This window comes from Aedes aegypti, chromosome 2 (assembly GCF_002204515.2).
Source record: "Aedes aegypti strain LVP_AGWG chromosome 2, AaegL5.0 Primary Assembly, whole genome shotgun sequence".
NCBI lineage: Eukaryota > Metazoa > Arthropoda > Insecta > Diptera > Culicidae > Aedes > Aedes aegypti.
This window is the reverse complement of record NC_035108.1, coordinates 64,931,048-65,051,517: the sequence shown is the minus strand read 5'-3', so window position 1 is coordinate 65,051,517 and position 120,470 is coordinate 64,931,048. Positions and strand designations below refer to the sequence as shown.

At 37.0% G+C, this 120,470-nt stretch overlaps 1 protein-coding gene across 1 annotated transcript; it reads right to left on the bottom strand.

The window, feature by feature from the left end:
• Window positions 1-215: 215 nt before the first annotated feature.
• On the bottom strand, window positions 216-59,966 carry LOC5566351. The gene is made up of 5 exons (XM_001650695.2): window positions 59,089-59,966; window positions 2,934-3,139; window positions 2,597-2,871; window positions 2,367-2,537; window positions 216-2,293 (listed from the first exon to the last, which is right to left on the bottom strand). The coding sequence occupies exons 2-5, from the start codon at window positions 3,100-3,102 to the stop codon at window positions 2,105-2,107; spliced, it is 804 nt and encodes a 267-aa protein (XP_001650745.2). The 5' UTR covers window positions 3,103-3,139; window positions 59,089-59,966; the 3' UTR covers window positions 216-2,104.
• Window positions 59,967-120,470: the final 60,504 nt, after the last annotated feature.

The window sequence follows — 120,470 nt, the reverse complement described above, 5'->3', positions numbered from 1 at the left end:
TGAATTAAGTGTTTGGATCAATTGCTCGATCGATATTTTGGGCTGGTCTGGCTGGTGATTGTGACGTTAGACTGGTCGATTGGATTGTTGTTAACTCATATAAGGTTAACACATAATTAGGGAACAAAAAATTAAAAAGAATTTGCGTTATCTTTCCGAAAAGAACTCTCAGAACGAAAAACATCTTGGAATAAGCAAATGTAATAACAACACGATTAAATTGTCTAATATATTCAGTTCATATTTATTCAATACCAATTCATACTTGCTTATATCTCAATTAAATAAATGTTTTACCTCTAAATCATAATCCTAAATGAGAACAATCTAATGGTGGGTATTGTTGAATGGACTTCCATTCTCTTGGCTTTATTCTTTTGTTAGCGTAGTTGTGTTTCAGCGACCACATCTCCTAATTGTGGCCCTTCGCTCATATGTAGTAGTTCTCTATACAATCTCTACCAACAATATTTTATTCAATCTTTCTCATGTGGCTTCGTTTTTCTTTAGTGTCACACTACTTATCGCTTTACTTCCTCGATTTTTTTTCCTTTCTCGCAGGACAATGTGAGGAAGGCTCAACAACTGGTCTCTCTAAAACCTATCAACATACAGTAGATATAAGTCGATTCGTTCAATGAAGCGCTGCGCTTCGAAAACAAACTCTAATTCTCTGTTTATTTTTTTAAACTGTCCACTCTTAGGGTTTAAATTTTCATATTTTTTCTATATCTGTTTATCTATACTCTCGTCAAACCAAACCGGATATTCATCTACACAATTAGCGTTTCGTTATTGTCTACTCTTCTAGATGTGTTGTGTAGATGTGTACTGAAGTCTGTTCGGTTCAGGGCTGAAAGCTACAACTGCAACGGGGGTCTAAATCTACCTTAATTTTTCCAATAGTATATTTCTGCTAGAGCAAAACGGGTTTTCTTTTGAATAAATTCTAGTTTCCAATAGATGTGTGCTTCCAATCGATTAGGTTGCTAAACTTGTACAAATGGACAAAACTTAGTCTTTTGCGGCCGCGATGATATGGGATAATTCAGGGCAAGTCTTGTTTTAAACTACTTTTATGCTGATAATTCTGTGTTCTTTTTTTTTCTCTCTCTCTTTAGTTTAAAATTGGCAAAGGAGCAAAGCTACAGTTGCTGCCAGTGTGGTTCGATGATGGTTTATTAAAAAGAGTTATTCACTGATAAGTAGAATTCAAAGATATGTGTTTGCCACTACGGATCTATTGGTTTTTGATTCATCTAAAGATTAATCCCAAGCAGCATGTCTGGTTTTCTCGTGGGCTTAAGGCTGACTTAAATTCAAAAGACTGTAATAAAGCTGTATTCCAGTAGTGAGTGTGATTTTATTGTAGCCTTGAAGAATTAATTGTTGGATTTAAGTTTATTATAAAACCACTAGAAAACCAGATTTGTTGCTTGGGGTTGTTGGAAGAAATCCACGCTAATATATGCAAGGATCGAGCTAGAAAACACTAGAATCTATTACGGCTTGGAGCAGAAACGGTAGACATGGGAGTTAGAATATAACTACATTGGTTTTGATTTCTTTGGTTTGGTTGTGTTTTGCTTTTGCTGTTTTGAGATGATCGCGTTTCAAGAACAAACAATTTATTCCTTAAAAATGTTTCGTCCATTTCAAAATGCATTCGTTGGTATCTTGAAACAAAACGGTTTTCTCATTACAAGACACCATATTTGGTTTAGTTAGGTGTTTTAAAATGTCTGTAGAGTGCAAAACCTTACTCAGAACCCTACAAAATAAAATTATATCGCCTTTATTAAGTTCTACTTAAGTTAATGAATGTATCCTTAAATTTCTTGGAACATAACCGAAAAGCATTTACTAATACAACAGTCTTGCGTTGAAGCCAATTTCGGAGCTGCCTGGTGTTTGGTGTGCCGTCGTTGTTGGTTAAAAAAACTATGTGATGATTTCTTTTGAGCAGGAAGGACCTTTTTCATACAAGCTCCACTCACATCTCGTAACTTTAACTAATTTACACAAACGTTGGAAGAATTCAGGATTAGATCACTATGTACTGGAAAAGGGTCTACGTTTCTCAAGCATCGTTCGTAGGCCGAGCTCACAGGAACGTACATATGGTGAATAATACTGCTACCACGAAGAACATGAGAACCACGTCCCTGCGTAAGTTTCGATCCCGGTAGAATGGCCTCGTGCTGAAGATTTCCTTGCGAGTTTGCCGCAGAAGCCACAGCGGAATCATCAGATGCATCACGTCCGGAATCATGAAGCCCAAATCACGAACAACCTTAAAAATTTGGAAGAAATTTATATCGACGTTTCGGCTATTTTGAAATCTTCTTCAGGGTTATTAATCTTACCTGATGGGGATATCCTTCGCCGCGGAACACATTTGATATGAATTGGTCAACTCCGCTAGCCAATATGTGCAGAATAGCGATTCCTACAATCGCGAAAGTTTTGCGTGACGTCACCACGTTTTCCACATTGGCCAAATGGAGCACAAAACTGGTTGATATGAGCTCGGTAATCTGTGAGTGTTATAAATTGTTACCTCGTATTATGTTTTGAACTATCATCCAACTCTTACCGTGAAAAACAATTGATGATTCCACTGATTGTAGTACTCGTCGTTGTAGTAGTTGAGATACGCCCACCACGCGTAGTAGTGCGAGAAGATCGATAGCATGAAAAGCACGATCATCGTGTAGCGAACTCGACTCTGGAGCAATAGCTGCGTCAGATATTTGGTGCATTCGTATAGTGAGATCACACCGACCACGATCAACAGCCACATCTTCATCGTGTTCTGCGTGGCGTTGAAGTACATGTGCTTGTAGGAGGCGATTCCGGACTCGTACGTTCCTGAAATGCGATAAAGTTCACTTATAACAGTTCATAAATCCATATTCTGGTCATTATAAAACCTTTGAACACCGTGTCCCAACAGGAACAGGAGCAAAACCGTTTGTCCACGTATCGGGAGTAGTTCTGCCAAAAGTACCACAGGACTGCGATGTGCGCTGGAGGTATCAGTGCTGGGCCCAGACTTCCACACGCTCCCGGCAACCATCGGAGGATGTCCATCATCATCATGGCGGCTGTTGAGATCAGACGATTGTCCGGTATAACTCTGAAACAAACAATGGAGAAGAGACTCATATTAAAGTAATGTATTTTTCATAACCCTGGTGGAACACGAACTGTTCTGTGGAATAGCTATGTGATGATCTCTTGAAGGAACCCACATGAACAGGCAGAAGAATTCTTGCATGATTCCTTGAAAAAAAAAAATAACTAATTTTCCAAACACTCTAGAATAAACCTTTGTGAATTTCCTCGGAAGAAATTTTGAAGAAATCCTTGGAAGATCTCCTTGACCAACCACTGGAGAGTTCGGTCGAAGTAGTGAAAAAATTTCAGGAGATTTTTTGGATAGTTTTGAAACAAAATATCAACCTGAGGAAATTACCAGAGGTAGTAGTGTTGGAGTTCTCGAGGATTTCCTGGAGCAAATTCTGGAGAAATACTTCTAGCATTCTTAAAAAATATGCTGGAAGAATTTCTGGAAGAATTGATAGAGAAATCTTTATTAGAATGTCTGGAGAGATCCCTGTAGGAGACCCTGAAAGTATTCTAAATAAAATCACTATGATAATTCCTGGAGCTTTTCCTCGGGAAATCTGAGACTTGAAATTTGTGAAGAACCTGTTGAACCCGTTATTGTCTCTGAAGGTTTCAACCTGTACAATTTTTGATCAGTATAGCTAGAAAAGTAAAAAGGAGACAATTTTGGTTAAAATAGATACCGTAAAACGTGGTGTCTTTGATAATGCGGGTAGTGCGTTACCCACCACATACTTAACGAAATATCATAATTTCTATTAATCGGTTAAGCAAAACGAATGCAAAACTAAAGAATATTAGTATGGCACCTAATGTAAGATCTGTCTTCATTTGAATCGAGAACATTTGAAGCTGCATATACTAATATTAAAAATTTATACGGTTTTAGCATTTTCGAAACGATTACAAACAATCAGTTCCACGATCACTATTTGATGTAGTTTTGAATAGTTGGTCACTTATCTTTGACAGCTTAGTTATCATAGAACTTGAATATGGTCACAAATCTCTGGGATTTTCACAAACTGGGACCATTTTTGTAATCTAAGTCACAAATATCCATATAACGTTAAATGCTTAGAGGTGTGCAATGCCGTATAAATGCGTAATTCATTGAATTTTTGTTCGATTTATACTCCATTATCTAAGTAACCCCAAAACAGAAAATCGATTGAATGAAAAATTATGTTTCCATTCAAAATAAATCTTTTGGCAATCTATCAACTGCAATCGATAGCAAGGATGTCAGTACTTGTTTTAAAAATATAAATTATAATTCTTTGAAGCAGCATGTATAAATATTCAAGTTTCCTTAAAAAAAACTATCAAAGTTATCTCGTTTTACGGCACTTTAGATACCTTCCAATAAAAATAGAGCATTCTTAGAGACTTGCTCAAAAACAGAGACCAAATCTCTAAAAAAAACTTCTACCAGTCCTGTCTTTGGGATCATTCACTGGATCAACTTTTGTTATCATTCAAATTAAAAAATATGGGCATCTATGAATATTTATATCCTTTTTAAATAAATCTTATCGTACAAATTTGACAATAATAGACCAAACTGCTTGCCTTTACAACCAGTGAGGTATTATTTACTCATATATTTCTAGATAACAAATGAACGAACAAATCTATGATTTTGTGAAGTTTTTTTTGTCCTTGCACCGAAGTGACCCGACTACTCGTAAAAATTTTCAGTAGAAACTTAAGATGCTTGAAAAATGTTTCGTGGAGCAGAAACTCCATCAAATATTTCGCTGGATTTTCTTCTCTACTGCCGTGATTCGTAAGTCAGTCCCATCTGTAGAAAGTAAGCATTGCGAAAATGGGCTGTGCTTTTCACTACGATAGCTTTCCAAGAAAAATATAAAGAATATAAATATGAAAACACGTTTCATTTTTGTGTTACACGGTGTGGAAATCTGTAGTGTTGATTTGCTGTTTTTTTTTCATATTTTTTCCGAACAAATCATACATTAGTGCAGCTGAAAGAGCATTGGAAGATATGTTGAAAACTGAACTCAACTCAATTTTGACGAAAATGCAGATAGGACTGACTTGCGATTCACGGCAGTATTATTTTGCAAAAATAAATCTTTGAAAAAATCGTCATAATCTGTAAATATGTTATGAATGATGCCACAAAATATCAGCAGAAGTTTGATCAAATCATTTTTCAGGAGTTAATTCCTACTACTTCCAGAAATTTATATGTCAGTTCTGAATCACTCAAGAACTTCTAGAGGAATAAAGGAGAATAAAGAAATACAGGAGTGATATAATAATGTGAATAATGATGTGAATAAAGGAGACAAGATGCGGGTTTGTTGGCATTTTTTCACTTCAAAACGATTGGCGGCGATGCAATCTTGCGTCCTGGGGTGAAAAAATGCTGACAAACTTGCATCGTGTCACCTTTATTCACAGAAGAGAGGATCGATGAAGAGAAATCGATCATGCGACTAACGCCCTTATTCTAGCACACGCTTGATATGTTGTCAAGTTGTTCGTGTAGTACCGTTCTGATTCAAATTCCAGACAGCTTTAAATTCCGGACACTCAACTTTGTATGGGAAAGGTTTCAAAATTTGCCGTTTGAAAATTCCCGTTTTGGAGACTCGTTTTAATATGATTTTTACATAGCAATCCATGAAAATTTACAATGCTCAACTAGTTTTGACGTTTTTCTAATGGCTGGAAGGAAGAAACCGATACAAAATTTATGGACGTCATAGTGAGCCGAGATTCTGCTGTCACGAACTGTCACTGTGAGCCCAGATCTTGAAGAATGGACAAACTTGATAAAAGCGCGTAATTGATCAAAACAAATTTTTGCATTCCAACAAAGTTGACAACAGTCGGTTGAAAATCAATTCCTGCAACACCCAAAAGCAATGCCACGATAGTACCTACCTTTTAATGTGATCGAATATAAAGTAATGAAACACGCATCTTTTTACTGTTTTCCAATCATCATTAAAATTAAATGCAAATAAAACTATGGCCCTTTTTCCAAGTTTGTCCAGAAAGATCAAGGTACACAATAATTTCTGACATTGAATTTGGCGGCTGATTGATTGGAAGTGGCTTACTTATAGTATATAATTCAAACAGTAAACTGTTATACACATATTGTTCTACAGATTCATGCCGAACTCTAGTATGGCATACCTCTCTTATCTCCTATCTTATTACTCACAAGCTCTGGATTGGGATAATAGAGTAAACGTATTAGAATGGTTACAAGATATACCATAGAGGATTGCTTAATTTGTTTCTCTAACGGTTAAAGAAGTTTCTTGTAGTAATAATTACAGTGAGTTTTCATTTTCACTTTATTATAACAATCGCTCTTTTCTCAAGCCAGATGTTTGGGGGTCATGCACAATCCATGTCACGCTTTACTAGGCATGAGAAAACCATGAATCAAATTCAAAACAAATCCAAAAACAATTCCAGAAACACAAACCAAAATATATATAAAAAACAGGCTGGGAAAGCTTATTTAAAAAAAAGTTGAAGTAAATCTAAAAACAAATCCAAAACAAATCAAGAAACAAAACTTTAAACATTTTCAGTAACACATCTAGAAAAAAACGCAAAAATATAAACGGGTAAATAAATGCAGAAACAAGAATCAAAAATAAATCAAAATACAAAGTCGGGAACACATATAAACCAGTAAATTATTTCTCAACAGTTCTAGGAAAAAAAAATCAAAAACAAATTTAGAAACATACCCATGAACAGACACAGAAAAAAAATTCTGTAGCAAATGAACAATTATACCGAGGAACAAACTAACAAATGAAATTAGTAAAAAAAACTGATGCGAATTCACTTTCAAATCTCAGAATAAACTTAAAATCAAATCCAAGAGCAAACGTTATATCTAGCTCTAGTTATTCAGGAACTAATCCGGAAATAAATGCAAAATACATTCCGTAAACCAAAAAAAAATGCTTGGTATATTGAGAAACCAAACTTGGGACAAATTCAGAAACAAATGCCAATCGAAATTCCAGTAGCAAGTAAAAAAACGGAAATAAATATGGAAACAAATTCAGAAACACACCCAAACACAAATTCAAATATAAATCAAGAAAAGCCAAAAATCCATAAATGCACAAACAAAATTAGAAAACAAATCATCAAGACAAAGATAATACAAAAAATCCAAAAGAAGCTAGGAAATAAAACTATAAACAAGGAAGATATTTTTTATTATCAGCGGACGAGAGTAACTGGCGCTGATGAAGACCACAGGTGGTAGTTGAAATACGTCAAAAGCGGTAGTTGAAATCTGTCAAAAGATTAGCAGTTAGGGTGGAATTGATAATTATAAAATTCAAATATACTTTATTAACATTCAGCTCAGAGGGTACGAATACGTAAAAGAGCCAGAACAGAACAAAATGAAGAATTTAATCAAGGAACAAAAGCAGAAAAAAGTCGAAGCATGTTGAAAATAATAAGTTCAAAAACAGATTTTAAACCAAACTCAGAAACTAGAAACAAAACAAAAACATATCCACCAAAAAAGTCCAGGAACAAACTTAGAAACAAATTTCTAAATTAATCTAGAAGCAAAAATCAGAAACTAACTTAGAAATGTATGGAAAATACATCCAGAAAAAAAACAGTGGAATTCCTATAAATATATGAAAACCCGAATGTAGTAGTATGTCATTTATTTCCACTAGAGTTTTTATCTACAAAACTATACAGTATACAGTCAACACTCCATTGCGCGATATCAAAGAGACCATCGAGCTAGAGAGGTATCGAGTAAAGTCTTCAGGAAGTCTTCCTCTAACCCTAAGTTATAATCGTGGCGGGTGCCCCGTGGTATTATACAACATTATTTTTCTCCCATACTGAGCTGGGCCATACAGAATTAAATTCGACATTACATTTTTTCTTCGCTATCACTAGACTGATTGCCGACTAAATCCCCCAGTTTGAACTTCAATCAGACGACAGATGCCAGAAAAACTCAAAAATAATATCACAAAGAATTCCAGAAATAAATCCGAATTCATATCCAACTACAATTCCAGAAATACAGAAATACACTCACAAGGGAATCTTCAAACAAACTTAAAAACAAACTAGAAGAAAATGCAAGAACAAATCCAAACACACATCTTCAAACAATAACGGAAATATATCGGATATAAATTCAGAAATAAAACAAGAAACGAAGACAGAAACAAATAAAAATAAACATCTAAAAAAATCAAAATCAGAAAGGAAAACCCGAAATTGGTCATTAAACAATATTAAAAACATATCTAGAAAGAAATCCAAAATCGAAATTAGAAATGAACCCAGGAGCTAATCCAAAAAAAAATCATAGAGAATTAAGATAAGAAACTAACCCTGAAACAAATACAGATACAATTTCAGAAAGAATCCACCGATATAATGGAACTTGGTGACTTGTGAACTTGCATGCTGAATTCTACCATTCGAAATTAACTATTCTAATAACACATATGCGAGCCGTCCTTTTACTTGTACTACTGCGTTGGCATCCTTACATACAGATTCCCCATGACATAATACGCTTATCGTTTGCAGCAAGACGATTGCAGCCGGTAGCATTGCAGGGCACGCAGAGGTGTAGCAGCTGTTTTGTCATGCTCGTCAGAAATGTTAATGATCCCTATAAGTTGTCGGTGGCTAGCCAGCAAGCCAAGCCAATGAACACTGTACTGTTGTATGTCATTATTTGCCGGCTTGTGGACCATCACTTGTAGATTTGTCAGTACAACTCTTCCACGATTTATGAAATGCACGCTCGCTTAGTGCAGTGGATCGCATGTACCGAAAGAGCGACCAAGAATAGCCTGTGCGTGTATGCCGTGTGGTTGGTCCTCGACAGACAGAGTCTAAATTTTCGACCATGAATACTAATGCAAGGAACGTGCCACGTGTTGTGGGTTTGTGGCGATTATCATCGGTGGTTGGCATGGACGTAGTCAGAGGTGGGCAGGGATAGTATTCATTTACTTGGATTTTCCCAAGTCCAAGGGATCATTTTAAGAAAGAGAACCTTATTATATATTCATCGAAAAGGGCTTTCTCAAGAATATTATTTAGTTCAATTTAACAAAAGTGCAACAAAGCAGCAAGACTTATATTATCCGTTTTACATAAAAACATTTCCAGAGATCTGGATGATATTTCCAAAACCCCACTCAGTGCCATCGGTGCCAAAATTGAGGTCATGATATCAAACATTGCTGCATGCATGCAGCTATCAAAAAGTCTGCATGCGCAAATTATGGAGACAACCATAAGTCTAACTTTTGGGATTGCCCTTCGCGCAAACGAATCGTTGAGGCTCGTACCAGGCAGATGAACGGAAATTTGCAAATTTTCTTCCTACGGGTATCCGTAGGATAGTAATTATCGAGTGGTTTCAAATTTATTTTTTCTGAACAATTGAATCAAATGATTGATGCAATGTTCAAACCCACGTCTTTGGCTGAACCAGTCCAAGTTACCAACTTTATTAATGAAATTGTGATTGAATTTCTTTTCTCTAGTGGATAAAATATTTTTTTTATTATTTTAAATTAGTATGCTCGCTTTTGAATGATTTTTTTTTTTCAAACAGCTAATAATAAACATATAGCAGTAATTACTGAAACTTGTTTAAGACCTTGATCCAAATTCAAAAGAGATCCAAACTATTTTGTCTATCGTAATGATCGACGCGATGGAACATGTGGTAAAGTTGCTATCACCATTCATAGGCGTATAAAACATCAACTTTTTTCGTCATTTGAAATCAAAGTTTTTGAAACTTTGAGTATTTCTGTTGAAACACAGCTTGGAAAATACACTTTCATAGTTCCCTAAACCTGGTTACGACCTTGCCTAGTTGATTGCTCGCAGTGCAATCAGAATCCTGAAGCGCACCTCTTACTTCTACACCCTATTTTAGTGGTTGTTTGCAGGTGGTAATGCTTGGATTCCGTGACTGACACCAATTTGGATCTACCGCGAACGGATGGCTTGGGTTTTTTCTGAAGTGCTGGAGTGTTAAGTAGATTTTTTTTATTATCGTGCAAAGCTAGCTGTAACTTTCGGTATTTACTAGCATACGATCCGAACCGCAGTAGCGATTCAAGCTGGTTCAAGATTACACTGAACAGAACTACATTTTTGGCACTCTGGGGTGTCACGAAAGCCCAATTCGAATAGGTTTGTTCTGTCCGTTTATTTGCAATCCACGTCAAGTTTGAATGCTTCCCGACACGAACTTCTTTCGCTCGTAAACTCATTCAAATCAGCTGCTTGTAATAAATTCGTTCATTTGTTAACATTAAACTAGGTATCGGTAATTTGGTAGCATTTAGCCGTGAAATTACGTCTGCCCGGTTTTCAACATCTAACTTTTCGGCTGTGAATTTTCACCCATACTGTTCCATGAATTTCAACGGGCGCCACTTGTGTTCTTTGCTTTCTATTTATAGCACCGTTCAAGCGATCGCAATAATCGTAATAACACATGCGGAAAGATTAAACAACTTTATTTTTATTTTATTACAACGCCTAACGTTACGCATAATTTGAGCGGTATGCAGAACAAAATGCCGTTCTACAGTACTGTAATTCGGGGTGTAGTCGATCTGTGGAGAGATGTTAATCATTCTTGTACTATATACTGTCAAGAGAGCTTTTATCCGATTTCAATTATCAAAATTTATGTGTTGTTGCATTATCTGATAGCTACTTTGAATTTTTCTAAATTTGGTTTGACCTTCAAAATAATTGTAGTATGAAAATACAATCAACTATTGCTAAAGCCATATGAAGAAACCATTCAAATAAACTGTTTCATACATTTCAGATTTGTTTTGTGAATCGATTTTCAGAGAAAAAATGTTCATTTTCGAACAAGTTGCCAATTCAAATTAAAATTGCCAACCTTCAGGCTTTAATGCAATTTTACTGCGTTCATTACTAAAATTGATCAATTCATCAAAAAATAATGCAATAATCCCAAATTTGGTGAGTAGAAATCTTCTTAATTTTGGAAACATATTGCTAAATTGAACAACTAGATATTATAGAACAGAATTGTCCAAAAGTGATAAACTTCACCCCATTTTACGGTACCAATTGGAAAAACGAAGTCATGCGAACGCATGTTTGGATAATCGCCTTGATCTCACCATATCTACCTACTGCGAGAAACCCCGATCTAAAACGAAAAGAAAACTTTATCTGTTCTAGAACACAGTTGACACAGACAGCTGGGTACGTCTGAACAAGATGTGGAGGAAAATTTGATTTGCTAACAATCAGACAGGAGGAAATAAGTTGCTCATTGTTTTTTCTACTCTCCACTGTTTGTCTGTGGCTGTTTCTGGAAGAACAGATAATGATACGTTTCGTCTCAAAGATGTGACTACATTTATGATAGCCTAGAAAAAATATACTTTTAATGATAGTGGATATATTTCAAAATGATTTGAATTGGATTAGGTTTCAGATTGAATTTGTATTATGTTTTCTGAATTACCTATAATTGTAGTAGTAATAAAAGTAAAACATCTCTTTGTTTATTTACATGCAAATTTACATTAATTTAACAATTCGATTGTTTCTGCCTTTATTAGGCATTTTAGCTCTGGTAAAAGTTGGTTTAGTGTTTCAACAGTAAAATAGCAATTTTAATTGTATTTAAAATTAATGCCTTTTAAGGAATTTCACCTATACATAATTGTTTCTGGGTTTGCTTTTTGATTTATTTCACGATTTGTTTATAATTTTAATTCTTAATTTGTACCTATTATTTTCTGTTTTTTTTTTTTAAATTTGTCTCTGGTTTACTTCCTGAATTTTTTTTATGATTTATTGTATTTGTTTCCGGATTTGTTCCTGGCTTTGTTTTTGGATTTTTATTTTATTTTATTTTATTTTATTACGGACTCGTTCCTGTATTCGTTTAGGAATTTGTTCCTGTTATGCTGGGTTTATTCCTTGATTGAGTTCTGGATTTGTGTTTTCATATGTTTCAGGATTTGTTTCAGGAATTGTGCCTAGATTGGTTTTGAATTGGATTTGTTTTTTTTCTGGATTTGTTTGTGATGATTTTTTCTGTTATTTTATTTGTTCCGGAGTATATTTATGGATTTGTTTTTTTTTTCAATTTTATTACGGATTGTTCCTATATTCGTTTTTGAATTTGTTTCTGTTTTTCTGAATTCATTTCTTGATTTAATTCAGGATTTGTGTGTAAATATGTTTCTGAAATTGTACTTGGATTTATTTCTATGTAATTTGTTTCGGATTAAGTTTGGATTGCATTTGTATTTGGTTGGATCTCTATTGGGTTCTCTGGATTTGTTCCTAGGTTTTATTTTTCAATATGCTTAATATTTTTTCTTGATTTGTTTTTGTTTTGTTTTTTTTTTCTCGATTTATTTTTTATTTGTTTACTAATTTGTACCAGGATTGATTTTGTATTTGTTTCTGTTTTTTCGGGTTTGTTCTTAGATTTAATTTTGATTTATTTTTAGATTTTTTTCGGTTTGCTGCTGGCTTAATTTCTTGATTGGATTATGGATTTGCTGCAGAAATAATTTGTTTTTCAGCGTGTTTTTTGCATTTGTTCGTGGGTTTGTTCCTGAGTGTTTTTTCAGATTTATTAAGAAATCGTTTTCTTGGATTTGATGGTGGATATGTTTTTGGGTTTAGATAATCGATTGTTGCAGAGCTTATTAATTTTTTTTGTTGGGTTTGTTTCTGGATTCACTTAAATTTTTTTTTACTCAATTTGTTGGTCTACTTGTTCTTAGCTTATTTCCGGATATTTTCCTGAATCTTCGTTAGGTTTGTTTATGAATTTTTCGGTATTTATTTCTGAATTTATTATTATTTCTGTATTTATTTCTGAATTTGTTTCTTGTTTATTTTTCATGGATTTTTTTCTGGATTTGTAAAATGATCTTTTTCTGGATTTTAATTGTTTTCTTATTCTGTTTTTGTTTGTACTTGTTTCTGGTGTAGTTCCTAGATCTGGATGATTTATTTATGGTACTTTATTTGTTTCCGGATTTCTTCCTGGGTTTTTCTTTGTTGTTTGTTTTTGATTGGATTTGAATTGCATTTGGTTTATTTTGGTTTTGATTGGATCTGGATTGCATTTTCTGGATTTGTTCCTGCAATTGTTGCTAGGTTTGCTTTTCGTTTTATTTTTCGATATGCTTTGTTCTTTTTTTCTTTATGTTCCATTTGTTTACTAATATGTGACAGGATTTATTCTTGAATTTATTTCCGGATTTGCTCATGGAATTATTTTTAGATTTGTTTTTGTTTGCTTTTGGTTTATTTTTTATTGGATTTTAAATTTGCTGCAGAAATGATTCTTTTTAGGTGTGTTTTTTTGCATTTGTTCGTGGATTTTTTCCTGATGGCATTTCAAATTTATTTTGAAACCGTGTTCCTGGATTCATTGATGAATTTGTTTTTGGCTTTGTATGATTAATTGTACAGAGCTTTTCAATTGATTTTTTAGCTGAGTTTATTTATGGACTTGCTTCTTATTTTTTACTGAATCTGTTGATCTACTTGGATTTTCTTATGGATGTGCATAATGATTGGTTTCTGGATTCGATATTGATTCAAGATTAATTTCTTTGTTTTTAATTTGTATGAAGGTATTATTCTGGATATAATTTTAGTTTATTTTTGGAGTTGATTTTAGATTTGTTTCTTATTTTTTTAGATTTGAGTTTATGATTTGTTTCTAGATTTGTTTTAGGGTTTAGTTCTTTGTCCTTTTTATTGATTTAATTCAGGATTACTTTTAGGATTTTAGCTATTGATTTTGTGTTTTATTTCTCTCTGGGGTTGTTCCTGCATTTATATCTGAATTTTTGAATATGTATTTGTATTTTTCAATTTGTCTTAAGGTGAGGATGAACGAAGCCAAACCTCAAATTTTCAAGAGCACGAATCTGGAGAACCGAACACCCGTTTGAGCTGAAAACTTAATCGATTGGTCACACCAGCGAGTGACCAATCGATTAAGTTTGGTTCAAATTTTATTTTTAGATTCATTATTAATATTGTTTTTGAATTATCGGCACGATAGCTCTTCTGAATTTTTGGGATATATTTTTTTCCTAGATTTCTTTCTGTTTTTAGATTTATTTCTATACTAGTGGTCCCAGCAAACTTCGTCTTGCTATCAAGTCATCAAGTAGGCTGTTGAAAAATGTCATGGTATCTCCAATACAAAATGACATATTAGTTCTCCCCCGTTTTACCAAATTTTCCGATAACTTCCCTAAACTTTTTCGTCACACGAACACGTCGGAGCCCTTCAAGAAGACAACAGTGAAAGAATTGTACAAATCGGATGTCCTGTTCTCAAGTTATTTCGTGACATACAAACACCACTCCATTTTTATTTATATAGATTTGTATCTGAGATTGATTCTGAATTTGTTTATTGTATTTTAGTGTTCACATCTTGGTTTGTTTTCGAATATTTTTTTGTTTTATCCTTAATTGTGAGTAAATTTGTTTCTGGATGATATTCTAGTTTCTACCTTGATGCTGTTTTTCTAGAATTTGGTTGTGTTATTTTTAGATTTATCTCGGGAGTTTCTTCACTTATTTCTGGATTTATATCTGGTATTGTAACAAAGTTTTATATTTTATTTCTGGGTTTTATCCGGATGTGCACAGTTTTTGTTTTCTTTTTATATATTTTCCTGCAATAATTTAATTGATTCTTTTAATTTTTGTTTCACAATTTGTATTTGGATTTATACGTAGGATTTTGTTTTTAATTTTTTTTTTCTGGATACATCTCTGATTTTTCTTAAGGATTTTCTTCTGGGAATTGTTTTAGGATAAGTTACCATTGTTATATATTTTGTATGGAGATGTATCTCTTTTATTGTTTATTTCTTGGTTCGATTCTAGATATTTGTCGTAAATGCTTTTCCTTGATTTCATGCTAAAACTATTTTTGATCTGTTTTAAAAATCGGTATTTCGGATTTAATTAACAATTTGTTAATGGGGTTTCTTTTGTATTTATATATCCGTTTGTATCTAGGTTTTGTATTCAGGATTTTTTTTTCGGATTTGTTTCTGGAGTTTTTGCCGATTTTTTTTATTGAATTTGTTTTTAGATTTCAGTCCGAGTTTGTTGATCTGTCCTTGATTATGTTCCTGATTTTCTAGGAATAATTTTTGAGTTTGTTTCTTAAATTGTTTCTATGTATGCGCCTGTTTTTGTTTGTGTTGTGTTTTTTATCGATTCGATTTATAATTTTTCTAAACTTATTGTTGAGTTTGACGCTGGATTTCTTTCATAATTTGGTGTGGTTGATAATCTCAGGATTTGCTTTTTCATTTGTTCCATGATTTGTTTATGGATTTTATATTGATATTGTTTCTGAAAAAAAATTCTTTTTGTTTTAGATGCTTTTGAGGATCTGTTTCTTTATGTGTTTTTAAGTATGGTTAATTGTCTTTTCCGGATGTTTTTTGCTCCTGAGTAAATTTATTGATATGTTCCAGATTTGTTTCTGCAATTGCTTCTAGTTTTTAAGTTTTGGGTAAATTTCTTGATTTGTTTGTTTCTTGTTTGTTTTTTGGGTAAATTTTCTTGTTCGTTTAATAACTCGTAGCAGCGGTTTTCTTTTCAATTAAACTCAATTGTCAGGATACAACTTGTTTCTTTGTTGTACAAAAAATAATGTTTGCATTGATTGCATTCGCCATATACGTCAAAAACGTAGAACATGATTTAGAAAATCGTTCATTTCATAGGGTAAATACCATTGCTCGCTTAGTTTTTGTAGCCTATCTTACGCATTTTTTTCTCAGCTTTCTGATGGTGATCTCAGAATTCAAAACGAACGGTGCGCAAATGGTGAAAAATCGATGTTTCTATCAAAATTCAAGATGGCGGCCAAATTCGAAATAGCCGCCAACATTTTTTTAACTTTAAATGAAAGCTTTATCCTTTATCTAAGAACTAAAGTTGCTATGTGTTCCAAGGGAAATATGAGACATATCACGTGAAGAAATACCCAAGATTTATCAAAAACTGGGCTTTTTCGCAAACTGTTTAGCTAGCTGGCGTACACCAATTTGAGAAAACCGAAAGGACCACCCTTAAGTTTTATCGAAATCTAGCGATCAATGACATAAAATTGTAATTCTAACGATGGGTGCTGATGGCGGCCTGGTTTCAGCGAGAATTGCTCACGACACTTTATTTTGTTCTGCACACAACATATAGTTTATTGTCTTTTTAAAACTAACAGTGATGGACGTATGAAAAGGAATTAAACAAAGATGAATTATATAGTTTGGCTTAGGAGACGTGTTGCCCCTTTTGTCGATAGATGTGCACTAGACTGGCCTTAAAACAAAAATGTTGAAAACTGAGCCTGTGCTAAGAAAAAAGCTCTCACAAAATTTCAACTCGATTGGTTGCTCCACCAGCTGGCGCATTCAATTTGAAGTTTGTATAAGATATTCTTTTCAAATATATTGAGAATTGACCCAATGTCACTGTTTCGTTCCGTATACTAGTTGATCGCGTTCAATTGAGCCCATAATGACAAATACACTAGTTGATACCCTAATGAACATAATTGCAGAGGTTGTATCTGGATTTAAGCTCGTTTTCATTAATATTTCAGTTATTGAAAGCAAGCTTGATAGAAACTCCTCTGCGATGCAAAGAGGAGAGGCGGTTTTGCCATTTTTCTGAGGAGAAAAAACTAAACTCAAAACTTTCAACACAGATCCTCAAGCCATTCAAGTGAGAGTGCAAAAAAAATGCGACACGCAAAGCCTGCTCAACGAAGCACATGTGTTAAAACTACACCAGAATGAGGCAACCAATGCAGGACTCTCTGGCTGAGTGAAAATTCTGTGTAAGTCGCACTCATGCTATGTGTAACCGATGTGTTGGCCATTGGCTATGCGCGGATCGATGGAAATGGAACTGTCAGTCATCTCCCGCGCGGCAGCAAACAGTTGGCCATTGGTAGGATGTGAAGTTTTCCGGGATTTTTTTCAGGCGAAAAGTCGGAAAATGGTCGCAAATGTTAAAGTTTTTTCCCTATTTGCTTCCGCTTCGGCTATTCGAATGAAAATATCTCTGGAAACTTGAAAATTTGAATGTTTTTTCAATGTTTTCAGAAGCAAAACAAAAATGGAAGCGAATTCCGCATTCCAAGCGATCCTCCTCTGTGCGCATTTCACTCATTCGGTTTGTTTACCACCGTTTGTACAAAACTGTGTACAGCCCCCTTTGCACAGAATGATGAAGCGGATGAAGTTTAGCGTGTGCTGCATATTCCTCGCTCATTTTCGTTGCCTCTCTGCTAAGCATTTTTTCGCTCCCTTGCAAAGAGGCAAAAGTAACACGCTGCTCTAGAGTATTTCACCGATCTCTAATGATGTTGAGGAGTATTATCAAACCTGATTGAAAGTTAGGCTTAGATCATCAGCCTCCCGTACAATCACATATATGCATGCACCTTGTGCAGCAGCTCGCCCAGCGTCATAGGTGACTATGATGCGCTTAGTGTCTATGTTGAAGAAATATAAAGCAATATAACATGATCTTAGCAAATCAACGTCAAATAGTTAAAACACCAATTTTATCAATTTTAACCATTATACAAACTTCTACAATATTGTGCGCTATGGTATCTAGTAGTGTTTTTGACATTCTGGGTGCAATTCAATGCGATCAACGATTTTCATGAACCAATCAGTAGATGATGTGCTCAATCTCATATGTTTGAGCTGAAAATCCTATAGTAACTTCAATTCAAATGCGCCAGTTCATGGAACGACCAAATGCGCTGAAACTTTCAGGAAGTCTTTTTTTAACTCTAAGGAATAATTCTGGAGGGTGCCCCGTGGAATTATACAACTTTAATATTCTCCCATACTAAGCTGGGCCAGTCTAACTTGCACTGACTTTCGACGAATATGCGTTGGACTTCCTCATCTGATGCTGAGGTGGTTTAGATGTGTCAAATAATTGATATTTTACGAATGAAAAGCAAAGCAAAATTAGTCTTTCAACACGACATGGCACAGATACTGAGAGAGTTTACTGGCTTGGTATCGAACAGTTTGATACTGCAGAAGCAAGTATAGATGAATGTCAAAATACAGAGGAAAAGATATTATTTTTTTATGTAAATAATGAATGCGTACGTATGTTTTAATACCTAAACTGCCAAATATAATATAGAAAATAATTTGAATAATATTTTAATTAAAAAGTTTGTCTTTGATAAATTTTTAAACAAGCTTTGGATTAGAAGTGAAATTTAAAATTTGTTGATGATTGTTTAACATTCCAAAGAAAAACCATGAACTATTCTCGCCCAATCATCTAGAAAACGTCCAATAATATAGAGCACACTGCTATGATGTTAAATTAAACAAATAATATCACATTTGAAAAGGTGTTTTTGAAGAAAACATTAAATGAAAACATCGCTGAATGTTTTTTTTTTGTCGAAAGCTTTTTTTCGCAGTAATCGTCACCAAAATTGAATTTACTTGATAATAAATCTTCGAGCTGTTTAGTGAAATACCTATAAGTAGATGAAAAATGGTATAGTACTAAATTCGGTTTTGAATTTACATACTTTACAGCACAATCAGAAGTTTCATTAAGGCTTAGGCCCGTCATTCGTTTTAGGATTAATTATAAACGTCCACTTTTCAGGATTAATTGCATTTTATTAAAAAAAAACATGCGTTCTCAATGTGCAACATATGTGATATATGTATTTTTAATGATTCTATTCAGCTTACTAATAGAACCCAAAAATAGAATTTCCATACATATATAACACGACCTGATGAGACCCCCTTCTCATTTGCTTTGAGTGAGAGTGACATCCTGTCGATATGGTAGCCCACCGGCATGCATAATTGACAAAGCATCGATCCAGTCCTCGCTACCAGATGAGCAACACATCGCTGCCAACTGTGCACCGGAAAATTGCTAGAAAAGATACCCACAGGAAAACTATAAGCGGACGTGAAACGTTTACTAAAACTCTCGACAGCCGACAAACAAGTTGTCCACGCTTTGGTACGTGACTACTTTATGTCTTTTCAATGTCGTTAGAATGCTTGAGGCGGCTTTTGTTTGGAAATCGAGAAAGAAGTCCAAAAAGGTAGCCAGAAATTGCCGAAGAGATCAATTGTACTGCGATAATTCAGTGGAGCGTAACGAGGCCATATTTTCAATGAGTCCGTTTCTATTTTATTGCCACCTCCAACCTAGTTATGAGGCTTATCTCTCATCTTTGGTACCCACCAAAGTGCTAATGAAGCTAACAAATCAGATGAAATAATTTGTTTTTACGGTTTTCTTTTTCGGGCGAGAATTTCCATAAAACCACCTGCTGCTCTGTCGAAGTGGCTGCCTCACGTCAGCAGAGCGGTGCTCCTTCCGATAGAGATCTTAAAACCAAATTATGGGCGGTTGCCGCCGAATGCGATACAAATAGGGATCGTTTGAATGAAAGCTGAGTTGGGTGGAGAAAATGAAACAAACGGAAACAAAAATTGTGCTATGTTGTTTTAACGAGACACAAATCTAAAATGGGGAACGATGGCTCAATACGAGAATACGAGGTAGAGGAAAGTGGTTTGAAATGCTTCATGAAGGATTCTATGTATACGCATTGAAGACATTCCCGTGCTTATGGTTTTCCAAATGAGTAATGCAATGGTGACAGAAACTCTAGCAACCACGCGCCTCCATAAAAGTTATTTCATCAAGTTTCTGTTTTGGTAACACATGTTCTAATTCATCCAACAACTTTCTGGAAAAAGTAAATACTTTCAATTCAGTTTCGTAATTATCGATCTATTGATGATTTTTTTTTTAAACTTGCGCATATCAATGACTGCACGGATAAAAAATTGAGTTGTAAATCATGTTTCTTGAGTCATAATCGTGATTCTTCATAAGGGTAGCATCCAAAGTGACAACACTATTTATTTTTTAAATCCTTTATTAGTATCATTTCAAACATTACATTAATTTCTTATGAAAAAGTGTTCTGGGTGGTAAATGCCTGGAAATTGCGTACCATTGGTACCTATTTCGCGAACCTATTTGTGGTCGTTAGCCTCTTGTCCAGGAACTCCTATCTTTACCTTCCCACTGTGCCGCCTGGGGTAGGAGTACCCATAGGAAAGATAGGGTAACCAATCCCGGTGGAACTTTGGTCGTCTACTGACAGAGAAGGAAGGCTCAGGGTGTAGCTCATCAGAGCGTCTGTTCTTCATGTTAGGAGCGGCTGATCAATGATCATCGTTCTAGTGCCAGCGTGAGACTTTAAACAGTGTTGTGCACGATGTTCCTACAGCGAGACAGGGGGTTGGTACAGGCCGTACAAGCCGTCTAAAACGGACTAACGATTGGAAAATCGGATCATGGAACTGTAAGTTCTTGGGAAGTACCCGCATTCTTTCCGACTTATTGAGGGTCCGCAAGTTCAACATCATAGCGCTGCAGGAGGTTTGCTAGCAAAAGTCGACGGTACATACATATATGGATGGTTATACCATCTACCAGAGCTGCGGCAACATACACGTGCTGGGTACAGCTTTTATCGTGATGGCCGAAATGCAGAGGCGCGTGATTAGATGGTGGCCAATTGACATCAGAATATGCAAGTTGATGACCAAAGGCTGTTTCTTCAATATCAGCATAATCAACGTGCATAGACCTCACCTAGCAAGTGACGATGACGATAAGGACGCTTGCTACGCGCAGCTGGAACGTGAATACGACAGCTGCGCAAGCCATTATTTGAAAATTGTTATTGGAGATCTCAACGCTCAGGATGTGCAGAAGGAGGAATTCAGACCGATTATAGGGAAATTCAGCGCTCACCAGCTTACAAACGAAAACGGCCTTAGACTGATCGATTTCGCCGACTCCATGAGCATGGTCATACATAGTAACTACTTCCAGCATAGTCTCCCGTATCGGTACACCTGTTGGGGTTATAAACAAACTGAATCGCAAATCGACCACGTTTTGATTGATGGAAGACACTTCTCGAACATTATCGACGTCAAAATCTACCGCGGCGCAAACATTGATTCGGACCACAACCTTGTGATGGTTAAAGTGCACCAAAGACTTTCCGTTGTGCATTCTGTACCGACGCCCGCCTCGGTACAATCTGGAATGACTCCAGCTACCCGAAGTCGCAACTGATTACGCGAGTTAGCTACGGAGCTACAGCAGGAATTCGCTGACATCTCAATTGGCGATCATGGCCTCGATCATCGACCGATGCAATTTGTAGGCAACAACACGGTACGATGACGGAGGCGATTATCAGGCGATGCGGAGTCAGCAGTCATGCACCCAGCGACGGCAACCGGACAGGTGCTTCGTTATCAATTCAATAAGGATATGAATTTTAATTTTAATTGAAATACTGCTTATGTTTAGTTGAGCGTGCATGTTTGGTTTGATATTAGCGTGCATGTTTTATCCCTTTCGGGACGAACCAGCACAATTGTGCTGTTCGGCACCCTTGACATCGAATGACTATTTCAGCCAATAAATCATTGTTTTACTAAACTTTTTCGATTTCGATTATTGAATTATCATTGATACTTGTAATCAAGCACAACAGCTTTTGTTTACATCGTGTTTAGAAAACACCAGCTCAGGGTAAACAAAAAGTAAACAAACACCGTAAGAATTGAAAAAGTTTTATCTGTCGCAACTTTTCAACTATTCGTTATTTCTAGGTATGCACAGGTGCGAATCGAGAGTGAAAGAGTCATTCTTTGAAATGGTGAAGACCAAATGAGAATTGATTCACACAGCAAATATTTCTGGAGGGACAAAGTGGGACCAGCACAATTGTGCTGGTGCCGGCACTTACCCGGTCGATGTTCGTTGTAGACTACCAATTTTCATTTTCAGTATTTTGATCGAATTAAGTGGCTGAATCTGGTTCTAATGTCCACAATAGTGCATAATATTGCATTAAAACATGAATGAGTGATTTCATACGAATCATAAGTATGATGTACCGTTCGAAAACTATGTGACAGAAACTCATAGCTTTGGTTTAAAAACTTTTATTTTTTTATACGTCCATATTTGAAATAGATTGGAAATCACATTTAATGTTTTAGATCTCCTTTAGCAAAGTTTAAGACAAAGTAAAAGTTTAGGGGAACGCTCAAAAATTACGTCATTCATTTAGGGGAGTAGAGGTGTATGAAAGTGTGACAGTGCATGTGGGCAAAAGCGTGATAGTGGACATGGGGAGGATTTAGATTGACTTAAAAACAATGGACGTAATTTTTGAATTTCCCCTTGCTTTGATAATCGATCAATACCATGTTGACGCGATAATCCATTTTGGTGTTCTCCAATGTATGCCGGTTCAATATCTGCCATAATATTTATGAAATTTGACAACTGAAGCTGAAAACCTTTACTTACTATTTGCTTTCGAACCACAGAGTCCTTTAAATGGCATACTATTGATGTATGCAGCCCATGCTAGTCTTCTTCTTCTTCTCCTTCTTGGCATTACATCCTCACTGGGATAGAGCCTGCTTCTCAGCTTAGTGTTCAATGAGCACTTCCATAGTTATTACCTGAGAGCTTCCATTGCCAAAGTTGCCATTTTCACATTCGTATATTATGTGGCAAGTACGATGAAACTCTATGCCTAGGGAAGTCAAAGTAATTTCCATTACGAAAAGATCCTGGACTGACCGGGAATCGAACCCAGACACCTTCAGCATGGCTTTGCTTTTTAGTCGTGGACTCTAACCACTCGGCTAAGGAAGGCCCCTGCTGGTATTACTCGCAAATATGTTGTTTATGATGTATGAAATGCGTTTGAAATAGTCTACTTAACTATTAAACAATGTATGAGGTTATGGAGTCTAGATTATCCGCTCATATAAAAAATATCGTTTCATTACTTTTACGTTTGAAAATATATTGTCTAAATCTGGAATTTCGAGACTTAGATAAGCTGATATATTAAAAATAAAAATCTGTACTTTATTGCCGTGCGTATAGTGTTGCAAAGTAACTAGCAAAATCAATCAAAGAAGTTTAGGTTCAATTCCCGCTTCAGTATTTTTTTCGTCAGATACGTATTACGATTGTGTCATTTGGCGTTGTATGCTAGTCTGTTGATTCGTGTGATGTTTCCTTTGAAGGCCATAATCGTACATAATGCTTTCCAGGAAACTTTCCACGGTAGTATTGACAGCTAAAAATGTACATGCAACCGAAACGAAAGGGAAAACAAAACTTACGAGTATGGTCGAGCTTTACATTTTCCTTAGTAATCTAACGGTCACACCGATTGAGAAACTTTAAAAGCTCATGGAAAATCAAAAAGTTTACTGTTTGCAGCTGTCTTCTGTATTGTCTTATTAAAATCATTGTCAGTGTCTTTATTTTCAAATCTGGAAGTTCCAAATATTTAAATACTTTAATAAAAATTGATTGTTCTATGTTATTTTTAAATTAGCTGGATATGTATGTAACAATTTCAAAAATCAAATTCATTCTTTAATATGGTTATTGACCTGATTTTGTCAATCCTTTTTAAATGGGTTTTAGAATTCCCTGTTATATGTATGTTATCCGTCATATTTCTTTCAATCCTACACACTACTAAAAACTAATACAGTACTGACCCGATTTTGTCTGCCCCCGATTTTGTCTGCCCCCGATTTTGTCAGCTTTTTGACACGATTTTGTCAGCCTATCTTGAATATATCCAAAAATTGTCTTCGTCATGTAGTACCCGTTTACATTAATACTGATGACGATGTTCGATGTCATGCACGCATGGGCGTAGCCAGAGGGGGCAATGGCAATCCTCCTTCCCTCTGTGCAAAAGAACAATTTTACTATGAGAATTAATCTTGTGTTTGAATTCTTCAAAGATTGTCTCCAGTACTCGTATTTATGCAGTAGTTACGTAGATTATAAAACTTAAAAAGTCTACCAAACATCAGACTTTTTGAAAACATCTTGCCAGACATTGTTCGAAGGTTTTATCAACAGTCCGCAATGGAGATATGCACAGCTGAGTAGTCGACAAACGAATTACATACATTCTCGAGTATCGGTAAATCGTGCTTCGTTACTTGGCAACCTGGCAATTATTTGTTAAAAATGAAAAACCGAAAAACACAGCCGAGTTCACGAAAATGAAATTTGGTATGTAGCTTCATTCATGAATTCCTCTAAAAATTTCTCTTAAGGTTAAGATGCCTCGAATTTTCAAGAGCACATATCTAGAGAACCAGGTAACCGTTTATACTGGAAATTTAACTCATTGGTCACATTTTGTTACATTCTTTCAGGGTTTTTTTTTAAAGTAATATCTCGAAGATTTCCTTTAAAATTTGCTCTTAATGTTTTATTGGTTTTCTGCCTTGAATAACTCTATAAGCTCTTGAAAGTATCCCTTCAAAACTACATTTTGATGAAATTTGCTCACAGTATTCTTAATGTAGTTTGGCCTAGGACTCATCAATAGTTTCAAAAACTCTTTTTAAAACTGTCTTAGAGATTCCTTCAGAAATTTCTCTAATTTCACTTCTTTATTTTTGAAAAATTGCTAAGATTATGAAGGATTCTTACTGGAATCATCTTACGAGATTTTTCATTAATTCGACCAGGAATTTCACGAAGATCTTTTTCAAGCATTTAATCATCCCACAGGTATGGAAATAATTTCAGATATTTATTCACAACTTTATCGAATGTCATTTATGAATACCTCTAAGAACACAAAAAAATCGCAAACTAAAGAAAGTTTCTTAAAATATTATTTTTTAATTTTCATACTGGAAACAATTTTTTTACAACAATTCCAGGTCAAATTCTTGATGAAATTTTTAAAACAATTCTATAAAAATCTTAAAAACAGTTCTGGATGAATTTAAAAATGTTTTAAAATTTACATAGAAATCTCCAGTTGAAATATTCTATGAATTATACTTGAAGGAATTGCAAGAAGAGCTTCGAGGCAATTACTGATGCCATTTTAAAAGAAATTCTGGAAAAAAAACCTAAAGAAATTTTCGATTGATTTTCCTTAGGAATTGTGGTGTCCTAAGAAAAATGCTTAGATAATTCAACGGTTAGGTAGATTCAGATTGATGCTGGTTGTCTTACAGGCCATTGCAAAATTGCCGATCAAAGGGATCCTTTGGCGTGAAATTTGAGAATGAAATTGTGAGGGCCGCTTTTCTCCCCCTGATAAACAAAAAAAAACCTGACTACGCCCATGTCCCTCGCCCCCTTTAAAAGCTATGTAGGTCGTAATTAACACGTTAAAATTTGAAAAACAGAAACAAAATATATGTCCCAATTTTGTCAGGTTCCCCATTTTGTCAGCCTAAAATTCATCTGGGGCTGACAAAATCGGGTCTCTACTGTATTACAATGACTTAAATTCCATTTTAAGCAAATAGACTCGATGTAAAAAATAAAATAAAGTAAATTTGATATTGGGAGCCAGATAGCCATAACGGTATACACGCAGATACTAAGCAAGATCATGCTGAGGGTCGTAGGTTAGAGTCCAGCCGGTCGAGCATCTTTTCGTAAAGGGAATTTTCTCGACTTCCCTGAGCGTAGAGTATGATCGTACCTGTCACACGATATACACATGCAACATTGGACAAAGAGAGCTGTTAGTTAATATCTGTGGAAGTGCTCATGAGAACTTGAGAAGCGGACTTCTTTAGCGTCAGAAAGAAGAAGAAGAAATTTTATGGTAATTATTTGCACTTAAAAACGTCCAAGCTGTCGGGCACATATGACGTAAATTTACATGAATTTTTAGGAAAGCTGCTTACTCAGACTGAATATTTTGTCGTTTCTATTTTAGCTCTAGGAATAAAATGAATGAATCCAGTTATTTAAAATAAATTAGTTCCATGTTACCAACCTTAACAAAAACATCGTTCAAGCATCATTTGAAGGAGGGCTATGTGATTTCAAAAGTGATAGTGTATATGTTAGGTAAAGTGAGTGAAAGAGGTGGGAGGGAGTCTTTAAAAAAATATATTAATTTTCGAGTCTAGTACACGACTCTGACAACGGCCTTATAGTGGAGGTCGAATTATGCGTAACTGTCAAAGGATACAAACTGTAGTGGAATAAAATGATATAGTTCTCAATTTGGTTTTCATTTATTTATAGGTATTCCACTAAACAATTCGAAGGTTTATTATTATTTTCAATTTTAATTTTTATTGCATAATTATTTTTGAGGAAAAATCCCACATAATTTAGGAGGATATAAACAAACATAGCACAACAAAGACGATTTGATTGAGCCAATTAGTTTTCAAGTTATTCACACATGTATGTTTACCCATTTTTATATGACGTAGACTAGTTCTTGAATAATCTCGATAAACGTCATCGTCACGTGATGCTTTGAATCTTAGAGAGAATATGAAGTATTTTTATCTCTCGTACATTGTTCTCGTTCCATTTATAAAAAAATCGTATTGATTAAAGTACATTATTTTTTTAAATTTCAATGTGCATTAAAAAAACATAATTATTTCTGAATTTTTGGGTCACCCTATCTCACGAAAGAGCACCCTAATGACGAAATAAAAAAATACGGGTCCAAAAATTTTTAAAAAGGCATGGCTTAAACAACTTTCTAAAATAATAAAAAAAAATATTTTTTTTTTTCGAACATCGACCGCCTTGGGGACGGACCAGCACAATTGTGCTGGTCTGAATTTGACCCTAAAAAATTCATGGAGTGATAGAATAGCCAAAATAAAGAATGTTTTGTTCTACGAGATGATGAGTTTATAAGGGAAATTTTGAAATAATCACTGAAATATGGTCCGTCCCGAAAGGGTTATATCAGCGTGCCTTTTAAATTCAGTGTAACAAAATTGACAGTTCGAATGAGCGCGCAAACAGCTTGCCGCCTTGTCTCGGAATCGACACTTCAGTTTAGTGTTGTGAACGACGGTAGTGAAAACGGCAGTGCAATTTTCTGCTGTACTGTAGAATCGGCTGATGGCTGAATCGGCCGGATATTGTCCAGATGCAAATCTCGGATACTACAGAATAATGTCTAAGCAGCCATTACTTACGCAGCGGAAAGTGCCGTTGGGTTCGTGAAAGGAATTCAGCGGAACGGTTGGTTCGACGAGGAGTGTCAGACGGTTTTGGACGAGAAGAATGCCGCGCGGGCGATGGTGCTGCAGCAAGGTACCCGTCAAAATAAAGAACGATCCAAACAGAAGCGAAGGCAGCGAACCAGCAAGGGATAAAAAAACGCCGCCTGGAAGAGTTGGAGTGTGATGAGATGGAACAGCTGTATCGTTATCAAAAAACGCGTAAGTTCTACAAGAAAGTCAATGCACCTCGCAAAGTCTTTGTGCTGCGAGACGGACGAACGTGAGGTGATTGAGCAGTGGAAGCAGCACTACAATGAACACCTGAATGGAGTAGGGGAGGAAGAATTTGGCAACAGGAGGAATGGCTTCATCGGTACGGTGGATGAGGGAGACGTGCCAACTTACAAAATAGGTGAAGTTAAGAAAGGTATCAAACAGCTCAAGATCAACAAAAGCAGCTGGGAAAGATGGTATTAGAGCGGAAATTATTGAAATGGACCCGGACAGATTGGCTACTTGTCTGTACCGGTTGATAGAATGGGAGAACTATCGAGCGATCACCATTCTTAACACAGCCCATAAAGTGCTTTCCCAGATCATCTTCCGCCGCTAGGTGGTAGATTTGTGGGAAGTTCTCAAGACGGTTTCATGGACGGGCAATCGACCAAATCTATATGTTGCGACAGATTCTCCAAAAGCGTTGCAAATATCAAGTGCCTACGCATCACCTGTTCATCGATTTCACAGCGGCCTATGATACCATCGACCGCGAAGAGCTATAGCAAATTATGGACGAGGATGGTTTTCCCGGGAAACTGACTAGACTGATCAAGAAAATGGATAGTGTACACTGCTTTGTGAAGATTTTTATTTTTTTTATTAAGGCACCCTGTGCTCGTGGCCACTACTGTGCCGGAATCAGTTGATCTGTAGCTTCTTCTTTACCGATACAGATCTATTTTCAACTTATCTATATTTACATCTTACTTTCACTCTCTCCTACTTTTTTACTCTCACACCGAGCAGGTAGGAGAGAGCTCTGCTGTTAGTAATGCTAGCTGCCTGCGAAGAAGGTAAGTTTGTCTCAGTCACCATCTGATACTGACGGAGGATGAATGTGCTCCCCAAAGCACGGTCCTCCGCGAGGCGTCTTCTGGTGGCTGGACGGGTTTTTTTGTGGAGGGGCTGGGAATCGAACCCATGACCTTCCGCTTATGAAGCGAAAGCGTAACCTCAAGGCTACAGACCCCCCTAACTTTGTGAAGATATCGGGTGCGTTATCGGACCTCTTCGAAACACGCAAAAGACTTCGAAAGGCGAAGGTCTTTCCTGTCTCCTGTTCAATATTGTGCTAGAAGGTGTTATGAAACGGGCGGGCTTCAACGATCTTCAATAAATCTTGTTTTGTTGACGACGAAGAAATTGTCGGAAGAACGTTCTAGATGGTAGGGTGCTGAAGGTAAATACATCGAAGACGAAATCTCTGCTGACTGGAGGAACCGAGCGCCATTGGCAGACATGTGATGATCGACGGAGATGAGTTCGAGGGGGTGGACGAAATTGTCTACCTCGGATCATTAGTATTGTCGGATAACAACTGCAGCAGAGAAATTTTAAGAAGTATCATTGCCAGAAATTTCTTCAAGAATTTACCCAAAAACATCTTCAAGATTTCTTTCACTTCCTGCGATGCACAGAAAATTTCACCAAAGATTCTGTCAGGTGTTTCCAAGAAGTTCATTATGGTAATGATTCAAACTCTAATGGAATTAAATGGTGTAATATTCGATTTGGCCTTAATCAACTTGTTATTTTTGATTTCTATCTGATTTTTATGAGCTTGAGCTTGAGCTTGATTGGCCGCCCGTGGTTGCTACTCCAGTAGCCTGGGATTGAACCCAACCCCGTCTATTGATTTCTATCTGATTTTTATATGAAAAGAAACTGACCTACAGTTAAATAATAAGCTAAATGCGGTAGAAAAAATAGCTAAAGTATGAACAGTAATATTGATATTTTACTGAGCAGAGATTAAAGTCAATCAAAAGAAGTACCGCCTAGCCCATGGCTAAAAATCTCATTAATAAAGATAGAAAAAAAGTACCGCCTTTCAACAATCTTTATTATATAACTGACCTTTTGTTAAAATAAAATGAAAGAACTAGAATAGCAGAAGAACCATTCTCATTCCTGAAAAATGAGCTTTACGCGATCTTCCGGGTAGGTAATGAATTGCTTACAATTGCAAATATTGAAAAAGTTGAATATGCCTGAATTTCAATTTTATTGTTTATTGTCCCCTCAGCTCGCCACATTCTGATAGAGAGTGACAATAGAAAAAATCAAAATTTGTTCCGGCCTGATTCCGTATATAGATCCTGAACGTTTCTGGACAACTATACTACAATAAAATCAAAATAACATATTGTTCTGAACATCTTTACACATGTAAAACTTTTAAAAGTTCTTAGATCACGTTCGAAAATCTGAAGGCTCTATTCCAGGCATAAGTCTTCCATGTTATAACCCTCCACGTGTACGCTTCACTTATGACAGTTCCTCTGTTCGATCTGTCCATGAAACAAGCTATTCATGGAATTCCAGAGCAACTTCGATGTACCTATAGCTATTCCTCGTATTTTCAATGCATTGTACCAGAATGTCGATTCCTACAGGAGATATTTCACTGACGAGTCCCGCATCAATGGATCCACTGTCTTCGGTGTCTTCAATGAAAACTCTTGCGCCTTTGGAAAACTTCAGGAACCTTGTACGGTTTATGTTGCTGAGCTTGCAACAATCGCCTTCGCTTTGGGATGATCTCCAACATGCCCGCAGACCACTTCTTCATCTTCTCGGATAGGCTCAGTTCTATTGAGGCACTCCGATCGATGAAACCTGTAAAGCATGCATCTTACTTTCTTACAAAAATAAGAGAGCAGATGTGGGCACTGGTCGAATATAAGATATAAGATTACCTTTGTATGGGTCCCTTCACATTGCTCAATTTATGGCAATGAGAAGGCGGACTCTCTCGCAAAGGTGAGCGGTGAGATTTATGAAAGAAGAATTTCGCACGATGATTTTTTTTTCATTTAGTACGTCAAAGTTTTATTTACGGTTGGCAAAGTGATTGGCTAAATGACCAACTAGGACGTTGATTACATTCCATAACCCTAGAGTTTCCATGCGTACGTGGTGGAAAGGTTGGGATGTAAGTCGAGATTTCATTCGCGTGATGTCAAGACTTATGTCCAACCATTACTCGCTAGACGCACATTTGCACAGGATTAACCTCGTGGTGAGCAATATATGTAATAGGTGAGGTTCCGGTTCTGATGCCATCGATCACGTAGTTTGGCAGTGCCCGGATATTAACGCCTCCAGAGCGCAATTTTTGGATACCCTTGCAGCACGAGGTAGACAACCCTATCTTTCAGTTAGAGATGTGTTGGGCTCCCGCGAACTCGTCTACATGTTGTCAATTTACGATTTTCTTCGCCGGTGTTGTATAAAAGTTTAATTCTCTTGCGTTTTCTTTCTCATTTTTTTTCTGTGTGTTTTGTCCGCTTTGTGTTGGATTTAAATTCCTGGTTGAAAATCAAAAATTTATCTGATATTGGTATATGCCATGATCAGGCATTGAAAAAGCTCAGTTCATGAGCAAAGTTCAGCCTATTTTAGGGTAACTTGATGCTCATCGAAGGGGTAGGCCGTGATTTGTCAAGCTCGTTGAGCGTTGACGATCATTGATCAACCCACTGCCTGATCAGCACAGATCAGCAATAAAAATTAACTGAGCACGGCATTGGTCAAATTGAAGTTGTTCATAAAGTTGTTGCAGTATATAAAGCATTCATAGTGCTATATAGGATTAAGGTGACAAGTTAAAAAGTCTGTTTTTTCCAATATGAGAAAACGAGTCTTTGCGATATAGATTATAGATATTTGGTGTATTGATGTAAGTAGTGGGAATGTTAACCGCCGCACGAATTTCGTTTCCAGATTTACCCAATTATAATGCATTGCAAATACGGAAGAAGGTATAAAATTATACATGCTGCCTTATAACATTTGTTTCATTATCAAACATTGCAGTTCATTATGTTGTAGGAATGTTATGACGCACGAACGTTCAAACGCATGGGGTAATAAATTGGAATCATAGTCGATTTTTTAAAAATTGAACTTCTTTGAATTCAGTCTTTTCAAAATCACTGACGTTTAGAAATCAATATAGTTTGCTTTGATTTCAACGTCCTACACATAAGTTGTGATAGCCATACACTTTGGGGTTGCCAAGTGATATTCCATGCTCATTGTTTATCCCTACGGTGAGCTTTCATGATCGCTAACTACAACCTAACTGAGCAGCGCAGTTCGTTCGCAGCATAAGGTCGCTTTGATTGTTTAATGATCATGCTCATCAAGCTCGCTCACGTCTTCAATGCCTGGCCATGATACAACAAACCAGAAATCATGAAATACATCCCGGATGAGCTGCAGAGAACCCTGTTACCCAATCCTAACCTAGCCCATCCTAAAAATATTTGTGTTCACTAACCTCGAGTTGCCACCAGTGCCCTGAAATTGCTCATTTTTCATTTTCCTGTTTTTTAAACAACCGTGATGTTAGTGCTAACAATAATCACTAAAATAAAAAATCGAGGGTTCCTATTTCGGGGTGAAATTTATTACTTGTCAATGTGACTATTGATAGCTCTGAAATCAACTCTACTGAGGTACCATTTTGGCCTCCTGAATCCGATTATGCTTGTCAAATTCTTAACAACACAATATTTATGGAAATAATCATTAATTAAATTTTAAGAACATTACTGAAAACGCCCAAATGTAGGCAACTTCCTAAGGATTCTCCTAACATGCGACAGAAATTCAATTATTTCAACAAAACGAGCAAATTGGTACGAGTTTTGATGGTAGAATCTGTTTTGAGGATATATTTGAGGTATCCTCACAAACTTTCAGGCTGATACTATGTCCAAATCCTTGTTTAGAACCAGAAGTAGGATGTCTATCAATATCACACCAAACATGATTCTGGAATTTTACATTATTTTCATAGAAATAAACATTCTTTGACAAAAAAACCTTCACTACACACAATTCGACAACATTTCAAACAAACAACAGTCATTCCTCATAGGTTCCATCGATTTTTGTGCACTATTAGTAAGATTTTAAATCGCATGACACGGTGATCAATTTCACCCGAATTTACGGTACCCTAAAACGGGGTAACTTTGATAGTTTTACCGAAGAAAACTTCAATATTTATGCAATCTGCATCAAAGGATTACAATTTATATTTTTAAAACAAGTACTGACATCCTAACATCACTAGCGCATGACGGCTCACCATAGTAGCATGTCCGAAATAACTTGAAACTATTGAGAACCAGAGCTACAGGTCCAAAGCCCTGATAAAGGTGGATGGTTGTGATGGCTATGACCGTGGTCATCATGTAAAGAACAAGCGGACAATGCTGTATCGTGTCAGCACCGAGGAGGCAGCCCCTCTAGCACGATGTAGGTAGCGCAACCCTGGTTAGGTGGCCTATCGAAGACTCTTCACCAACCAAGAAAGGCAAAAGTAGAGCAAACGGATTGATTTTACGGCAACGAATAAAAGACAACGATTGGAAAGTTGGATCTTGGAACGTGAGAACTTTGAATGAACCCGCGCGTGTTGGGCCCCTGGCTCGTGAACTGCGGAATGGTCGTGAACTGCGGCGTGAACGTGGCAGCTATTCAGGAAATACGCTGGCCGAGAACCGGAGAACGCGAATTCCGAGCGGTGGACCCCATCGCCAACACTTCATTCAAGTACCACATCAACTACAGCGGTGGCGACAGAGCAGAACGTGGAGTTGGCTTCATAGTGATTGGGAAGCAGATGAAACGAGTTATTCGGTGGAAACCGGTAAGCGACCGAATCTGTGTGTTGAGAATGAAGGACAAGCTCTTCAACTACAGCCTGATCAGCATATATGTGCCAACGAACGATAATCCCGATGACATGAAGGATGAGTTCTATGAGAGCCTGGATAAGGCCTACGGACAGTGGCCAAAACAAGACGTCAAGATAGTTATCGGCGACGCAAATGCGTAGATCGGGAAAGAAGATTTCTTCCGACCCGTCATTGGAACGGAACGCTTGTCGACTGATGGGGTAGCTGCGCAGTACCGTCAGCAACTAGACAAGCATTTGGGAAGAATCAACGTTGCTGGAGACGTCGACAGCCTGTGGGACCCTATCCACGAAGCTGTGACAACAACAGCGCGGGAAGTGATCGGCACTGGTCAACGACAAAGACGAAACGACTGGTTCGATGAGGAGTGCCAGAGGGTGAGGAACATGAAGAATGTCACCAGAAGCCGTATGCCTGTGGCCGGTACCCGACAGAACAGAGAGCGGTACAGGGCAGCGAGAGCCGAAGAAAAGCGAATTCACCGCAGAAAAAAAAGGCAGCACGATGAATGTGTGGTAGCTGACGCTCAAGAAAGCATGAACCGGAATGATATGCGGAGATTCTATGCAACGGTCAATGGTGCGCAGCACAATACCGTACCAGTGCCCGCCATGTGCAATGATCGAGAAGGGAATTTGCTGACCGATAAAACGGCGGTGGCTGGCAGGTGGAAGGAGCAATTGTTGAACGGTGAAAATGGAAATTTAGCGAGGAACAGGATGAACATAGATGATGACGATCAAGCTGTGGACCCACCGACCATAGGAGAGTTTAAAAAGGTTATCAGCGGGCTGAGGAACTATAAGGCTGCTGGGAAGGACGAGATCCCGGTCGAGCTTCTCAAGCACGGAAGCGAGCAGCTTTACCAGTCGATCCACCGAGTACTTCTGAAGGTATGGGAGGACGAAGAATTGCCCACCAGCTGGTTAAATGGCCTCATCCGCCCTATCTACAAGAAAGGGCACAGACTGAAGCGTGCCAATTACAGAGGAATTACCCTGCTGAATTCGGCGTACAAATTTCTGTCGCGCATCCTGTTCAACAGACTGAGACCGCTCGAGAAGTCCTTCGTCGGCAAATAGCAAGCTGGTTTTCGTGAGGGTCGTTCGACAACGGACCAGATGTTTAGCTTGCGAATGATCCTAGACAAATTCCGGGAGTATAACATGCAGACTCACCATCTGTTTATTGATTTCAAGGCGGCGTACGACACAGTGAATAGAAATGAGCTTTGGCAGATAATGTCTGAACATGGTTTTCCGGTGAAACTAATTAGGCTGATACGTGCTACGCTGGATGGTTCGAAATCGAGTGTTCGGATCGCAGACGAGATTTCAACCTTGTTCGTGACGATAGACGGATTGAAGCATGGAGACGCAGTTTCGAATTTACACTCGAGGGTGCTATTAGGAGATCTGGCGTGCAGAGAAATGGCACTATTATCACAAGGTCGCACATACTCGCACATACACATACTTGGCTTTGCGGACGTTATAGACTTAATTGGATACGATCGCAGGTCAGTGGAAGAGCTCTTCGTGCCTCTGAAGAGGAAGACAGCGAGGATAGGCCTGACCATTAATTCTACCAAAACGAAGTGCCGTAATCCGGGGTATCATTGATCAGCGGGGTAACATTGGTCGAAATGACTCATCTCATCAAAAGTACGTATTATCATTTATTGATGAAACATTTCCAAATTATGAATGGTGCTTCTCTTTCTTATATTCATGAGCTAATAAAAGTTAACGTTTTTGCGAAAATTGAGTTCACCTTATGCGTAAATTTGTCAACTTTTTGAAATAATGATTTTAATTGTTAAGGATGACACTACCGAAGATTCATGTCTCACACAAGTTCTGCAAATTGCAAGGAAAATGTGATTCTTACCAAAAATGGCATCGGCGAAAACGATCCCGTTGTCAAAACTTTTATAAGTATGCTCAATTAGGCAACATTACCGAATTACTGTTAAGAATGTAAAATTCCCATAGGAAATTGCCTACCTTTAGGCGTATTCCGTGGTTCGAGGTGTTTTTAATTTTAAAATAACTCAAAAAGTAAATGACTTGTAAGCGTTTGGCCTTCATATTCGGCTTCAGGGGCCATGGTTTAAGTAAGTAACGACATTTTCAGTATTACCGAACGTTGTTTACATAGGTGATTAATGTTACCCCATATCAGCTAAATCAAAAAAACGCCTAAACATTTTTTTCAACATGCTTAAATCTTTTAATAAACAAAATACAGTATAAAGTCTCGAGTAATGGGTGGCAGTACTTGTTTTAAAAATACAAAATTTGCAACATTTGCACTTTCAAATGAAATGTTAAAGAAACATTCAAAAAAATGATCATAGTACCCCGGATTACGGTACATGGTTGCAGGTAGATATAGAGTCAGGCATGGTGGTGTAGGTACTGAGGTAGTGTCTGATGGGGGTGTGTTTGAAGTTGTTGAAGAAATTTTTTACCTTGGAACACTTGTGACATGATGAATTGGCGAAATATTGTTGGCGAGGCTTTATCAAGATAATTGATGTAAAGCCAAATAATCAATCACTTGTGACATGTGACAACGACGTTTCCCGCGAAGTGAAAGGACGTGTAGCGGCTGCGAATAGGGCCTTTTACGGACTACCTAACCAGCTTAGGTCCCACAGCTTGCAAACGGAAACAAAATTCGCCCTGTATGAAACATTGATTCTTCCGGTGGCTCTCTACGGGCACGAAACGTGGACGTTGAAAGAGTCAGACCGGAAAGCTCTCGGTGTTTTCGAGCATAAAGTGCTGCGGACAATACTCGGTGGGAAACTCGAAAATGGGGTGTGGTGCAGACGCATGAATCACGAGTTGTATCAAGTATATATTTTCAATCGTGTAAAATACGGCAGACCTCAGTGGGCTGGTCACTTAGTGCGAATGTCGGAAGAAAGAATTGCGAAAATAATATTCAGCAGGGAAACAGGTAGAGGTCGGCGGCTTCGGGGAAGACTACGAATACGTTGGCTGTACGCAGTGGAAGAGGACCTGGCGACCCTAAACGTTCGGGGCAAATGGAGAAGTTTCGCCCAAGACCGACAAAGATGGAGCTCTACAATACGCCCTGAAATGGCGTGACGCTACGCTGTAGCCATCAAGGTATCAAGGTAAGTACTGACATCCTTGCTATCGATTGCACTTGATAGATTGTCAGAAGATTTATTTTGAATGGATATATTATTTTTCATATAATCAAAAGTCGGTTTCCTGTTTTGGGGTAACTTTGATAATGGAGTCACGGTGTGCCAGAAACCGTTATTAACAGAAAAAAATGTCCAAGAATTTGGCACCTACCATTCGAAAGATATAGTATTCAAGCATCTTCTCTGTGAATTTGAAAATATTCTTACGAGGGAATCGAAAGTTATAGTGATTTGAAAGTTTTAAGCTATTTTGCATGGGATATTCACATGCTTCTAAATATTCCTGAACAGCGCTTCATTGTTAATTTGTAAACAAGCCATGTAACCATCAGTTTTGCATTAAGCATTCAAAACATGTAATATTGAATTATCTCCCCTGTGAATTTGAAATCATTACGTCGAGAAAATCAGAAGTTATAGTGATTTGTAAATTTACTATTATTTCTACAGTGAAACCTCCATGAGTCGATATTGAAGGGACCATCGACTCATGGAAATATCGAGCAATGGAACAGCAATCCTTTAGAAAGCTGCTTCTAGGGACCATCATAGTAACCATGAAAATTTGTTTTTAGTATGGTTCCATGAGTCGATATCGAGTCATGGAACATCGACTCATGGAGGTATCACTGTATGAAGTTTAAATTAGAGATTTTTTATGGCTTTGTTATATTAATGCACAGAATTTACAAATAAAAATGTCCATACGACTGACACTCGACATTCAAAAGATGTATTATTCAAGCATCTTCGCAGCTAGTTTGAGAATACTTTATCAAGAAACAACATACCTAAAGTACTTTGAAGTTTTGGACCTATAATAAAGTGTATCTTGAGTATTAAATTACCACGTTCAATGTTAATGGAACTTAATGGAACAAATTCTTTTCAATATGTTTATCAATGTGATTTAATAGCGTGATTGATCGTCCACTGTTGCTTCTCCGTTATTACAAGAGCAACTATGCTTGCACAAGGCACCAACGGATGCTACTTAGGATTAGTCGCAGCACTTTCAGTGTGTAAGTAATGGAATTACCATTTCTTGTACTAAGTAATACCGGTGCGGCTGCGTCCGAATACAGGTCAAATGGGGTTATGGAATAAATATTTACGTGATACTATCATTGAGGAAGCCGTTGGAGTCCTCTGCGCTTCCACGAGAAGTCAATGGGAGTTTGGAAAATGGGAAGGGGTTATATTACAGAATCGTATTGGTAAACAAAACGCTTAATTACAAAAGTCTTAGGGATCATCACATCATTTTCACTAGTTATACCTCCCTCAAAACATAATGAAGTCAACCACATAATGGATAAAAAAATAAAAAGTTATCTTTTTATATGTACAAGACGTAACTGAATATGTATGACGATACCTTTGATGACGAACCATTCAAAGATTTTGCATGATGCAACACATGCAGCATCAATTCAAAAAGTAATCCATCAGTATCTATAGGAAAAGTCGACAATTCTAGTATCGAATAATTCGAGGAATTAAACATAATATAAGGCTTGTTGCATTTAAATATTCTGCAAAATATGAAACAAGGTTTATTTCTACAATAACTGACTATTAACTACTAAACATATATAAACGTATCTCCTTCGCTGTCATGAAAGAAATGTGAACCATCATATTTAGCATATTTAAAACACTAGCATAAAACCAGAGTTGCACAATATCGGTCATATCAGCTGATGGCTGATGGACTAAAACTATCAATATCACTTGCGAACTATCAATATCACTTGGATCTGACAACCAACAGCGGTGATGCGACATCGCACTCTAGATCACAATCACTGCAGAATGAGTGATCACGTGGTAATTACCCACGCTATTAATGTTTATCAGTGACCAACACACAGTTTAAATCCGTATGCAGCACTATTAAGAATATCGTACTGATAGGTTGCCATTTTATTTGCTTAATTTAAGGCTAAACTTGACCAATCAGTGATATCCATAGTCTATCGCCATCAATGCACTGGTGATGGAGTAGAGAGCATGATGTTGATGTGATATGGAATAATCCGAATTGTATCGCAGTCGGCCTGTACAAATCAGCAAAATTCAAGCGTTGATAGTGACAGCAAGCAACTCTGCATAAAAAGATCTCACCAGTTGATAATGCAAACCTCGACTGAGCAACAAGGAGCCACTTTCAAATTATTCAGGTTCACAAATATGCTTATTTGGGCTATAACGAAACACTGCCCAGCAAAACGCGCGAAAGTGAAACAAAATTTAAAAAAAACGAACCCATTTGCTTGTGATTTAACGAGGCACTGCTTTTCTTCAATGAAAGATATAAGTTGAATGCAAATCTGTTAAGTTAATTTGTGTCGCAATTATTAAATGCGTGTTGCGAACACTATTTTAGACGATTTAAAACAAAATCTCAATGACTCCAAAACTTCAAAGTACTGTAGCTATGTTGACTTTTGATAAAATATTGATAAAATTCTCAAACTAACTGCGAAGATAATTGATCACTATATCTTTTGAATGCTGAGGGTCAGTCTTATAGACATTTTTTTTACAAATTATTATGACTTTTATAATAAAGGCATATAAATAAGCTCTAATTTAAACTTCATAAAAATAATGGTAAATATACAAATCACTATAACTTCAGATTTCCTCGACGAAATGATTTCAAATTTACAGAGAAGGTGCTTGTATATCACATGTTTCAAATGCTTAATGCAAAGCTGGTGATAACTTGGCTGGTTTACAAGTTAATAATGATGCACCGTTGGGGAATATTTATAAGCATGTGAATTTCTCTTACAAAAAAGCTTCAAATCACTATAACTTTCGATTCCCTCGTTGGAATATTTTCAAATTCACGGAGAAGATGCTTAGGAGGTATATCTTTCGAATGGTAGGTGCCAAATTCTTGGACATTTTTTTCTGTTAATAACGGTTTCTGGCACACCGTGGGAGTATCAATCGAACACAATTGACTGAATTACGAAACATTTATAGGGCGTTGCATATCTCTAGGCGTTTAACGCTGTATGGAAATTTCTGATTTAGATTACAAAAATGGTCTCAGTTTATGAAAATACTTTTCGATAAGAGATTTGAGACCATCTTCAAGTTCTATGATAACTAGGCTCTCAAAGATAAGTGACACACTATTATTGAGGATTTTGCCCGCTGTGTGAGTCTATACCTAAATAATCTGGTCACACCAAAATATGCTCCCACCATGTTTGCCATATATTGGATTGCGTCGTAGCTAACAAAACCAACAAGTAACGCACATGTAACGCATTCTGTTGGATTACACATTGAATGCAAGGTGCGTAATTCTATTAAAGTGAGAATCTATTCGTCAACAAAACGAACAATAAAAACTTCATCAAATAGTGATCGTAGAACAGATTGTTTGTGAGCGTTGCAAAAATGCTAAAACCGTATACATTTTTAATATTTGCATATAAATCCTCCAATGCACTTGTTTCTCATGAAAATAGCTTTAACATGAAGAGTCATACTTATACTCTTTTCTTTTGAATTCGTTTTGCTTAACTGATTAACAGAAAATTCGTTATTTCGTTTAATATGTTGTGGGTCTCGCACTATCAAAGTTACCCGCATTTTAAAAGTTACCCCGATTCACGGTACTTAAGAAGCTAAACAATTGTAAACAAGTAACAACATAAACTTCGGCTCCGTAAAGATTTAAACGCGATTGAGCCTCAAATAAATGAATTAGCTTAGCTTAGCTTAGACTGACTACACATATCAATGGTTGCTATTCCGTGATTGACCGAAGTCAGTGAAAATGCACAAAGAATCAACTAGAAGTTTGGCTGGGATTGGCCATAACCTTCTTCAGTGTGCATAATTCAGTGCCTCTATTTATACAGGGTCAATAACGGCGCCGGCCACGTCCTTGCAGTCAGGTGGGATTGGGGGAAGGAATGTTAGTGTGTAACCTTTGCTATTTGGAGACCGTGTTTGCCTCTGCATCTCCACAAAGATTACTGGGAGGGATGTTTGTTAATGGGGAGGATCGTTGGGTCATAGGATTCACTTTGATAAGCGATTAGACCATGATAAACAATGATTTGTGAGATATATACATGCTTATATGTAAATATAATATTTTCATTTGATATGAACAATTTCTATGTAGAGGAAAATTATGCCGACACTTGAGGTGACGAACCATTCAAAGTTTGTTGAACAAATACCTAAATGTAACATTCCTACAGCTGTCAGGACGAAAGCATGTGTTATTATATTTTACTCATTTGAAAAGAAACAAAAAACTCGATTGGTTGGGACATCATAGAACACTCTTATTCTTATGCCGACACTTACAGTGGCGAACCATCCAAAGTTTGTTGAATAAAGTGAACCTTTCACAAGTCTACACTTGTAGTGTCGAACCATTCAAAGTTTTTTTAATTACAAAAATAAAGGTATATAAGAGGTGTTCTGAAAAAAAAAATTTAAACATAAATAAATCATGAATCAGAGTTTGTGTCGACACTCACAGTGACGAACCATCCATAGTTTGTTGAAAAATCATATTTACATCCCACCATTGTAACGATTGAATGTGCAGTCATACATATTTTATAGATTAGTAGTAGCATGAAACGAGCTCACCAATTGATCCGATATCCTTGACTGAGCAGCCACAATCCACTTTCGGCTTCACTCGTTTGCTCGGCTATAAAAAAGCACTCAGGAAAAAAAATAAGCGCGCGACCCAAAAAGAATAAAAAACACTGTTCGGGCTTTCTTGACGCACTGTCCAGGAGCAAGCGTCAAGGTCGAAGGATCAAACAGAACTAACCGATCGCGGCACTTTTTCACTTTCTTCAACCGCACTCACCGATCACGCCACTTTTTCACTTACGAGACCGACGCGCGACATGTTTGATCCTGCCCTCGTCGCTTGCCCCGGCAAAAGCAAGTGTCAAGGTCGAAAGATCAAACAGAACTAACCGATCGCGGCACTTTTTCACTTTCTTCAACCGAACTCATCGATCACGCCACTTTTTCACTTACGAGACCGACGCGCGACATGTTTGATCGTCGCTTGCCCCGGCAAAAGCAAGTGTCAAGGTCGAAAGATCAAACAGAACTCAACGATTGAGCCTCAAATAAATGAATTGTTGAAAAAATAAAGATCATATAATCTGATAACACTGCTGAACACGTTTTTGTCTCCAGCACCAAAATACCGCTATTCACTTAATTAAGGGTTTCTGAATCCATTGCCGTTTTCAGAAATATCATAGCACGTCCAGTTTTTGAGATATTGACTGTTGAAAATGCAAAAAATGACTATTTCAGCCAACTTGCATGCAAGTTTCCCAGCTTGTAAGGTAATATATTGGCTTAATTTGCCACTGAATTCAAACTTTATGTGTATAACAATACTTATCATCAAAGTTTGTATTATTTTCGATACGGAAAAGTTATTTTTTGATGGTTTAGAGAATTGTTGTATTTTGCCATATAGAAGAAACGAAGAATTTTGTATGGAGACTGCAAGCATGTTGAAAAAATCGGTTTAATCTAAATTTAATCGCGCAATTTCAATCAAATTATGTCTGAAATGAAAGTTCAAGTTCTATTTTGCATGTTTGGTGGATTAGATTACAAAAAAGTATGATAAATTGTACTTTAAATTTCATGTAAACATTAATAAAAGCAGTGTTTTGCACAACTTTGGCTACCTGTACCTAAAAATTGTGACGTGCTGGAACATTTCTGAGAACGGCATCAGATTCAGCAGCCCCAAATCTACTAGAGACACATAATTTGGTTCTTGAGACACGCAAACATGTCATTTTTGTTACGCTGTGTAACCGACCAAAGAAATATTCCTGATAATGTATCTGTATTTCGTTTCAGATTATTAGTAATCAATGAATAATATTTCTTTTCTACTACAAATCATTATACTTCTATCCTTTCTTATTTTCTATTCCTTTAGTACACTTTGAACACCTTTCTCTAGGATATGTTGATAGTTTAGGTGTCACGTTCTGGTCGTTCTAAAATGCACGTAATTATTTTTGTTTGTGTTTGCAGCTTAGGTCCCGTAGCTTGCAAACGGAAACAAAATTCGCCCTGTATAAAACATTGATTCTTCCGGTGGCTCTCTACAGGCACGAAGCGTGGACGTTGAAAGAGTCAGACCGGAAAGCTCTCGGTGTTTTTGAGCATAAGTGCTGCGGACAATACTCGGTGGGAAACTCGAAAATGGTGTGTGGTGCAGACGCATGAATCACGAGTTGTATCAAGTGTATATTATCAAGCGTATAAAATACGGCAGACTTCAGTGGGCGGGTCACTTAGTGCGAATATCGGAAGAAAGAATTGCGAAAATAATATTCAGCAGGGAACCAGGTAGAGGTCGGCGGCTTCGGGGAAGACCACGAATACGCTGGCTGTACGCAGTGGAAGAGGACCTGGCGACCCTAAACGTTCGGGGCAACTGGAGAAGTTTTGCCCAAGACCGACGAAGATGGAGCTCTACAATACGCCCGGCAATGGCGTGACGCTACGCTGTAGCGAACAATAACAACTTCATCAAATAGTGATCGTAGAACGGATTGTTTGTGAGCGTTGCAAAAATGCTAAAATCGTATACATCTATATAAATAAAAATGGAATGGTGTTTGTATGTCACGAAATGGCTTGAGAACGGGATATCGGATTCTAAAAATTCTTCCATAGTTATGTTCCTGAAGTGTTCCGACGTGTTTGTGTATATAAAAAGAACAGGATATTGAACAAGAAAGTTGAAAAAACAGGAGTGAACGGAGCTTCCGTTTTGTACACGATGTTTCATGACGTTTTTCAACAGCCTACTTGATGGCAAGACAAAGTTTGCCGGGACCACTAGTTTTTAATATTTGCTTATAAATCCTCCAATGCACTTGTTTCCCACGAAAATAGCTTTGACATGAAAAGTCATACTTTTGAATTCGTTTTGCTTAACTGATTAACAGAAAATTGGTTATTTCGTTTAATATGTTGTGGGTCTCGCATTATCAAAGTTACCCGCATTATCAAAGTTACCCCGATTTACGGTACTTAAGAAGCTAAACAATTGTAAACAAGTAACAAAATAAACTTCGGCTCCGTAAAGATTTAAACGCGATTGAGCCTCAAAAAAATGAATTGTTGAAGAAAAAAGATAATATAATCTGATAACCGACCAAAGAAATATTCCTAATAATTTATCTGTATTTCGTTTCAGATTATAAGTAATCAATGAATAATATTTCTTTTCTACTACAAATCCTTATACTCCTATCCTTTCTTATTTATTATTCCTTTAGTATACTTTGAACACCTTTCTCTAGGATATGTTGATAGTTTAGGTGTCACGTTCTGGTCGTTCTAAAATGCACGTAATTATTTTTCGTTTGTGCAAGAATTCATAATTCGTTTTGAGACGATACTTCAATCAATTTCAACTCACCGTACTGCTTGTCATCATGCTAGAACGTGATAAGCATAATCTACAATTATATCGTGGAACGTAATTTAAGAATCTAAATCACATCTTCGTGACTCTTCAAACAATTTTGCTTAACATTTTGATGATATTTCTCCTGAAAACATCTGCCACGTACTTTCTTAATTAAGAAATTCGAAGAATATAACTTGCACGTGCGTGTCAAACATTTCTTAAGAAACTTCGGTCCCGTTTGAAAGCAATAAACTGTTTAATCAATAATTCCCGATTCAATTTCACCTTACAAGCGATCGCTTGTAGTAACAAACTGCACACTTCCGCTCGAATCCCCGGTAGGTACTACGATTGCATGCCACGAAAAGAGTTCACTCAATCAAAGAGTCACCATGCTTCTCCACCACTTGATTTCACACCCTCCCTGTGTGGGGACTGCTTTTCACCTCATAGCAAGGCAGACGGCACACTATGGGCATCAAAATTTATTTCTACAAAAACAATTCAAGCGCATATAAAAAAATGCGATGGAATTTCACCTCAAAAAGTTTGCAAGAATTCTGACCAACACTATCAGCATATGTTTACTTGTTTTTAATTATGAATCGTGGTTTACGGCCAACCAGCCGAGTGGAAGTTTAACAACTACCGAAAAGCTAAACATTACATATAATTTGCAATTGGATTAGATGGACAAATTGATGTGAAGATTTGCGAAAAAGTTACACGTCTTCTCAGTGAGAATCGAACTCACGACTCCCCGATCTCTAGTTGGGGCGCGTTAACCACTACGCCATGAGAGGACTCATGAACGCAGAAGTTAACCTGAATTCGATTTCAGCTCAATAATCACGTGGTCCTCTTTCGCAAAGTGCACCTCTTTCGGAAGAATTAGATGCCCATCCAAACACAACGCTTTCTATATATATCCAATGCCTAGCCCGAGAGCGCATTGTTTTTTAGGTATAGGAATAGCACACTACACTAGCCAGCAACTGCGCTGGCTGAGGTTTCTATTGTGTGGGCTTCCAATGGGTCGCGACGTTCTCAAACGACCGGTTACGGAACATGAGTCCGTTGCTCGATAAATACTTGTTTTTAATTATGAATCGTGGTTTACGGCCAACCAGCCGAGTGGAAGTTTAACAACTACCGATGGCATTGGATATATATAGAAAGCGTTGTGTTTGGATGGGCATCTAATTCTTCCGAAAGAGGTGCACTTTGCGAAAGAGGACCACGTGATTATTGAGCTGAAATCGAATTCAGGTTAACTTCTGCGTTCATGAGTCCTCTCATGGCGTAGTGGTTAACGCGCCCCAACTAGAGATCGGGGAGTCGTGAGTTCGATTCTCACTGAGAAGACGTGTAACTTTTTCGCAAATCTTCACATCAATTTGTCCATCTAATCCAATTGCAAATTATATGTAATGTTTAGCTTTTCGGTAGCATATGTTTGTTTTCTGTTAAACTTCAAGAAAGTTTATGGAAAAATGTCGAATTTTAAAATAAGTAGCAGGAATACAATGCTCTTAATTTGTTTGGGCGTATCGAATAACGATTTGTTTACGACTTCAAAATTATCAGGACCAAGATTTTAGAGCATAAGTGTCTTCGGAACGTTTGTCAGCAACAAATTATAGAACAACTTTGCGAAAACAAGTTTTTGCTTCGACGCTTCTTTCAAAAGTTAGAACTTATCTAAATAAATTGTATATTATCTAGATCATATTCAATACCATCAAAATAACGGTCTAATTAATTGAATATAATTTGCCGAAAACATCAAAACTCCAGGAGTTATCCCCGGAGGTTTTGGCCAACCAAGGTGCCCCATAGTGCGACAGTAGCGAAAGTGAAAAACTACACCCCACACGTCAGCCAAACATAGAGCGTTTGCTACAAATGAAGCATCTGTTCGTCGTATGACCGACTCATTCAGCACAGCACCCAGCCAGCGCGGAATGGTATGTGCTGTGACGACAACGCGAAATAACAACGGCGAGAGGCCGATTAGGTCCGTCATCTATCCATGACCTATCCCATTCATGTCGTGAACCGTACGGGGCGGCGCGGCGATACTTAATGAAAAGAAGTCGACAAACGCGCACGCAAGTTTTCGTGCAGCAGGGGTTCTCAACTTGATTAGGTTGTTACGGCAGAACTACAATAAACGGAGATGTCAATGAATACTAAGATAAATCGATAGGACGGTTCAAATTAGAAAAAAAGTCGTAAAATCCCATTACTCAAACAACAACAATTCTAACAACAAAATTTGCACGAATTTCACATATTTCTTAGCCCATTAGTTGGGAACGTGTGCAGCTTGAAGAATCAACTCAAAGACAAAAAAAAAACTCGTCTGCGGCAACCTGCAGACGCGCGAAGATTTGGTATTGTTTTGCCGTGCTTGGATGCTCTTACGCGCTCGTGCGACATGACGACTTATACGTTCAACCGAAACCAAAAATAAAACCACTAAAAATAAACAACTTTCAAACTCACATCAGACAAAGCCGACCAAGATGCTACGCAGATGAGTGAAACAACACTGATTTACTCCTCCCGAGTGGTATTCGGGAGGTAAGTGCGACAGCTTGTTCTAGCCATCCGTACGCTGCCACGAGTTTTCCAACTTTTATTTTGCTCAAAGGGGTTGGCATCTGCCTCTGGTTTGAGTAGACGGCAGAAAAAAAAATACGACAAGAGCCAGTCAAAAGCGTCATTCGCTGTCGGTTAATGAGTTGGAGAAAATGTGCCAAATTGTGTGGACAGGAAGGGAAAGGAGCTGTGGGTGAAGAAGGAGGTGAAACATTTTCTACGCTACAGAGGGATTTCTTATGCAACGAGTGACCGTAGGCATGACGAAAAATTTGTCTAACAAATGCCTAAGCTCCCATCATAAATTTTAGATTAATAATTTAAGTCATGCGTTGCAATTCATTGTGCAACCAGGCGTCAAATGGTGTGATGAGAGGGAACAAGTGGATTTATTTTAAGTTGTATTTGATAAATGGGAAACTTTATATGTATTTGATATTTAATATGATTGTACGACATTTTCCAGAATGACGTTCCCCAGAATGACATTCCCCAGAACGCCATTCCCCAGAATGAGACATTTCCCAGAAATCCATTCCCCAGAATAGGACATTCCCCAGAAAAAAAAATCCAAGAGATTTTGGGCTGTGAAAATCCAGGTAAATGGTAAATAGTAAATAGTAAACACATTTAACTGAAAAATTCGAGGAAAACCAAATTCTAGTTTTCGTAGGTTTTTTTTTCTAACGGCAGCACTTCCGATTTGTTGCAGTCTTTCATTTATTAATTAGAAATCTTTGGAATTATTCATTAATTAGAAATCTTTAGAACCGCTTGGACGATTTTAATATATTTAGACGATCTTCTTCTTACAAATTTCAAGCTGATATAGCCCCTCCTTAGAGTTGATAGATTCTGTTCAATTTTTTGCAGTAGTTTATTGTTGTCTGACTAATGTGGGCCACACTAGTGCATACAGACTACGATATTTTGTAGCTATTAAGCTGTAGAAAGAAATTATCAATGACAAGAGAAATTTTCAAGTGTAATAGTGATTCATTTATCTACATAATTACGAAGACAATAAACCTAGGAAGAACAGCATATGTTCAAAAGAAGGGATAATATGCTATGAAAGCAAAAAAAAAAAACATTCCATCAATTTTTTTCGTACATATGAAGAATATTACACTAATATAAATCACCCTTTGGAAATACAATTAGAAAGAACAGCTAATTTAAAAAGAAGGAAGAATAACTATGAAAAAAAAAATATCAATTGTTTGTGTCAAGTTTGATCATAAAACATAGTATGACATATGTAAGAGCAGCTTATTTTGAACGGTTATGCTACTTTTCTCCGAATGACGGTTCCCCGAATTTCGTTTCCACGAACGCCAGTTGAACTAATTTATTGGAACACCTATCATCGTGAAAACATGTCTACCTTCTTCTTCTTCTTTCTGGCGTTACGTCCCCACTGCAACACAGTCTGCTTCTCAGCTTAGTGTTCTTATGAGCACTTCCACAGTTATTAACTGAGAGGTTACTATTCCAATGACCATTTTTGCATGTGTATAATCTCGTATGGCAGGGTACGAAGATACTCTATGCCCTGGGAAGTCGAGAAAATTTCCAACTCGAAAAGATCCTCGACCGGTGGGATTCGAACCCACGACCCTCAGCTTGGTCTAGCTGAATAGCAGCGCGTTTACCGCTATCAGGGCCCCTCATGATGTCTAATTGAAGATTTCAAATAATGAGCTTTTGATTTATGTGGGAATATTATATGCTGAGTATGCTTACAAATTGAGAGTAATCTTACATTTTGGCCAGTGTGAAGAAAATGCGTCCAAACTTTCCTACAATCTACTACTGATGACACGCAGGCTTGAGCTTGGCGGAGAGGCCTGTGTCATCCGCAAACAAAGATTTTTGACATCCCTGAGGTAACTCAGGTAAGTGAGATGTGAAAATATTGTATAATATTGGTCCCAAAATGCTGTCTTGAGGAACACCAGCGCTTAAAGGTAGTCTTTGAGAGTTGGAGTTCTCATAACTAACTTGAAGTGTACGGTTTGACCGATAGCTTTGGATTATTGTAACAATGTATTTTACAATCAAGCCTTCATGCCATAAACTGTCGACTGCTTATTATATGTCTACAAAAGCAAGATTAGTTGCCTAAATAGCTAAAATAACACGTAAAATCAACTAATATTTTCAACAATTAAGTGTGATTTTTGAAGGTGGAAAGTTCGTCTCTAGAGTATATGACGGACAAACGCTATTTCTGACTTTAGAGACTGAAATCTTCAAACTTTTTTGCTTTAGTATATTGATTAGGTTAGTGACAAAAAATATAGGAGTTAAAGCTATGTCAGAACATTCTACAGTAATCAGAAATTACATATACTCACGAAAACAATGAAAATAACACGTGCATATGCTTAATTCACGTTCAAACATTTTTCGCATTTTTTATGGCCTATACTGTATGTTAGTTATCGATTTTTTTTTAAATAAATCCATAACGGTAAGTTGTGACTGGTTAATTTGTTCGGCAAAGTTATGCACTTTCAGAAGCAACGAAAATTTGTAGAATACGCTAAACACTTACTTTTGTATTCGATAATCCCTCCGAAACTTTTTGAAAAGTTAATGCAGGGATTTGTTTCTTCAGCAACATCCTTCATTAAGGTTTGAAGAATGAGTTTTCAATATGGGATGATAAGTTTCTACTTACATTACAGTACTAGCGTGTTTGGAACATTTCACAAAATTTTTCAATAGTAATTTCCATATAAACCTAAATTGTCTTTGGGCCACCTTTAAATCACCACCTAGAAAGTTGAAAATTTCACAGAACACTATTTTTATGGTAAGGATGGTAAGAATCATATGGGAGATTTGATTTTCAAACATTTTTAAAATTTGAATCGCCCTAATCGACACGTTGATGCTTCCAATGAACGATTATGTCCTTTGAAGGAAGCACCACACTAGGGAACGGACTAGAATGCCACGGCCAATGGCACAGTTATGATGTTCTGACAGCTTTTCTGCTTGTCAAACAATGAGAGGACAAAAACCTGTAACGACAAAAAAGCGAGTTTCAAGGGTGCACAAGGTGGAGGAATGAAACGACAAGACGGAGGAATCAAACATGGATTTCGACTTGTTTCAAAAAATTGTACCCAAGCTCTATATACACTAGGTCCAGTTTACCCAACACATCGCTAATGTCTGTCTTTTCTGGTTTCCCTTGGGCTCTGAGAGATGCACAAAAAAAAAACAGATCTGGCAAAGTCGTATTCGGGGCATTCCCACACCACGTGATTAATATCTTGAGAAAGAGAAGGTTCGGAGAAGTCACCCCCGCCATCGTCATCGTCATCGCCACCGCAAATCTCATCAGGCGAGGAGCTTTTCAACCTGAGAATATCAACCTGTGTGCCGTCAAAATTCAGAGAAACATATTTGTGTCCACGTCCGGAGCTCAACCAACAAAATGTGAATCGACTGGAAATTAATTGGTGTATTATCCTGCCTGATAATCTGCAGCAAATTGTAAATTCCCATCTTGACAGCCTCAAATCTAACAGATCAATGGGCCCTTTTCAGGGCCAACAAATGTATACAACAGAGTTAATTGCGTAATATTTCCTAATAGAGCTAGAGCAGTCAACGAAGTCATCAGCATCTGGGTGGCATACCGTGGAGCGATTCGAGACGTTACTCAGTGTATGCGATGCCTGTATTTCGGTCACGGAGTAAGAAATTGCAATGTGAAACCGAGGTGTGGTATCTGCACTCAGCAACACGAGACCCGTCGACTACAAGTGTGCCAATTGTGGTGGTAACCATCGCGCGACCGATCGCACATGCAAAAAACGAGCGGATTTGAACGCAAGCAGCAAGCCTAGACGCTGGATGAAGCAGGCATCGCAATTCAACGTGGAGAATTTTCACCAAATGCCATCGCAAGCCGGGGGCCAAGCAAGTACGAATACTTCACCATGGCCCAGCAAAACACGCGAAACAAAAATCAAACTCGCGGCGTCCCGAAAACGAAGCGTCTTGCTCCTATAACTGCTGAACAAGTGGCTACGGCACTCAAAGGCTCCAAGAGTATGAAAGCCCCGGGCTTTGACTGCATATTCAACCTGGTTTTTAAAAATGCTTTAAGTCGTTGCAGGGGATTTTTTTTATTTCCGTACGGGTTTGGGCCGTAAGGTCTCAGATTTTCATTTCACTTTTTCCACAGGCAGGGCTCATCAATATATGAATAAAAAAAATTGAGAAAAATTCAGGGTCGCCTATTTTCCCGGAAAACTCAGTTGGAAATTTTTTGTTTTCCCCTGACACTACTTACTATGAAAAATCATAACTCAAGAACGAAGCATCGTAGAAACAAAGTTTTTGTTTAAATGAAAGCAAATTATCTCAGGAATAAAAAAAAATATTAACTGGAAAAAGTTTTTCACAAAATTTTCCACCGTTGAGAAAATTCCTAAAGAAAAGCCGGAAAAACTATGCACCAACTCGTGGAAAAACAAAAAAAAATATATATTTTTAAGAAGATAATTTCATAAGCTTTAATCGCTGAAATTTTTGATATGGTATTTTTTTTTCGTTTTTGAGTTATGGCCAATTTTGTAAAAAATGTGCAAATGTGCCATTTTGAGCCTTTTCTTTGAAAAATCATAACTCAAGAAAGAAGCATCGAAGAAACAAAGTTTTTTTTTTATGAAAATGAAAGCAAATTTTCTCAGGAATAAAAAAAAAATACCTGAAAATTACCACCGTTGAGAAAATTCGTAAAGAAAAGCCGGGAAAACTATGTTCCAACTCGTGTAAGATTTTCAAAGAAATATTTTTGAGAACAGAATTTTTAATACTTCAATCACTGAAATTTTTAAGATGTACTACTTTTTAATTCCTGCGTTTGGTCATAGTTCTGCGAAAAATGCCCAGATTTCTCGTACAAGTCTTTTCGTTCGAAAATCATCACTGAAGATAAAAGCGTCACAGAAACATTTTTTTTTGTCAAATCGGAATCAAATTTTCTCAAAAGTTTGAGATATTTTTGAAATGGAATAAGTTTCGCAGGACATTTTTCACCGTTAAGGAAAATAAATAATGATAACCCGATTAGCTCTTCCAGCTTACAAACAAAGTATATTTAAAAAGAGCGATCAATAAGATCCAATCCTGAACATTTTTTAAATACGCTCATTTTTCGTTCCTAAAACATGATCAAATATTGCCAAGATGAGCTGTTTACAAATTTATACATTTATAAGTTTATAAAGCTTATTTTCAAATCTATAAGTTTATAAACAAAACTACTTAAGAACGAAACAGCATAGAAACAAAGATTTCTTGAATCATAATGTAGGCATTTTTTCCAGCTACCTCTTAGGTAACTACAAAATTGACTGTTAAATCAATGGGTAGACAATATGGCAATTAGGTATTTACCAATTCTGGTTTAAAGCGTTGAAATGGCTTGAGAATCATAAGTTTACCTAAAAACTAACAAAGAGCAGTGAGAAAGTGCAATTGTTGCCAGCTGTATATTACTCGTTATTACCGAATCTGTTGAAATGGACAAAGTTCAATACTACGAATACTATTCGCTATGCTATAACCCCTTCGGACTGGACGGCCACAAATCAGTAAGGACAAATTTACGCTCGATTAGCCATGATCTCATGACCAAGTTTCATTCGAATGGAGTTCGGTGGATTAAGGAAAAGATGAAAATCTGCATGAAGTGCATGATTATGATTAACCAGAAATGTAAGTTATATACTGAATAATTGAATAAATAAAGTAAAAAAAATAATAATCTTATTTGTTCCATAGAAAAGAAAGAATCCCTTTTCAGTGTAATGAAAAATTTAGGAAGAAACAGTTTTTTTCAGTTGTTCTTAGCGGTGTAATTTTTCATGAAAAATATCATCCATTCCGACTTATAGGGGAAGGGGTGGTAAAATGAACACCTTAAGGAAATCAACTTGTTTCTGATAGAAAAACGAGGAATTTGTATAGTTCTATCTCACAACATCAAAAACAGGGATGTTATCTATAGCCTCAGCAACACGAATTCAGACTAAAATTGCTGAATTTTCACATATATTTGTCGCTAGCAAAAAACGATGGAAATGTTCATTTTACCTGCACTATGTTGGTAAAATGAACAGCTGTTGGTGGTAAAATGAACATCATTAGAAAAACGCGAGCAAAACAAATATTTCTGAAAATTTTTATTGCTTCACCGAAAATATATGCATTAATGATTGTAACCAGGCATTGCAGAATTAGCTCTCATTTGAGTATGAAGCACGATCAAAGCAAGCAAAGAAAAACATCCCATCTGTTGCGGTCCACGATCGTCATTGTATCGCAAGGTGTAACAAGTCTGATAAATGGAAGCAGCGAGCGAGAGCCCCAAAGAGAGAGCCATGATAAAATCCATTTTTCTCGCTTGTTTGCCGTTGGGGATAGGTGTTTTTCTTTACTGGCAGGATAATCAATCCACGAACTTCCAATAGCAATAGTGTCCCCCAGGCTTGGAGCATGTTTAGAGGGGTTTTATCATGCACTACTATCCCCCCAATCTGATCAAAGTTGTAGCAGTATACGATAAACAGTCTCTCATAATGTGCAGCATGTTATGATAGTTACAGAGAGCGATACGTGAGAGATTCTCTCAATTTTCTCAGGATTCAATTCCTGATTGTAACCCATTCAAAAAAATTTACAATTGCTTTGATAAAAAATCTTTGTTTTTTCCGATGCTTCGATTGAAATATTCTCAAAGAAAAGGCTTATATGGTCATTTTCCACAAAATTGGCCATAACTCAAAAACGAAAAAAAAAGTACATTTCAAAAATTTCAGTGATTAAAGCTTATGAAATTACCTTCTTAAAAATATATTTATGAAAGTTTTCCACTAGTAAAAACATAGATTTTCCGGCTTTTCTTTACGAATTTTCTCAACGGTGGAAAATTTTGTGGAAAACTGTTTCCAGTTAATATTCTATTTTATTCCTGAGAAAATTTGCTTTCATTTTCATAGAAACTTTGTTTCTACGATGCTTCTTTCTTGAGTTATGATTTTTCAAAGAAAAGGCTCAAAATGGCACATTTGCACATATTTTACAAAATTTGCCATAACTCAAAAACGAAAAAACGTGCATTTCAAAAATTTCAGCGATTAAAGCTTATGAAATTATCTTCTCAAAAATATATTTTTTTTTAATTTTCCACGAGTTGGAGCATAGTTTTTAGTTGAGTTATGATTTTTCAAAGTAAGTAGTGCCAGAGGAAAACAAAAAAAATCCAACTGAGTTTTCCGGGAAAATAAGCGACCCTGAATTTTTCTCAAAGAAGACGAAGAAGGTAAGAAAAAAGCTCTCTCAAAATTTCAACTCATTTGGTTGCTCCTCCAGCTGGCGCATTCAATTCGAAGTTTTTACGGAATATTCGTTTCAAATATATATTAAATTGACCCTATGTCACTGTTTCGTTCGGTATACTAGTTAATCGCGTTCAATTGAGCCCAGAATGACAAATACACTAGTTGATACCCCAATGAACATAGTTGCAGAAGGTTGCATCTGGATTTGAGCTCAATTTCATTAACCTTTCAGTTGTTGAAAGTTAGGCTTAGATCGGCATTCCCGTACAATCACATATACGCATGCACCTTGTGCCGCAGCTCGCCCAGCGTCATAGGTGGCTATGATGCGCTTAGTGGCTACCCCCCAGCTATGTTGAAGAAATACTAAGCTGTATTACAAATCTTTTCTCAATTTTGATCATGATACAAACTTCTACAATATTGTTCGCTATAGTATTAAGTAGTGTTTTTGACATTCTGAGTTCTATTGAACGCGCCTAACAATTTTCCTAACCCAGACAGGCGATGATGTGCTGTTTCCCCTATGTTTGAGCTTGAATTCCCATATTAACTTCAATTCAAATGCGCCAGCTCATGGAACGACCAAATGTGCTGAAATCTTCAGGAAGTCTTCCTCAAACCCAAAGGAATCATCCTGAGGGGTGCCCCATGGAATAATACAACTTTAGTTTTCTCCTATACTGAGCTGGGCCAGTCTAGTGGTGCATAGAAGGGGAACGATAGACCTTACGCCCCTTGAAAAAGGCCATAACCTATCGGCCGAAACGTCAGGAATGTAAAAACATCTTTTTTCGACTACCAGACTGAGAAAGCCATCCGAAAGTTATATTCAGGGTCCAGTCGAAATTGCCATTACCAATTCTATTCATCAACAACATTATTTCGAACCGTGTAGACTCAGCTTCACTTCTTTATCATTACTATGTCCGAAGAGTAGCTTAACACACGACTAAAGGACAGTATTGTAATTATTGTTTAAAGTTTAGGGGGAGATCCTCCAGAAGCAGAATTCTTTCAATATTTATGCTTTTATGCGAGTTTATTACCAATTTTTGGTTAAATTATCATCATTGTAACTTGCAAAATCAATTTTAAAATATAAACACGAATTTTGACTTATAATTTTGGTAATGTATTTTGACAACAAATTGAGCAATCTTAAAAGATGGCCCCCAATACCGGAAAAAAACTAGAAACATATCGAATTCTTTAAATATATCGAATGTTTTCACTCCAGGAATAGTAGTTCAATGCCAATGTTAAGCGTTTACAATATTCACTTGAGTAATATAAGTTCCATTTATCCTGCAACACATCCATCCAAAAACTACTCCATATATGACATATACTAACGCTTTTCAATACACGGTGCTCCCCTGACCGTTATTATCAGAAAAAAATCTCCATCAAAACTGTGCTCACCAGTCGATTTCTATAGCTAAGCTGCATGTCTGGGAAAAATTAAAAAAAAAATCGTAGGGCCCGTTTTGAAGTTACGCCCTTTTGAATGTGTAAGTTAGTGGACTTCAAAGGAAATCTGAGATATTTAAACGAGTTTTCATTGGCCGTGATTATCAGAAAATTGAATTAAAGTTGGTTTATATAGTTATTTGTAACTTCTAGGAGGAGTTTTGAATGAGAAGATAGGCGAAATTTGGAGTTACGTCCTTTTGGAAGCGTAACCACTGAAAACACTAGTTTTATATAGATCAATTAGGCATTCTTTTAAGCAGACATTCCGTTAAGCATGTTCAAATGTTTTCAATGACTCATTGCACTTACATGGGCTTCGTGGCCGTGCGGTTAGCGGCGTCAGTCGTTTAGGCGTATTGTGCCACGGGGTGTGGGTTCGATTCCTGCTCCAGTCGGTGGAAACTTTTCGTCAAACGAAAAATTCATCACTGGGCTACTGGGTGTTCCGTGTGTTGTCCGTTGCCTAATGTTTGTAATTGTTTAGTCTGTGCAGCTTATAGCTGAAGACGGTGTAAATTGTCTTTTCAAAGTCTTTCACAATTGATTATTTTTCAAAGGCTCAAGCGCTGTAAGGCATTACGGAGCAATTTTCGTGCCATTATTATTATTTATAAAATATTGTTATGGCCCAACTAGCTACCTTGGGCTTTCCTTAACAGAGTGGTTAGAATCCGCGGCTACAAAGCAAAGCCATGCTGGAGGTGATTGGATTCAATTCTCAATCGGTCCAGGATCTTTTGATAATGGAAATTTCCTTGTCTTCCCTGGGCATATAGTATGATCGTACCTGCCACACGATATATGAATGCGAAAATGGCAACTTTGGCAAAGAAAGCTCTCTGAACATTAAGTTGAGAAGCAGGCTCTGTCCCAGTGGGGACGTAATACCATTAATAAGAGGCAGAAGCTACCGGCTATGGGGCTCTGCACAAAAATCTGTCTCTCTTTTTCCCTCCTTCATGAAATTAGTAAACAACAAGGCCAGTAAACGTCATAATCTCACGCAAAATCAAAACAGTGCAGAGGCCTATCGCGGCTAATTTTGTACTGCCTTCAATTGCAGAGCAATGCACAATTGGCCAAACTATAGAACTCTAGACCACTGTCAATACTTTTGTGATCATTAGTAGCATACATTACTATATTTTTTTTTTCAAAAATCTACAATTTTACCTTTGGGTTTCTCTGTCTTTTCACATACACGTAAGAGTTAAATACTAAAGTGAAAGAATTGTATAAATCGATCAATCCACTATCATGTTTCAGTACTTGAAATATGCTTAAGAAAAGTAATAAACATTCGTTATTATTTGGTTTCATTGAATTTAAAATCATAACACTTTCAGAGTATTATGTTACATGTCTCTCTTGAAAATCAAACTCTTTTGAGAAGATTTTATACCTTAACTCCGAATTTCATTAACCCGAGTGTCATTACTCTGAATGCTATTGTCCCGAATATATGATTACTTTGCATGACATTGTCCCGTGATAATGGAATTCAAAGTAATGCCATTCTAGAAACTGGAACTTGTGGAGATGGTCTTCGGGTATTCGGGGTTATGGAATTCAAAGTCAATGGGTATAATTTTGAAAAGATATATAAAATATGGTTTAAACAGAGTTGTTCATGGATTTTACGTAAATTCCAGTTTTGATTACCGGAAAATCGTAAATTGTTCAGGGCCATAGTTGATAACCTTGTGAAGTAAAAACTCACCAGCTGAGGCTATGACTCATCACAAACGAAAACAAAAATCATACTTTAGGAGTTTCATAAAGTTTTCCGAATTGACAAAGACAAACATTCAAAATTAAGCTCTGTAAATGCTACAACTTTGAACTCCATTAAACAAAATAACAACGGATGTTCTGAACTTTGCATTGTTTTCTTACATTTTGTATCGCTGCTTTCTACGTTGTTAATTTTATTTTATTCTATACACTGCTACCCATAACTGAAAGCTTAACTCGTTAAGTATTCCTTGACGTATACTTCGCTTTGATATACAACAGGTAACAATCAATTGCATGTAAAATAATCTGAATCGTGCCCGACCAACCAGTTTTCCGATTTCTTTATAGATCTTTGTTCAACGATGGCGATTGCCAGCGATTCAAAACGAATCGGTATCGATCGCTATCGAAAATCACTGACTGGTTGACCGGGTGAGCACATGGGTTCAAAAAACTAGCCAGAATATTGTTCTGCAAGAACTAATTTGGTTACATTATGAAATTAGCTCCGTAATGCCTTAAAACACTTGAGCCTATGGAAAATCCGTTGATTGTGAAATACTTTGGCGGCATGTAAGTGCAATGTGCCATTGAAAACATTTGAATATGCTCAAAGGTATAATAATGCCTAATTAATCTATTGGAAATAAGTGTTTTCAATTGTTACGTTTCCAAAAGGACGTAACTCCAAATTTCATCTATCTTCTCATGCAAAACTCCTCCCAGAAGTTAAAAATAACTATATAAACCAATTTAAATTCAAATTCTAATATTATATCTATTCTGATGATCACGGCCAATGAAAACTCGTTTAAATATCTCAGATTTTCTTTGAATTAGTGGACTTACACATTCAAAAGGGCGTAACTTCAAAACGGGTTCTACGATTTTTTTAAAATTTTGCCCAGACATGCAGCATAGTTAAGAAATCGACTGGTGAGCACAGTTTTGATGGAGATTTTTTTCTGATAATAACGGTCAGCGGAGCACCGTGCAATAATGTTCTGAATATTCTGAATATTTTATTTTGCATGTCTGATCGACAAAATGCGTGAAAAATGAATATATTTTGAGTGACTGGTGCATAAATCTCTAAGATATTAGGTAAGTAATCAAACTGTTCGTAATTTAGGTACAATATATGCGAGACCAAAATCGTGAATCGATTCGTGATATATTCACATTTCGTTCAAATATGGTTCAAAATACATTCGTATCTTGAAATTATGATGGTATTCGATCAAACCTGCGTGATCCGAATTATTGTTTCATATTGAGAATCATTATTAATCAAGTTCCAATTTAAGGCGACACGTCAATGTTTTATTGTTTTTCAAACTTCTACTTTTTCAAAAAGGCATTCATTGTATAAGGATATGTTATCCAGCACAAACATTGCTCTTTATAAAAGCTTTCTCTTGTTTTGCACTATCTTGGTTGGGCCATGATTTCTCCATTTTTCGTAAATGTCCGGTGTTGGGTGCTGTGGGGGATCTCCCCCTACTTATGATGATGACGAAATAAATAAATAAGTAATAGAAAAAGAACGAATTTCGTATAATTGATATTTCAACACATGCTAATGCATCACCCTTGAACGTATTTCCATACTTGGAAGAATATTTCAAGTCAAATTACGGAAGTCCATTCTCACCCTCCCCCACGCCGGCACATTGTACAAAGTAGAGCATCACTTATGTGTCTCTATGATGTACATTGCCAATTATTTTTTTTGCTTGATTAAACTTTGTGAAACTCTGCAATACGATGTTCTTTAATAGGAATAATATTGTCCCTAAGATGAGTCTTAAACTTAAACTTTAAAAACCTTATGTCGAAGGGTTTGAAAACTGCCAGAAATAGGAAAATTCTATCTTATTAACGCTTATTCGCCCTATTAAGTTGTTCATCTCACCTGTTTCAGTTCCTGTTTTGCAAAACACGCCAACAGTTTTCCCAATTAGCGCAGCAGAAGTTGTAATCTGCTCGTCCAGTTGGGGGTGATGACGATGTTATGATGCTTCTCCTTTACTCCTTCGACCACCCTCGCCTAGACAGCGAAGTTGTTACTATAATTGTTGTAAATTTTGGTGATCTCGTTTCCATTCCATATGTTGCTTTTTATTTTGCATCATGCTTAGCGTGGATTTGGCGACGACTTTTGCTCATCCATCTTTATCTCTTATTTGATTCGTTCCGCTGAGATTTTCTTTTTTCCGACTAACACTTCAACCACCCGCGACAGAAGTTTTTCTAAATCGGATTATTCTATGCCTTTCTTTTGGAAAATACTACTTCACTTCATGCTTCGAACTGGATGATTCTTCCATTCTTATCCTCTCTTGGAAGATTTAGACTTATTTTCACACATCATAGCAAGAACGCACTCACTTACTTGCAGCCCTTATACCTGGCCTAAGCAACTATTACACAATTACTTCACCTTCATCGGTGACGACCAGAATTCCGCTGCATCGCATCGGAATCCATTTTGCAACTTGACTATCTAGCTCTAATGAAAATATGTATCACTTAATATTTGGCTCCTCTCCTGTCGGCACTAATTGGAGAACATTTTTTATCCACAGAAAATCCCTAGCAATATCACCCACATTCAGCTCAACACCCTCAAGTCTTTTCGATCCCAGTTGGAAAAATTCCTTTGAAGCACACTTTTTTTTCTCCACACACTCCACACTTCTCAACCCACGGAAGACTCACGGCGGCGTGTTCCTGTTTTCGAATAGCTGCGCCCGACTCGAACCCGTATACTGACTGACTGAATGGTCACAGCTTTTCATTCTATCACAAGCTAGTTACAGTGCCGACGATGGTAGGAATCGTCATCACTCACACTTTCACTGCCAGCGTGCGGGAGTTGAAATTGAGAGACAAACTGTGCCGAGTGCCATGCCGAGCCGGGTCACGCGTGAACGTGGAAAACCTGGGAGGGGAGATGGGGTGCGAGGGATGTTTTTCCCGAAAAGCAGTCCAAAACTACATACAGAATGGTCTATTAAAAATGCGAAAATTGTACGAACTTAAATTAAACATAAATATTGTTATTTTTAATGTTGTTAATAGATTATTGTACTATACATTGAGCAACGCTTCCTCATTACGCAACTGTTTTGAGTTGCGTAATGAATCATTACAAAACAATTTTACAGAAATTTTAAAATAATGGTGAATGCATTCCGATACAATTTCTGATACCCTCAAGTGGTTTTCTACGAAATTGCAAAAAAATGTTGTACGCAACTCGATGCAGAAATCGATTTTTACAGCACTCGTCGTTATTATCCTTATCAAATTAACGACTCGTGCTGTAAAAATCATCAATCTGCAACTTGTTCCATAAACTACTATTACAGATCTAGTATATGTATCGAGTCAAAAAAAAATCGTAGTAATTCATGAATCTTGTTTGGTTTTCACGTCGCCGGAGTGATTTTTTTTGTGGATCAATTTGGTTAGCTTGTTTCATATTTTATTTCAAATTAATGGGCTCGGCAAACTTCGTTTTGCCATCAATTAGGCTGTTAAAACACACAATGAAATCTCTCATACAAAACGACAGATTTTTATTCTAACGTTTATTATGAAGTCTTTCCTCGACTTTTTTCAAACGAAATTTTGAAGGTGAAAATGGACTTTCTAACTTTTAATACATGTTTTCAAATTTTTCAACAATAAGAACGATTTTCATGCTCAGCGAAGTGCTATAAAACGATTGTCAACAGCATTCCAAAATAGTAGTTTACGCAACAAGTTGCAGAATGATGATTTTTACATCACGAGCCGTACAATTGTCCAACGAGGCTTGTCGAGTTGAATAATTACGACGAGTGCTGTAAAAATCGATTTCTGCAATGAGTCGCGTACAACATTTTTGTTGCAATTTCGTTGAATACCACTTTGGGAGAATCAGAAATCACATCGAAATGCATTCACCATTATTTTGCAATTTCTAGAAATTAATAGGTAATGATTCATTACGCAACTCAAAACAGTTGCGTGATGAAAAAGCGTTGTGTAATAGTCATTATGCAACTGATTTTAGTTGTGTAATGACTATTACGACACTGCAAAATTCAGTGCTGGACAGTAGACCGTTTCATGACAGATTGGTGTGATGAAAAACAACCTATTACGATGAGAAATTGCATAAAATCATCTTTTTTACCATATCATCATGAGTATGGTGCACTACTTGGGCACTTCCATGTTTCACTTTGGCATTTGAGGGTTTTCTCGGCCAAATCATCCGAAACTTTACAATAAGAGTCACTTCAATACGACGCATATTGTGGCCAAATACAGTACTGGACAAAATAAAGTACGCATTGGCCGTTTTTCCATTCAAAATGGTCAAGTTTGAGATCTGAATCTCAGCTTCTAGTGGTTCGTTGATCTGAAATTTTCACCACAGCCTTGATATAACATAAATTTTACTCAATTGAAATGTCACTGTATTTGAAACATAATCTTTTGAATAATTAAAAATCTCTCAATTTGTGAAAAAATGGCGTAATTTTATTTTTAAAATATTTTGAAAACAATCAGTTTTACAGAAAAATTATGTTCTGCAAACGTGTGTGTCTTATAAAATTGCAATTTTTTGCAGAAAGACATATTGTTCTAAATAATTCCATTTAAAGATTATTTCTATTTCGAAATTTTGTCATTTTTATCAAAATTTGAGATTTGCGATAACTTAAAATTTTGTTTATGAAAAACTATGAGTTTCTAGTCTAGCAAATTTGAGATAACTGCGGTGAAAATTTCAGGTCCATCGGACATCTAGAAATCGAGATATAAGCATCCAAACTTTACCATTTTGTAGGGAAAATGGCCAATGCGTACATTATTCTGTCCAGTACTGTATGAGCTAAGTAGCTTTAAAAACACCACATTCGATGTGAATCAAAAGTGCCAAGAATAGGATCTCTATTAAACCGATTCCAGATATATTTACAAGCTTTTGAAGCTTTAGTAATTATTTTCAATCTGTGTATGCAACACTTTTAACTAAAAATGATTTTGACTTAGTTATTGAACAAAAACTATCCAAAACATGATTTTTCTTCATTGATGTTGGGGCAGTGTTTGTTGAATAATTTGGTCAAAACCATTTTTTCCATTTAATGTGTTGTATACATAGTTTAAAAACAACTTAATTAACTTCAAAAGCATGTAAAAATATTTGGAATCAGTTGAGTTTTTATGGAGTTATGGTCAAACAATTATTATTTTTGAAGAATGATGTCAAAAGTTTCAATAATGGTAAAATGGTACAAAATTATGTATACTTCACATGAAAATCCACCTTCAAGACGCTTGCACCACCTCTAAATGTTAATATTTTTTGATCAAATTTTGAGGTTTTCCTTTTTATATTATTTGAGTTCAGAATAGCACACAAATTTGTGGTTTTGAGAACTTTCGAAAAGTAAGCCGCATCCTTATATTCATCCTTTCTTCTAATGGACCTCCAAATCTGAGTAACATTTTTTTTTTGAAAATACACTCTAATTTTGTTCATTTTTCCAAATATCTTGAAATTGTTGTTTTCTTCCCTCAGCAGCTACTAAAACGAAAGAATCCGTTTTCCTAGAATTAACATGCACTGAAGATTAAATGCTGAGTCAACTGAAAGATTTTTGATTTTTCGAATGTTAATGTCTATTACCTGTTAAAAAGGATCAAATATGTCTGAATATTTAACTCTCACTAATTCTTTAATTTGTTTTTCAGAAAAGACAAGAAAATTTTGTTATTTATTACGATCAATACGTGGGTATTTTTTTATTTAATGGGTAAAGTTAATTATATTCATACAATTTCAAAACAATAACAAACGTGGTTTAGAAGAAAACAACTGTGAAAACCATTTAAACTCACACTGCAAAATAAATTATTATTGGATGTGTAGTGATGAACTTCAAAAAAAAAAAATCTTAGGAAGATTCTTTATAGTTTTATTGCTGTTTGCATTTGAGGTGCAAATCTTGACTAAATGTCCTCCAAATGCGGTAACACAAACCAATCAAAGGACTCCTAGCAACGATTATCTAAATCACCGCTGACCTAGATAGAAAAACCTATCTTTGACATCGCATTTCTTGTGGAAAATCTTACCGCGTTTGTTCCCGCATTTGATATTTGCGTTTCAAACGCACACAGCAATACTGGATTTGACCTTCAAACCTTGTCTCCACTGCAATATTTTACAGTGTCATTGTTTTGAGAGCATTTGGGTATTTATTATTCGTCAAAATTCAATAAAAAGTAAATATTGAGATCTATACCAACTTTTTGAAGAACAAATTGGTGAGAGACAACAGAGATGGACAACGGCTCTTAGTTTTCCAGCAAGTTTTTGTGCCGCGTATCACACTTTTATGAAACACGTTTATGACTCCAGTGCACCAGTTAACATTTTTTTTCTTTTGATATGGGCGAATGTTCGAAACTAGACCTATGAAGAATCTCACCCCAATTGAAGAATTGACCCCATCTTTGTGAATGTTGAGTTCAGTCATTGAGTTGATCAAATGGTCGCTGTTTAGTCAAACTAGACCAAGTGCTTTCCAATGATTTCTGTAAAACGTACTCGAAGTGTTCGGAATAATGAAATATTTGCATTGTTTGCTATTATATTAGAACTTATATATTTGATCATCGAAAAGATCAGTTGAGTACTTGACTAATCTGTACATGGCCAAAACATCATGTAGTGCGGTGTATCTGAACATCGACAAAATTATACTCAAATTACAAGGTTTGCTTCGAAATCCTCTCTTTGTCTCATTCTTTCTGCTGTTACGTGCCCTCTGGGACAGATTATGTTTGTCTGCTTAGTGTTATTATGAACAGTGCTGGAAAGTGATGAACTTGTCTGCTAAACCGGAACAGAGGCAAAACAAAATGCTCACGAGCATCAGAGTGCTGATTAACTCGCATCTGTCATGCTCGTGAGTACACAAAGCTAAAGTGATTCGTGAACGTGTGCAGAGCTATTCAGAATCAATTGCGCTTTCTGGAAAAAAAATCCTCTCCAAGATTTCTGGTTTTCAAGAAGTTTTGATTACAAACTGGTAGTTTACTTTCCATTTGATGGATATACTATTGAATTGTATGCCAAAACCCGTAATAAATCACACCTTGTTCAGTTACTCGCTACTCAATGTTTGCGAAATTTTTGCTATTCCTTTTGGTGTATTCTCCCGAGCAGGCGACTGCAAGCTTACTCACACCTGGGAGGGAGAAACCGATACGAAATTTCTGTACGTCATAGTGAGCCGAGATTCTGCTGTCACGAACTGTCACTGTGAGCCCAGATCTTAAACAACGGACAAACATGGAAAAAGCGCGTATTTGATCAAAACATATTTTTGCATTTCATCAAATGTGACAAAAAATCGATTGATAAGCTATTCATGCCTATTCAAAAGTAATGTCACGATAGCACCTTTTATTCTGATTGAATATAAAGTATTCAAATACGCATAATTTTACTTTTTCTAATAAAAACGAAAATAAAATACATAGAAAACTTTGGCCCTCTTTTCATGTTTGTCCGAAATGTTCGAAGGTACACAACAAAAGAATACTAGCGATTTTCATCAAGTCTGCCTTGATTGTCGTTGGCAAGCTGGAGTTTTCTTGCAGTTTGAAAAAAAATGTGTCATATTTCGTGTGTAGTATCGGTGCCTCCCTCCCAGACTCACACCAAGCGAGTTTATCATGTTTGTTTTGCGTTAGTTTACACTCGTGGGGTGCTTCATGATGCAATCATTTCCGCCACTACTTATGAGCACTTCTACAGTTATCAACTGAGAGCTCGTTAAGCCAATTGACCACGTTTTGCACGTGTATATTGAGTGACTTTTTACGCTACATGCCATAAGTTATGAATCAACCGTTTTTAATATTTCTTGCCTACACTATATTTTTTTATAGTTGGATCGTAATTTCTGTAGTGAAACGAATTTTTGATGTTGACAAACGTGTTTCCAGGAGACCAAAACCAAAAAAGTTTCCATGAAGTTTCATATTTTATACATTCTTGTTATAGTTTCATTCTAATTTTTATTTATTTGAGGTACATTACACAGAATTACTACTGGGTATGTTTCGAAAGTCCAAGCAAGTGAGGTCGGTTTTCGAGTCGCCGGAATTCTCGGTCTTCGTTTGCCCATCAAGCAGTGTGTATCAAAAGCCCAAGCAAGCGAGTTTCGTTTGTGCATCGCCGGAATTATTTTTTTCTCGGTTTTTGTATGTGCTGTACAGTGTTTTGCGAATGCGATCTATGTCATCAGAATCGTTTACACAAACCCGTGTGTAGACATGTTTTATTTGGACGGTCGATTGAACGGTGATATGCAGAGAGGTTACAAATCCAGAATTTACATTTCTAAGGTTCAATCACCGCATGACTTTATTATTATGAAAATTTATTGGCTAAAATCCAATAAGTAACGTCAATTTCGTATCAATCTTCGAAAGTATGCCAACGATCGATAGAACTGTTACATATATAGTTACATATATAGTTAACAGGTCGAAGCGACAAATTTTTGCCTGTCTAGTGTTAGTAGTGACCAACACTACAACATCTAGCCGTTCGAGACCAGGACGTTAGGCAACGATTTGTCGTTTCGATTGTGTTGTTCACACATATGGCCCTCTGTTAAAACAAATTTTCAACTTCTGTTCATTTCTCTTGTCGCTCGCTTGCGGTTCTATCCATCTTGTCATTTCATTACTTTCGTTACTCCCTTTCACTCTGAGTATAGGTATTGTATTCACCGAAAAAAGCCAATAAATTTTCATAATAATAAAGTCATGCGGTGATTGAACCTTATAAATGTAGAATATGATTGGCAAAGTAAATCTAACTTCAGTTCGAATGATCACTTGGGCAAATTAGGGGTATGCGATATTAGACGCGAAAAAATCCAAAAAGTAACGTCAATTTCGTATCAATCTCCGAAAATATGCCAACGATCGATAGAACTGTTACATACGCCGAACAATATAGTTAACAGGTCGAGGCGACAAATTTTTGCCTGTCTAATGTTAGTAGTGACCAACACTACAACATCTAGCCGGGTAACAGGGTCATTGTTTTGATTAATTACACTGCGGAACACGTTTTTGTCTCAAGCACCAAAAAACCGCTATTCACTCAATTAAGGGTTGTTGAATCCATTGCCGTTTCCAGAAATATCATAGCACGTCTAGTTTTTGAGATATTGGCTGTTGAAAATGCAAAAAATGACTATTATAGCCAACTTGCATGCAAGTTTGCCAGCTTGTATGGCAATTTATTTGCTTAATTTGCCATAGAATTCAAACTTTATCTTTATAACAATACTTATCGGCAAACTTTATAATACTTTCGATGCGGAAAAAATATTTTTTGATGGTTTTAAAAACTATTGTATTTTCCCATATAAGAGAAACGAAGAATTTTATATGGAGAGAGAAAACATGTCGAAAAAATCGCTGTAATTTAAATTTAATCGCGCAATTTCAACCAAATTTATTCCAAAATGAAAGTTTAAGTGCAAAATAGCATGCTCAGTGGATTTGATCACAAAAATTTACAATTAATTATACTTTAAATTTCATATAAACATCAATAAAATCAATGTTTTATACAACTTTGGCGACCTGTAGCTAAAAATTGTGACGTGCTGGAACATTTCTGAAAATGGCATCAGATTCAGCAACCTCAAATCTACTCGAGACACATATTTTGATCCTTGAGACACGCAAAAATGTCATTTTTGTTACGCAGTGTTAATTAAAATTAATCAAAATTAATTCAAATGTAAATATTGAGCTCTATACCATCTTTTTGAAGTAAAAATTGCTAAGACACAACATAGATGGACAAAGGCTCATAGTTTTTCAGCAGCATAGTGCCACGTATCAAAATTTTATAAAACATGGTAATGACTCCTGCACACAAGTTTTGAAAATTTTCTATCATTTGACATGGGCGAATGTTTGAAATTAGGCCTATGAAGAATTTGAACTCCATCGTTGACCATCACAAAGGTACTGAGCTCGGTTATTGAGTTGACCAAATGATGCTCAAATTAGAAGGTTTGCTTACTACTCCTTTCTTCTTCTTTCTAGTGGTCTTATGAGCATTTCCACAGTTATCAACTGAGTCAATTGACAATTGACCGTTTTGCATGTACTTTAACTTCTGGAAATTTTCAATCCGGATAGATACTCGACCAGCGGGATTCAAACCCACGACCTTCAGCTTGGTCTTGCTCAATAGCTGTGCGTTTACCATTACGGCTTTCTGGACCTCTCTCTTATAAGGGGGAAGATAACACTGCAGTACACGGTTTTGTCTCAACCATGAAATTACCGATATTTACTTAATAAAGAGTTGCTGAATCTATTGCTGTTTTCAAAAATATGATGGCACATCTAGTTTTTGAGATATTGGCTGTTGAAAATGCAATATTTGACTATTTTAGCCAAATTGCATTTCAGTTTGCTAGCTTGTAAGGCAATTTATTTGCTTAAATTGCCTCAGAATTCAATCTTTATGTGTATAACAATACTTATCAGCAAAGTTTATAATACTTTCGGTGCTCAAAGGCAATTTTTGGATGGTTTAGAAAAGTATTGTAAATAAGAAAAACGAAGAATTTTGTATTGAGACTGCAAGCATGTTGGAAAAATCGATTTAATCTAAATTTAATCGGGCAATTTCAACCAAATTATACTGGGTGATTACTATTTACTGTAAGTAAAGTAAATGACCCTAGAAAAAAGTAGCACGTATGAATTTTATATTCCAGTGTGCATCCTGCTTTGTATTTCTATAACGATTATCTTGAAAATTGAATATTTCTTCATTTAGCTCAATTTTTAGTCACATGCGTTGTTCCGAAGGTGTTGCAGCTGGCACGCACGTTTCCAAAAAAATATGAATTTTAAACCAAATGTCGCTTAAATAATTCCCAGATTAAAATAGTATATTGCCAAAATCTTTTAGACTAACCAGGGAATTGTCAGTCACTAGTTATGGGAACATATGTAGCTGGAAATAAAGGTAAGAGAATAAATATGTGTTATACAAATAGTCAAGATAAATGTTATACTTATTCAAAATATAATATGCACCGTAAATTAGAATTCATTCAAGTATCTTTTTCTATGATCAATTATTTTACTGACAAGAAATAGTAATCACTCTGTATCTGAAGTAAAAGTAAAACTCCTAATTAGATAGATAGATTAGATCACAGAAATGTTTAATAAATCATAATCTAAGTTTTATGCAAACATAAATGAAAACAGTGTTTTACACAACTTTGGCGACCTTCAGCTAAACATTGTGACATGCTGGAGCATTTCTGAGAACGGCATCAAATTCAGCATCCCCATATCTACTAGAGACTCATAATTTGATCCTTACTTATTACTTACTTATTTGGCTTTACATCAATTATCTTGATAAAGCCTCGCCAACAATATTTCGCCAATTCCCTCGGTTCATGGCCGCTTCTCTCCATCCTCGACTGTGACCCACGCTCTCCAGGTCCTGGTGTACCTGGTCCATCCACCTAGCTCGCTGCGCCCCACGCCTTCTTGTTCCGACCGGATTCGTGGCGAACACCATCTTTACAGGGTTGTTGTCCGGCATTCTTGCAACATGCCCTGCCCAGCGTATCCTTCCAGCTTTAGCTACCTTCACGATACTGGGTTCGCCGTAGAGTTGAGCGAGCTCGTGGTTCATCCTTCGCCGCCACACGCCGTTCTCCTGCACGCCGCCGAAGATCGTCCTTAGCACTCGGCGTTCGAAAACCCCAAGAGCTTGCAAGTCCTCCTCGAGCATAGTCCACGCCTCATGCCCATAGAGGACTACCGGTCTTATGAGCGTTTTGTACATCGTGCATTTGGTGCGGGGGTGAATCTTTCTTGACCGCAGTTTCTTCTGGAGCCCATAGTAGGCACGACTTCCGCTGATGATGCGCCTTCGTATTTCCCGACTAACATTGTTGTCAGCCGTCAACAAGGATCCGAGGTAGACGAACTCGTCCACCACCTCGAAGGTATCCCCGTCTATCGTAACACTGCTTCCTAGGCGGGTCCTGTCGCGCTCAGTTCCGCCAACCAGCATGTACTTTGTTTTCGACGCATTCACCATTAGCCCGACTCTTGTTGCTTCGCGTTTCAGGCGGGTGAACAAATCTGCCACCGTTTCAAATTTTCTCCCAATAATATCCATGTCGTCCGCGAAGCAAACAAATTGTCCGGATCTCGTGAAAATCGTGCCTCGACTGTTAAGTCCGGCTCTCCGCATGACACCTTCAAGTGCAATATTGAACAATTTGATCCTTGAGACACGCAAAAATATATTTTTTTACGCTGTGTAACAGGCAAAAATGAAAACAGATTATTATTATTATTATCTTTATTATCGAGACTGAGTCTAAAAGATTAATCTAATCAACCAGTTAATACAACTTACGATTTGTTGTTCTTTCTAATATAATAAACTACCATGCAACACTATATTATGATTTTCATTTTTTATAATGTGCCACACTGTAGGCGATGATGGTCTTGCTCTTTAGTGTTCGTGCATTGGGGATGGTTTGTGGGTGAGAGAGAGAGAGAGAGAGAGAGTTTTCTTCTCCGGCTTTGTAAACACCCACACAGTCGCACACGTGTTGCTGGGAAAATTTATCACTCGTGTCTGGCCGAAAGAAAATTGGTTTGTTTGTTTACATTTGCGGAGTGTGTTATTTGATTGTATTGGTTGGTGGAGGGAAAACAGCGACCCAGCTGAGAGACGCACGCTGTTGACATGGTGACCTCGCTGGTGTGGGTGCTGATTTGGAAAAGTGTCATCTAGGCGAGGAAATTTGTGTTGTAAGCAGGGTTCCTGGTACATCGTTACCAATAGTTTTCCATCGAAATGATTGCTGAAATATAAGATGATATCTTAGGCCTGAGAAAATGATATGGGACGTCCCATAGTGGCCCAAAGCTGGCCAATGGTCATAAAAATGAAGCTTGTTACATGGGTATTTTCTTTGCGGACTCCTGAATATGGTTATTCTCTAAATGAAAGTTTTTGGAAGCCTTCCAAAGATCTCATTATGAATCAACAGATAGCACAAAAGCAGGCAGATCCAAAAGTCACGTTTGTAATCCATTTTAAATAGAACTGCCACTAAGCAATTCAAAATAAATTTGTAAGTGTTGCAGTCTTTAGCTGATGTGTTCCCTCCCGTTACTAAATCCAGAAATTTGAGATTATCCCCGGACTCTCAAACGTCTACTGATCAAGTCCTCACAAAAACTTGAGAATGAGAAGAAGCGATTGAGTGATCACTGATTTAAGGGAAATACGAATTATGCTAAACACATCTGGAGTCTACTAAGTCCCTCAAGATGTTACCAAATATATTTCTAAGAGTGCAATAAGAAAATTTTGAAAAGGATTTTCCAAAATCAACAAAAATTCATTTTTAAACATCCTTGATGACTGGTATAAAATATTCCAAAATATGGGTTCATGCACAAATTATGTTATGCTCCAAGGGGGGAGGGGGTCAAGCCAAGCGCTACAATTTTTATAAAATTTTCGGAGGCCTCATACAAAAAAAGTGGAAGAGGGGGGGGGGATGGTTGAAAAAGTCGAATTTTAGCGTGACATAATTTGTGTACCATCCCTATGTAGTACAATGAAAATTAGTTCGTAAACCATCCATAAAGATTCGAAAGATGTTTTCGGATATTCTGAAGGTGTCTGGGTTCGAATCCCGGTCGGTCCAGGATCTTTTCGTAAAGGAAATTTCTTTGACTTCCCTGGGAATATAATATCATCGTACCTGCCACACGATGTACGAATGTGAAAAATGGCAACTTTGGCAAAGAAAGCTCTCAGTGAATAACTGTAGAAGTGCTGATAAGAACACTACGCTGAGAAGCAGGCTCTGTCCCAGTGAGGACGTAATGCCAAGAAGAAGAAGATGTTACCAACTATAGGCTGTTCAATCTCATTAAAATTCTGATCATAAATTAGAGAATATTAGGGCCATGGGTTGAGTAGAAGCAGTGAAGAATTTAGAATTTCTTCAATCAATCCAATAAGTTGCTATGAAACTTAAAAAAAAAATCCGAGGAGCTCGCCAGGAAGGTGGCAAAATCTGCCAATAATTGTGCCAAAAATATGACAGGAATTTCCTACTGATTACTCTAGGAACGATATTATTCTCATTGTCACGCTTATAAAAGAATCTCATGCAAAGTCAGTGAGGTGTAATTGGGATTATAATCATTTAGCGCCAGGAAGATAATTCATTTATTGTGTACATAAAAAAAAAAATAAAATAACTCCCATTCCTTAAAAAAAACAAATGTGCCGTTCTGCCTTGAATTCCGAAACAACACTCATATTCTGAATACTCGACGTTTTATAGCAATTTTCACAAGCAAACCCCTCAAATTTCATCACAAGATGATCAATTATTCACTGACTCAAGTGCTCTAGTTAAACTATAAAGAAGTAAAAATATCAATTCTTACCTTTGAAATCACAACAGTTTGGAATATGAGTCATGTTCGGAATTTGAGACAAAAATATACAGTTTTCCACCACCAATCTATCCTCCTAGTAATGCTTTGCAAAACAAACGATTAAAGAGTGTACTATACTAAGTCTACAAAGACTGTTATCTATGCAGTGGCTTGCACGATGAAAGTTAAACAAAAGAGCTCTAGAGTGAACGGTAACGATATCGTTTACTTCGACGAAAGGTTTTATCACCCATTATCAGTGCTATGATTCTGTGGTTCAATAAATGCATTAGTTATATCAGATAGTTGCGCTAACAATTACATCGTCCACATAAGTGCTAACTACACTATCGTGAAATAATTGCTTACTTGCGGTTTAGAATGTAAAATGGTTAAAATAAGTGAGTACGAAAGATTATATTTCCTTCGAAAGGCTCTTCTTGTGCTTTGTACATTAGGGAGCCATTTATTTTTCGGTTGGTTCTCGAAACCAAAAATTTGGTTGCTATTGAAACACGGTGGTAGGTCATTTAGCATAAAGTCGTTTGGCATAACGGTCGTTTGGCATAACAGTCGTTTGGCATTATGAGTCTGGAACCAAGAGTTTCTTAAGATAACGTTCGTTTTTTACTTTCTATTGAATCTTTCTGATGAAAACAGGCTTGTTGTGGAGTCAATTAATACAAAATGTAACTTTATTCAACAATCATATGCTCTTGAATAAACTTAAGCATATTAGGGAAGTTATTGCCAATAGATTTTTATTACTTACCCAGAAACTACCCTTTAAAATAACTTCTTTAAAATATTAATTCGTCTTTTGAGTTCCACTATTGGAATATTTTTTTGCACTGAAGATTTCGATATATTTAGCACAAATTTACCCTTCTTTCAAACATTCTTTGTTTTTTTTTTCTAAATATGATGTAACCATAATCATAGGCATAAAAACTGTAGTTTTAAAATTTAAATGAATTTCACCTTGTTCTTTGGAGCTATATATTTTAGATGTTTTTTGTTTCCAACTGTCAAAAGGATGGGAAGCGATAACATTGGCCTGCTCAAGTTATCAGCGAAAACAGAAATTGATTACTGCAGTTACTTCAATGGGTTGTGCTACTTTTCCCCCAAATGTCAGTTCCACGAATATCGTTACCTCGATTATCCCGCTTCCCCGAATAACCCACTTTCCCGAAAAGTTTTTGACATTCATAATTGTTGTAACTTTATACATTTCATGGTGGTGAACTTACTGGCCATCGGTTGTGCACCCTTCTTTATTTAATTGGCAGTTCTTTCGAGTTTTACCGTCCTCAGCATTTTTGCCAACAGGTGTATAGCCGTGAATGACAGAATACCTTCTTCTTTTGATTGCTTATTGTTCTTTCTCGTTCACCATCCAGCCACTGAAGACTATTGAAGCACCTTTTTAAACTGCACCAGTTTTTCGGGGAAACGGGTCACTCGGAGAAATGTCAGTCGGGGAAAAGGGATCATTCGGAGAACTGGCATTCGAGGAACCGACATTCGGAGAAACGACATTCGGGGAAAAGTAGCAAATTCACTTCGATGATTCTGAACGCAGTTTTTGATGTCTTTTCGTTTCATTATGTCGCAATATTTTTTGGCGTCCAATCTTCTATTGGTTTAACCCTCTAATACCCAACCCCGCATTTAGACGGGGTACACTTTGGAATTTTGTGTATTTTTTCGTAGCTTGTAAATCAAAATGTTTTTATTTTTGGCTTATACTTTGACTCATAACAGGCATATTAGAAAAGTTTTTTATGACTTTTGAAACTTTTTTGTATTTTTATAAATTGTTTTAAAAATTGCATTCTTATATAACCTACAAATGCCTTGGGTTCATATAACGTGTAATATAAAAATCGTATTTTTTATATTTTTCTACGATCAACCTATCACAAAAGAAGAGCCTGGTGGTATTGATATAATTTCAAACTTGTTTTTTCCGTTAGTTACACGGAAAATAAAATACGCTCCGAAAAAAAAAAAAAATAAATGTTTTTGAAAGTGCCGTAAAAATTTAAATTTTTATTATTGCCAAAAATCAACAACTAGAAAAGGCTTCAAGAAAAAATGAAAAAAGCTAGGGATAGATAACGAAAAATAATACTTGAATCGAAAATAAAAATTTGGGTATTAGAGGGTTAATCATAAATATTGCCTTCTTATTAAAATAGGCTGTTTATATATACTTGTTTAAATTTTATTAGTATTATATTTTATTTATTATTGACTAGTGGTCCCGGCAAACTTCGTCTTGCCATCAAGTAGGCTGTTGAAAAACGCCTTGGGACGTCCCATACAAAATGACAGTTATATTCACTATCGGTTTTTCGACTTTCCCGGTGTATATTTTAAGTTTTTTAAACACACAAACACGTCGGAACACTTCAAGAACCTAACTGTGAAAGAATTGTGCAAATCGGTTGTCCCGTTTTCAAGCCATTTCGTGACATACAAACACCACTCCATTTTTATTTATATAGATTTCCTTACGAGATATGTTGGAGAACATATTATTTCAATCACAAATTTTCCCTTCTTTCGATAATAGACAGTGGTTTTGATGTACACTTCCAAAATTAAAATTTATATTAAATCGTTCAAATTTTTGCCACAAACATTTTCTTTCAAAAATGTGTTGTTCGTTTGAATTATGCTGTGAGAAGATTTTTTTTCCGTTAGAGATTAGAAGATTGTTATATTTTGAAGAATCGTTTGTATTTTGGGATCCGAGTTTTAGTAACTAAGTGAGTATAACAGGTGATCTTGTTCATCCAAAAACTGCCTGGAATATACCTATTAGTATTGGCGTATTTAGCGATCCATTGATGTTTTTTGATATGGCACAGGCCCTTATCTATTTATAGCAGTAAAATGAGAATTGTTATAATTTGTACCGATGTCCTTGGCCCTTCAAGGACTTCATCGAATATAGACTAAAACTAAAACTATCGATAGTTTTTTTTAAATATGGTATACCTGTTTAATGTCCTCCAAGGACTCCATTGAATATGGACCTTGAGATCGTAATAAGTGATTAGAGGTTAGTTTTCGAATAATCCAAAGGCCTCTAACCGTTCAACCAACCAACATCCTTGGCCCTCCAAGATCTCTATCGAATCTAGGCCTTAGAATCTACAACCGTAACCAGTTTTTAATAAATAGGCGAAAGCCCGTAACTAATATTCTATGACTTCCAAGGACTCAATATAATACAGGCCTGAGTATCTACAATCGTAAGAAGTTTTGGATTGATGATATTTAGTTATGGCATAAATTCTCACTCTTCATATAAGTATATGGATCAATGTACTGTATTGTACTATATTCTTGAATTTACTTCCTCAAAAAGCGACGTCATATGAATTTGCGTAAAAAAAAGCATCGTTTTCGTCATCCCATTGTTGTGCCCGTACCTAAAATACTCATATTACATGGGTTTTCAACGATTTTCCCAAACTGGAGGTCGCCATCCTGGATTCCAAAATGGCGTCGGACAGCGATTTTCGTGATCCCCTCGTCGTGCCCATTCCGAAAATACCCATGTTGCATGGGTTGTCATCTATGAATAAAAAATCGCTGCTAGTTTTATCTTGTGATCCAAATAAGATAGAAAGATCGAGTCTTCGGCAAAGATGTTCAGAAAGTCGAGGACATCCGACAGGCAAACCGTTTGGTTCCTACTTTTGCTGCTAGGTCACTACTAATCATATTTAATCAAAAATAGATTTTTATTAGAAAGAATATTCAAATTTTTAGCAAAGTTGTTGAATTGAGAATTTTGAGCTAGTTCTGTATTGTGATGCTGATGAAGACGGTGTTGGTGGTCTGATGGCTATCGCTTCTACTTCAAGGTCATGGGCAGGGTTGGGAAAACATCTGAAATTCACTCTACAGTAGCCAAGCAAAGCCAATTACAGTCAGCGAAGCCAGTGAAACTCACGCCCATCGCTGCTGTAGGCAAAATGCCTTGAAAATAGCAAAACACCCGTTGCTAAGGGCAATTCAAAACTACTGTAGAAAAATGTTCTATTTCCCGCTGCATTTTCCGCATTTAGAGCCTTCAATGACACTCATGATTTTGAAAATTCGTGCACCCAACATAGGCTACTTGATGAGATTCACGTTTTTGAACTACTGTACTGGAGAGCCACGTGATTTTCGCTAAAATTCAAGCCTACTACTATTACCATTCCCAGCACTGGTCATGGGTTCAATCCCAGGCCCGTCCCTTTCCTCATACTTTGTAATTGTATATCTCTTACTTGCTTCTATTTATTCTATCTATCTTCTATCTTCCATTCTAAATCTATCACACTCAAACTATTCGTTCATAGCAAACGCTAGAACCAGAGACGAACAAGAAACCGTTTCCCTAACGCTTCCAGTCTTCCACGCACATGCCTTTCCTTACGCCTGATACATAGGCAGTCTGCTAACCACAAAAGCAAACCTCTCTGCCATGCCTTTCCCCCAATCCATACACTCCCGCATGAACTGGCGTAGATGCAGTGGTATGTACGGTCTACGTGGGAGCCAGTATAAATGCATCATCAATTCCTCCTCCTTCCCCACATTGATCTGCATTCTGACGTGGCAGGCACCATTGTCGCTTAAAATAGAAGATCATCCGCACTAATACACTGAGGATGCCTGTTAGTCCCAAGCAGTCATTCGGTTGGTTCCTTGTGTAAGTGCAGCTGATCTGGCGATACTGGAGTAGCATCCACGGGCGGCCAATCAAGCTCAAGCTCAAGCAAGCTCAAGCTCTGTATTGTGATGCTGATGAATACTCGGACAAACTAATAAATCCGGATGGTTTGTTATACTCTCGCTAGATGGGGCTAGTGAACGTCTGAAATTATGCATTTTAAACTTAAAATTAAAGGGATCATCCCATTTTAAAACACATAATCAGTTTTACTGTGGTCCCAGGTAAACATGGAAACCATGGTGTACTATATTAAGAAGGTGATTTATTCCGAACATTGACAGCTACTTGACGACGTCATTCCTATCCACCTCGAACAAATTTGCGAAAAAAAAAAATGATCTAGTAGTCCGGAAGGTATATGGTACGATACACGGGTAGAAATCAGAATCCAAAATCATGATTATGCACCCGGTTATGTTATGATTCCAGTGTGTTTTCATCTTATGAAAATACACCATGGTTTGGACTCACGATATCATGAGTCAGATTGTCGTAACGCGACACAAGTTGCAGCTGAGTGCTCGAAATCATGCATCGAATGCTCGAAAATCATGATTCGCGCATCCACATATTTATATTTCTGTCAGTCAACCCGATAAAATGAACACAAAAATAAAACAAAATTTGTTGTAACAAGATTCGAATCAAGAACCTTCTGATTGAGAGGCACGTACTTTACCACAGTACCAATCTATCGTAATGAATGAGGGGTGACCGATGCGAATGATTTGAAGCACAGTGTCGCTCTTGATGTTACGTTTATGAAGAATCATGATGAGACTCCAGGAACCATGATTTGTCGTCCTGATATCATGGCCTAATCGATTTATGAATTTCATGACTTGTAAATCATGGTGTAGGAATCAGATTTTTATCCGTGTAGGAGTGACATCACATGTTTACAATCAAACTTGATTTGTACATCAGTAAAGAGCCTGTCTTTTTAATTTTTATGCCGTGATAAAAACAAACTTTTACTCTGCTTCTTCAACTTGATCTCAAAATATGGAACATTCAGTTAGGGGTTCGTTCTACTTCGTCGTAAGCGCTTTTATTCGTCGTATCAAACTTAAAATGTTCCACTACGGCGGATATTCCAACTAACCTGCAATATAAATTCATTTTCCATGTGTGATCTTGTGAAAGTAGTTACGGTTCGTACACTTGTACACCGAAAATACATAAAATAACAAAACTACTGTATTTCGATAAATAACTTCAGTTCAACTATCCACATCCGCATGGACTAACACGATTTGAGAGAAATGATTAGCGTTGGAAACAAGCCACACCACTTTATAATACAATGGCAGGTTCTCACTAATCTAAGCTTAATGCGATGGATACTAGCACATCACCCTATGTTGTGTTGACTGTCCAGAAAACCTTTGGCATTTTGAAATGGATGTGATTAAGGTCAGAATTATATTAAAGTGATTCAGGTCTTCATTGTATATTCAAGTGTTTCAGATATGATGCATTTCCTAGTGATCCAGGCATGATTTATATCATGTGCGGGTGATTAAAGACTGACTAACAACATATTCAAATTATTCAAGTCAAAACCTCTTTATACCCAAGTGATTTAGGATTGATTTACTTAATATTCAAGTGTTTCATGTTAATTAACCTCATTCCCAAGCGAATAATGTCTGATTCTCTTTATATTCATGTGTTTCAGGTTTGATTCATTTCATATTCAAGTGAATTATTTCCAAGTGTTTCAATTCGCTCCATACTCAAGTGATTCATATCTGATCCACATTCGAACTTTCTATCTCATGTGGATCACAAGGTTGAATCTGCTTAAAAAGCTCATTTTTACATTGTAGGCATCTAGAGGCAGAACTTAACTGTTAGCTTCCGGGAGTCCTTGACTTTCAAAACAACTTTGTCGAAGACTCGAACTTTTTATTTCATTTGAATAATGAGATTTTTTTCTGTTCGGGATAAACCACTGCGACCAGTTTTCTTTGATTTTTTTGTGGTATTCCCACGCCCTTTGTTTAGTGCACGTCGTTCTACTCCACTACTATTGAAAAATAATGAAGTAGTCGTTTTTTTATACAATTATCATTTTTTACCATTTTGCATAGAGCCTCTTTAGAAAAAGGAACCGCTATTTATACCTTTTGGAGAAAACAGTCTGTCTGAAATGATTTGACCATGCATCGGTACTCTAGGATATCAAAAGATTGCTTCTACTTATAAGTTTCAAGATCGTTTTTTGTAACTGTAAACAGGTTGCATCGCTTTAGACATTTAGATTCCTTGTAACAATAAGCTTATTTTTAAAGGAAGAAGGTCTGCGACTCCCCTGATTCGGAATCGTTTACCTCCTAAATATCGAAAGACAAGCACTTGAACTCGGAAAGAGCTTGTCTCATAAATTGAAACCAGCCTCAGTTGCTGATTTAGTCATTTTTACACTCCGACCTCCTCATCATGTAGGACAAATAGGTGGGTCTTAGTGGCCAGTTACTCTCTAACACTCTTCCGACCGTAACTTATAAGTATTAACAAGAACAGCTACAACAAAAGTACAATATGGTAGATCTTACCTCGTAACGCACCTCAAGAAGGTGATCTACCCGCGTTACGGATGAATAATGAGATAGATGCTCATTTAAGGAATGTTAATTTAAGAAAGTGGACACCTAAATATTAACATTTTGTTGTAAAAATTCCATAAAAACAAATAGAAATTTTTTTCAGTGTGTTGAGTATGTTTATTTTGACAGCAGACAAAAGTTTACATCAAAAAAATTATAAATTCGAAGCGATGGGTCGGATGGACATGACGACACGCAATTTTTTTCTGCACAAATGATGTTCAGAAAAACTGTCGTTCCGAGATTTGGCTAAAATCCCGAAGTGTCCAAATTGAATTTTTTCAACGTTGTGTCGAAAACAGATATTCCTGACGACGTACGATACATCCAAACAAAAAAAAATAGGGAAACATGATTTGTTATGGCAAGCAATTTGCTCCCGCGGTTTGAAAATACTACATATTCCACGACGGGTTCAATCAACGGCGAAAATTACAGAATTGAATGCATTAAAAAACGGCTTCTGCCCATCTACCGAAAGCATACCATACCTCGATTGTTTTTTCCAGACCTAGCATCGGCTCACTATGCTTCAGCTTCTTTGGAGATGCTCAAGAAGGAAACAGTGGAATTTATAGAAAAATGACCAAATCCATCAAATTGTCCAGAACTACGCTCTATTGAAACATATTGGGCAATAATCAAATGGCATCGTAAGAAGGATGGAAGAGAAACAAGCTCCATCGATTTTTTCAAGAAAATGTGGACAGCAGCACAACGAAAAGTTACGGAAAAAGTTGTGCAGAACCTTATGAGAGGTATCAAGAGAAAAGTAAGAGCACTCTCCAGGGATGCTCAATAAATGTTCAAATTTATGTGAATTTGGTCGAAATTATGTTGATATCCATGTATTTTAGATGAACTCATGAATTTGTTCGAAAATAAACAGTTTCCTGTAAAAAACAAGTGTCCACTTTCTTAAATGAACAGGCTTTAGTATGCTCACTAGCACCATATAGCGGCAAAATTTATTATTAAATGTTTTACCTTCCGGAAGTCCTTGACATTCTTAATAATTTTGTCGAAGGTTCGATCTTTCTAGCTCATGTAGATCACAAGACAGAACTAGTCTTAAACGATCAAATTTACATACTCACTGGTGCCATCTATCGGCAAAATTTCGATCCAAACTTACCTTTCGGATGTCCTTCAGAACAACTTTGCCGGAAACTCAAACTTTCTATGCCATGTGGATCACAAAACAGCACATGCTTAAAATGCTTAATTTTACATGCTCACTAGCGACACATCATCATCTCATCTCATCATCTTCTTGGCATTTACGTCCTCACTGGGACAGAGCCTGCTCCTCAGCATAGTGTTCTTATGATCACTTCCACAGTTATTAACTGAGAGCCTTCTTTGCCAAAGTTGCCATTTTCGCATTTGTATATCGTGTGGCAGGTATGATGATACTCTATGCCCAGGGAAGTCAAGGAAGTTTCCATTACGAAAAGATCCTGGACCGACCGGGAATTGAACCCAGACACCTTCAGCATGGCTTTGCTTAGCAGCCGCGGACTCTAACCACTCGGCTAAGGAAGGCCCCGACACCTGACGCATAAATTGCGAATCAAACTTTCTGTCTTCTGAAGGTACCGGATCCACTGAACGACTTTGCATTTATGCAAATCATAAGGTTCTCGGGTGTCCGGCCATTTGGCCGAACGCCGTTTGGCCGAATGCCGTTTGGCCGAAAGGGTCATTTGGCCGAATCATGAACAAAAACATTGCTACAACGCTGATGTATAGGATTCATATGTGTCACCCACTAACTGATAAGCTAATTAATTTGTTGATTTTTACGATGTGATGGGACGTCATGTTTGTCACTATATGAGCTCCAAGAGAATGATAACATCAAACATTTAATTCAGGACGAAGCTGTGAACTCCACACTTCTCGTCAAGACTCTGAGGTGATGATTGAATCGCCACTGGATTACCAGCGGTGTAATAAGGTTTCAAGTGTTTTTAATAATTTTATTAGAAATTGTTCCTTCTTTTAAACATAGGCTATTCTTTCGAGTTATACTGGTTCCATCACTATCGGTAATAGTTTAGCTTATATTGTAATTGGGAAATTTTCCTTCTTTAAATCATCGGTAGTCCTTGTAGTTGTACTGATGAAATGATTATATGCATTACACTTGCTTAAATTTTCATAAGAGATTTTCCTTCTTTTGATCATAGGCTTTTCTTTCAAGAGAGAAATATTTTTCATAGTTATTGGAATTCAAGCTTATAATAAGTTTTATTCAACACATATTTTTTTTAGCTCAAGGGTCATTCTCCTCCAAGATTAAGATTACTACATGAGAACTGAACACTGCACCGTTGCTTGAGTAGGGGAAGTGGTGGTAAAATGAACAGGGGTGGTAAAATGAACACCGTGCCTTTTACCGAGAAAAAAAAACAAATTTTGATTAATTTTTATCTCGCACGGACGATTTAGAGCATAAATCTGAGTGTTCGAGTTGATACGTAGGTCAATTGAAGTGAAAATATCAACGAAAACTCAGATTTTAGAGAACCACGTTTGAAAATTAGAACTGACGTAAGTTTTAGCTCGGAAGAATTGAGGTTTTTCAGTGAGGTGAATATCGTTATGATATGATGTCAAATCTGATACCTTTAGAATTCTTTTTGAATGGGTTACAATCATTAATGGATGTATTTTCGGTGGGGCAATGAAAATTTTCAGAAATATTTGTTTTGCTCACGTTTCTTGCATGGTGTTCGTTTTAACACCAACCGCTGTTCATTTTACCCACAGGGGACGGACCTGGTGTAGTGGTTAGAACACACGCCTCTCACGCCGAGGACCTGGGATCGAATCCCATCCCCGAGATAGTCACTAAAATTTTCAGTGACGACTTCCTTCGGAAGGGAAGTAAATCCGTTGGTCCCGAGATGAACTAGCCCAGGGCTAAAAATCTCGTTAATAAAGATAGAAAAAAAAAAAAAAAAAATTTACCCACATAGTGCAGGTAAAATGAACATTTTCATCGCTTTTTAACAGCGATGAAAATATGTAAAAATTTAGCTATTTTAGTCTTAATCCATGTCGCTGGTATAGATTACATCCCTATTTTTGATATGCGATAGAACTATACAATTTTCTCGTTTTTCTATTAGAAACAAGATGGTTTCCTTAAGGTGTTCATTTTAGCACCCCTTCCCCTATAGCAATTAACGACTCGATGAACACTTATGTCAAAGAACCTCACTGTTTCTCCGTTTTGAAAAGAAGAAGCCAAGACTTGTTGCTGTCAGAAGTATGACATATATTACTTAGTACGGTTCGGGAGATCGAAGCAAGCCGATCCAGCAGAAGAACGAATAAGTTTTAAACCGTTTTAGTTACTGTCAAAAGCTAACTAAAAAAGCGAAGCAAAACATCTGCTGGTGGCTATTACCGCTGGCATCGAAGTGAACAACTGCTTACATTTAGGATCTTTCAGCATTGACTGTGTCTTCAACTAACACTAAAAAGCTTATGTACATAAATGATGATTTATCTTTTTTATGAATAAGCTGAATAAGTTCATTGGAGTTCATCATAAATCCATGCTAATTGTAGTTCACTTTTGTTTTTAATTTCGGCCAAATGGCGTTCGGCCAAATGACCCTTTCGGCCAAATGGCGTTCGGTCAAACGGCATTCGGCCAAATGGCATTCGGCCAAATGGCATTCGGCCAAATGACCCGGAACCAGGTTCTCGAGATAAAGCAATGATAATTTACCTGTTCTGAGGTGATTTGACTCAGTGTTACAATATTATTATTAGTGAGTCCGTATTTATAATCGGTATTTTTAATCGTTTTGACTTTGTTTTTAACAAAAACAACAGAAAAATATGATATTTTGATAAAAAATTGAATTTTTTTTTTGCAAAACTAGGAAAAAATTTAATGAAACTTTCTTTTAATTAAAACTGCTTTTATTTTAGACAAACTGGTGCTAACAGATTTAAAATTGGTTGAGAAATAATATTTCACTAAAGGTTATATTTTATAACTTGAAAATCCACCTTCAAGTCGCTTTGTTTTAAATCACAACATGTACTTTATTTTTTTTTTTAACTTACTCTGTAGCCTAAAACATTTATAGGGATCAGAGTTGGGAAAAGTTCTGAAATTCACACTACAGTAGGCAAGCGTAGCGAATCACAGTCAGTGAAGCCAGTGAAACTCGCGCCCATCGCTGCTGTAGGCAAAATGCCTTGAAAATAGCAAAACACCCGTTGGTAAGGGCAACCCAAAACTACTGTAGAAAATTGTTCTATTTCCTGTTGCATTTCCCGCATTTGCAGCCTTCAATGACACTCCTGATTTAGAAAATTCATGTACCCAACATAGGCTACTTGATGAGATTCACAATTTTGAACTACTGTATTAGGAGAGCCACGCGATTTTCGCAAAAACTCAAGCCTACTACTATTACCATTCCCAGCACTGATAGGGATAATTTCGGATCAATTATTGTAATTCCTCAAGATCAATTCTACGATTTCAATTTTTCGATTGAAAATTGTATTTGATTCGTTGTTTCGTCTCAACTAATGCTCATTACAATGTAAACGATTGAGTTGATTTTCAACGGTACATATAGTACACTTCATTCTGGTAGGGTTGGGATATCTTGACCATCGCTGACTAGCTTCAGCCTTGAGGTATGTGGAAAACAATAGATGGATTGAAAACAATGGACCTTTGATATACCGTTTCTTAAATTCTCTTATCTCTTAACAAGTTTCTATCTCTTTACTCTACATCACATTCTTTTGAACTCCTTTTCCTCGCAGGTTTATCTCAACCTGGATCCATTGTACCGGACGGACAGTATCCGACATTTCCTACTTTACAAGCTCATTAGTTTAGGAGTAGTTAAGCCCAATGAAAACCGAAAAATGGAGTTTTTGTTTGGTGTAAGTGCCGCGACTAGGACATGTAGTAATTGAAAACGTACATCACATTGACTTCCAAGCAGGAGAAATTTACTTCTTCTAGGTTTGGTGCACCTTAATTTTCGTGGAAACCGTTAGTTATTCACTTTTTCTTCGGAACACTACTGCACAATCTTCTTACTATTGCCAATTGTTACAGCTAAAATTAAGGCACTTTTCCATTTTGATTATCGGTTCAAATTTGGGAGATGCCACCGTTTTTTTTCCAAATCCCACGTGCATCGCTTGCAACTTTGCATATCACCTTCAACCGGGGAAGGGTTTTAATTTAGTTTTTTGTTCGGTGAAATGGAAAGTTTCAAACAAGGAGCGATGGGTTCACGGTAGCTTGTTCAACGACATATTTTTCACATTCATCATTCACATCGACGCGAAAGCAGAAAATTTCCCCTGCGATTGAAATGTTTTTCTTGAGGTGAAAATGGTTCGTGTCCGCGGTGAAGTTAGTGGTGAATATAGTTATGTGGGAAGCTTTTCTTTCGGCGGTGCTTGGATGAGTGGTTGCTACGTTTTATTTAAACAACTTTTGGCTCACTATTACTGGTTATCATGTCGTATGCTTTTGAATATAACTACGCTTTACCGCTTACTGGAATGTAAAATGCGAGTTTCTCTTCCACATCCGCGAGGGGCTTTTATCCTATATTAGCTTAAAGTTAAGAACCACACTTACTTCTCTAACAATGATTGAATCTTCAAATCGTTTTGGCATTGTCTTCATAATTTTATCCTGGGATACTAATTTATGGTTTAAAACGGATGGTTATTCAAAAAATTCGTTTGGCTTTGTATGGTTTCGTTTACCTTACTTATTGTAGGTTTTTGGACATAAATCGACAGTTGTCAAGCTTATTGTATTTTCTATTAAGAAAAATTATTCTAGGAAATTCAAATTGATTTTTGAATACACAAATAAATTATTATAATAGGTGAGGAAACCAGTGAGCTGGGCAATTAAAATGATCGGTTCTAAAATGATGAATCTATTCACATTGCAATCTTTAAAATCAAAATTCCTGCGATCCGCAAATAAAACAAATTTCAAAACCAGTCAAAATCAGTTGATTTAAACAATAATAAAGCTCCGGACAGTTTGGCGGATTCATGTCCTTTGGAACAAAATGGACAGAATTGGCCTCATACCACTCCAGGACACTTTTAGAATAGTGGCATGATGCCAAATCTGGCTGTAATAGCGGAACTTCGTTGTGCTGCTGCAATAACGGCAAAAGGCGCTTCTCGAGGCACTCATCATCGCGGTTTGGGAAGTTCTGTACTTAGTATGTATGTAGTTCAGCTCACTTCTTTGCATTCTGGACGTAGCTCTGCGATATGCCGATCTTTTTAGCCAAATCACGGCTTGAGACGTTGGGATTTGCTTTAACCTTCCTTGTGCATTGGGGTCATTTTTGGCCAATCGGCACGGTAAATAAGCTGTAACTTTGTAGAGAAAAGAGATATAAATCTGAAATTTTCTGACTTTTCCTAACTTTTGAAAACGAACATTTTCGTGCTAAATGAAGCTTTCAGCGACCTCTAGGAGTGGCGCTACAAAAAAAGTGACACATTATGCATTAAGGGCCAAAAATGACCCATGGCTTTAAAACGCTCTCAAAAATCCATTTCTTAACCTATTTTCGGTCTTTTAGCTTTATATGAAAGATATGGAACTCAAGAATGGAACCCTGAAAATTGTTTGTCAGTATGGCCATTCTGGGCACAAGGGCACAAGGGAACCTGGAACCTGTTTCAGAAAGAACAGGCGTACACTCTTAAAAAAAATGAATTTTACATGTGACCTAACTGAACATGCACTTAAATATATTGTGACGCAGTCCCATTCATAACTCAATAATATGTTTCTTTTGAAAAACATGCAACGAAATATGATTTCAAATAATATTAGACTAAGATTTCAATCCAGAATGCATTTTTACAGAATTTAAAAACGTTTGTGTCAATTTCCTGATTTCACACGTGATGTGTCGTAATATATGAACATTAGACTGAAATTGTCATTTTAGAAGACGCAAATTTACATGAATTTTGACTTTGACGTCAGACTTGGTGTCGGCATCATTGAGTTTGCTTTCAACATGGCCGGTGTTGTGCGTCGCGATTTTTTTCCTCTGTGTTTATACGAGAAAATAATTGCAAATTGAGTGGAAATAAATCGTGCTTGATTGTGAAGTGTGTGATCAGCTAGCTAGTGCATTATTCGGTTTATTGTGAAGTGATCGATTTAGAGTAGTTGTATTTATCCCTGTTTGTTGTATTTTGTGTAAACCTTTTCGCATTGTATGTTATGCGGATGTTTTTGAAGGAGCAACGTTTGAAATTGTTATTTTCGTTTGGAACTGGCGCGGTGGGCGCCTAGAATAGTGATCACTGGTTCCTCTTTGTTGATGCCCGTCGGATTTAGTTTTGTTTTCAAAAGCATCATGAAGGTAAGAGTTTTGGAGTACCCGAATGCGCGCATAACATCTCAGTTCTCAAAGAATGACAGGAGGAGAAAGAAATTACACGCCAGGATGTAAAAGTCAGTTATAACGACTTTTACGTCCTGGCGTGTAATTTTTTTTTTGGTTTTTCAGGGTCATGTAATTTTAAGAACAGACTTAATTTTATGTCAAAAGGTTCGCTTCTTTTATGTGCATCTAAAAGCACGTAAATTTAAATGATTTTTTGTTAGAGTGTATATCATACACAGTTCGAACGAAACGTGTAAATTTCTGAGACATATGATGCACATAATTGGAGCGTGGAATATCATGAATATTTACATGATATGTCATGTAAACTACAATTATATGTCATGTAATCCAGCAGAATTCTGAGTGATTACATGACATATGACACATTTTTACATGATTTCAGGCTTAAATTTACATGACTTCATGTTTACATCGCATAAACGAAGTTTACATGACGTGTAATCTTCATTATTTTTAACTGTGTATTCAGCAGTTCATACACATGTATATAACGACGGTTCGAATTTCATGGTTTTTCATTCCGATTTACAAGAGCACCAAGAGGACCAACATTTAGATTTGGCCGGTATTTCGGAGTGTTCCGGAAACGGTTCCGCTAGGGTGTGATGTGGACATTTTCAGACCATCATATAGTATCATCATGCGACGGCTCAAAATACATGATTTTTCATCCAGAAGTAAATGGACACCATGCCATATACCTAGCGTTACGCACCTAGTGAAACAGAGCCTGCTTCTCAGCATTTATTAACGGAGAGGTTTGCCATCTTACTATTTTTGCTTATGTATATCGCTTACATAGGCCTGAGAAGTCGAAATAATTTCCAACCCGGAAAGATCCTCGTCCGGTGGGATTCGAACCCATGCCCCTTAGTTTGGTCTTGCTGAGATGCTGCGTGTTTACCGCTGGGCTTCCCAAACATAAAAATATTAAATTAGAATATCATTTCCGTTACGGCCAAATTAGAAGAAAAATGATTATACAGTCAACTCAGCATAACTGGATTTTGAACGGACCAGAGAACAAGGGAAGTATACAGTAAAAGCTGGAGTAACCTGACCAGTGAGTTACAACAGAGTTGAAACAGATTTTGCTATTCCGTTATCGCGTTTTTTCTGAAAAAAGTATGTTATTATTTTTAATAATTAGTAGTTAAAATAATAAAAATTATAACACAATTTACTCTAAACTAAACTAAACTGAAACAAAATATGTTATAATTCAAACAAAAGTGTAACTCATTATGTTCCGAATCAAACCAAAATATAACTCATATTGTAATTTTCCATTACTTATTTGTACAATTTGTTATAAGCAATTGTTCTCACAAATTTTATGAAAAATGTGTTATTATTATGTTCTAACTAGTAACGAATTTGAAGCAGCTTTTGTTAATACGGTTTTGTTTCAATGATGTTTAAATTTCTTCCATGAATTCAAAGTACTTTTAACAAAAATGAAACAAAATTTGATATTTGTAATAAATCTTGATATAATCGTGCTACAATATTGTTGTAATCCACTGGTCGGTAGTAGATAAAATAACAAAAAAATCAATACATTATCCTCCATACTAAACAAAATTGAAACAAAATATAATATAATTTAAACAAAAATGTAACTTATTACGTTTCAAATCAAACAGCAATATGACTCAGTTTGTCATTATTAATAACTTAATTATAACACAATTTGTTATGTTTTTTTTACATGAATAAAAGCGCACATGTATAAGTAACTTCCCTCCGATTTTTTATCACGATTTGTTTTAAAATTATGTTATAAATATAAAAAAAAATGAAATAGCCTTTGTTATTATAACTTATTTTGTTTTAATTATGTAAGGACATTGTTACAACTCAACGTGCAGGAACAAAAATGAAATAAAATTTGATATTTGTAACAAATCTTTATATAATTGTGATACAATCCACTGATTGCATTCTGTGCACGTGCTGCAGCCTTATGTGCAGGAGCCATAAGATCCAAGATAATCTCTACTGTAATCCTTACATCGATTTTTCCATGGGTTCCACAAGCGGTTACCCTGAGATTTCTCCAAGAAACAAATTTTGTTCGCTACCAGACCGTTTCCGATAGAACTCCAGAAATACCAGCAATTCCATAAGGAATATTGTCAGAAGTTCCTCCAGTGATTCCTCCATAGATTCCTCCAGTAAAATTTGAACTATAATTTCTCCAGGAATTTCTCGAACGATTTCTCAGGGAACTTTTTCAGATATTACTTCTGGGCCACTCAGGCTTCTTAGACACCCGTCTAGAATCACATAACAAGATTATGACATATTGTAACAAAAGCTGTTAAATTAACAGAAGTTCATATAACTTTGTCAAAATGGCTTTGTTCTCATCTTGTCACATTTTTTTGTATCAGATTAATTACATGATATTTGTTATATTTATATATATCATTGCATGTGTAGTTTGGTTAATTAATCTTATGTTATGAACAATAACAAAATATGCAATAATGTTGTTTTGTTGTGACAGGTCGGTAACACGTTTTGTAATCATATTGGTATAATTTTAATAGGATTTGTTATATTCTATATTTATTTGGCGTTAAATTTGTTATTCCAACTACTAACGGTATATGTTTTATAACAACTGATCTTATAATAAAATCACATAAGAGCAAAACTGTTATGATCTTGTTTCTTCTATCTAATCGGGACTCTTCTTAGCATTCCTCCAGGAATATTTCTACAAGGATTTATGCAGTGATGTCTTTAAGGCTTCCTCCAAGTTACAATACAACGATTTCTTGAAGCATTAATCCAGATATTTCTCCATTTGTTTCTCCAGAATATTCTCGGGTAGTCTTCTCGAAATTCTTCTATGAATTATTCCTGAGACTTCCCCGGGATTGCTCCTGAAATTCTCCTGGAGAAATGAATCTAGGGATTCTACAATAAATAACTTCTTGAATTCCTTTAGGGATTCCTCAAAAGTTTACTTTAGGAATTCCCTCAGGCATGCATCCAGGAAATCGCTACATGAATTATTCTAAGGATTTTTTCAGGTAATCTTCCAGAAATTCCCCTTCAAATTTCTTTAAAGCCTTCAAAAGCTCCTCCGGGCAATTCTTCGAGAATCCTCTATAAATTCCTACATAGATTTACCCATGAATTTAGTCAGAGATTTCATCAAAATGAATAATAATTCATCCTAAATTTCATCAGCGATTTTTTTAAAGATTCCTCTAGGAACTCCTTTTCTCAAGAAGATGTTTGATAGAAAATAGATGAGGTCCTGAAAAGATTCCTAGAGCAATCCCTGGTGAAACCTTAAAAAAAAATACCTTCACATAAATGCTTCCAGTGGACCTTTTGTCCTTTGGAAGAAGCACCACACCAGACCACGGACTAGAATGCAACGCCCAATTTCACAATCGAAACCCGTTCCTGACGAAAAGTTTTCCTAACTCGGGAATCGAACCCACACTCCTTGGTCGATGCGGATAAATGCGTTGTAATTCTAAAAAAAAAATAGAGTAATCCCTTGAAAAATCCCCAGTTGAATTCCTGGAAAAATGTCTGAAGTAATTCTTGCAAGAGCCAATCGAGGGATTCTTAGAAGAATTCTCTGGAACATAAAATATGCTTTTTGGCTACGCTGTTTATTTTTTACCGGCTTTTTTTTTATAATAAAGACTGCGTAGACGAAAAGCATATTTCATTAAAATGTGCAGTTGATTGTCTACCAGCCCATCCTTGGACAATTTCTAGAAGAAATCATAAAGATCTTTTTAAAGCATTCCTTTGTGATATTCCTGATGAAAAAGCTGAAGAACTCCCTGCAGGAATCACTGTAGAGGTTTTACTAGAGAAATCCATGATTCCATGAAGAGATTTAACAAAAAAATCAATGTAAAGCATTTACTGGAGGAATATTTGTAGAGATTTTCGTAAAATAATCCCTGAAGTAGTTCTTAGCATAATGTATGACTTAATTCTTGCAGGAATTCATAGGAGAATCACTGAAGAAATTTCAAGAAGAACTCTTAGAAGAATCCCTGTTAGTGGTTCAGAACGAGTCCCAGTCAGTCTGGAGAAATTATTAAAATAATTCATGTCGTGATTTTCCTTGTGGTAACTCTGGGATAATTCCTCCAAGAAATTCTTGAGGAATTTGTAAGTTGAAAAACACCTGTAAAAATTCTTGGTAGAATCCCTGGAGTAATTTCGGGAGGAATCCAAGAAGAAATTTTCGGAATATTTCCTGGAAGCATCTTGAGAGGACTACTTGGAGATATCTTTGTATGTTTCCTGTAAATGTCTTGGCTGTCTTGGTAGTGTAATTCGAACAACACGCCAAGCCGTTTCCAGGGGACGTTAGCCAAAAAGAAGGACGTTTCAAGTAATACTGTTCTATATGGTATGCCCTCTTCAACATCTAATCCAATTTCTCTCGCCGTTCCCTTACGGTACCTATCCATCTAGTATTCATTGCTTTCTTCTCCATGCTCCCTCTTACTTCGAGTAAAATTGACCGATATGCTAGTAACCAAATTAAATGCCTGTTGTTTGCAGGAATCCTAGGACGAATTGCTTATCGAATCCCTGGAGAAACTCCAGGAGGAATTGCTAAGATATTCAGCCTATCATGAGCCCTATCAAAACTGGTCTAAAATGTATCATGGAAAACAATATTTCTTCCTGGAGCAATCTCTGGCAAAAGCCCTAGTGAAGAAATTGCTGTAAGAATTACGGTAGAGATTATTCGTGAAGGAATTTTCGAAATAATTCCTGGAGAATTCTCTGGAAGAACCTCTGGAGATATTTAGAGAGTGATTCTTGAAGGAATATCTGAAGGTTTTCCTAAAAGGATGTCTGGTGCCCTATTTGAGCAGGTCTTAAAATTGCGATTGATGTCAAAAGTTATAATAGTTATAAGTTAGAATTATGTCGAATGATTTAGATTCCTTATATTACATTTTTTTTACTTATTTGGTTATAACGATAATAAAATTCAAGTAGAGTAAAGTGGGGCAAAAGTTCGAGTGGAGCAAGAGTTTCTTTTTAAGATTTATAGCTCAAATCAAATCAAAACTTAGAAATGTCATGGTGTTTCGAATGCTATTCAAGTAAGAGACTTTCACTCCAAATATCAAAAAAATCGATTGAGATTTTGAAAAGTTATGGCAATTTGTTGTTTTTCTACGTAAATATTGTAATATTTGGTCAAACTTTCGATGCATGGAACCAAATGAAGATAAAATATTTTTCAATATTTTATGTAAGGGCGTTTCTAGGCCTATCATAAGGATGCTTTGACGTGTATTAGTTTTTCCATAAATAGTTGGAATCAATTTTTGGCCCATAGCGGGGCAAAAGTTCGACCCATGTATAAACCCACGGAAAATTTTTCAAATTTCCTGCAATCTATATATTATCCTCAAATTTAGCGAAATTTGCCTGATTGTGCGAAAAATGTCACAAAAATTTTACATTTTCTCTTACTTTTGCGAAAAACTGCTATTTTTTGGGTGAATTACAATTAACCCTGTTTTGGGCATTTTTTGATGAAAATTTAGTGTGTATTATTCGGCAAACATAAGTTTACGGCTGGTATAAAGTATGCCTGGCATAAAAGTATTGATATTTTGTGTTTTAGCCAACGAACTTTTGCCCCACACTAGATTCGAACTCTTGCCCCACCGGTGCACACTGGGGCAGAATTGAAAAAACGCGGAAACAACCTGTAGGGTAGGTGTACCAATTATGGATGCAATATGTCAACAGTAGTGATAAAAATCAAGTTGTAACCGCGTTTCTAAAACGCAAGCATGACTTGTTGGTGTCAATTACTAGTTTAAAGCCTTGCGAATCTGTTGATTGAAACAGTTTTAGTACTAAATTGATTTTAAGCTTCTAAAAATGGATTTTAAAAAGCGTTGTCTTTGTACCAATTATGGCAATAGCGTTCCTAGCATTCGACATAAAAGTGTACCAATTATGGACTATCGAATATTTGCACGAAATGAACTCAAACACAATGAAGAGCGAATGATAATGCAACGCTAATATGTAATGAAGATATCGCTCATAAAATTTTCCAAAAATTTTGGGTTAAATAGATGTTAAATCAATTTTTTGCAATGGGTTCATGGGAGAAAATCAATTTTCGAAAAAGAAGTCAAAATGTAGTGTAAATGCAAATTATGATACAAAACAGCGTTAATGATCTCACATTACCTTTTTAGTGCCAATTTTTAACGATAAAAGAGGGAAAATTCAAAAATCGAGTGTCGCTGAAAACCCCTCTGTACCATGAAATTAGCATCTTCCGCCTGCGAACGTTTTCGAAGGTGTGATTGAAAAATCTTAGTAATTGAGTACAAAACATGAAGATAATGCCTTACCGAACCGTCCCGTCGTGGAAGTCACTCGCAAAATAGCTTTACTTCTTTTATTTCACTGATCAAAAAATATAAACAAACCGCCTCCAGAGTATTGCCATAATTGGGCTCTCATACACTCTTTGTACCAGTTATCGACATAGTGGAAATAACACGATTTCCAACTTTAAACAGTAGAATTGATTGCATACCAGCTAAATTTATTCATTTGTTCTCACTAGGCAACATACATTCATCGGTTGAAACAGTTTATCAGGATGAAAACATACATTTCGTAACGGAGGTCCCTTAGCCAACTGCTAAGAAGGTGACATATATGTGAGGCAAAATTTTCAAATGTTCATTTTTCGAAGTTTATTGCACGAATGTTCTTTTCAAGGTTTAGTTACCATCAAAAACAAATAGTTTAATCATTCCTGTGAATATAAGCCATTATAGTCTAGTGAAACAATAAGAAAAATCTCTTTTTGTTCCCACTATTGCCATAATTGGTACTATAGCCATAATTGGTACTTCTACCCTAGTTCTTCGGAATTAAGAGATAGACGTTTGGTGTCTTCAGCGAAAATGATCCTTTCAATAAGGCCGATGTTTCGAGATAAAGTCATATTTTTTAGTGTTATTCGCATAAATGACTGAAATGCCATTTCGGTCAAATGGCAGTTTAGGTGTATGGTTTCTTCGGCAAAGTTGATCATTATTTGATGCTGAAAATAATTGCTGAAGACGTCAAATTTCCAAGGCCTACTATTCTTAAAATATAGGCATTTATTTAAAAAATGTGCTAAAAACCGAAATATTTGAGTTTTGCTTGCAATTTTTCAATTAAAATTCCGTATATCGCCTATGACTATGTCGTTAATTAACATAAAGCAGGTCTGGTAAAAATTTGATGGTAAAAATAAAATTTTGTTCGATTTTTTAAGTAAAATTTTCAAAAAACAGGAATATTGCGTATAGGCCATTCTTGCAATCGGGCAAGTTCGGGCAGGTGTTTTCATCGCCATCCACTTACGAAAGGTCAGAGCGTTCATGTCTAATTTTTCCAAGGATATGATATTTAATATATTTTTTCTATGTGATCTGAAAGTATGCTAAGCTTATAAAAAAGTTCAAAATTATTTTTTATGACGATGTAATAGTTTAACAATATAAACAAAAGATCAACATAGTCATAATTATTCTTGCGGTTTATGGGTACCCAAATGCACTTGACTATTTGCTTTTTACATCGCTTGTATATTTGCTATTCGCAAAAACGCCCTAAGCGCCAGACTTATTATGTCAAACCATTTCGGTCGAATGGAAATGTAGGTATATGATTTCTTCGGCAAAGTCAATCGGTATTTCAAGCTGAAAACAATTGCTAATGATGACAAATTTCCAAAGCCTGCTCTTCTTAAAAAATTTTGATAAATTGTGTTAAAAACCATTAAACACATAAGTTTTGTGTTGTTTTTTTCAGTTCAAATACCATTTATCGCCTATGATCTTGCCATTCATTGGTATTAGACAGAGATTGTAAAAAAAAGGAAATCCAATAAAACTAACAGTGATATTGCCAATTCTTGCAGCAATCAAACAAAAATTTTGTTTTTACCATTAAATTCTTACTAGCTCTACCAATGAATGACATGATCATAGGCGATAAATGGCATTTAAGCTGAAAAAACAATAAACTTGTGTAAAAAACGAATTTATCAAAAATCATCAATAGTTTGTCAGTTTTACAAAAATAGTAGGCTTTGGAAATTTGACATCTTCATATAGTTCATATTCACATAGTTCACGCATTTTTTCATTGCTATATATGCTTTCTCTATCAATACACTCACGGGATAAGCGAACAGCACTTCTTTTTCAGAATATATTTGAATTATTAGAGGAAAAGTGATTAATGTAAGCATATACATCAACTTATCCGAAGAAACATACGTTTTGTCTAGTGTTTGTTCGGATAGTTTAACGTATAAACCAGGTTGCTATGACAGTGACCTGGTCTTTACGTCAATTGATGCATAAAATCGTTCATCAAACTTACTGTTCCTTCAGATTAAATTATGTATGAGTTTTTAGTTGATAAAAATATTGCATGAAACAAAAAATCACTGTCAGTCAACTTTTAAATTTCAATCTTCAGCAAATGCACAGACTATTTGTCTGAAATTGTTAACAGATGCAAGCATACATCCATAAAACGCATTTTCCCAGTAATGATAGAGCTGGTGGTTATGTGGATCATGCATACATGGCCAGTAATGGGAAACGGGAAGTTATTAACTGAAAGATTTCTTTGCCTAAGTTGTTATTTTTGCATTCGTATATCGTGTGGCAAGTACGATGATTTTCTATGCCCAAGGAAGTCAAGGAGATTTCCATTCCGAAAAGATCCTGGACCGACTGGGCTTCGACCCCAGACACCTTTAGCAAGGCTTTGCTTTGTAGTCACGGACGCTAACCACTCGGCTTAGGGAAACACCCTTTCAAATATCCAAACATGAATGGTAGATTCTGTCACGTTAAACAGCCATGCCAAAGAGAACAAGTCAGCCGAAAATACAACAAGTCACCTAAGTATCCAAATTACTCGTCAAAATCGTGTTCGAAGAATGTATGTAAGTTCAAAATAATCACATTGGTTTGACGGGATGAATAAGTTGGCACGTGCAGAAAAAGGGTAACATAATTATTCGGCTCGACTCCACCCAAAAAAAAAAATGCTATGGCGGTAGATGGAGAAAAAAGGTCGCGAAGGAAAAAGATACATCTTTGTCAAAAGATCCTTTCCCACGGACGGTGAGTGCCAATGTACCAAAACGGAGAAAGAGTCAACAATTTATTTTGATTTGCAATTGACCATTGAATAACTCCTTCTTTTTTGGCGTTACGTTCCAAGTCTGTCAGAATCTATGTAAAAAAGTCGAAAGGACAGAAGTTGAAAAGATAAGAGGTCGAAAGAACAAAAGGGCAAAGAATAAAATATAAGGGACTAAAGGTTAAAAATCTTATTACAAAGCAGGAAATAACTCTCACCAAGGCAATAATTTTCACCCTTTTGTCCTTTCGACGTTATGTCTTTCGACCTTTTGTCCATAAACGCTAAGAAACGCTTTTCAGCATATTGAGATCTGCTTCCGGCAATTTCCAAGGAAATTATTCTATTCCATGCAAGACTGAAAGTTTTTTTTAAATGACGGGATTCGAACCCGTTTACGCCTGCATGGTCTTACTGAATAGCTGTGTGTCTACCGCTACGGCTATTTAAGCCCCATAAATTACATTTTATTCCAATACCTGAACCAATGGTATGTCTGAAAAATAACCAAAATAAAAAATCAACCCCCGCTTTATGACTCGTTTCTCGCTATCGTGTTGAAGCATTCGCTTCGTCCACTGGAAGTTATTCACAACTTGGCGAATTGGTTCTTTCTAGGAAGGTTTCGGGAAAGTTTTTTTTTCTCAGGAAAGCATTAAAGTGCAGCGAGATGATTGCGATATTTTTCGTCGAGTTTTTAAGTCGTTCTTCATCACTATCGATTAAAATACTAGAACACACTGGCAATTGTTGTGAAAAAATGGAAAGATTACTTTTACTTGCAAGAAACATAGCTTTTAAACGCGATACACTTAATATAGAAGATTCTAGTTAAACAATTATTGAAGCAGAATTTGGTTGAAACTTTACATTAACATATTTGTACCAAAAGCTGGGTAAACAAGATATTTTTCCTATCTTTCTCACTATGCCACTCTGGCAAAATGTCAACTGATGCACTAGAGAGGATTATTGGAGAAGGGTACGTGTTTGGTGCCCATCGCAAAAAAGTAATGCCTTCCGAATGGACGGAAGGAATGTGACTGCTTAACAACATCATTAAAAACGTCGTTTCCAGGAACGATCATGTAATACAAGCCGGGACGAGTTTGGGAAAGTTTTGTCGGGTTGTCGAATGGAGCAAAGGGGATTTGATGGAAATTTTTCATTTTAGACTCTTTCGATGGTATCAATTATTCAATACAGAGAAATGTCGAACGTTGATTGGGTAACGGTGATAGAATGATAACAAGTGACATCATTGAATAACGTTATTTATAATTTTTAAACTCATTAAGCATATATACTTTTTATACACTCAATACTTTGGGGCCTTCCTTAGCCGAGTGGTTAGAGTCCGCGGCTATAAAGCAAAGCCATGCTGAAGGTGTCTGGGTTCGATTCCCGGTAGGTCCAGGATCCTTTCGTAATGGAAATTTCCTTGACTTTCCTGGGCATAGAGTATCATCGTACCTGCCACACGATATACAAATGCGAAAATGGCAACTTTGGCAAAGAAGGCTCTCAGTTAATAACTGTGGAAGTGATCATAAGAACACTAAACTGAGAGGCAGGCTCTGTTCCAGTGAGGACGTTAATGCCAAGAAGAAGAAGAAGAACACCTAATACTTTTAGTTATTTTGGTGGTTTGGATATAGTTTCGAGTTCATTTTCGAAATAAAATGTCATCAATTTCCCAGGACAGCCAGATTTTCAATCAACGACGACCTCACAGGATTATTCATAAATATCTAAAAAGAATGTAGTTATTCTTATGTATAGAATGGAACGTTAAACTATGAAGAACGCAAATCTTTCCCATACTAACAGTGGCGTAGCTAGGGGTTTAGGGGCCCGGTGCGGAGTCAAATTCGAAGGTCCTTCCAAATAAGGGTTTGTGTCAATTGGCTAGTCAATTAATTGTAACAATAATATACTTCCAATCAACATTATTATTTGGGATTGAAAATAATGGACCTTGTGTTCATATATTGTTGAAGTTGTCTTCGTTTTTTATTAAGTAAACAAAATGTCAATCAATGAAGAGCAATATATCGAAACGAACACTTCTGGGCTAATAACTGCTAAGAGTCTAAAATAGGAACCTCATGCCTATTTTTTTTTCTCAGAAAATTTCCTAAAGGAGTCATAAAATAATTTTTATAAGATTTCTCTAGAAATTTGTCCAAGAAGATGTTGAAAAAATTTAAAGATTTTATTAGAGGGGGTTCCTTTAAAAAAAACCTAAACGAGCTCGTGAAGAGATCACTGATGAAATACATAAATAAATTCCTACATGAGATTAGTCTTTCAAAGATGTCCGAATCTCTTCTGAACTCTTAAGAAAGTCTTGGATGAGTCTTCAGAGAAACTGAGATAATTAAAAAATTACCCAACAAAAATTTGCTAGAGAAAATTCCTAGTAAATCTCGAGTGGAACTTTTTGAGGGGCTACATTAGGCCGTCCCTTATTTTTCGAAAATGCGAAATGTTAAAAGTTCGTCGTTGTAAAGTGCTCGTTTTGGTGAGAAAAAAAATCAGGTAAAAATTTGAAGTCCGTACGTGGACGCTAAGTGGTCCCCCAACGGCCCTGAAGGTATTGGGTGAAAATGATCCCCGTGCGCAAAATCAAGCTCGCTGCTCTAGAGCACGCAACGTGAGTACGAAAAGCCACTATTAACAAATTCTCCTGCATGCGTTGAGAGTCAGCATAGAAGTTTGTTTTCTTCGGGATGATTCAAATATTACATAACCCAAAAATTTGCCAATTTTAGACCCCCTCCCTCTCCCATGTAACTGCTTTTGTATGCATAATTAAAATTTTGTATATGGACTGTAGCACTACGGAAGACCCCCTCCCTCTTCCTGTTGCGTTACGTAATATTTGAACGATCTCTTTGTAATTCCGATTGTTTTTGTCAGCGTGCAGTGTTGTGAAGACAGCTACAGCATAAAATACTATTTTACTTAAAATTCTATGGTGATTATCATTTTATTACTAGTGGCTTTTCGTACTCATGTAGCGTACACTAGAGCAGCGAGCTCGATTTGACGCACGGGGATCATTTTCACCCAATACCATCAGGGCCGTTGGGGGACCACTTAGCGTCCACGTACGGACTTCAAATTTTTACCTGATTTTTTTTCTCACCAAAACGAGCACTTTACAACGACGAACTTTTAACATTTCGCATTTTCGAAAAATAAGGGACGGCCTAGGCTACATGTATAATTGTTGCCGGAAGCAACATAATTTTTTAAATTGAAGAATCCTAGAAGAAATTACTTCAAAAATTATTCCAAAAATCTTTGAAAGCAATCCTTATTTATGGAGACATTAATTATTTGATTTATTACAAAATTCTCGGAATTATTTCTTAAAGATTTTGTGTAATAACCTCTGAAAGAATTTTTGAATCAATTTCTAGGATAATCAGTGGAGAAATTGTTAAAGAATTGGTTTTGATAACGGCTGGAAGTATTTCTTTATGATTTCTCTCAATAATTTTCACACGAATTACAGCAATCATTGAACAACCCCTTGTTATTTTTCTGTTCATTCCTGTAGCTTTTGGATATCTCAGTGTAATACCCGGAGAAATTGTTACAAGTATTTTTGAGAGAATTTTTTGTTGTAATTCCGTTGTTGAACTGCTGAAGGATTTTCTGGAGCAAGTTTTGAAGGTTTTCCTCTAAGGATATCTAAATAAATCTTTAATGAAAGTTTAAGATAAATTTCCGGGAGAATTGCTAGAGGAATCTTCATAAGATTTCTTGTGGTAAACCCTGGAGCAATGAAGAATGCTCGGAATAAATCTCTAGAAGAATTTCTGATGATGAATATTTATGAACCTATGAAGTAGTCACGTAGTAATCTCTGAAGCTTTACATAAAAAAAAACATTGCAATGTGAAAAAAGGAAAAAGATACTATAGATAGATAAAATGTTTGCGTAAAAATAAACTTTAGGGAGCTTTGTTCGCGTAATCTAAATATGCATTGATACTTTTCAGGAATATATAAAATATTGTGTAAAAATATCCATTTTGGCTTGGTTCAGGATATGGCTCATAATAAAATGTTCCCAAGTGTGTTCCTGGCTTCCTCAGTCTCAAGTTATGGAGGGCTCCCTGATAAACGAGGATTAACATAACAATGTATTTTTGAATCAAAATCCACGATGTTATGTTCAAAAGTACTGTCCTATAGCGTTGAAATAACCGTTACTTTTATCTACACTACCCACCATAAGTATGGAATCGTTGCAATACTGAGTAAAGTTTAGCATCACCTAAAATCCAGTGATAAAATTTTTTTCAACAAAAATAAAAAATCGCAGGGGCTTAAAGACGTATTTTTAAGATGACCTCAAAAATACATTGATCTAGCACTTCAGAATCACGAGATAATATTCATTTTAGGTGATGTTAAACTTTTCAAGGTGCTGCAATATTCTGTAAGAGTGTTGCAATACGCGATTCCATACTTATGGCGGGTAGAGTATATACTAGATAGTATAGGGGCCCCTTCTCATTATTAATTCAGGCCCGTTCTAAGCCTGATTATCCTTGCCCTGATACGTTTCAGTTAGTCAAAAACCCTATTTCTAATGCTATGTAAAATTTTCACCATTATTTAGGGACTCGTTAGACCCCGGTGCCTGGTGCGGACCGCACCCACCGCACCCCCCTTGCTACGCTACTGCATACTAATACAGAAGGCAGAGTGGCGTCCAAAAGTCGTCTTAATTCAATGGGTGTCATAAATAAAAAGATGTAAAGATTATTTTTTTATATTCTCGATTTTCATGTAGCAATTACACACGTGTAACATGTTTGTGCCAATTTTCTACTCCCGTGCAAAAGTTTGGGTTCACTCCCTCAAAAACATACGAAAGTATGTATTTTGTATTTAATCACAGATATACGTCCAAGAGAAGCTTTCTATGGCACAATTGAAAGACAATGAGTTGATCTTACTTTGTAAGTATTTAGAAATAAATACTTTCTAAAAAAACGTTTACTTAATTTCAACTTAAAGTTGTAGCATTTTTCAAAAAATACACTTCAAAACATGGCTTGTTTTCTCAGAATTGGATCAACAAAAATTTTAAATCAATGTTTCTTTAGAATCGTTATCATATACAGCCATTCCATGGAAAAACGATCTAGTGGGTCACCGAATTCCGTGAAAATTTGCTATTTTTTTACTTATCCGAAATAAGGATACACGTGTTTTTGGATTTTTTCATTAGGTTGACCATTTCCCAAATAAGGTGATCAGGAAAATAGCGACTTTGCAATATTTTTATTTAAAAAAAAATCATAACTTTTGAACCGCTTGACCGATTTAAAATTTTGATTGACTTTTCAAGAAAATATAGAATTTCACATACATGTTTTTACATGAAAAAAATCGCTTTTCGTGTTTTAAAGGCCTCGGGACAAACGGGGCTGTTGCTGTTCTCATTTTTTCTTGAAAATTCAGAAAATTTCACGTTTACTGTCAAATTTTCAGCCATAAATGTTTTTTTTTAAGTTTTTGAGACATATTTTTTTGAAAATAAAAAATTTCTATCGGCACACACTGTAGGTCTCAGTGCATTAGATTTTTTTTTTAAATCATAACTTGAACAGCTCAACCGATTTCCAATCTTTTTTTATGGAATGAAAGCTTAAGATTTCAATTTTTCGGGAAAAATATAAAACTCTGAAAAAAAGTCAGTTCTATATGTTTTCTGAAAAGTCGAAATCTTAAGCTTTCATTCCATGAAAAAAGATTGGATTTTGGTTGAGCTGTTCACAGTTATGATTTTTTTAATAAAATGTTCTAATGCGCTTAGACCTACAGTGTGTGCCAATGAAAAACGACTGATTTTTTATTTTCAAAAAAAATATATATATATATATATCTCAAAAACTAAAAAAACATACATCGCTGAAAATTTGTGAAACTGAACGTAAAATTTTCTGAACTTTCAAGAAAAAATGAGAACAGCAATATCCCCCTTTGACCCGAGGCCTTTATAAGCATAAGCATAAGCATTAATGACCGTACAATTCGTAGTTGCTATTCCGTGATTGACCGGAATAATCAAAATTGCACAGGGTACCAACAGAAGTAGCTTGGAAGTAGCATACATCTTCAATGTATAATTTTGAGGACTATAAATTTATTAATGTCAATAACGTCCTTACGGTCATCGGGAAAGGTAAGGAATATTAGTGTGACGTCCATTGCTACTGGAGACCGAGATCACCTCTGCATCTCCATGATTTTCACAGGAAGGAGTTTTGTTAGTGGGAGGGTTCAAGAACTACATGATCAGGATTCACCTTGATAAGTGATGTGATTCATGTAACCTCTATTTGAAAAGTTATCTATCAATGCGTCGACAAGTTTAATGGCGAACTATTCAAAGGTTATTTTTTCGGTAATTGTGAAATAAAATACGTATTCGTTAAGCTCAAAAAATTATACATCAAGAATAAGGGCTTATGCCGACACTTCTAGTGACGAACTGTCCATAGTTTGTTTAGCGATTAAATAAACGTAAAATTGTCACGATACAAATGTGTGTTATCACAAGCAGAGGCGACTCGTAACCTCACTTTTTACCTGTTCCACGCATCTAAAAATGCCTTTTTCGGCAAATTGAGATCATAAAGCAAATATTAAATTATTGGAATCTTCCTCTCTAGCAAATCTTCACTTGATAGATGTAAATTGGTTGCGTAAAGTCAAGAATGTCTATTCGTGGAACAGGTAGACCTGAGGTTAGAGAATCGTCACTGATCACAAGTATGAAACGAGCTCACCAGTTGTTTGATTGAAGTCATGTTCTCAGAATCAACGAATTAGCTTTGCCCACTGCCCTGTAAGGTGTGGAACCGGGTTAAAAATACGAGAAACCAAATCCGAAAACATTTCACTCTTGAGACACGAAAACCGAATCCGTTTGCTTGGGCTTCATGAAGCACACTGACCAACAAATTGTCAAATCGAAAAAAAAAAAACTACAAATTTCACTCCGGCAATGTGAAAAACCCGTTCCCAAAACATTTTACTCCGGAGACGGGAAAACAGAATCCGCTTGCTCGGGCTTTACGAAGCAAACTGCCCAGAGAAATGTCAAACCGAAAAAAAAAAAAAAATTTCTCTACGCCGACGCGAAAAACCGATTTCGAATTCATTTCACTCCGGAGACGCCATAACCGAATCCGCTTGCTCGGGCTTGACGAAGCAAACTCGATCCTTTACGACAAAAAAGCATGTAGTCAAGAAAGCCCCAAACAGCACCAGAACTCGCAACCAAATCAGATATGCTTTATCATTTTTTCTGTCTCTTTTACACACTTTTGAGCTTGAGCTTGATTGGCCGCCCGTGGATGCACTCCAGTATCGCCAGATCAGCTGCACTTACACAAGGAACCAACCGAATGACTGCTTGGGACTAACAGGCATCCTCAGTGTATAAGTGCTGGTGATCTTCCATTTTTTTTTTTTTTTAGGCAACAATGGCACCTGCCACGTCAGAATGCAGACCAATGAGGGGAAGGGGGAGGAATTGATGATGCATTGAACTGACTCCCACGTAGACCGTATATTCCACTGCATCCACGTCAGTTCATGCGGGAGTGTATGGATTGGGGGAAAGGCATGGCAGAGAGGTTTGCTTTTGTGGTTAGCAGACTGCCTATGTATCAGGCGTAAGAAAGGCGTGCGCGTGGAAGTAGGAAGCGTTAGGGAAACGGTTTCTTGTCCGTCTCTGGTTCTAGCGTTTTGCTATGAACGAATAGTTTTTTGAGTGTGATATATTTAGAATGGAAGATAGAAGCAAGTGAGAGATATACAACTACAAAGTACGAGGAAAGGGACGGGCCTGGGATTGAACCCATGACCTTCTGCATATGAAGCAGAAGCGGTAGCCATCAGACCACCAACCCCGTCTCTAGATTGAAAACCAACCCCGTCTTCTTTTACACACTTTTACAAACGAAAAAAAAAACTATCCGGGTGGCGTAGCACCGGCCCAACCACCAGTGGAATCCCGTAAAATCTATCACATAAAACGCCACAAGCCGTCAATGAATTCAATCTTAGTAAAAACAAAACACTTTTATCAAAATATTTGTTATGCCACAATCAGCCGATTGTATTTTTCATCAAACGAATTATAAGTAACGCGTAACCGAAGTAAACGTGACAGAAAATTCCCCCTTTCGAGACAAAGGCCTTCGAAACACGAAAAACGATTTTTTTTATGTAAAAAAACATTTATGTGAAATTTTATATTTTTCTTGAAAAGTAAAATTTTTTAGCTTTCATTTCGTCCAAGAACATTGAAAATCGGTTAAGCGGTTCAAAAGTGTTGATTTTTTTTAAAATAAAAAATTTGCGATGTCGCGATTTTTCTGGTCACCCTATTTCGAAAATTTGGCGAAGAAATCTAAAATTGAATAGAATCAATGAAACAGTCATTCAAGTCATCGGATCAAGTCAAATGTTCGGATTCACCTACGAAACATGCAAATCATATTTGACGTTTTCGACCATCGATACGATGTGAAATTCGGAGAGATATTCTGAGAATCCGATAAATATTTTCGAAGGAATTTTAAGGTTTATAAGAGAAATACGGTGAAAATATAGCAGCTTCCTTGAAAATTTTAACTATTTTGTGAATTTCGGAATTGTAGCAAAATATCCAAGCTTACTGATTTGCATTCTTGAATTTCGGTAGCTATTTCGGGATTGATGTGGAAATTTAAGAAGTCCAGTAAAAATTCTGATATTACGATAGAAATGTTTGGAATTTGATGAGCTGCTATGAACCTCTTGAAATCCTGGTTAAATCTTTGAGACTCCTTTAGAACTTCTTGTGGATTCTGTTGAATTTCGCATAATCTGATGCAGAGGCGTGTCCACTTGCTCATCCATGGGTAGGACAAACGTTGACAAATATATTGTGCACAGTGAAGCGAAGAAAAGTGTTAACCCTATGGAATCCTAGGCTGGAAATTGAAAGTTGCTATATTTAGAGGCTTAAACGCAAAGAATGCCAGTCGTTATCACAAGACTAAGAAATACTGGCTGGTAGCGACTGAGGACCTTAAAAATAGGAAATTAGAGACTGCTTGCCTGAAAAAAGAAACCTAAAAGGAATCAAAAAGAGGCCGGGAAAACGCCAAACCAAGAAAACAAAATATGAGCCAGGAGATAAGAGTTTGATTCTTCATCAGAGCAGATATTTTTCCTAAGATCTAAGACTTTTTTAGAACTCCTCGTGACATTACGACAAGTTTGTGTATGTTTTTTTTTCTAGATTTTATCTAGAAATTTCATTTGAAACTATTTTAGGTATGTTCAGATATTACTCTGAACATTTCTAAAGGAATACATTTAGTAATTATTTCTCAAGTATTTTCTCCACGAAGATTTGTTAATTACGGCTAGCCCCACGGCTATACCCTCTCAGGGTCGGCGTCAGCTTACTCAGGGAGAACTCACACAACCACACCCGTGAACCAAGAGTAGCCCAGCACTAGGGAAAGTAGGCAATCTTTCGTAAAGTGGCAACAAACACAAGAAGTAAGCTTAAACATTATTTATTAAGAAGAAATTACATTGTTTGGGGGGGGGGGGGTTCGTTGGGGCCCATAGATGTGCATGCTTAGCGAGAGAGAGCGAGAGGTGAGGGAACATTTATGGTTGTTACTTGCCGACTGCTACACACCGGCTGGCAGATATGCGGCCTCGTCGAATGCAGGATCTGTAGCTTGTTACCACGCTGCTCCTCTGGGTCTTCGGGTTCTGATCTAGCTTCTGTGGATCCTTGTGGGGGTAAGGTTGGTAGACCACGTGGTAGTGGGATGACGTCCCTCGTGCTCGCGGACGGGGTAGTACCACATCGGATGTTGGGCACAAGAGAGCGGGGACTAACCCATCAGTCCTCCCTCGGCCTTCACCTCCATAGCGGTCGGTACTACTCGCACGTGGCGTGTGCCTCGACGATAGCTGATGGGACTCGTCGGACACCAGCACGGGGCTCGCCAGCCTCTCCGAAGTTAGTAGCTCCACTGGACGAATTCCACGGGTCGAATCAGGTGGTTCCTACACCGAAGCGCGGGTTGCGCTGCCTATTGGGGTTATCTTCCTTCGGGGATTGGATAAGGTTGGCTCCAACAGCCTCCTGGGATGGGATATCACCCTAGGTCGCCTCAGCGTACTTGACCACGTCGCCGGCCTCACTACGTGGAATGTCTTCCCGTCAACGCTTTCGGAGGACCAGTGGCCACACTCGGATGGTCTATTTCTTCACCAGTCGGTCACTTCTTCTATCGGACTCACTTCGACACGCACCAATTAACTTTTCCCATCCGACCTTCGTGGTAGTTCCGTACTTTCTCCCGCCCTAGCCAAAATTAATCCTTCACCGGGTATCGCCTTTCTTCCACTCTCTTCTCTACTCTCTTCGCTACAGTTTCCTCTCTCTCTCTCTCTTCTCTCCTCAACCTCATCCGGAATCAGTCATACCACCTGCTTAGAATAGCAGATGCGCTACTCCGACAATCCTCTAGACGAGGGGTATTGAAGACTAAGGGTATAGTTTTTAGAACAAATTTAAAGTTATTTTCCATTGCGTCTAATTAACTCAAACTCCTATCAATAAAAAAACAACTCATAGCCCTGGCAGATTATTCTACTTCCCAGGGATGGTTACTACTATTGTTTCCACTAAGTTGGTAACAATCATCTCCCTCTCAAAATAAAAAAAATACTGAGCTATGCAAAGTATTTTTTTTGTCTCCGTTCCTGAATCCAGTATTGCCAGAAAATTCCGTCGTTCTATTAAGCCCATATCCGGATCCTTATTTGCTTTTATTCGGATTTGTTATAGTCACTAGCTGCGAGAATCTGTTATTTCTTTGGCGTTGCAATTGTTTTCTAAAGGACGTATCCGAAAGTTATGCAATTTGTCTATATTGTCCATTTATATAATTCATATTCTTATTCCATTTATATTATTCATATTCGATTTTTAAAGATAGGCTGTGTTCAATTGGGTCTTCGTGTAGATACACCTATTAGGAAATCTTTATTTTTTTAATTAATTATTCTTATTCTAATTAGCTAAATTTTACTCTTCTCTTCCTGGGTTCTCTAGAAAACAGTTTGCGTCTTCATAGCACAACTATATCAAAAGACCATTACTATCTTTTGATTATTCAAATAGGCCAAGATCTACCTATTCGATATTAGATTTTTTCCAATAAACATTCTGTAAGAAAAATGAAGATTACAGTCTGTGTTAAATCTGTGGTCAAGCCGTTTTCGTCAAAACGACTGGTCCCCTCGGTAGCTATAATTATAGCATCGTTATTTTGAGCCTAAAACGTTGGCGATCATTAATCTAGCTATGATTATTTTACGAGTTTCTCGCGCCGACGAATAGAGAGAGCAAAACAGAACGGCTGCATCAACATCGCGACGTGAAGCGAAACTCACTAAACTACGGTGATAAGAGTTTATGGAACTATTTTATTCTAAAGCATTCATGCTTTAAGCAGACAAAAAAAAATGATATCCTATGGTGCTTCCTACTTGTACCAGCAACTACTTTCGTAATACAAACCTTTATTTTTCTTTAAGATATCTCGCGAGCTATGAGCTATAAAGAGGACAATTGTTTAGATTGTTTACCTTTCCTATTTACCCTACTTGAGCGGAAAGCGAAGGTCGTTGACTCTAGAATTTTCGTCGGATTTAGCAGGCAGGAGTTCGTCTGTTTGGATAGGTCTGTGATTCTTATCAAAGATACAATAGCAGATAGTAAATTTATATTATCCAGGCTTAAGATGCATAGCTGGCCAGATTCCCAAAGATTTCCCTTTCAAATCGGCAATTTCGTAAGAAGAGCTACCTATTCTACGGATTATTTTCGACGGTAGATATTGTGGCCCATACTTGGCGTTATAGTCTTCTACAGCACTAGACTGTTTCATATTACGCCTGTAAACCATTTGATCTACCTTGAATGGTTTTCCATAAGTCCGATGGCGAAGATCGTATCGTTTATGACTTTCTTGGTGGGCCTTCTCAAGTTTGTCTTGGACAAGTTTATTGATTGCATTGAATAATTCAGTTTGGCGCTTTTCACGATCAGCTACTGAAATTTGTGGATCATCTTCACCAATACCGTGGTCACATCCTTTTAGAAACATTTCATGACCATGAGTCGTGAAGAATGGAGTCAGGTTCGTAGCCGAGTGTGCTGAAGAATTCAGTATGGCCTCTATTTCAGATATCCTGGAGTCCCATAGTTTCTGATCGGATTTTACGTAGGTACGTATGGCGGTATTGACGGTTCTATTCACCCGCTCCACAGGATTTGCCTGGGAGTGGTATTTAGAATTGAGCCAATGCCGGATATCAAACCTCGTGCATAACGCCCGGAATTCGTGGGACAGAAAACACGTAGCGTTGTCTGTGATAAGTACCTCCGGGACTGAATTCCGGTAGAACCATTGGTCTCGTAATACCTTGCAAAGGTTTTTGCTGTCAATCTTACGAAATGGTACAAGCATTATCCATTTGCTAAAAAGATCAACAACGGATAATATGTATTGGTTTTGATTGCGGCTTCGGGGTAGTGGCCCTATGAAATCTAGTGCAATAATTTGCCAAGGGTGTGACGTAACACGCTTCTCTCCCAACGGAGGAGCTAGGGCTATGTTCGGGGCCTTAGACTCCTTACAGATGGTGCATTTTGATACATATTCTCTCACGTCTAAGACCATTCGAGGCCAGAAGTATCGTAGACGGATACGGCTAAGTGTTCTATCGGTTCCCGGATGCATGGAGTTATCATGACATTCCTGGATGATACCATTCCTTTCAACTGGAGAAGGGATAATTTTCCAGTCAAACCGATCATCGTGTGGTTCGCTAGTGTTCGCGACATACTTATAAAGCACCCCATCCCGAACACGAAAGTCCACATGATCGTCTGGTTCTTCGTATACTTTTTCAAGTAAACTGTCATAGATTGCCTGAGCAGAGTCAAGGGAATCGGGCGTGATTTTGACGGTTGGATTGGAAATATTGCTTGTGACGACTGTAGCCACGCTGCGCGACAGAGCGTCGGCAACAACGTTTTCCTTTCCTCGACGATGACGTATGGTCATGTCGTAATGCTGCAACTCCAGACACCATCTACTACATCGGGATGCCGTTTTCCATTTGGCGGTCATGACGTGCGTTAGGGCAGACGAGTCGGTAATAACCGTGAAATGAGAGCCTTCGATGTATCCCCGGAATGCTTCTATGGATAAGAGGACAGCCAATGCTTCCTTTTCACACGCGTGATAATTTCTTTGCGGGGTTGTGAGTTTGTGTGAAAAGAAAGCAATGACTCTTTCAAACCCCTCCTGAATCTGAGTTAAAATGCCCGCGACGGCAACATCACTCGCATCCGTCTGGAGGGTGAACTCTTTTGAAAAATCTGGACACGCTAGTACGGGGGCTGATATCAGCTTTTCCTTAATTAGTGTGAATGCTTGTTCAGCCTTTTCGTTCCAGCCCAATACCTTGGACTTAGTCTTCAGCAAGTCTGATAGCGGGGACGTGATGCCACTAAAATCTTCTATGAAACGACGATAATAATTTGCCATTCCTAGGAACCGGCGCAGCTTGGTGACGGTATTAGGTCGTTCGTATTCCACAATAGCTTGTATCTTATCTGGGTTGGGTCTTAAGCCTTCGGTGGACAAAAGGTATCCTAGGAATGGCAATTCATTGACACCGAACTTAGACTTATCTATGTTTATGGAGAGATTCGCTTCTGCCAAACGCCTCGCTACTTCCCGAAGGAGCTGTACGTGATGCTCGAACGTCTCCGATACAATGACAATGTCGTCAAGGTATACGAAGACGTTCGGTTCCAATTCACCATGTCCCAGAACTCGGTCCATTAACCGTGACAAGGTTGCGGGACTATTGACTAGTCCGAAAGGCAACCTGGTGAATTGGAACATTCCCTTGCCCTGTACACTGAACGCTGTGAATTTTCGCGATTTTTCCTCTAAGGAGATTTGGAGGAAAGCTTCAGATAAATCTATGGTACTCAGGTACCTTGCTTGGGGTAATTGACCCAAAATTCGTCCAGGGTGGGGCAAGGGATAGGCATCACGTACCGTCCGTTCGTTTATTTTGCGAGCGTCTAGGCAGAGACGAACCTTTCCTGTTGGTTTGATAACCGGTACAACGTTTGAGCACCAATCAGAATGTGCCCTTTCAATTATGCCAATGGCCAACATTCTATCCAATTCTTCAGCCACTTTTTGCTGGACCTTTGGAGATAGCGTGTACGGATATTGACGTACCGGAGGTTTGTCTTTCCACTCATCGGCTATTTCTATCCGATGTTCGATCAGAGGTGTGACGGTCAGCCCATCTGGGCGAGCACCCAAAAAGAGATTTTTAATTTCTGAGAGCTGGTTTGATTCTAAAGATTTTGACAAAGTTTGATGAGGCCCCTTTTCTGTTGCTTCGTCAACTAATGTAGCGGCACAGTCTCGAATAGTGGGCCATATTTGGAATTTTTGCCAAAAGTCCATACCCAGTAGGCAGTCTACAGATAAGGTCTTTACTACGAGGGTTTGGATTATTTTTATGTGACCAGCAAAGTTGAACGGAATAGAAATTTGACCAAGAACTTCTAGCTCTGATCCATTTGCAGAACGTACAATAATCGGCCTACTCAAGGGTCTTAGTTTCGAGCGGTTCAATTTGCGAAACACTTCTTCGCTTATTAAGGTCAATTGACTTCCTGAGTCCAGCAGGCCCTTGGATGGCCGCCCGTAAATTTTTATATTGGCGTAAGGTCGACTATCGTGAGTATCTCCAATGGCAATATTGAGAACCTGAGATTCATCACTAGAATATAGGTCTTCCCGAACTGGTTCCCAGAATTCGGCAAGAGTGATTCCAGTTGGTACTGGATTTACGCATTTGGGTTCGACGGTCCGCGATTTCGGGCCGTCTGTAGGCCGTTTTTTTGGCAGTAAGGACAGTTCTGGGTTTCAAATCCCTTGAACCCACAAACCATACATATAGAACCCCTATAGCTTCTACATTGCTCAAGAGCATGATTTGTATGTCGACAATAAAGACACTCGTAACTCCGAGGGGGTCGATGTGCCTCAATGAGCATATCTAAAGTTCTCGTAGGTTTCGAGGGACCTTCCTTAGGGTCCATTTCTTTGGATCGACCTGCTTGAATCGGTTGATTAGTTTTTTTTTCTTCAGTTTCTCCCTTTTTCTTGGAATTATCCTCCTTGAACTTAGAAGGGTTAGAACCCTGCTGAGTAGTTGGTTTAAACGGTGGCCGATTGCTGAAATTCTTCGGATCACCTTTGCCGATCTTGATTTCTGAAACGGCATTGGAGGTTTTTTCATGGCCAAATACTTTAGCATACAACGAAAAGTTAGATGCATCAATTATGTGCCCTGCTTCCAACAAATCCGGCAAGCTAAAGATCGGCTTCCAAAGAAGCGTTTTTTTATAATCTGACCTCATATTTCTTTTGAGAACATCCAGTTGCTCTGCATCACTCATGGGTACTATCATCGATCGAAACATACTTTCCATGTCATAATAGTACTCCTGAAATGTCTCATTCCTTTGCTGACGTCTTTGGTATATTCTGGTGCGTACCAACGAATCAAGTTCGGGATGCGCAAAAGCTTTACGAAGTTCGCTGACAAGATGTTGCCAGCTTGCCAGCCTCCCCGAAGATCGCATTGTCATATACCAGTTAAGGGCTGGTCCGGTAAATAAATGCAAAGCCGAATCGAAAAGCTCGGGCTCAGAAATTCTTTCCGATAAAGCTAGCTGTGACACCAGAACAAGAAACTCGTTGAGCTTAAGTCCCTGATCGGTCCCGGCATATTTGTTCAGTTTCCATTTCGAAACCGGAAGCGATTTGTGCCCAAACTGGCCACGACATGCTTCCATGGTACTGGCTGGATGCTGAACGGATTGAGCAGTATGGTGCCCTAATTGACTATTAGAAGTCAGACTATTGAAATTATTGTTAGTGCTCATCTGTTGTCCCTGTAACCCCATTGTAGACGTCAGGGTGGGAATTGAATTCGTAACCGGTGAAATCGTTGCCCTCCATGGATCAACAGACGGTCGAGTCCAATTCATTGATTCGCGCTCGAACTGTGATGCAGCGGTGGTATTGAAACCGATAGCTGCTGGTACGTTAAATTGAACCTGAGATGTTGACAGGCAACCCATTGTTAAATACGGGTTGGCGGCATACATGGTACTTGTGACACGAGGACCTGTGCTGGTTGTCGATGTCAGAGTCTGAAAGTTTATCATAGGGTACGAGGTCGATAACTCGGGAACGAGCCTAGGGTCAACGGCCCTCGCTATAGAATAGCTTGGGGTTGTGCCCGAAGACACAAAAGAACTCATCGAATTATGAACAGTGGGGTCAATCGAAGCAAAACTATCTATACCACCCGAAGTGAATGAATGACTAGAAGCAGCTGGAATCGACCTTGTATTCTTAGGTACCGTTCCCGTATAGGTGGTACGATTCACTTGTGGCAAGTGTGCATCTATTATGGTCGGAATCTGGTTGTCCGGTAAAATCGAATGCAAATCTCGAAATCTCCTGAGTAAATTAATTTCATACTCTAGAGACAATAACGCATCTTTCACATCGGTTACCTCGACTCGCGCCAAATTATTTGTGTTTAGTAAGCCTAATCTCTGTAAGGACTCGACGATGTCCTTTTCGTCTTCCAACAATGACCCCGTTTTCATCTGCCCCGTTGAAGACGGTTGAGTGATTTGGCCAATCGCCTCATCCTGACGTCCTACTGGGTTTTCACTCTCAATGAACAACCTATCGATTCCCGTATCCTCCTGTTCCTCAGATACAACCGAACGCTTTCCATAAAAATACCTATTCAAATACGAGAGCACTGCTTCCTGCATTTTCATCAATTTTTCCCTGTCTTCTTCTGATATTGAAGCCTCTAACAGAAGCAATCGGTTTCCTAGATGAAGTAATCTAGATTGACATCTGGGTGGCAACCCTTTCGCTGAAATTTTTATCGTTCCTTCAATCTCTGCAAATTTAGCTATGCAGGCTTGGAAATCCTCTGATGGACTTCGTTTGAGCATGTAAACCGGATTTTCTGCTGACTTTTCATTCTTAAGCATTTCTCTGAGAGCTCGCCTCTTCCTAGTCATGGATTCATTATCATCGAAAACTATTTCTCTGATTTCGAGTTCAAAATCTAACTCGTCCTCATTCAAATGATCTACACGAATGTCAAAGAAATGTTGCTTGAGCTTTTCAGCCACTAATTCTTGTATACTAACAGCCATTTTTGTATAAAATTAGAATAAAGAGAGTTCAATTGTTCAATCAAATAATTCAATTCTATAATTCTATAAAAGTAATTAAATCCTAATAATTCTTTGTAATTCAGTTATTTACAATTTTAATTCAATTCCTTAATATTAATTTCCAATTCCAATTCATTCGATTTTTAACTTATTCTAGATTCCAATTCATTCCTTAACGACATATAGAAAATCAATTACAACTATAAGAAATAGACCAGAAAAGCTTCTGAATAGTAACTATAATCAAATTATAATGGTTGAGATGGATCAAACAGATTTTTAGCTGTCTTTTCGGACGAATACTTCCCTACAACACCACGATACGATCACGATGAATGAGAGTAAGAATCGTGATTCACCCCGAGTAAGTGAAAAAAATTTCTTATAAGAAGAATATTTTTGGATTTGGTTGGATCGCCAATTGTTAATTACGGCTAGCCCCACGGCTATACCCTCTCAGGGTCGGCGTCAGCTTACTCAGGGAGAACTCACACAACCACACCCGTGAACCAAGAGTAGCCCAGCACTAGGGAAAGTAGGCAATCTTTCGTAAAGTGGCAACAAACACAAGAAGTAAGCTTAAACATTATTTATTAAGAAGAAATTACATTGTTTGGGGGGGGGGGGTTCGTTGGGGCCCATAGATGTGCATGCTTAGCGAGAGAGAGCGAGAGGTGAGGGAACATTTATGGTTGTTACTTGCCGACTGCTACACACCGGCTGGCAGATATGCGGCCTCGTCGAATGCAGGATCTGTAGCTTGTTACCACGCTGCTCCTCTGGGTCTTCGGGTTCTGATCTAGCTTCTGTGGATCCTTGTGGGGGTAAGGTTGGTAGACCACGTGGTAGTGGGATGACGTCCCTCGTGCTCGCGGACGGGGTAGTACCACATCGGATGTTGGGCACAAGAGAGCGGGGACTAACCCATCAGTCCTCCCTCGGCCTTCACCTCCATAGCGGTCGGTACTACTCGCACGTGGCGTGTGCCTCGACGATAGCTGATGGGACTCGTCGGACACCAGCACGGGGCTCGCCAGCCTCTCCGAAGTTAGTAGCTCCACTGGACGAATTCCACGGGTCGAATCAGGTGGTTCCTACACCGAAGCGCGGGTTGCGCTGCCTATTGGGGTTATCTTCCTTCGGGGATTGGATAAGGTTGGCTCCAACAGCCTCCTGGGATGGGATATCACCCTAGGTCGCCTCAGCGTACTTGACCACGTCGCCGGCCTCACTACGTGGAATGTCTTCCCGTCAACGCTTTCGGAGGACCAGTGGCCACACTCGGATGGTCTATTTCTTCACCAGTCGGTCACTTCTTCTATCGGACTCACTTCGACACGCACCAATTAACTTTTCCCATCCGACCTTCGTGGTAGTTCCGTACTTTCTCCCGCCCTAGCCAAAATTAATCCTTCACCGGGTATCGCCTTTCTTCCACTCTCTTCTCTACTCTCTTCGCTACAGTTTCCTCTCTCTCTCTCTCTTCTCTCCTCAACCTCATCCGGAATCAGTCATACCACCTGCTTAGAATAGCAGATGCGCTACTCCGACAATCCTCTAGACGAGGGGTATTGAAGACTAAGGGTATAGTTTTTAGAACAAATTTAAAGTTATTTTCCATTGCGTCTAATTAACTCAAACTCCTATCAATAAAAAAACAACTCATAGCCCTGGCAGATTATTCTACTTCCCAGGGATGGTTACTACTATTGTTTCCACTAAGTTGGTAACAGATTCTTAATGAATTTCTTAGAGAATTTAGTTAAGGATACCTCAAGAGTACAAGCTAATATTTTCCAAAGAGTACCACAGAAATGGAATTTCTCCTAAGACAAATTCAGAAATCACTGGTATTATTCCAAAAATTCTTTAAGATAGTCTTAACTCCTTCAAGATTTTATCCAGTTATTCGTCCATTGATTTCCCTGGGACATCTTCCAAGATTCCTGGATAAAATCTTCTAAAATTTAATCAATAACTTCCCCAGAAATTTTTAGGGATTTCCTTTGATCTCTACTAAAGATTTCTCTGAAGGTTCAGCAATTGCTCCAGAGATTCTCTCTAACAAAACCCTCTAAATCTTCTACAGAAATTCCTCCTCTAATTCTATGTGATTTTATAAAGTAAGTTTTGAAAGTTTTTTTTTTCATTAATTCTCCCAGCAATGCCTACAGGGAAATGCCATGCCAAAGGTGTTTTCTTAAGAAAGTAAAGTATTCTCTGATGAAACATGTGCAAGTTTTAATGTCATCCTTGATTAACAAGGATCTCTGTAAGAGCTCCTGGACTTTCGAAGAAGTTTCAGGAGATTTCATAGATAAAATCCATTATTTTTTCATAGATAAATCATTCAAATCCTGGGACGCAGGATTTTCTAGAAGAATTTTTCGAAAAACACTGGACAGAAAAAAAATGTGCAGAATTGATCAAAGAAAGTATTGGAAAAAAAATCCGTAGTATCAACTGGTGCAAAAATTTAAATAAACTTTTGAAGATTGCATGGGATTTTTTTGAGAAACTTTTGAAGAAATGTTTGGAAAAACTGCATTGATGGATGAAATGCTGGAGAAATTCTTATAAAAAAAATAGATTTGTTCGAAGAACTCCTCAAGAAATTTTGGATTTCTGGGAGAAACATGGATGAATTTTAAAACGAATCCACATGATCTGGCGGAGGTATTCTTGCAGGGTTTCTTAAAATAAAACCCTGATGCTATTAAAAAAAACTCTGGAGCAAACCTTTGTGGGCTTCCTCAGGAGAAATTTCGTAGAAATCTTGAGAAGACCTAAGCAGAGTAAAAACTGAAGAATTCGCTTGAAAGATTAGTAAAAAATATCTAGAGAAAATTCTAGGATAGTTTTGGGATAAAAATCATAATAATTTCTGATGAAATTACTGGAGGTAGTAACTTTGGAGTTCACATGGATTTCCTGGGGCAAATTCTGGAGAAATTTTTCTAAGCATCTTTTGAAAAGCCGGCTCTAGGAGACCCTGAAAGTATTCTAAATAAAATCACTATGACAATTGATGAAACTTCTCTTTGGGAAATCTGAGACAAAATTCTTGAAGAGCCTGTTGAACCCGCCAAAGTCTCTGGAGCGTGTACAATTTTGCAGCAGGATTCAATGCAAGCATTATAAGGAACAAATAGATTTAAACATAGAATATCCTTCATACCGTTTTGATTCATATTACTAACACTTAAGGCCCCATTGGAGTTGAAATCATCAGAAGGTATATGAAACAAATCTATCTGTATGATTCCTCAACGCGATCGAGCGTTTAAACCACTTAACCTTCAAATGGTGGATGAAGATTTTGATTCCGTAACTTGAATAATTTAACCCTCTAATACCCAAATTTTTATTTTCGATTTAAGTATTATTTTTCGTTATCTAAAATCGTTCTAAACACGTTTTGGGCAATTATTTATTTTTATTCGCAAATTTTTACATTTTGGTTTTTGATTTTTATAATTTTTATTTTTGAACATCCCTAGCTTTTTTCATTTTTTATTGAAGCCTTTTCTAGTTGTTGATTTTTGGCAATAATAAAAATTAAAATTTTTACGGCACTTTTAAAAACATTAAATTTTTTATTTATTTTTTCGGAGCGTATTTTATTTTCCGTGTAACTAACGGAAAAACAGGTTTGAAATTATATTAATACCACCAGGCTCTTCTTTTGTGATAGGTTGATCGTAGAAAAATAGAAAAAGTACGATTTTTTATATTACACGTTAAATGAACCCCAGGCATTTGTAGGTTATATAAGACTGCAATTTTTCAAACAATTTCTAAAAATACAAAAAAGTTTCAAAAGTCATAAAAAACTTTTCTAATATGCCTGTTATGAGTCAAAGTTTAAGCCAAAAATAAAAACATTTTGATTTCCGAGCTACGAAAAAATAAACAAAATTCCAAAGTGTACCCCGTCTAAAGGCGGGGTTGGGTATTAGAGGGTTAAAATGAATATACTTTACATTTTTTTTTTATTCCGGACGCTTCCTCACTTTTGCCTCATATTCCGGACACTTTGATTCGAATTCCGGACAGCTCATGAAAATCATAAATAGAAAAGTCGAATCATCAATTTAAATCATCAAACCACTAAAGAGACGTCTAAGGTAGTTGGGCATTCTAAATTTGCATAGATATCTATGAAATTTGGTTATTTAAACGAGCCTCGAAAGTTAGAACTTTTGAGCGGCTAAAATTGAAACATTTCGTGTGAAATGTTTCCCGTACAATGTAGAGTGTCCGTAATATGAATCGAAACGGTATTTAAACTCTACCCAAAAAACATATTATAAAAATTCGACAAAAATAGAACAAACTGCTTAACTACACAACCAGTTGGGTTGTTAACAAAAAGATGAATAGAAAAAAAACTGTTCATTTGTGTAGTTTTTTTCTTTCCACTGAAGCGTCCTGGCTTATCGCAAAAGTTTTCAGGGGAAACAAAAGATTATTAAAAAATGTTTCAAAACAAAATCTTTCAGAAAATCTTCATAATTCGCTCTTAATATTTTCATGAAAAATGCCACAAAACAACAGTGGGAATTTGATCCAATCATTTCTAAAAAATTAACCAAAATTGCTTTAGTGATTCCTTTTCATCAGCAAATTAGGCTTGATGAAGATTCTTATAACAGTTCTTACAGTTAGTTTATCAAGATTTTCACCATAGATATTCTCAAAAGTTCTTTACACGAGCCAGAACTTTTTGAGGGTCATGCATAAACCATGTCACCCTTCACTATGCATGAGAAAACAACGGAGAGCCTTATTGTGTCTTCCGTTATAGGGGAATTAGGGGCATAATGGACACGTTAAGCAAATGTTCGTTTTAAGACCATTAAATGGCAATGTTTTTAATTTACCCCCAGATAGTATTCAAGTTTGATGTTAGTACGACGTGCCACATTCATTCATAGTGATAAAAATCATATCATATGTCAGAAAAGCGAGATAGAAAATTGGGTCGAAAACAAGGCTGGTAAAAAGGTATCGGGGCGAAATGACACCTGCATGAAATTTAGTTATTCCAATATATTCAATGACTGTCAATCATTCAAATATGCAAAAGGGCTCTCCCTCAATCATAATAGCTAAAAAGAACCTTTCTGGGTTCGTTACTTTGCTCAAAAATTAGATTCTTCCACGGTCTTGCTTATATGCCAATTTGAAACTGAGAAAAATTTTAAGTCAAATTTTGAAGAAAAATTGAAGCAAAAAATAAACTTTTATACCGTCAAACATTTCAAATGCATTACAGATTTCATGCAGTGAATGAACTTTTGATGAAATATGCGTATTATCAGATATTGAGAGGGTGTCCATTTCGCCCCGTATGTTCATTATGCCCCTAATCCCCCTACAGTCTTCCATTATCCATAAGAATTGAACAGATGATGAATAGTTTAATTTATTTTTCACGCTGTCTGATGACCTTTTTTTTTTGAATCGTGGGTAGGACAATTCTTTGACTGTCCTACCCAGTGGTTTTTGTGCGTAGTACATGTCCTACCTGTCCTACCCACTTCCCGCGCCACTGATCTGATGTCAATGTTAGGAATTCCGGTATTGATCTTGGAAATAATTTTTATAGGAATCTTTGAAGTACCTTGAAAATATTCTGGATTCCGGAATTTTGGAAATCTATGTATGATTTTTTTGAATACCGGTAGGAATATTCGAGTATTAATAGTAATCTTAATGATTCGATATCTTATGGAGAGTAATGATTCTTTTCCTAATAATTTTGTTTCTTCCTGAACCTAGAATTAAAAAAAAATACCGGAATTCGAAAAATTATCATTGAGCTCCAAAAGATTGCGACCGGAAACTCGGGGTTTCTACAGTCAACTCTCTTTAACTAGATATTTCGTATCTCGATATCGAGTTAGAGAACCATAGTAAAAGTTTGTTTTCATGGCTACCTCGATGGTCCCTTGGATCGCATTTACAGTCCCAAAGTTATGTCTAGGAAGACAAAAATGATTGCGCCTAAACCGTCAAGTTTCTCCATATTTTTCAGACATTTTTTTGAGTAATTTGAAATTAGGGTGGCTCACATGGTTCACAAGATCAGAATATAAACTTTTGTTTGACGCATTTAGGCTGTTCTACAATGTTTTAGAACAACTAATTTGGAGCAATTTTACCCAAGAAACCAAATTTCTACCTCTTATGGTTCGTGAGTTATGACTTTTTTTAAACAAAAAAGTTAGGGTGTTACTGAAAAATCAGTTTTTTCTTGATAACTTTTTATATGATAATTTCTTGCAAAAACTTAGCTCCGAGCACTTTTAGAACTTTTGATTGCGCAACTTTTTGTTCTATTTCTTATGGTTACAGAGTTATCAGAGATTTTCTTCGAAAAAATGGTTGTTTTCAAATACCGATATCTTTGAAAGGCGCAAACGGATTGTCAATCTTTTGTCATCATTAGAAAGATTATATTTTTCTCTGTTTATGGTGAAAAAACTGTAGGGACGTTTTTGGTTTGAAGAGATTAACAACATTTTGAAAATAATATGTGTTGAAAAATTCAACTAAATAAAAGTTTTCTAAGAAAGCCAGTTGATTTTCATTCTCTTTTATCAGCCAGGGCCAACGGCTTCTTCCTACCCACTCCCTTTGGCTACGCCAATGGCTCAAGATATCATTTGGCAAAGAAAGCTCTCATTGAATTCTATTTGTGCTCAAACTTAAAGTCAATAAACATTTTTTCATTCACGTTTAGCAAGTACTGTGCTCAACATTTCTAAGACGTTTCAATTTCACCATCAAATAGCAAAGCTGCTTGTTTCAGATATTCTTTGGTGGTGCTTGATTTGAATTCCCTTTCTTTAATGGGGAAATATGTTATTCTCTATTGGAATCGAGTTCAAAGAGCGAAAATCTTAAATCGAACCATTATTTTAACAAGATTGAGAAATTGACACACGTGCAAGGCGGCGAAACAATTTTTTGCTTTGATTCCACGCAATGGAACCGAAAGAAGTATGAAGAAGAAAAAGGAGCTGTGCAAAAAAAGTTACTTTCCCAACAGAAGACCCTTTTCCGCCAGTGGGTGTCAATGTACCAAAATAAAAAGTATCAACCACCTGTTGTGGACCACACCAATCGAATAGTGGTTCTTTGTGATTGAGATTGGTAGTTTTGAAGAATTGATTTTCGTCTTTGTTGTAATGCTTTGTAGAACCATTACTCGGAAACCACACACAGAGTAGTTGTACAGCTCGTTCTTTACAACTGGATCAAGGAGAGTAA

Excerpts from the sequence above, each read along its gene's own strand:
- LOC5566351 (XM_001650695.2), bottom strand. The coding sequence starts at position 3,102 with ATGATGATGATGGACATCCTCCGATGGTTGCCGGGAGCGTGTGGAAGT. Across the intron at positions 2,872-2,933 it reads TTGGGACACGGTGTTCAAAG|GAACGTACGAGTCCGGAATC; the intron begins GTTTTATAATGA and ends ATCGCATTTCAG. Across the intron at positions 2,294-2,366 it reads GCGAAGGATATCCCCATCAG|GTTGTTCGTGATTTGGGCTT; the intron begins GTAAGATTAATA and ends CAAATTTTTAAG.